Raw genomic sequence first — 144,179 nt, 5'->3', positions numbered from 1 at the left:
AGGACTAGGGTGGGGTGGGGGAGGTGCTCATTTCCCTGCTTTCAAACAGAGCTGTTGAGGCACTTTTGCTTTGATATCAAAATAAGCACTTTAATAGTGCTGACTGAAAAGAAAATACAAAGCCTTAATCATTTATAAAATTCTAAAAACTAACATCAAATATCCATCCACACTGATGACCACATTTTACAGCTTCTAAATTAAAGCAAGGGATCAAAAGCAGCCATCTTTTAACCAATATCCAACTTAATCATTTAGATGAACAAAAATGAAAAACGTGCTAATTTCTATTAAAAAAAAACAATTCACAAAACATTAATGAAGTTTAATAAATATTTTAAACTGATGTAATACATAATTATTAATTAGAAGTCCTAGAATCAGCAGGCACAATACACAGAAAACAATAAGTAATGCACCCAACCGCCATGGCCTGTATGCACGCTCGCCATGCAAGGCTCCACAGCTGAAGAAAAAGCATGTTGAAGCGCCGAACAACATTTAGACAAGGTCAAAGGTCAAAAGGCACTGCATATCACCCCAAAAACACCATACCAACAGTGAAGTTTGGAGGTGGGAACATCGTGGTGTGGAGCTGTTTTTCAGCATATGGCACTGGCACGCTTCATGTAACTGAAGGAAGGATGAATGGAAAATGTACAGAGACATTCTTGATAAAAACCTGCCGCCATGAACCAGAATGATGAAGATGAAATGAGTGTGGATGTCTCAGCAAGACAATGATTCCAAACACACAGCAAAGGAAACTCTCAATTGGTTTCAGAGAAAGAAATTAAAGTTGCTAAAACGGGGCAGCCAATCATCTGACCTAAATCCAGTTGAAAATCACTGGAAAGCACTAAAGCTCAGAGTTTATAGACGGGGCCCACAGAACCTTCAGGATTGTTTGTGGGGAAGAACGGGGCCAAAATCAGACCTGAGCAATACATTTGACTAGTTTCTCCATACTTGAAGATGTTATCACCAACAAAGGCTTTTGTATGAAGTATTAAGTATTAAAACCCACACTAGAGGGTTTAAAGAGAACAAGAGAAAGCGTGTGGTCTACATACGGCACAGAAAGGCTTCTCGATAAACCAGATTTAACCTGCTTCACTCTGTCAGTGGGAGAGCCAGACTGTGAAACAATGCTGCCAATGTGTTAGGAAACGTCACAACAGCACACTGCAGTCTACTAGCATTTCTCAAACACACACACACACACACACACACACTCGTGTCCTGTAGGACAAACGCTGTTGTCATCACTGTCTCGCCTCTGTGGTCATACAAGGAGGTCTTCTACAATACCAGTGTTTGCCAGTTTGGCCATGGGAAATGGACTGGTTCTTATATAGCGCTTTTCTACTCTGAGCACTCAAAGTGCTTTACACAACTTGTCTCACTCACCCATTCACAAATTTACACCCACTGCACAAGCACTGTTTTCTATGCTCTTGCTATCTAACATTCAAACCCATTCAGACTCAGATGGATGAATGGGGTTAATATCTTGCCCAAGGATATCTGGCATGCAACCACCAACTTTCCCCGTTAGTATGTGACCTGATATACCACCTGAGCTACAGCCACTCCTACAGCCACTGCAGCCCTGAACTGTTCTAGAAATAACTAGCTGAACTGGACATCAGCTGGTTCTTATTCTATATCCTAGTATAAAGTCAATGGATTCCTTACCAATCGCCATCAAAACTGTCTTAAGTTCATGTGTTTAACAGCTTTCATTTAATGGTCTCTCCACTGTAACCATCAAAACCCACACAAGCAAGTTCAAACAGATATTCCAACTGCAAATTTACTCTGTAATTTTCAAAAAACACACACAAAGAACAAAACAAAACAAAAAATAGAAGGTCAATAGTAGCAATCTGGTGCATTTGTTGGGTATATTTGGTGGTTTATAAGCAGATGATCTATATTTCCGAAACTGCAGTTCCTGAAATTTAAGTGTTACTAATGTTTAGGAGGTGTATTTACAGAAAGACCTGCCAAACCACCATTTAATTCAATGTAGCAAAATGGATTACATGAAAACTGAACCAAGAAACTAAAAGCTCAACACGTATTTGCTCACAGATAATAACTGCAGTCCTGGCTTAGATTCTTAGAATTAATTTATTTAGAATGGCAACCTGCTAATATTGGAAATGAGTGGGTGCCTATATTCTTGGTTATTCAGTGCTTCATATGCTACAGTTTTAGCATATTTCTATCAATCCTCTATTGAATCCTTGGATAACTGAAACTTTTACTTTGCCATTTCTCCACATGTTGCATCTTGCTGTATTCCTTTGGGTTTTTTTTTACTTCAGAGGATGGATGATATCCTCATTTTATTCATTTCTATGTACTTATTGAAATTTTTAAAGCCGGAATGAGAAAAATAATTTTTACGAAATTAAGTTAAGAGCCTACGTAAGCAAAACTTATTAAGAGTTTAACATACCATTTTTAGGGTCGCCTCTTTTCTCTGCAAAAGAAAAATTAACAGAATTATAGTTTCAGAAAAGTAATCACGAGTCAGCAATCTTTAGAATGTATGAAGCGAAACTTATTAAGAGGTTTTAGTGGGGGAAAAAAAAAAATAAAAAAATTAAGAGTCAGAAAAGTGCTTTTTAGGTTCAGTTAGTTCTGTTAAAGCCCTAAGGTGCAGAAATGCTGCTTCACAGCATTTTAATAGAGCAGTCAGGAATTCTTGGCGTGAGCAGAAGAAGAAGAGAAGCAAAAGATTTAAAAGCTCAACTGTGTTTGCCATACAGCGTCCTGCCAGCTGTGCCGTGAGCCTTTGAACCCTCAGTCATCGTCACAGTTTGAGAGGTGCACTTCAAAAGGCCAACATGCTGGTAGGAGCTGAAGGGAAGTCAGAGGAGCCTCACAGCAGAGACATTTACTCTACTGAGAAAGACCGACAGCTTTACAGCAGCAGAGAGGAAGAGATGGAGCACACAGTAGCGAAGCAAAAGAAAAAAGAAAAATAGGGGAACAAACCCCCACAGAAACAAACAAAAACCCAGTCCCAAACCAAACCTGTCAGTGGAAACCACAGCTTGATGACTGATATGAGAGGTGATATTTTTTTTTCCAAGAAATGCTTTTGCTGGTGAGGATCAGTCCTCCACTATCTACAAGGCTTCCACTGCTAGTGTCCGGAGAGTCAGTGCTATTCACAGTAGATTTTCATTTTTACTTTCACCACTAAACAATCCAGCACTTTTAACTACCTCACCTCTCTTTCCTAACAGTGTGCCAAACTCTAAGTCAGCTCCAAACCTGCCTTTAAGGCAGTGACTTTGGAACCGCATTCAGGCTGAGTGAGCAAAAGATAAGGTGTGTTCTCCAATAAAAGTTGTGAAAGGTTAAACCGATTGAGGAAGAACACAAAGACAAACTGAAACATTAAAGTTCACCTATTTTCCGCTGTCGTCGGTTGAGCAAGTCATCAATGGTGGCTCTGAATCGTTTGGCTTCTTCCTCACTAGCGAAGTTCAAACCAATCTGACATGTCTGAAAGAAAGAGAAAGGGCGAAATATGACTCTAACACCTTTCTCTGAAGAAGAGAAAAACTGTAGAACATTAAATCGTCATACACTGTAGGTGGATAAAGACAAGCCTGACAACTGATATTTGGAAATTTGAAAGAACCACACATCCTTATTTTATGCTGATAAGATTCTTGGTGAGAATAGACTCTAAAAAAGGAAGACTAATCATCTGCTGTAGACATTCAGGTCTTGAAGTAGTCAAAAGAAAATTTTAAGCACTTACATCTCCTGCAAATGTAATGAAGTAGGGTCTGGAGTTGCTGATGAAGAAGTTGTGGTAGAGTTCCTGTTCGAACATCATTTTCCCTTCCTACAGAAAAAAAATTACAGAAAAATGAAATTGAAAAAAAAAAAAAAAAAAAAAAATCTGACTTCTAATCCTCTATGATTTAAATTCATACTCCCAACAACCCAAAGAGAGATTTAAGAGCTGGCTGCTTGCTAAAGAAATGAAATTTCTTCCTCTGGAATTGATTAGATCTTCAAACAATGATGCATTTTAGGTAACCTCCAAAAGGAGCTCACCTCCACTTAGTTATATGAAAAATCACCAACAACACCACCAACAAGAAACTTTCATATATTTGCAGCATGCATTGTCTATCTACAAGTAAGGCTGGGCCATTAATTATAACTTTAATTACAAATTTGGCTTTGAACACAATCAAACCATTTAAATGAGATAAAACAATTACTTATAATTTTTAATTTTTTCGCATAAAACTCGTATTTTATCTTATGTAATAAATTAAGCACAACCCCCTTTTTTTTTTTAAAAACAGTACGTTTAGTTCAGCTTCAGCCAAGATGACAGAAGAGCACTTTTGGTCAACGAGCGCTGACTAGAGGAAGTAAAAGTTAAAAAAGGTTTTTCAAATCAATTTTATTTATATAGTGCCAAATCACAGCAACAATTGCTTTAAGGTGCGTTTTCTGCAGGTGTCTCAGGATCTCCCGGTTTCTCTTACTCAGGACTGAGGTGCTGGGTTTATTATTGGCCCTGGCATCACACTCCCTATAGTTATAATACAGGTCACCTGAGATGCACAAGTCTGCCGTCACCTGAACCCACAGACCACCCACGGTGATCAATAACTATTAGTCTGGTCCACAAACAGTATAAAAGATGAACATAGTTTACAGATCTGAAAAGTGAAGCAAAATAGCTTAAACCTGAATTCTATTTAATGGCCATGAGGAGACAATACTTCTGGCTGCAAATACACTGAAAAATACTCTCCGCTGAGTTAATGAGTAAAGATAATGAGTTTATCAGTCACTTATTTTGAGTCATACTGAATAGTACTGACCGGTTATACAGTGTTTCAGAAAGGCAGATTATCCCGGTTACATTCATGGCTAAACATGAATGTAACAGGGATCGTAACAGGGCATTCCACAGTCAGACGCTCCTCTCTCCTGTCACATCTAGTTCAATCAACAGATTGTTTGTTAGCTTAATGAAATCTTATACTTATGAAATAAAATCTGACCAAAATAACTATGACTGTCCTTCTTGTCACAATTCAGCATTCCTTGATTCTGATAAGTGAGCAGTTTTTTTCCCATCAAAGAGAAAAAATAAATATATACATATGGATATATATAGCTTAAGTCCACACTGACATTACTTTGAGAGCCTGTATCCGCCTCAGGCAGTAACCACACATCTGATAATTCATTTTGATCCATTAGAGATGTACAACTGAATGTACATCATATTTAAAGTGCTGTTCTAATTAAGTCAGTGAAGACACAGAGTAAATGTGAGAAGTCTGGCCAACCCTCCACAGAAGCAATCTGGATGTAGCGCTTTCAGTGGGAGAAAGTTTCCTTCAGTCTCAGCTGACTGCAGGTTTTCCCAACATTATAAACAGTACATTTGCACAATAACTGAAACTAGCACCACTGGCAAACAGTGTTATTGCTGTTTTTGTTGTTGTTGATCAGTGGTCATGACAATTTGCATATTAATGATCAAAAACTGACCTCACAGCCCATTGTTTGTCAGTGGTGCTAGTCAATGAAGATGTGCCTTTCAACTATTCTGCAGTCTTTAAAGCTTTTGGATTGTTTCCGTTTGGTGTCACTCACCTTGATGTCAAAGACTCTGATGAAGTAGGATCTCTGAGGGTTGTCCTTGACAAGGCAGGCCACTCCACAGCACCTCTTAACCCAGTTACAGCTCCTCTCAGCACCATACACCTGGACCACTGCTGAACACAGAGTCTGAAGCACAGATACGATGGTTAATATCATCACCTGTGTGATTTACAGAAAGAACAAAGACAGCTACAGAAAAGAAGAAGGTTAAGTTGCTGAAAATGTAACCACTTTATCTCCCTCCATTTTTTCTTTGAGATTTTAGAGACACACAATGTTCTTTAGTATAAACCTGTAAACTCCATGTGTGACAAATGGAGGAGGAAACATACACTATGCAAAACCTTCAAACAGCCACAATTACAGCTGGGAGGAGAAATACAGTTGGTTATCAGGCAAATACTGAGACCTTTGGAAATCAGATTATATATGTCAAATGCATTCTACCTTAACAGGGAGTCACAAATGTGCAGAATCAAATGAATATATCCAAGTCTGATTTGATGGCACGATATCAAAGGCCCTACATTGATTTGTGAGTTGTGACTCAGCTGTATTGATGTAGTCACAAACAAAACAAGAACTCTGATGTCAAATTGCTGACTTTACATTTACATTAGGTGAAAAGTGAAGGACTTGTAGCTCTTTTTATACACCGATTCCCAACTTCGCGAGGGTAAAACTTAAAAGTACTGACTTATTGCGTCACCACCTCATTGTCTTACACTTTTCCACAGTGTTTTAATCTTGACAACAAAAGGAGTCCAGCTGCAGTAGTCAGCACTGCACGGGTTTCAAACAGCTCCAGTTTGTGGTTTCTGCAGAGGTTGCACTGTGTTTTATGCACTGCCATGATTCCTCCCTCTGCAGTGGAAGTAACTCTGGCTGCTGAGGGAGTTAAGAAGAAATGTCACTGCGTCCTTTCCCTCTGTAATTTATAGGTGCAGGTCAGAGGAACAGGTGCAAACACTTTTTAGCAGGAAATCACCAATCAGCATCCCCCAGAAAAGGTTAAAATTTGTTCCTTAAAAGCTTAAATTAAAAGCATCTAAATTCTTACAGAGGAGAAGAATGCAGCAATAAACACAGTGGTGACACTGCTGCCTCTGCGAGCTAAGATCTTAGCATCTGTTAACGAGGAACAGAAAAGGCAATATCTCAGTCATTTTAATATCATTAGCAGCTAGACTGCTTCCTGTTAAACTCCTGATAGTGCCTACTACCATGGATTAGTGCTAAAAACATGTACATGCATTAATCACTGAAGAGGTAGCTGATATGAGCAGTTAGTATTATGTAGTAGTTTTCAATGCAATTCAAGTTTTATTTATATACTGCCAAATCACAGTCACCTCAAGGCACTTTATACTGCAAGACAAACACCCTATAATAATACAGAAAAAAACCCAACAATACTCAGATGGCCCCCAAAAGCAAGCACTTGGCAACAGTGGGAAGGTAAAACTCCCTTTTAGCAAGAAGAAATCTCTGGCAGAACCAGGTTCAGGGAGGGGCAGCCATCTGCTGCAGCCAGTAGGGGTTGAAGGAAGGAAAAAAAGTGCGCGAAAAAGAACCAGAGATTATTAATAACTCATGATTAAATGCCTGGCGTCTAAACACAGCGAGTGAAAAAAGGTGAGTGAATAAGAAATACTCCGTGCAACATGGTGAGTCCCCAGTAGCCGAAGCCTATTGCAACAAAACTAAGGAAGGATTCAGGTCCAGCCCTATGTGCTTTATCAAAAAGGAAGGTTTATCTATTGTTGTGATCCAAATTGGAAGCAGAAGAGGGGCTTGAAAGCTGAAGGCTCTGGCTCCCATTCTACTTTCAATTTCCTAGGAACCACAAGTTCAGCCTGCAGTCCAAGAGCAAAGAGCTCTATTGTGGTGTTATGGTACTGTGAGATCTTTTAAGATAAAATGGGGCCTGATTACATAAGACCTTTTATGCAATGAGAAGGATTTTAATTAGATTCTGGATTTAACAGGAAGCCAGTTAGGAGAAGCCAATTTTGGAGAAATATGCTCTCTCTTTTCTAATCTCTGTCAATATTCTTGCTGCAGCATTTCTGATCAAATGAAGGCTTTTCAGGGAGTTTTTTTGGGACATTCTGATAATAATGAATTTCAACAGCCCAGCCTAGAAGTAAAAAATGCATCAACTAGTTTTTCAGCATCACTCTGAGATAGGACAGGATGTTTAAAGATACTACACAGATGCAAGACAGCAGTTCCACATATTTTAGTTTAATTTGTGCATTGTTACTCAGTGTTACTAACAGCCAAGGTAATGCCATGCAGAGTGAGTATCTGGTTAGATACCATGTTTGTAACATTTATTTTGTTATTTAAGGACAATACCCTCAGTTTTATCTGAATTTAGAAGTGGGAAAATGATCATCCAGTTGGCAAGATAAGTGGGCCAGAGAGAGCTTGAAGTCACCCCGGCTTACCTCTAATCACATCTGAGAGAAGGAAAAAGTTCTTAACATTCAGCCTTTTATGTTTAAAATGATACAGAGTGTTAGTCTTGGTAGCAGGGGATCAGTCCGCCAGGGCCTCCACTCCTGGCCACCACCCGACACACACTGCACCAGACCCCTACAGCACCTCCTGTGGGTGGTGGGCCTACGGAAGGATGGGCCCATGTCCCTTTTCAGGTTGTGCCCAGCCAGGCCCCATGTACTAAGGCCTGGTCACCAGACCACCAGCCCTTGGGCACCCTCCACGGGCCTGGCTCCAGGGCGGGGCCCCAGTAACCCTATCCCAGTCAGGGTGAACTGTTCCTTTGATTGTTATCGCTAAATCTGGTCCCTCACCCAGGACCAATCTGCCATGGGAGACCGTACCAGGAGGCAAAATCCCCCTGAGAACATAGCCTCTGGGATCCCTGGACACAAACACAAACCCCTCCAACATGATAAGGTAGTGATTCACAGAAAATGGTGGAGTACCCACTGTGGGTCAGGGACGAGTTCCTGCCCCAGGTGGAGGAGTTTAAATACCTCAGGGTCTTGTTCACGAGTGAAGGGAGAAGGGAGCGGAAGATTAACAGATGGATTGGCGCTGTAGCTGCAATGATGCGGATGCTGCACTGGTCTGTTGTGGTGAAGAGAGAGCTGAGTGCAAAAGCAAAGCTCTCAGTTTACTGGTTGATCTACGTCCCTATCCTCACCTATGGTCACGAGCTGTGAGTAGTGACCGAAAGACCGAGATTGTGGATACAAGCGCCAGAAATGAGCTTCCTCTGAAGGGTGGTTGGTCTCTCCTTTAAAGATAGGGTCAGAAGTCCAGCTATCCGGGACTGGCTCAGAATAGAGCTGCTGCTCCTCCACACTGAAAGGAGCAAGTTGAGGTGGTTTAGGCATCTGACAAGGATGCCTCCCGGGCTAGTCCAGGGTGAGGTGTTCCAGGCATGTCCTACCCGGAAGAGGCCCCGGGGCAGACCCACAACATGCTGGAGAGATCATATCTCTCGGCTGGCCTGGGAACGTATTGGTGTTCCCCCGGACAAGCTGGAGGAGGTGGCTGGAGAGAAGGAGGTCTTGGCTTCTCTGCTTAGGCTGCTGCCCTAGATGGATAACAGAGTTAATCTTTATGTGTTTTTGCTAATGGTAAATCATCTTTATCTGTATTTTAGGCCTTTTCTCTGCTCATTTTTCCATGTTGAAGTATAAATTCAAAAGGATTTGGATTTCCATTTTTCCCTAGTGGATATGGCTTCGCTTCTATTGGGTTATACCTACACACAAGAGATAAGGGTGTTGATGGCCAAGGCGCGCTCATTCTCTTAAACTTTTTCCTCACAAAGATCAGAACAAGGTCAGCATTATCTAAGAGTGGGTTAATTAGATAGGTATAATTCAAGTGATTTGATTTTTTTTTATTAGTATTATTTGGTTCTGCTTTTGTTTTACTGATTCTAAACTACGTTAATAAAATATCCTGCATCACAAAAGTCTACATTGTGGACATTACCTTTTTAGCCCTTTGTTAAACAGTACAGGTAAAAACCTGAGTATTAATCTGCTTTAATATAAATAGCTCTTAGAGGCTACTTCAGCCTTATAAAAGTAACAGACCCTTGGCACTTAGTTTTCCCAAGTCACTAAATGATTTTCCAAGAGAACCTATCTGCAGGGGAGCTGCCATTAACAGGTGTGGCTGCTGGATGCCGGGCCTGCAAGGGTACTCGGACTCCCGTTTTTTCATATCAGAGGAGGCAGGGTAGGCACCCGGAGAGCTTTTGAGGTAGTTAGAATTGGGCAAGTCCCCTCACCCATCAGCTCCACATAAGCTCTGTACTGCCTACTGGGTAAGATCCATGGGATCAGAGATTAGGATTAATTTGACGGAGCTGTATTGGGGTGCCGGTCCTATAGATCAGCACAGGTCTTAATGTCTTTAAGACATTCCTGCAGTTTAACTAAATGAATGAAAATCTATGCTATGCCTTCAAATGGTACTGCCTAAAGGAAGCCTGTACAATGTACATAAAAGTGGTCCTAGCACAGAACCCTGTGGAACTCAATTACATGAACAAATTGGAGTCTGCCAGATAGATATGATTCAAACCAATGCAGCACAGTATCTTTAATACTCACAGCATATTCTAATCTCTGTAATAAAACATGTTCAATGGTATCGAACAAGGTCTAGAAGGACAAGCACAGAGATGAGTCCACAAGAAGACCATAAGTAACCTTCACTAATCCTGTTAGTGTAGTGAGATGAATTCTGAAACCAGACTGAAAATCTTAAATCAAACCTCTCCTCTGCAGATTATCAGTTATCTGTTTTACTTTTTCAAGGTTGGACATTGGCCTTAGCTAAGACAGTTCGGTCAAGTGATTGTTTAATTCCAGCCACCTTAAAGGCCTGTTGTACATAGCCCAACAGGCTTCTCTGCTTTTTTAATTATTGTTGAACAGCCCAGTCTTGAACACAGCACATTAACACCATGTACAGGTAACGCTGACAGATTGTCAATCTACTTATATTAAAAGAAAGAAACAAGATAGAAAAATCAATTGGAGAGAAAGAGTCTGAATAAATATCACCTATGACCTTATGATATCATAATGTTGCTGGGAAGACATCATCATATTGTAATTTTAAAAAAAAAGAAAAAAAAAAAGACTGACGTCAGTATGTTGTAATAAAAAATGTTTTAGAAAACACAAAGGCTATCCCTTGTGCTCTCCGAGTGTTTTTGTGCTTTCTTGAATGGTTAAATTTTATTTGTGAAGAATATAGTTTAAGATTACACGAATGCTTGGTTCAGTGTTCTGACTCTTATCACGACTACAGTGCTAAAAAGAAACCCTGGGTTGTCCTTGTGTTCTTCAATCACTGATGAATAGTAAGATGTCCCAGCGTTATAAAGGTTTTTTTTTTTGTTTGTTTGTTTTTTTTTATAGAGCAACAAACTCTTTTTTTCAGGCTAAATTAAGATTTTCTAAATTAGTGTGACACTGTTTACTCTCCAGGTTATATGCTTTAAAGTGCGTGTTTGAGAGTTTTACTAGTGAGTCAAGTACTTCTTAATGGTTTTGCCTAGTAGCAGAATAATAGTAATTATTAGAGCTTCAATTTATAAGAATTTAACAGCAAATTTAAGAAGCTGCTTTCATCACCTCTGAGAACTCTGCGTTGTAATTTTGTTATTGTGGCTATCATTTGCATCCAGCTGATGAGGACATAAAAGCACAAATTCGCTGTGTTCATCTTTTAAGAAAGCCAAGCTCTGCTTTTTACCTGTGCTTATTTACCAGGAGCGAGCGTAAACAATGCTGACACTAAGAAAGAAAACTGTAAAAACACAGTCTCGTTAACTAAAACAATGAGCTGAAAGTCCATTTACTTGCATTGATTCTATCGTCCCCCCCCCCCCCCTTGATATGCATGTACACCTGTATGCCTCTTAAATGTTTTTTCTTCCACGCATTGGCTTAGCATCTAAAGCAATGACTCATTAAGGTTATCAGGAATTACCCCAAAAAAGTATTAAGTATTGTATTAAACGTTCTATTAATCGCTGGCCATTTCCCCTGACCATATTCATCTTTATGTTTTATTTATGAATAGTTGAGTAACTCAATATTCATCTTATTTTTGGCTATTCTAGCTGGACCGAGAAGCACATGCATTTCCCATAAAATGTGAAGTGAATGCACCTGCACCTACTTTTAAGTTGCAGGTGGTAAACAAACGCAGGAACTTACGGCGCATTTCCTGCCTAAGTAGCAGAACAGGCACTCGTTCTCCTGCGGGGTAAGGAGCAGGGAGCCGACGTTAACCGCCCTGCGGGGCGGTGGGTGGCTGTTCATGGCACCAGAATCTTGTAGTCGACCCCGAAACAATGCAGTTATCCCTGGAACGGGCACTACAAATGGCTGTATTTACAGAAAATCCATGCGGGCTCCGGTTGCTGTGGCCTGCAACCGGATCATCTCCGCTCAGTTCGACTCCGAGCAGGAGGGCGGAGGAGGATGTGGTTGCGATCTCTTTTCCAGTCTTGGTCCTGCTTAGGAAAACCCTTGTATTCTCGGTTTGGTGTTGAATGTGAAACCAGTGACTCGTTAAGTGTACGTAGACAGATAAACGCTCAACTTTCATTCGGAAACTCCAGCGGCTGCAGCAGTAATGCGTACATCCAACATGGCAGCAAGAGGGAGCAAACCACTTTAAGGATACAGCAGAGGGGTGTTGCTTTCAACAAAATCTTCCCATATCCGCTATAATACAGATAACATGGGCAGAAAAGCCGAAAGATGTGACACATTAAACACTGTAAAACTGTTGAATCTGTATATTTTTTTCTGTGGTAAGAATAAAATGTCGCTGATAACAAAAACGGTTCATCCCATGTGGCAGCAGAAATGCAGCTCTGCAGAGGGAGAAGGGTGGGGGGCAGGGGGATGTCAGTAGATGTAGAGCATGGAAGTATGAAGAAAATTCTCTATAAGGAAACAAATAGCTTTATCATTATCATTTGCCTGAAATTAAATTGATTGTATTGTTAAATAAGACTATATTCTTGTACTAATCCAGATATAGAATTTCTTTTTATATTATACATATTCTACTTTATCTTGTACATGTTATAATATGTGCAGTATGTAGCCTACTAATAGACTTGATTTACTGCTTTCTTAACCGGGGACTTTCTAACCAGCATAAGCATTGCAGACACTGAGAAATAGATTTTGGAAGACCAAAATAATGTGGTAAAAGTCTAAATTCTCTATCATAATTCCCTATGGCAATATTCTTACAGGTCACATCTTTATAGTTGTCTAATTTAGTACTTAAACCTGATTCCATGGCCTGACCACTAACCATTTTTCTGCTTTTCTATTGACTCTTCTGGTGCTCTGCAAAATGCCCAGAATGGCCCATATCCACAATCCTTATTATTCCAGTCAGTAGAGGTGAACAACTGCCAACAGATCCTACAATGATGGGTGACATCATATACGCACAAGTTTCAAAACTTGATCTGCTAACATATTAATGCCAGACACAACAAGGTGCCTTTTAAGGTTTTGTAGAAGACCTGTCCAGAAGCATAATGTGTTGGCTGTTCATTGTATAAGACATGTTGATATCGAGAAGTACAATGTTAATGCTCTGCCATGACAATCAAATCAACCTAAATTATCTTTAATTGGTAAACAAATAAAATGTTGAAGTTTGTGAATGCTGAGGTGACAGATGGACAGACAGTCTCATGGAGGACCTGTCTTCATGCAGCAAGTACATCAGTGGCATTAACACCAACACTAATCTGGAGACCAGCTGCTCCTACATTCTGCAGTATAAAACACTGAGCAAAGGTCACAAGTTTCAAAGAAGCAGCACCGACAATCTACAATGTTCTCATGAAGCAGGATCTCAGTAATTGAAAACTTTGGTAGTCATCTTTGGGACCAAGGATTTTATCCTATAAAAAAGTCTTGTTTGCTTAAAATGTTATCTAAAAAAGCTGATTTGTTTATCTTAGTTTCAACAGATGGTGAAGAAGGTTGGGGGTGGGAAGTTGTTCTTGCTAAATGGAGACAGAAGAGATTTCTAGCACAAGGGATGATGCTAAACCAAGATGGAGTTTATATACTTTTTTTTTTCATTGTTTGTTTTGGTTTTGTCACCTTGGTTATTCAAAGAGGGTCATCCACTGTCAATCTTCTACCAGTTATTTTGCTAGAAGTCGTGCTAGATATCAACATCATTTCCCCAAATTTCTGTTAACAAGCCTAAAAGAACATGGAGCTGAAAAAAAATCTATTTATACTATTAGGATTAGTGTAATACTATCAATATCATATCATATATGAATTTATAATAGTTCACCTAAACATTTTATTGCAAAGCTATCCAATTTGTTTAAACATTCAGTACATTTTGGTAATCATATTGTTGTAGTTACAATGTTATTATTAAATTGCAGGGGGGTTTTTTGTTTTCTTTTTACTTTACTGCCGCCTATGTGGTATTGCTAAAGTACCCTAATGTCCACTAGATGGTGGTCTTCTCATGCTTTTCTCTTCCTTGGTTGATGGTGGAAAAAGAAGAGAGACAAATTGGACCTGCACTCTGATGGATCAGTAAGCTTATTGTACTAGTATGTAAGCAGCCCTTGGGCCAACGTAAGCCTGTTTACAGTACAATAAAACAAAATGTGAGGACCCAAGTGGCAGACAGAAACTCTGTCTGCTCACAGGCAGACAGAGTTTAACAAAGCGAGCCGTTATTGAGGCTGATATCCAAGATGCAAAACATGAAATGGAATACCAAAAGGAAACTAAACCTATAACTTGCTGTGAACCAATAACTTAGAATAAGAACTGGAAGTAGGAGACACAGGAAACACAGGGAAAAGTGACTAGACATCCTGACAATGAACACACACACACACACACACACACACACACACACACACACACACACACACACACACACACACACACACACACACACACACAGTAATGAGGGAAGAGGAAACAGGTGAGAGCACAGCTGACACTACTACTAAACTGAAAATAATCCACACAAAACAAAGGACTGTCAAAATAAAACAGAAAGTGATACACACTGAGACCCAGACTAAGACACATGACCGTGACGCTGAGCCTGGGTAATAAACAAACATGGAGACATGACAGACTGGAGAGACAAAAAGGATGAAACATAGAGATGAATGAGAGTACAGGAATTAGGGAGTGGATGAAGCAAAAACTCAGGTGTGGGAGGAGTTCGGAGAGGCCATGGAAAAAGACTTTTGGACTGCCTTGAAGAGATTCTGGAAAACCGTCAGGTGTCTCAAGAGTGGAAAGCGCTGCTCTATTTACACTGTGTATAGTGTGGGTGGAGTGCTGTTGACTTTGACTGAGAACCTTGTCGGGTGTTGGAAGGAATATTTCGAGGACCTCCTTAATCCCACTGGCACGTCTTCTGTGGAGGAAGCAGAGTCTCGGGATGAGGGGGAAGACTCGTCTATCTCCGGGGTGAGGTCACGCAGGCAGTTAAACAACTCCTTGGTGGCAGGGCCCCTGGGGTGGATCAGGTTCCTGAAGGCTCTGGATATTGTAGGGCTGTCTTGGTTGACATGCCTCTACAATGTTGCGTGGAGCTCACGGGCGGTACCTCTGGATTGGCAGACCTGGGTGGTGGTTCCCATTTTTAAGAAGGGGGCACCGGAGGGTGTGTTCCAACTATAGGGGGTTCACACTCCTCAGCCTCCCTGGGAAAGTCTATGCCAGGATGCTGGGAAGGAGAGTCCGTCCGTTAGTCGAACCTCAGATACAGGAGGAACAGTGCAGTTTTCATCCTGGTCAGGGAACACTGAACCAGCTCTTTAACCTCTCGAGGCAGCGATGCGGATGCTGAAGTGGTCCGTCGTGATAAAGAGAGAGCTGAGTGTAAAAGCAAAGCTCTCAATTTACTGGTTGATCATCTCCCTACTATTACCTATGGTCATGAGCTGTGGGTAGGGACTGAAAGAATGAGATCGTGGTTACAAGCGCCAGAAATGAGCTTCCTCTGAAGGGTGGCTGGCCTCTCCCTTAGAGATCGGGTGAGGAGCTCGTCCATCTGGGAGGGGCTGAGAGTAGAGCCGCTGCTCCTTCAGGTGTTTTGACATGTTTTGGGCACCTTACAAGGATGCCTCCTGGGCACCTGGGTGAGGTGTTCCAGGCATGTCCCATTGGTGGTTGGCCCCAGGGCAGACCCAGGACTCGCTGGTGTGGTTATATCTCTCGACTGGCCTGGGAACCCCTTACAAGCTGGAGGATGGAGGTCGATGGCCGGTGAGAGGAAGGTCTGGGCTTCTCTGCTTAAGCCGCTGCCCCCACCATCCGGCCCCAGATAAGCGGAAAAAGATGGATGGATGGGTTTTAAATCTCTGCATAACACAGAATCTTGTGCTTAGGGTTGTTAATGACATCCTCCTGGCTACAGATGTAGGAGATCATGTGGTCTCGTTCTCCTAGACTTAACAGCTGCCTTTGACATGGTGGATCACAATATTTTACTATCTCACTTGGAACACTGTGTAGGCATTTGTAGTACCGCACTGCAGTGGTTTAGGTCTTACCTGGCTAAGAAGACTTTTTGTGTCAGTCTTCTTCGATTTCAGATCCTCCTCAGCTCTAGTTTCATGTGGCGTACCACAGGGATCAATACTTGGACCTCTGCTTTCCCCCCTATATTGCTTGCTCCTTGGCTCTATTTTTAAGAGACACAAAATTGCCAAATTTTGTCAAACAATGATCTCAGAACAGTAATCCACGCTTTTATTACAACTCGGCTGGATTACTGTAACTTGTTATACCTTGGTATTAGCCAGTCATCCTTGTCACATCTTCCACTGGTCCAAAATGCTGCTGCACGACTTTTAACTGGTACATAGAGAAGCGTGTTACTCCTGTTTTATCCTCACTAATAAACTGATCTGCAAAGGCCAGTAATGTTATGGGGACGGAGTTGGACTCCCTTAGGGTGGTACATATGGTCATCTATGTGTGGAAATTAGAGCATCAAGTGAAGCAGGTAATTCTTTAGCTGCTAATTCTCTCTTTAGTTCATTATTTAAAAAGTACAGAAAAACACCTCAGAGGCCCTTTTCCTCCCAACCTGTCTCTTCAGCAAGAAGTTTAAGAATTCTTCATGAGACATGGATGTTTGGGTCCCCATTTTAAGGCTCTTCCTCACAGTAGTGCCATCAAGAAAGGTACCTTAGGTTCTCCTGTGGAGTAGGTCTGACTCTGCTGGCGAAAAACTAAGGCACACTGGGAAACAGGCCACGTCCTGACAATGCACAAAACCAGCCAAGTCAATAACCACACACACGCACGCACACACACACACACACACACACACACACTGGGAAAGGAAGAAGTGGAGGACAGGGAACAACAACAATGCAAAACAAAATGGCAGATCACACTTTGAGGACCAAAGGACCATGACAAAATTATGCATAAATTACGTGGTTTTGGCTCTTTCATCTCTTTGTGTACAAGAACCTCTGGTGATTTGATACACCAATAGGATTACCTTTCATGTATTACTGTTTAGGCTCAAAGTTTGATTGTTTAAAGGCATGCAGTGACTTGAAATAATGACTCCCCTCAAATATCTTAAACCAAAAGCAATAAATCTGTTTGAAAATTGTGAAGAGTTGAAAGTACAGATATTGGTGTGAAAATGTAAGGAGTAAAAGTAAAAAGTAAAAAAACTCAAGTAAAACACAGACATCTAAAAATTATACTAAAGTACATTAATCAAGGGTTTGTACTTTGTTACTTTCCACCTCTGACCATGACTGAGTAAATTAATATGGTCATGGGGATGCTCTGACCCTCTGTTGCTCTAAAGTGTTCTCTTCTAGGTTAGTGTTCACATTCAAAATTTAGGTTCCTTAAAATCTAAAATCTGGTCATTTAAGAAAACTTTCAAACAAAACCCCTCGATGAATTAATCCTAACTGTTGGTAATATGTTGCATTTGTTAAAGACTTTCTTTATGAAGATGGCCTTGTGAGTATTGAGTAATGTTGGAGGAGGGGACAACAAAACAATACTCGGGCATTTCTGCCCTGATATCACCCCAGGGACCCAAAAGAATTGGGTGCAGAGACAAAGAGATCATTCACAGCTTATCAGATGGAGATTTTCTGAGTTTTACAAAACCAAGAGAGGAGGCAGTCATCCACCAACAGCTATTAATTTGAAGCACATTTAGTAAATAAGGGGAAGGTAAGTAATTTGTTCAAGAAAATTGCTATTATGGGTTCTTTAAACTGTTTTACCTCATCAAATGATAAATAACAGATACTAGACAAGAAATCAGTATTTCCGTAGTTGCTTATAGTGTGATGTTTTGCTGGGTAGTTGGTGGGCATTAAAAAACAAAACAATGGAAAATCATGGGTTGCCCTTAACTGAGACTGTGAGAAGTTGTAACTGGTTTATCTAGTGCTGCCTGGCAGTGAGCTACTGTCCTTTGCCGTTCTCCCAGTGTGAAAAGACAAAAAGACTCATCATTCAATACCAGTTAAAAATGTTCATATCATATGTAGGTACTGGGTTGTCACAAGTTTTGGGCAACTCATTTGACAATTTGACAGACTGGCAATGTTAGACTAAGACATTACTGAACATGTCAATTTGCCTCAAGCTTCTAGCAGTGCTAACATTACATAGCATGACAACAGAGATGGAAGAAACATTTTTACAACTACTTATTTAAAATATTCACAAGAAAGAAACCGTTTATTGAAATTACAGTCCATTTGGACAAAATTTGATTAGCCTCACTCTCTTTAATATCATTGCTCTGCAGGTTAAGCATTTGCATTTTGTTGTTTACAAAGATTATAGGATTTATTTCCCAGTGAACTTTCTCAGTAAAATTTGGAAGTAACAGGTATATAATTTAACACTGAAGTATACTAAAATATGTTTCAAAGTAAGCTCATTAATGTGTATTTTATCCAGTGACATGTATCACTTTCAGATCAGGTTTCTCTATTTCAGGGCTCGACTATTTATTATTTAGTTAGTTTATTTTCAAAATGGTTGTATTGGGGGCTGATAATAAAACAGGTCCTCAGCAAGGAACAAGTGTCTTTTAATAAACAATTATCTGCATCATCAGAAAAGCACATTTGCTTGCTTGTTTGCTAACATTTCAGGTAGTGGTGGGTCAAACATTACATGCATCAATATGGTGTTTCGCTTTTTATGCTTACAGCATGCACAAATGCAGTACTGGTGTGTCTTTTCTTCAATTTTTTGTTGATAAGATTAAAGGTCAATGCCTAAATTTCCCCAAAGCCTCCTTCTTGTTCTGCTAGTGACATTTATGATATTACGCAGATTCTGGAGAATACACGGTTCTGGTCTTATTAGACCTCTCCTCAGCTTTCGACACAGTTAATCATACCATCCTGATAAATAGACTGAGAGATCTTGTTGGGTTGGGCTCTGACCGAGAGTTGTTTAATGATGATAGGAGTTTTAGTGTGTCTGCAAATCAGATTATGTCTGAATGGTGCTATGTGGAGTTCCTCAAGGGTCGGTGCTAGGAGTTATTCTGTTTTTAATATACATTCTTCCTTTAGGCCAGATAATACAGCAGTTTCTTGATGTTTCTTATCATCTTTTGGCTGATGATATTCAGCCATACTGCTCGCCTTCTGAAGTTCACCAACTCTCCGCTTTGATTGACTGCTTAACAAACATTAAGCAATGGTTGAACAACACCTACTTACAGCTAAACCCAGACAAAACTGAAACCTTGATTATTGCACCGGACAGTTCAATGCCTGACATTAAACAGCAACCGGGTGATTTAAGTCTCTTGCAGAAACGTAGCCTCAGTAATTTAGGTGTTATTTGTGATTAAGCTTTTCCTGGGAGCGAAACTTAAAACGGATAGTAAGAATCTGCTTTTCAAATTTATTTTATTTTATTTTTCTCCAAAACTCTGCAGCGAGACTACTAACTCGCTCAAACAGAGGAACTCATATAACTCCTGCTTTAAAGTTGCTACACTGGCTACCAATCAGATCTAGATTTCATTTTAAAATTTTACATGGACATCACATGGACAGGCCCCTCACTATTTTGCTGATTTGATTCATATATATACACCTCTTCTTGTACACTGAGGTCATTAATTCAAAACCTTCTAGTCGTTCCCCACACCGGCTTCAGAACTCAAAGGGACCAATCCTTCAAGCTGTTGCACCTTGATTGTGAAATGCACTTCCTCTATTTCCACAGAGTTTGGACTCTGTGGAGACCTTCAAAAAGCAGCTAAAGACATTTTTATTTCAAAAAGCTTTTAATTAGACCAGGGCTTTTATGATGCATTTATGATTGTGTTGTGTTTCGTTACCTCTCGTGTGAAGCACTTTGTCACATCTGCCTGTGAAACGTGCTATATAAATACACTTTATTTACCTTACTTCTACTACAGGGCTAACTTCAGAATGCTGATATGCTCAGCATTATGATTTAAACTTTTTAAATAATGCTTTGAAAACCAATATTGGTGGGTGTATTAAAACACAGTAAGGATAATAATGCTAATGTTTAAAAAAAAGATCTTTAGTGAGGTCATTATTAGAGTTAATTATATATGTTAATATTTAAAGCTATAAACCCAGTATGAGTTCTGAGATGCGGCCAGTGGGAACGTGATTAGTTGATAACAATGACAAATAATGAAGTGAACAACTTGTGAAGCTGGATGAAATGAGAGATCACCTAACTGATAACCAGTGACTAAATCACATTTCAAAGCAGTTTGTTTCCCTAAAAATGTGTAATGGGTGCCTTACCAAAAAATATACAAAGTAAATTTGGATCCATCTTGTGCCTAATTAAGTTTTGACCAAAATTTAATACCAAATATCCAGGAGTTATAGTTAGTTTATAGCTGTTTAGATATTTTGATCTAGATCAAAGTGGTGGATCAACCAACTGTTGATCATGACAGATGACAACAACAGTTTTACTCCCTGTTCCAGTCTGGATCAGTGGATTAGTTGAATTCGGTTGCTTCTCACTCACAGTTCTGTTGCATTTATCTGTGATGAAACATCAAATTAAATCTCATGTGGATGTTTATACTCAGATCTTGTGTTTGGGGGGTCTTTCTTGTGGTCTGAATTCACCATGTTTCCAGGGGTTCCTGCTTTCAGTGGTTTGGAGACCAGCCTGAGCGCCTTCACCACACTCTGCTTGTCTTGGATCAGCATCACTAGAAAAAAACATTCAGTCTGCAGGATATTGAAGCTGGTGCAAAACACACTACCTAAAGAAATGCATTTTAATCTGAGTGGGAGGAAACTTTCCGATAATCTTTCAACAACTTATTTGTGACTATAACTGCCTTCTTCTCTACCACATTCTTCTGCAGTTCTCAACTTAATGATCCAAAACTACTGAAATCATACAGTTCTTGTGCCATTAACTTCAATCTTAGATGAATGTAAAGCAGAAATGATCAGAGAAGCCTCAGCCCACCAGTGGTTTCCTGTTCCCCTGCTCTGGTTACAGTCCTGAAAAAAGAATGATGGGAGATTTTCCATGCGTTCTTGGAGGCAACCTCAGTACCCATGTTTCCTAAGAGACTGGCCACAATGTCTTACCCCTAACTCTGGAAAAACTGAAATATGATTACTTGCTTGTGAGGGGTTCCAAGAGCAATTAGTGGATGATGGTGTAACATAAAAAGCTGGAGAGAACAGTGATCGAAGAAAATAACAGTCTTAGTTTGAAAAAGGCTAAACAAGAGTTTGCCTGTCCTACTGCATGTGTGCATGACTATATATACAATGGGGTTTCTACTGTAGATTTAAAGCAAACATACTTTGTAGAATTTAGTAAGTAAGTGTCTCATTCTGACACTACTGAAAAGATTATGAAAAGGCAAATATCAGACAACCTATTTTCAAGCTTTGTCATATTTGTACGATATTTACTTAAAGGTATTATATAGTTTTTAAACTGTTAAGTTAAATATGAGTTCATGAAACCTAGTTTTGATTCACTTTTACTATTTTGCAGTTTAAATAAGCACCACTTAAATGTGCTTAAAAGTGTTCTTATGCTTTGACTGAATTCTATGCATTTTACCATCATTATGTTTAAATATTTAATTTGGTTGGCTAGTGGGAAAGCATCAATGTAAGCACTTTGCAGTATCAAAACTTCTAAATGTTAACTAAAATAACATGCATGTTGTGTTTTGAGTTTGTTGAGTTATATTTATTGTTAAACTGTTCTGATTGTGCTTCATTTTCCTTCATCTATAGCAAATCTATGATACGATAGGTGAGGAGAGTTGCTGGGTTGATGGCCATCATTGTGTTAGCAGAGACCACAATGTGTTGTACTACTTAATGCAAAAAGGAGGACTTGCAAAGTGTACTTCAAGGTCTTTATAATGAAATTTCTAATACAAAATGTTTTTTTAATATAAAACGTTTTAAAAGATCAGTGTTTAATACTTTAAAAGGTAGTTTTTAAATGACCATAATCCTATAGAAGAGTGGATGAATAATAAGGCATATCTACTGAACACATTTTAATTCTTCTTGTAAGTACTTTAATTTATTTCATCATTTATTTCCTCAGTGGCAATCTCTTTTATTCACATGAAGCCTGCAGCAAATTGCCTCCAATACCAGTATAAATGGTAATGTCCCAGTTGGCATGCACACAGCCGGTACAGTGACTATAAATCAAGCATGTTGCTAGTTTTACCTTTAGAATATGCGACCGTTCCCTGCACCATGACTCACAGGTATGTCTGCATTTTGTGGTTGGTGTGTTTGAGCCATGCAGTAGTAAATAACAGTTAAGTTTTTAGGTATTTAAGTTTATTTATGAAAAGATGATATCCACATTTAGAAGTTATTCACTGCCTCCAGAAACACTAACAACTTTCTACTAAATTTAACTATGTTTTAAATTCATGACAAAAAAATTACTGTGGCTTTTCTGATTTCTTTCTGCAATGTTTTTAATGGACAGGACACTTTGTTAATTTACCACAGACATTTCTCAAACTATCTCATATTGTTGGTTTTAATGTTTAAAAAGTGAGTAGTTTTACCAGTCCCGCTCTCTCTCTCGTGATTTGCACCAATATTCACTCCATTGCTCTTTGCAGAACAGGTTGGCTTTGTTTCTTGCTTTATTGTGGAATTTAGAGCATTCACTTCAGTGCTCATCACTTATGTGCTTCATGATTGTTCCTGCTCATTGAAGCTCATAATACATTTATTTTCCCTCTGAAAATGTAATATCTGCTCTCTCTCTCTGTGCAGGACCACTAATTGTTCTTTGAGGAATCAAGGACCATGGTGCTAATGGCACTCCATCTCCTGCTGCTGGTCTTATGGGTTTGCATAGTTGATGGTGACCAGACCAAACCAACACAACCACCTCTGATACCTCATAAGCCTTTCGTTGTAGTCTGGAATGCTCCCACTGAGTCATGTCGGCTTCGATTCAAGGTGGACTTGGACCTCAGCATTTTTGATATTGTAGCAAACCTCAATGAAACTCTAAGTGGACCAAATGTCACCATCTTCTACCACAGCCATCTGGGATACTACCCATACTACTCGAACTCTGGGATCCCAATAAATGGTGGCCTGCCGCAGAACCAAAGCATCTCCAAACATCTTGGAAAAGCCCGGTCTGACATTGACAAGTTGATCCCCCACAAAGATTTCCGAGGCTTAGGCGTCATTGACTGGGAGAACTGGAGGCCTCAGTGGGTCAGAAACTGGGGCTCTAAAGACATCTACCGCAAAAGGTCCAGGGAACAGATCCGAAAACTTCACCCAAATTGGCCAGAGAGCAAAGTTGAAAAGGAAGCGAAGGAAGGCTTTGAGAGAGCTGGACAAGCTTTCATGAACCTGACCTTGGCACTGGCTCAAGGTCGCAGACCAGGTGGGCTGTGGGGGTTTTATCTGTTTCCAGACTGCTACAACTATGGCTACAAACAACATCCACAACATTACACTGGGGAGTGTCCAAATGTTGAACATGTTCGCAATGACCATCTGATATGGCTCTGGAAGGAGAGCTCAGCCCTCTATCCATCCATCTACCTAGACTATGAGCTAAAGTCCTCCTCTAACACAGTCAAGTTTGTCCATTATCGAGTCAAGGAAGCCATGAGGATTGCATCCATTGCACGTACGGACTTCACATTGCCTGTGTTTGTCTACTCCAGACCATTCTATGCCTACACCTTTGTAGTTCTGTCAGAGGTAGGTCTTAAGCTCTTTAATTACATCTTCATGGTGTGTGTGCCAACTGGACACATTTAAAAAGCAAAAAAGTGTCTATTGGCCTAATAATTAAGCTGTATACAACATACCACAGTATTTTGCAATGTTTGGGGGACCCTTTTTCCTTATGATCCACTTCACAATTATCCCTGCTTTGCTTTGCTCTTTTGACGTTAACATATTCTAGTACTTACTACAAACATGGTTGTAGACAAGAGAAAATTAATAGATTGTGCAATGGTGGATATAAAGAATTCCTGGATCTCACTAAAGGCATCATAAATTGAAGTGTTAACAATGTTTACTGGCAAAATATACACCTGTCCTTTTCTTTAAGAGTGACCTGATTCATACTATTGGGGAAAGCGCTGCCTTGGGAGCATCAGGTGTTGTCCTTTGGGGATCCTCAGAGTATGCTCGATCACAGGTAACTGCTAGACATACAGACAAAAATAGAAACACAGATTTAAAAAAATTTGAGGAGCTGTGTAAAACGTAAATAAAAAAAGAAAAAGAAAAATTTATCATAAGAAAAATATTTGCTCATTTTGAATTTGATGGCTGCCATCAGGCAGTTCTGGGGGCTGGGAGGTGGCCTGTGGCAGGGATGAAGCAATTCAGGGGGCTGACTGTTTGGCCAACGGCAAGGATGAAATAGTTCATCGGCCACCGGATCAGTCAGGAGGTGAGCAGAGGAGACAAAATAGTTCGGTGGCCGGGCCAAGAGGTCAGGGGAGAAGACAAACCACTTCAGGAGGCTGACCAGGGGAGCAGTGCCAGAGATGGAGCTTCACTGGAGGCTGGAATGAGTGGAGATGATGGGACAACTCGGGAAGCTTGACCAAAGGCTGGCATTAGCAGAGGTGAGGGGACACCTTAGGAGTTCAGGAGGCTTGGCTGGACTGACGGTGCCAACAAAGGCCCTCTGTGTCCATTACTGAAGGCTGACAATGGTAATGAAGGCGACCATCAGAAGGACGACTTTATGAAAACCCTCTAGAGGCCAGCGTCAGCAGAGGGGACTGAACAGTTAAGGTGGATTGGCTGGGATTGACGATGGTAATGAGGATGCCATTCAAAAATGTAGGTTAAAGCTCTATAATGCAAAGAAGAAGCCATGTGTGAACAGAGTCCAGCAACTGGTCTCTAGAGATCCCAAAAAATCTCAGACTGTTATTTAAAGGAGAGATACCACACAGTGGTAAACATGTCTCTGTCCCAACCTTTGAGACATTTTGCTGCCACCATTTTCAAAATGAGCTAAAGTTTTTCTTGATGTACAAAAGCAGCACCAAATAAAACAATAAAAAAAGAACTTCCTTCTAAAATAAGTTAAATGCTAAAATAAAACTAAATGTGCTGCACTACAGTAAGTGGCCTAACATATAAAAGACACAAGAAGCACTGCAAGGAATATATTTAAAAAGCAAACACCACATGTCAAAGCTCAAACGCATGCCAATTTACATTGCAACCCAAAGGGGGGAAAAATACGTAAGAAAAGTCTGCAGTGCCCACCACCACTCAAAATCACTGTGGTACATGCAAAAAATGCAGAAAAAAAATCACACTAATTTCTGTGCAGTTCCTTTACTGTCTGAAAACACAGAAACAAGGACCTTACATTAGTCTCTGTGATGCCTTGATGTTAGCTATATTGAAACTACAAGAAGATGGACTACCAAACATGCCAGAGTGTGTTCTAACCCTGTTGTTTTATGGAGGTCTTATAAACAAAAACACCCTGTGAAAATATCCCTTCATAATAAAGGCTGGTATTTTAAAGAAGAAGGCCCATTTGGGCCCAGATTTACTAATGTCTGCAGCAGCCGAAAGACTTCTTTAGATGTTAACATAATGAGGCTCAGTGTCAGTTTTGTGACTGAAAGTTATAAAGAGTAATTTTGTGGCTGGTCTTATGGTATATGTATTTGCAAGAGTCTCACTTTCAGGAGGAGAATATTTTAACCAGTCACGTTATCAGAATGAGTGACTAATCAGCACTTTGCACAGATGGCTCAATGCTCCTATTGAACTGCCAAAACTTTGGCTCTGTCCTCATGCGCATTTAGAGGTGAGCCCCATAATAATATTGTTTTCATAAGACAGAGGGGAAATGATTTGAAATAAGCTTCTTTCTGTTTCATCTCCTCTCTGCTGAATCTGTAACAAATGAAAGTGTTACTATGATAGGTTAATGCCTGAATGTTGTAGTGTGCTCTTTAAAATAAAGAGTGATGCACGTTATTACTCACGTGACACAGAGCAACATAATAACTGGAACGGTTGTGATTTGACGGTAAATAATGTTTTGTGTTCTTCTGCACATCGCACAGTCAGCTGTTCCACACAGATTTCAGGTTTATGGTGGAACAGTTTGTAATGATGCAGCTCTCCTCTGGATAAGTCTTGTGCTGCACCTGAGCCCCAATCCTCAGAACCCTTTGCACAGTTTTCAGTGATTCCTATCAGAAGAGTTATTTCTTATATCATAATCAAACCTCCAGCGCTCTAAATCATGCTCCCTCCCCGAGATTTTTGAGCCACTAACTCGTATTCTCTCTGCAGAATCCTAGTTTTTTCCTGAAGTGAACTGGCTGCATGTTTGTCTATAAATTACAGGGGTAAACATAATAAAATACACAATTTTACTATGTAATGCTTCAAGGTCATAGGTCAAAAGTCAGGGTTACACAAATTAATCAAATGCTTTAGTTTTCATTTCATTTTCTAGTCCCCATCCTTTATATTTTATGACAGTTCAGCAAGAGAAAATGTCTTTAAAGTAGGGAATAAAAAAGCTAATGGTGTTGACAATGCTGTTGAAAATTAAAAACAATATATTATTCTAATAAACGTCTTATACATTTGACTTAGAATTTCTCCTTCCTCCCCTAGAGAAACTGCCTAACGGTGAAGAAGTACATCAATGGTCCTCTGGGACATTATGTCATCAATGTCACATCAGCAGCTAAGCTGTGCAGCAAAGCATTGTGCAAAAAGAACGGTAGATGCATCCGTAAGAGCCTGGACTCAGACACTTACCTACACCTGAACTCACGCTTCTTCCACATCCACCACAACTCAGCTCCCAGCGGCCCTCGCTTTCACATCAGTGGCCACCTAAACAACCACGACATCCTGGACATGAAGCAAAAGTTTACCTGCCAGTGCTACCAGGGCTGGACAGGTGTTTACTGTGAGGTACCTCAGACTATGCCACCTCTTCCTCTTCCTCCCCCACTTCAACCCACTGTGCCGGTACTTCGCCCTCAGGGGATCAATCTGCTGGGAGACATCCTGCTCCTCCTGTCACTCCATTTCTTCTGTCTATGTGTTATTATATTCCTGGGACTTTGTTTGATTATCAAGTCTCTTATATTATAGACACAAAGACTTTATTTAGGACCAGAGAGTTGCTGTAATGTCTTTGCCAGACCACAAGTGTGATCAGCCACAGTTCATGCCAATGTCCCCTAGTTGAAACAAACTGTTTGTATTGAAAAAATGAGAAATTCTCAGATTTGGCCTACAAATGCAAAGCTCAGTCTGATCGTGGTCTGATCCAGGCAACAATGTTTGCATCTGTGTTAAAGTTCAATTCAGAAAAAATGTACATTGCGGTTTTATTTATGTCACAAATTGCGAATTTAGATTCCCATAATGTTCCCACAAAACAATATTTTTGAGATTTTGCTTTTTGGTCTTTGATTTTAGTTTTACCTGACTGTTTCGCAACTTCTTTGAAGCTGACCAGTATTCATTTCAATTCAGTTTGATTTATATAGTCCCAAATCACAACAAAAGTTGCCTCAAGGTGCTCTTACTTTCCATTTGAAGGGAAAATGATAACAATCTGGGAGTAGAGAAATATAAAAATTCTGTAATCCATATAGGCTTTTCTAAATTCAGTGGATTGGGCTTAAACTTTTTCTGTATGATGAATTTAAGTTGCTGGTATTCAGGAACTTTATTGTTACTGACTCCATATTTTGATACAAGTTCTCGCAACTAAATAAAGTTTCTCTCTTGAATAATATGTTCTAGATTCTTTTTATCCCCTTTACATGCCATGATGCAAAAGTCAGTAGGTTCTAATTTTTGGATAAATATCTGGATTGTTCCAAATGAGAACTACATGGGATAAGTGAAGACTTATTATTATTTATTTTTACTTATTTATCTTATTTATCAAAAATTTCCACAGGCTGTTAAGGACGTGTTTAAGTTAAGGCTTTTAAAGCAGTTATAATGCTCATTACTGAAGCCAATGAAAAGCAGAGCATACACACATATAGGTCCACCCAAGGGTTACGCATCAGGCTTCATTTTCTCCATTTTGAAACAACAAACACTCTTTAGCTAAAAAGTAGTGAAAAAAATTGGTAGCTCTAAACCACCATTGTGTTTTGGGTTCTATGGAGTTTTGAAATGTATCTGTGATGGTTTATCTATTCATAAAAATTTTACAATGTTTGAGTCTAGTTACTTAAACCAAGCAATAGAGAGTTTCTCACTATCATTTTAATGAGTGATATATGTAAAGTTTTCCAATATGTGAGTCCTTCACTTGATATATGATTCAGATCACTAATAAATAGCTTATCTTTACTAAACATAATGCATTCAGAAGGGGGAAAATGGGAATGATGAGATGAGGAGAGCCAGCAGGCAGGATTAGATCAGCAACAGAAATCACATGTGAAAAAAAACAAACAGAAAAAGGTGCAAAAATGAGAATAAACTACCCATAACTACAAAACTATTGGCAGCAAATGAGTATGAATGTATGCAGCTATAAATATTAGGGGAACAAATGAGAGAATACAAGTTCCAAAAGACCACAAATTACTGATGGTCTCTAAAAAAGGACACCATTCTATATGTTACATACTGTACTTCTGACATCGAATTAAGGTTTTGAAATAAATTTGAAATCAGCAGTCATTGAGCCCTAATGGAACAGGTGAAAATTCACAAACACATGCAAACTGACCGCAGTTTCTTTCCAGAGATGACACTTGTCCTTTAAATTGAATGCACACAATATCAAAGTTGTGGTGATAATTTTAAGCAAGCCCAAAAACATCAGGCACTTTTGAGTTTGTGAGATTGCATCAGAAAAATATTACACAAAACATGAAATTCACTTTTTATTAAAGTAAGATGTTGATGGGATCCAGGTGATCATAAAGGCTAGAGGAGCAGAGGATGGTAGGACAAGAGGAAGTGGTCTAGTGTGAAATAACACAGTAATTAGTAAACATGCAAGCAGGCAAGTAGTAGTAGGGGATTGGAGTTAGCGTTGCAGGCGTTCTCTTAATTTGGTCATAGCTGAGACCTACTTCAACAGCAATGATGAACTATCTGCGCAAATTATCCAGTGTCCACAGTGACACTTCAGAGAACCCAGCGCTCTGGCATCATCATGATACTTCCAGTAAATGATCCATGATAGCATAAGTGTAGGGAAGCTGTTTGGAAGTGTATCTCGAAAAGAAAGATCAGTCAAATCCAAACAAGAACTGATTTGTTTTTAAAATATAATAAAATATAATTAGCTGAAGCTGACACCGCTAAATTATTCTAGCAGAAAGCTTCTGTCAGTGTTGTTAATGGATTAAGATGAGTGACAGCCAAGGGTGTAAACACCCTCACCATCTGGATTTCACAAGCCCTTTGTTTTCTAATATTTCTAACGTTGTAACCTTCCTTACTTTCTTAACACAAACCTGTTAGAACAGACAAAAATTACATCATCAGCGCAGCTGGTTTAAAAAAATAACAAAGACAGTGTTTTGCAGTTTGTTTCCTTCAACTTTTTCAATGAGACCAAGAAGTTAAAGAGTTCAACTTTTTTTTAGTGCTGTATCCTACCTCTGCTGTAGAAAATAAACTTTTAGGGTTCATCATTCAATATGTGTTAAGTACACAGATACCAAAGACCAGTAATTTTAAAAACCTCAGACTTTAGTTAGCTCCTGCACTTGAACTAATAACCATAATCAGCTGTAGTTCAGTGTCAGCTCTCATGGTGGATGTTCAGCGTGTCTGCAAGTAAACCTGGCAGAGACTAAACATTAGTTTCCTGTCCTGTGACCTTTTTTGTTGTTTAACAAATCAACTCTGATCTCCAGCTTACTGGACTGAACCTCTGAAGGGCCTTAATGCCGGCTGATATTCATCTAAAGGTTTTCTCTTTTTTTTTTTTCAATTTCAGCAAATCAATGAAAAGACCAGAATCAGAAAAATCAGTGTGCAGCTGTTTAACATGCTAGAAATATTGTAGTTTCTAAGAAGTATTGCTAATACAGGAGGAAATAAAACATTTATTGAGGAGTATTTTCAGGAATAATTCACAAAGTCACTGTAGAATCTTAAAGAGAAATGATGTAAATAGTAGAGTTAATGATTACAATCTGAGCTCAGGGTCTGCAGCTGTGATTGGCTGGTTATTATCTTTCTACTGCCACTCCACTAGTGGTATCTACAGTTGCTGATTACAGGCGGGGAGTCAATGCAGCTAAACATTTACATTCTTTGTACACAAGCAGTTAACAAGGTCCAAACAGCAGCAATTGATGATCTAGATGGTCTCACCTTACAAACTCATTGAAATGAAAAAAAAAAAAAAAGATCTAAACTGTATCCATTCTGGCTTAGAAGCAAACATAATGATAAACCCTGTGGAAAACACATAATTTTGTCCTTTCTACTGAAATACATTTAAAAAAAGTGAATGATACAACTGCTGGTACTTCTACAATTCACAGGAATAAAGGTCTGAATGTAGAATGGAGAGTTTGTGATACTGCTACACTACAGATGGGCTGCTGTTTCAGTGAAGATAAGTAAATAAGTGTCATACACATCATCACAGTATGATGAGATTGAAAAAAAAAAGCATGCAATATCAAACACATTTGTTGATCATTTCACAGTTTAAAGGTTAAGATGAGAGAAACTTGTAATCCAAAGATTATTCATCCACTCTGATGACTTCAGGCTGAGAGACAGAACAGATTAAGGCCTGTCCGAAAGGGTAAAGACTGTCATTCTGTCACTTGTTGCCACATTGTTATGCAAGAGGTGTTTTGCAGATTCCTTGACACACATGGCATGGATACTCAAAGATAGCTGTGAGAAAATTAAAATACTGTCTTGGAAACAAGGTCCCCCTGCCCCTGGAATTAAACTGCCTGCTGGACCCCATGGGGCCACAGTGGAAACCATCTTGCAGTTTCTGCAGTCCAAGCTGGATGAGGGCAACAAGGTAAGCTGGCATCGATCAAGGCAGTTTGTGTTGTACGCTAAGCACTCAGTCGGAATGAATCGTGTCTGATCTCCCAGTTTCTAAAAGGTGCCTAGAGGCTGACAGCTTGTAGGTCTGGATCCTCAGTTCCCCCATGGGACTTCGATTTAGGCTTCGCACCCTTCAGCATCCTCCCTTCGAACTCTCAAGGATGCTGATTTGCAATGGCTTTCCCTAAAATCAGCTTTTCTGATGTCCATAATACATAATACAATGTAACTGCACATTTTGATTGTGGGGATGTCTCGATTTTCTTTAGTTTTGTATTTTGTATTTCCTCTTCCTGGTTGCATCGACAAAAGATTTGAAGCTTCAAAGCCTCAAAGACAGAGCCTACCAGTGACATCCAATGGATGATTACAGTTATAGCATTCCCAAACTTCCAAATGATTCACACATCTTGTTGATTCCTAGACTGCAGTGACTGTACCTCAGTCCTTGTCTCTAGTAAAGCTGGTTGGGTGCTCTGCTGAGCAGCCCCAGGCTTCGGCATCAGCCGGAGTCTCTGCTGAGGAGTCTCAGCCTCCAGTGTATCCAGAGAGTCCTATGTGTCGTGCCTATTCCGTGTTGCCTGAGGTTTCCCCGCTACCACTGCCACCAAAAAAGTTGGCAACAGTACATTTGAATACTCATAGATAACAACAATAATTATATTTTGCCATAAAATTACAACAACATATAAAATATTTTAAATCACTAATACTGTTTATCTATGGCAGCTGTGGCAACAACCTCACATTGGGTGTTGGTGTAATTTGTTAAGCACTGTAGATAAAACGCTATTAAAGAAACTTGTACACTAAGATAACGAGTAATTAAAAACCAATATCAAACCTTCCTTGTTAAATAAAGTATCAGAAAGGCTATAGGTATATCAGTGCTTTCTTTAAAAAAATGACATATTTGATTGGTTTCAGTCTGTTTATAGAGCAAATCACAGCACGGAGGTTTCCGGAAAATGTTTGTTACTATAGCTTCACAGATAAAACACAGCTATTTTTTTCTTTAGAGCCGGTTAACAATGTTTTACTGTCTTTCTAATACTGTGTTTAACTGAATTAACAAATACATGACTGCAAACATTAAACCAAACTTATCAAGGACAAAACAGAAATTATTTGAATTGGCTCTGAAAGTTGAAACACCCCAAATATTGAAGGACTGATGGCCTTTTTCTCCAATAAGCACAAGTGTGCTTTTTCAGTCCCTGGTCTTTCAAAACTAAATTATCGTAGTAGTGGAGAATAAGTGCCTGGCAAATTTTTCTGACGAAAATCAACTTTGTTTATCCTGAAACTCAACATATCATGTGGTAAGTATTGATTCCAGGCACCATTTTTAGCCAAGTATTCCTTCTCAGTCTCAAAGCCTCATTACAACTGAGGTCATTAAAGCAGCGGTAGGATCCATGCTGTCTGCGCATAGCCATTTCCGTAATGAAGTCCATATGCTCACGAGGAGCCTATGACCACGACAGCCAGCCAATGCTGGGGTTTCCGCACATGGGTGACTGAGTGAGTGAGGGGGATGAGGAGGTGAAGAAAGGGTAGTTTGGGTTCATGGTATGTGCCTTTCATCTGCAGAGGTAGTGGAAACGAATGTGCTGTCAGGATCACACTGCCTGAGGAGTTCAAAAAAATGCCCCTCAGCACACACACATACACACACCCACACACACAAAACCACACACACACACACAGACTGAGGTAATATTTGTATGTCTTTCAATTTTCCTGACTTTGTCCAAAGGCTTGAATTGTACTTTATTAAAAGCTCTTCTTTCTCAAAGTGAAGACACTTTTTTGAAAGTGTAAAAACTTTGCAATACTATATCTTGATGAGTGAGTACATTTTTGATTTTGAATCAGACTTCTGGATTTTAAAGCCCGAACTAATAACTCTTAAATGTATGACTTGTTTTTCTTGGACTTTATCCCAGTCTACCCTTGTCCTTTGCTGGAATGTCAGTTCAGCTTCCCTCAGGTCTTTCCCATGTTCCTAGTGCTTCCCCTGTTTAGGATTTGTTAGTGAAGATTTTTAACTCACTCTGGCCTCCTTGTGTTGCCCAGATCCTGACAGTTACTACTGGGTAAAAAACAACAACAACAACAAAAAAAAACCCCACAGAACAAACACACAAAAAATATGGCAACAAAAAATTAGCATGATGTTTCAGTGTGTGGAGTACAGAAACCCTAGTATGATGTCATAGTGGCAAAGTCTATCTATTATATAGTTTATGTTCCAAACCAGTGTGTGCTGTGTTGTTTCGTCAGACTTGAGCTTAACTGACTTCATACTTTTTCCATCTCTCTGGCTCCTCTGTTCTAATGTGAAACTGTCTTCAATTATTTAGGGATACTTAGTTTGAAGCTAGCTTACCCTGAAAACTGTTTATTTTGCTTAAGTAAACAAAGTTTTGTTTGAAGGAACTGTTGTAAAGATGTTGCTATAGAGCATCAAAAAATACACAAACAGTGAAAAATCTTCACCAAACAGTGTTGCTTGAATTTCTGTTCACACCCCCCAAAGTGCTCCCTCTTACACAACAATGCGGAGCATATAATTAAGACCCAGTCTAAACTGATGGCACGTCCCCATTGTCTTTCAAAATGTCTTGCAGCCTTCAGTGTTAACCTTTGAAATGTATACTGTATGTGTTTGTATGTTGGACAGAGAAGAAAGATGTGTTCAGAAGCAAATAGAGAAAAATGTATAGGACAAGCCAAGAGACAAGCCAAGGAGGCAAGAATCAGAGATTATTGTAAGAGTAAAAAACATCTGAACCACCAATAGTTGGTGACTCACATCTGAACACTCATAAATGTACAAGTTGTGATATCAAGAAACACAAGATTTTTTATTTATAGGGGCAGTGTGGATGAGGTGGTTGTGCTCAAGCAGGGTCTCTACAGAATGCATGGTCACTTTGTAACCTTGGTTCTCTGAGTGAGAGACTATCTTTCCACTCTGTTCCATGTTCTATATGTGTATATGTATTTTTACAAATATACATATATAGACTCTGGACCAGTCAAGCCGAGCCGGAGGGCGGAAGGCATCGGTCTGTTAGACACAAGACTGGCCTCAGCGAGTCCTGCCTCCGGCCTCAGCCAAGCCTGCCCAGCCATCTGTGGTCTCCACACCACCACCTGCTACAGGGACCAAGGCAGTGGGTTCCCCTCTGCATGAGCTCAAGGGGCACCAACTACCAGAGCCTCCTGCAAGCCCTGCACAGTCATAGCCTGCTTCGTTTCAGTCAGAGTTCATCACGCCATCATGTGATCAGTGCTCCCCATTACGCATGTTCCACTCTTATGCAAACCTTCTCCGGCCACTGCCTTTTTTTAAATCTAGGTTCCACTGTGAATGTCAGCCATCTTATGTTCTGTTCATCCATTCTTCACAATTAACTCCAGCCTTCACCAACCCGTGAGTCTCGCATTTGGGTGCTTTGTTGTAAATAAATCTTGTAAATGTTTCTACTTGTGCAGTAAGTCTGCTTTTGGGTCCAATTTTCGCATACCACCAGTTCATGTCATATACTGTAAATCAGCAGCCTGCCTAATAAAAACAATATGAGCCCATACATCTTTTCAGGCCAGTGAGACCTGTTTTTCACATCACTCTATCAAAGATAACAATGGGAGTATCCTACTCACAGTTACTTGGAATTTAAGTGAAAACCAGGCTAAGTTTTTGCTAAGTTTGTATAAAAGAAAAAAGAAGCTTCATCAGAAACATGCTCTGAAGCTCATAGTGAATAAACAAAACAAATGTTTCAGTTTTCAGTAAAAGAATGGTTTCCTCCATAATGACATGTCTCTCCACGAATACAAAGTATCTGTATTTTCTCGTATAACTGCTGTTTAGTTGGATGGTTTACTCTGTAGTCTGAAAAAAACATTAAAAGAGAAAATCCATGTCCATATTAAACATAGGGGCTTGCAAGAATCGGGCTCCCTGTGACTTTTGTCTCCTTGTTGTAAATATGTGTGGTTAACCACTGGAATTTCAGCCCTGGCTAAAGTGCCAGGTCCATATATATAATATCATTTAATTAGCACAGTGACACTCTGCTGTGCAGAGGACGGAGAATACAAATTAACGAATGTGGAGACAAGGTGATACTGCTTTAAACAGCTGCATTTTACTTTGGGTAAAGAAAAAAATAATGACTTTTGAGACCTCTGAGATTTCGTGTTCTCTGTTTGACTGAGTTGATTTTTTTCAGGGCTGTCAAGTTTATGTGGTTATACTTATTAAACTAGCAGACTGGCATGTCCTGTATGAGATGACCCATTTGAATGTTCTGCACAGGAAAAAAAAACTAATGGTGCACCACAGTGTACAACAGAAACTGAAATGCTTGTACATTTATTTTGAGATGTGCTTTAAACTCTGAGCTTTTAGTTGAAGAGTTTTAAAAGGAGGTTATAGGATTGGTTTTACACCAGGATGTAAGTGTTATAGAAAGTTCCCTGGATCTTTTTAAAACACTGGTCTAGAAGTGTAATTTTACATTGGAGCAATGTTAGCAATAGTTAAGTATCACTGACATTTAGTAAGGATTTATGACTGAAGTATTAACTGCTACTAGGTAATTAGGATTAACTAAAACTAATGCACTCACATACAGTAATAAACCATAGTTCCCATTTATTATTGAGGATGTATCCTTTGAAGCTTTTAGTGCTATACCGCCTATTATTAATGTTTAGTATAGAATAAATATATAAAGAAAAATATGAAGGTGTGCTGTGGTTTCTGGCGCCAAGATGATAGTAACAGATGCTTTAAGTCCTATACATTGCAAGGTGGAGCCTCAATGGATCAATCTTGTTTGTCCAGCACATCCCACAGATACTCAGTTGCACTGAGATGAGGGGAATTTGGATGCCAAGCCAATGCCTCAAATTTGTTGTGCTTCTCAAACAATTCCGGAACCTTCCTGAACTTTTCTTTGTGGCGCATTATCCTGCAGAAAGAGGCCGCAGCCATTAGGCAATACCATTTTCATAAAAGGGTCTACATGGTCTGGAGCAATGCTTAGGTAGGTGATAAATGTCAAAGAAAAATCTACATGGATGGTAGGATCCGAAGTTTCTCAGCATTGCCATCCACATGATGTGGAAATGTGATTCAGACCAGGCCACCTCCATTGCGCCATGCTTGCATGCCCATTGTTGACACTTTTGCCAGTAGACAGGGGCCAGCAGTGGCACTCTGACTGGTCTGTGGTGGTTTAAACAGGAAGTATCATTTTCCCATGGATACAGTGAGATAGAACACTCAAGCCTCATTTTGTAGTCTTTGTTTCACATAACGCTTTGCTGTAATGCTTCCTGTTCTGCATACTAGTAACTTAATTTATACAATAAATTGTACAAATCCTGTGTTAGTGATGCTGAAAAGCTAGTGCAAACACAACTTACTTATTCATTGTTATCAGGTTGCTCCAAAAGCTCCCTGAAAAGCCTTCAGTTGTTTCAGAATGCACTAATTGCAAATAGAAAGCGAGAGATATTTCTCTCATCCTGGCTTCTCTTCACTGGCTCCCTGTTAAATTCAGAATTAAAATGAACAAAATCTTGAACAATCAGGCCCCATCACATCTTAAATATCTCATAGTACATTATTTTCCCACAAGAGTACTTTGCTGTTAACCCGCAGGCTTAGTTGTGGTTCCTAGCACTTTTATAGGTACAATGAGAGGCAGCGCCTTCAGCTATCAGGCCTCTCTCCCAGTTTAGATTTGGAGGCAGACATTCTCCAGTTTCAAGATTAGGCTTAAAACTTTATATTCTGATAAAGCTTATAGTGAGAGCTGGATCAGGTGACCCTGAATCTTCCCTTTGTTATGCTGCAATAGGCTTAGGCTTCTGGGGGACTTAACAAGTTGAAATTATTTTCTTTTTCACTCATCTCTGTCCACTTTCTTTATGTGTATACACCACTACTGTATTTAATCATTAGTAATGAATAAACTCTACCTCTCTAAACTCTGGCACTCTCACCTATAGCTTTTCTTTTATCCTGTCTCTTTTTGGCTCTCCTCTCTTTCCTCTCACTTCCAACCGGTTGTGGCAGATGGCTGCCCCTCCCTTACTCTGCTGAAGGATTCTTCCTATTAAAAGGGAGTTTTTCCCTTTGCACTGTCGCCTCATGCTTGCTTGATATTATCTGATTGTTTGGATTTCTCTCCAATATTGTTTTTATTCTGTACTACTGTTGTGGATTGGTGGTAAACAAATAAAAGTGAATTGAAATTGAACTGAACTACCACTACATAAGTTAATAATAAAGACACCTTAAAAATGAGCAGAGTCTCTGGCAAGTTCTGTTCCATAACAATTGCTCCCTCAATATACAGTGACAGAAAGACACCAGTTGTTATTAGTAAAGCCAGTGGTATAAAGCAAAAAGTACACACATGAATTACTGTTGATAGGTATTTGTTTGTTGGTGGTATTTGTTTTCTAAAATAAACCAAATCTTACTTTACAGTGTCTCAGACTTACTAAAACAGAGCTCTGAAAAAGTCCATATTTACATATTTCGTCAGAACTTGCCTGAGAAAAATGAACACATTATTTTTACGCCCTTTTGTGCACAACTGTTAGAAGTCACTTAATTTTAAAACATAGGTATTGTTTCTAAACATGTGCCTTTACAAATAACCTGTGAGACTATATATATACAGTTAAGCCCATAATTATTCATACCCCTGCCAAATATTGACTTAAAGTTACTTTTGTTCAATATGCAAGTTCTTTTTTGAGCAGAAATGACACAGGTGTCTCCCTAAAGATAATAAGACGATGTACAAGAGGCATCATTGTGGAAAAAAATATTTCTCAGGTTTTATTTATATTTTAGCAAAAGTATCATGTCCAGAATTATTCATACCCTTCTCAATAATCAATAGAAAAAAAGCCTTTATTGGCTATTACAGCAATCAAACGCTTCCTATAATTGCAGACCAGCTTTCTGCATGTCTCCACAGGCATTTTTGCCCATTCATCTTTAGCAATGAGCTCCAAATCTTTCAGGTTGAGGGTCTTCTTGCCATCACCCTGATCTTTAGCTCCTCCACAGATTCTCAATTGATTCAAGTCAGGACTCTGGCTAGGCCACTGCAAAACGTTACTGGTGTTGTCTGCTAACCATTTCTTCACCACGCTTTGCTGTATGTTTTGGGTTATTGTCGTGCTAAAATGTCCACTGGTTCCCAAGGCCAAGTTTTTCTGCAGACTGCCTGATGTTGTTGTTGAGAATCTTCATGTATTGCTCTTTTTTCATGGTGCTGTTTACTGTGATTAGGTTCCCTGGTCCATTGGCTAAAAAACACCCCCAAAGCATTAGGTTCCCACCACCATGTTTGACAGTGGGGATGGTGTTCTTTGGGTTGAAGGCTTCTCCATTTTATGTTAAATGATCACAATGATGCCAACATCATTGTGACCAAATAATTCAATTTTTGTTTCATCTGACCATAACACTAAAGACCAGAAATCTTCTTCTTTGTCCAGATGAGCATTTGCAAAGGCCAAATGAGCTTTTGCATGCCTTAGAAGTGCCTGGAGAAGTGGTGTTTTCCTTGGTCTGCATCCGTGGAACCCAACAGTGTCCGTTGGACTGTCTGGCTTGAGACATTGCCACCAGCAGAGCCCAGATTCACCAGAATGGCCTTGGTGGTGATCCTTGGATTCTTTTTTCACCTCTCTCACTATTCTCCTGGCCAGCACAGGTTTCACTTTTGGCTTCCGACAACGTCCTCTGAGATTTTCCACAGTGCGGAACATCTTGTATTTTTTAATAATACTTTGCACTGTGGCCACTGGAACTTGAAAACATTTGGATATGGCCTTGTAGCCCATTCCTCACTTGTGAGCAGCCACAATGCACAGCTGCAGGTCCTCACTGAGTTCCTTTGTCTTAGCCATGACTGTCCACAGACCACCTGCAGAGAGCTGCTGTTTTTCACCTGTTGAGTTGATCAAAACAGCTATTTCCAATTAATCAGGGTAATTAGGATGCTTTAGAACAGCTTTGACTATTTGGAATGGTATGGAACTTTGGATTTTCCCAGAGACTGTGACAGTTTGTAAAGGGTATGAATAATTCTGGACATGATACTTTTTGCTCAAATGTAAATAAAAGCTGAGAAATATTTTTTTTCCACAATGATGCGTCTTGTACATCATCTTATTATCTTTTGTGAGACGCCTGTGTCATTTCCAGTCAAAAAATAACTTGCTAGTTGAATAAAAGTAACTTTAAGTCAAAATTTGCCAGGGGTATGAATAATTTTGGGCTTAACTGTATATATATATATTTTTTTTTTTTTTAATAAAAGGAGGACAGTGTCTGTCAAACAGTATTAGGTTGTAATATTTACATGGGTCCTCCATTTATTTCCATTTTTTCTGTCCTTTTACCAGGCAGGCATAGGAACGGGGGTTTAGACACTGAAACCGTGAATGCTGTAATTCAGCAGTTAGCAGTAATACATCATTTAGTTTAGTTATTTTTCTCAAATAAACACTCATTATTATTAAAAACAAACATATTTTTACATATTCATTTTGCAGGTAGTAGTGTAGCAGCGTCAGTGCACATGTGCAGCTCATGGCAGAGTAAACAAGCTTTCTGACATGGAAATTGCTACATTTTTTTTAATTTGGTGAGAAAGTCAAGAAAAATTCAACACTCTAATACAAATTGTTCCAAGGCGATAAAAAAAATATCTCAGCTGTTAAGACATCTTCTTCAAATTTGTAATTGCTAATATACAAACATCTGTTACGCTGCACTGGTCTCTGAAACAGTGAATAATACAGCCACCCGTACTGCATTTTTCACTGATCCAGTCAAACAGGCATTCATACAGTGCTGTTATTTATAACTGATTATTTGTTTGGTACACACACGCAGCCCAAGGATACTTACACACGCACAGGAGGAGCTTGGATTGATTCAGCAACCTTCTGGTACATGACCAATATTAGTCTCAGCTCATTTATAACAAGGCATCTGTTTTTTGGTGAAGTTCATTTAGGAGAAACATGATTCTGATGTTCAAGCTCCAGCAGGGCAACAAGGAGCCTTTAGTTCAACAAAGGCCATTACCCTGAGACATGGAGTAGGCGGCACACTGTTGTACAATATGACAGAAATGCCATTAAAATAATGTAGGTTTAAGACAGTGCCAACTTGGTTTCATTTTTCACACCCAGAAGCTGTATCCATCTTTATATGATGTTAATACTACATATAGACCAGTGTGTATGACTAATATATTAGAGTAAAAAAGCAAGGGACAACTTATTTTAATCGAATGTAAAGTTCATATGCAAAACAAATGAGATTTGATGTGGTCAGACTTTCTCACAGACAGTTGATGACATTTTTGTTTACATGTGTGTTCTAGACTGACTGAAGTGGATGAGTGGACTTTTTTTTTTTCCAGGGAGGATCAGACATCTGATGAGCTCTACAAGCTAACAAATTTAAACCCTCACTCTCTCTCCTTTGTTTCTGTGCCTCTCTTCCCTCCTCCCTCCTTCCCTCTCTGCTCTCTAATCACTGTGTTGTGGTAGTCACACTTTCTCCTCCCTCTCGTCTCCTCTCTGTGCTGTATATAAGTGCCGATGGCTGGCTTGTATTTCAGACTGCAAGAGGGAATGAATGCAAGCATGCAGCACAGACAGCCACCATGACTCCTGCTTTGAACCCTGAAGAAGAGACCCAAGCATCTATAGGTGAGCTCTTACACCCTTAGCATGTTTTCACCAGATAGCTGTTAAAAACTTTTATTTTATCAGGCTGAAGGATCATGGCTTTCTGGGACCTTTTGTTTTGCTGTACAAGAGGAAGATAGTATTTTTAAACCCTGAGGGAAGCAGCCACCCTTGGTGAATGCTCTGGGTGATGCAGGAAGGGGAGGAGGAGGATAGGAGTGCCCAATCATCCAAGGAATGTTGGCTCAATGTTAAAAAATAACCCTCAAAGTGAGGAGTTTTTCCCATTGAGAAATCAGATGCACGGTAGCAAATTTCTTAAGCATCTGAGTGGAGTTTTTACCCAACAGGCACAAGCTGTGCATCAGCTGTAACACAGAAAATCCCATTTAGGAAGAATTGCGGTCATTTTAAGGATGCTTTGACTCATGAAGTGTCACAGCAAGAATACCTGACAACAAGTGAGATCACAGTTTTCAAGGATTGTTACTAAAAGCAGCTGGATACTCACCTATACTGTACACCTATAATGTAATTGCTGACCTTATTTCAAATTTAAGTATAGATCAAACCTACTATCGACTCCTGTTTTTATAGTTATTCTTTCTCACATGCAACTGAAAGAATTAAAACTAAAATTGTCTTTTAAACATTAATTTACTGAATATTTGATTATAATCAATTCAAATTCTCTCATAATATAATCATATAATTGTGATATTGATAGGTCTGGAAGCTTACACAGTGGGCATTTTTGTCGGCTTTCTTTCCTCGTCTCAAACAGGCTAAATGTTTTTTACACAGCAGTTCTTTTCCAGTCTTATTGATCAAAGCAGCTAAAGTGCTTTGATTTGATACATTCTTGCAGCTTTTAACAGAAATTGCTGTGCAGTGATTTTCCTGTCACATACATTTACACTGCTGCGCTTGCTTTGAGTTAGTATTATGCTAACCTCTTCAAATATTTCTACTCTGCAGTGCTTAACCATAAATATGACTGGTCATAGTCATAGATTTGCCACACATTTCATGTTACCACACAGGGGAAACTGGTTCCACTTAAGTTGATAATCACATTTGTGTGACCACTTGCCTGATTGCTGTTGTTATAGTAAGTGAATCCAGATAACAGAAAGAAACCCTGGGCATGCTGAGCTTGCTTAATAGTACAGGGCCCAGGTGACACCTGATGGGATGGTAGCTACCCATAGACTGTATATAAAAGATGAAAGTAGCTTCCAGGTCTGGAAAGTGAAGCAAAAGCAGAAATGGCCTAAACCAGAATTCTTTATAATGAGCCACAGACTCTGGGGGGGTGGGGGTGGGGGGGGGGTGGGCAGCCATCCATCACCACCTGTTGGGGGTGAGGGGAGGGAGAGACGGCAAACATAATTCATTACAATAAATGGAATCAACTGCACAGTTGACTTCTATATAAACTTTGAAAATCAAGTTAATTTTATATTGTGTTGTGTATGTGTGTTGTGTATGTGTGTGTGTGTAAAAACCCCAAGTAATGCCTGACTACATCTAAAATGTTTACATTTCCCTAATAACCTATCTTCAGAAAAAGGAAATGCTCCCTGAAAATGGCACTGAACTGTAATGCCTGTGAAAATGCACAGACACCATCCTGATTGTATGTCATCGTGCAGCCTAATTGATTTATATCTGCCCTAAAAATCTAGTGCATCTAATTCATGTTAGATGTGATATATGATATGTGATTAGATGTGATGCGATATATCCAGTCTAACCAAATTCCAACTGACTAATCATTTTAATTTCATCAAGTCTCATGGCTTCTGTGGCTGAGCTTTCATTACTGTTTCCATTGTAGGTTAAACCACAATAATATTTACACTGAGCTATGAGATTTGCAGGTTTAATCAGCTTATGTAGTTAAACATACCTGTACAATTTCACGAAAAACATCCGCTAACAGAATATACATGTGTTTTCTCCATCTGACAAACCAGCCCCAAACTCCAAATCACCAGTCGTTTTCGTTTGGCAGAACGATTTCTGGGCTCTGGCTCTGCCAAGTGGAAAGATTTCAACTTTGGTAGTTCCTGTTTTCCAGCTTTTGTTTTCTGGAATCAGGAAAACATTTGCTCAGCAATAACATTTGTTAAAAGGCTTCTCTCTCTCCTCTGGTTAACATGGTTTGACCAGCTTTTTTGTGCCTCGTGGAAAATTCTGAGGCAGAGTCATGTTACTGAGTGCTCGAAGAGATGATAGCAGAGACGAGCTGCAAGGCCACTTTCAGTTTGAGAAAATTCAATACAAAATCAGTTGGGTAAACTTAAAACAAAGCTCTTTGAGCACTGTTACACAACTCTCACATTTGTACGAATGTAACACTGTATAAAGATGATAAACTGCAAGACACTACTGTAGCAAATATTTCAATAGCTTTTAAGAAGACGATTCCTGTCATGAGCCTGAGACTTGCGCGTCAGGCTTGTTCTGGGTAAGAATAACATGTCTTTCCTGTCAGATTCTATCACGTACTGATCAGAATTGTTAATGCCTTTCATTTTTTTGTCATTTCATTTGTATTCTTTGAACCCTTTTTGTCCTAAAGATTTGTTTGATTACATCTAAAACCAGTTGACATCCTAGACCTTTTATCCATTAAAGAGTAAGTAACTGCAATAACTAATTAAGTGAACTAAATTCAATTCAGTTTTACTTAAATAGTGCCAAATCACAACAACAGTTGCTTCAAGGTTTTATATATTGTAAGGTAAAGACCCTACAACCCCAACAATCAGATGACCCCCTATGAAAAAGCACTTGGTGACAGTGCAAAAGAAAAGCTCCCTCCGTTTTCTGGCAGAACTGGGTTCAGGGAAAGGTGGCCATCTGCCGCCAGTGGTAAGCGGCGAGGGGAGGAAAACAAGGCAAAAAACCTGCTGTGGAAGACAGATGAATAACTAATGATTGAATGAAAAGTGGTGTATAAACACATGATGAGTGAAAAGAGGTGACTGAAGAAGAAACACTTGGTCCATCATAGGAAACCCTATTCCCAACCCTAACCCAAGTAGCCTATGGCCTATAACTAATGGAGAATTCAGAGTCAGCTAATCCAGCCCTAACCAAATGCATTGTCAAAAAAGGAAAGTTTAAAGCATAATCCTAAAAGTAGAGAGGGTGTCTGTCTCTCAAGTCCAACTGGGAACTGCTTCCACAGCAGAGGGGCCTGAAAGCTGAAGGATCTGCCTCCTATTCTAGTTTTACATACACACGTAGGTTAAATTAGTAAGGATGTTTGTTTTTTTCTTTATTCAACTATTTTATTGAGACCATTTTATTAGATTGGAAGTTGAATTTAAAATCAGGTCTGCTTCTTAACCAGACATAACCAGCGAATATGAAGCCTGCAGTGTTAAGCTTTCTGAATCTGACTGAATGAACAGTAATGTGACTTGGCGATGTTTAGTTGGTGCTGAGACATATTTATGTGACAGACGGTGTTTGTGAGAATATCTTTTATTTCGACTCTTTGCTCTGCCCTGCCCACTGGGAACTTGGCTCAGTTCCCAAGCATCAAAAGCAAGAAATGAGTCTCCCTCTCCTCACATCTCTGTTTTCAGAATAATGTCCTCTTTTAAAAACACCTCACACAGGGAGTAGCATTTACTTCTGAGGTCCACTGCAGAGAAGTACCTGGTGTGAAATTAGCTTCTTTGAGGTCACAAGGGTTGTGGAGGTTATACAGCAACACTTAGATGACTCACCAAAAATAATAATTGCCATTCCTCCAATCTTTATATGAACTTACAAAAGAGTAAGTAACTGCAAATGATACCATAGTATGTCAACATTCCTCCCATAAACCCTACATTTCAGACACTGGCAACTGTAGGTCATATTCACCCAAATTTTCTTACAATCACTGAAAATGAGATATTCTCATCCTTTCTTTTACAATATTTGTTGAATGAGTGGAGCCAGTCCACAAGAACCACAGACATCAACAAACTCTTATCTTAATCAATGCCAGACCGGGTTGTGGTTCTGAGCTACTCTGGATAAATAATTTATTTTAACACAAAGCCAGACTTTGAATATAAATTCCAGCATGTTTAATCGGTGGCTTCTTCTTCATCATTTATTGTGATAAGGAGCACTTAGTAGAGAATATGAAAGCTTAGTACAGCTTACCATCAATGATGGACTCAGACTGCTAATCAAGCTTACTTCTGTTAGTTGATAAATGTTTACTTGTCCCACTCATTGAAACAAAACAAACAAAAGAAACCCCATCACAAAAAACATGGCGGCTGCAAAAACAGTAAAATGGTCAAAATTTGGTCAAAATCTGACGGTGGCGATGCCCATCTTTCTCAAATACAGTCTATGAACAGTAACAATAGTTAGGATGTGTAAACTGTTTTCCTGGAAAACAAAAAGCAAAGCAAAGGACTCTTATCTCACTGTTTTCTAAAGAATCAACTTCAGCTTTCTCTTTTAAACATGACTAAGATGACAACTTTTACTAGGAAAAAACAGAAAGGTAATAGGAGTTGTTTTAGGAAGACATTGAGCAATTTCAGAAAAAAATCAAAAATAAAGTGAATGTGGTTTAATATTAGCATATGGTATCATGCAGATGTCATCATTTGAACAAAAGTAGAAAACAATTGTATGTAGCCATTGTTCACATCATGATCTAAACAATGGATAAAAATTAAAACATGTATGTTTGTAGAGCTGTATAAACCAATGACCTAATGTTTGATGGTATCCACAGACAGGGGTTCCAGAAAAGAAATCTGCCATGTCTTGATATGCATTAAGGTGGTCATGGCAGATGGCTGCCCCTCCCTGAGCCTGATCCCGCCAGAGGTTTCTTCCTGTTAAAAGGGAGTTTGTTCATTCCCACTGTTCTTCCCTTTCCACTGCTCATAAGGGGTCATATGATGTTGGAGTTGTCTCTGGTTTTTCTTAATATGGTAGTCTCTTTACCTTACAATATAAAGCACCTTAAGCTAATTGTTGCTGTGATTTGGTGCTACAGAAATAAAATAAAATTGAATTGAATCAGCTCAACCATTTTGCTCAAAACATAAACTAACAAAGAGAATAATCACTAACATTCCTCTGATCAAATCATCTGTGCATTTACTGTAATTCTACAGTATAGTGAACTTTATAAACTAAACTGCTAACAGTAAGTGCAGCAGTCAAATGAATACAGAGAGAAACAGTGCAAAAATAAAGTAATTTGATTCAGACATTGTGTATTGAGCAGAACTGAAAGTGAGAGAGGAAAAAAAGAGAAAAATAACCTTTCCATATAATGAGAACAACATTTAAAAAGGTGTATCATTATATCTCAAGAACACCAGTGAGAAGATAAAATAGAAGATTTACATTAACTACGAATGACTCGTTACAGCTAGCCTCAGGTTGTATTTTCAGCAAAGGAAGGAACACATGAAACTTTGGACAGGATCTGCCATCAGTACTTTACTAAATATTCAGCCAGTAAGCTGCTCATACACTGGATGACCAGCCAAAATTATTAATGACCCCTCTCACATTCTTCGACCCGCATTTCAATGGCTCCCCTCTGGGCGGCGCCTCCGCTGCACTTCCTGCAGGACAGAGGAGGAGCGCCACTTTTGTCCCCAAAGCCACTCTGCTTTTTAACTCCAGCCGATAAGACCATTTCCCACACCCATAAACATAAACTACTCTACACTCTTTTTATACTGCTGACACTTTATTCACTTTTAGTCACTTACAATTATTTATTCACTTATTCAGTCATTTTAATTTTAAAACAATGTATATACTGTATATTCTAAGTATTTTTTTAATCTTATTCTTATTGCCTGTTTATGCCCTGTCGTTATCTTTAACATTATACTGCTCTGTTGTATCTTAATTGCCCCTTGGGGATAAATAAAGTCTCTCTGATCTGATCTGATCTGATGACTAAAAGGTTAATCAATAAATAAATAGCATATAAATAAATTGCATTTTCTTTAATAAAGAAATTCAAGTGAAATTTTTTTTGAACATCCACATTTCAGACATCTGATTGTTGTCTCTGCTCTGTGACTGGATATTTGCTTGAAAAAGTTGGGATGCAGCAAACACTGAAACTTCCTGAGAAATTTGGAAGGAAGACCTGTCATTACGGCTTGAGGCTTCAGTTATGGTAAGGGGAGACTACATGTGGGCAGGAAAGCTGTGCTGTGTCTAGCACAAGTCCATGTACCTAGGTGTCAACTGACTTAGTCTATGTGACCTCTGACTCATACCATGGAAATCCTTTTAATAATTGATGTATTTTGGAAAGAGTAAAAGGCCAAGAGTAAGTAATGTAGAATGTCAAAACTGAGTAAATGCAACATGTTTTCAAGACTTGAACATGGCAAATTTCCATGTCCATGCACACTCATAAAGTCAGATGTTGAAGCTTTGACAATCCTCTATTGTGTTGAAAGATGAAATAAACAGTTAAACCAGACCATTGTTAATTCAGAAGAACTGTTGAGCTCATCAAATGTGACTTCCATAAAATTGCCAAACAATATAAAAACAGTCGGGGCAAATGAAATTTAGGAGAGCTTACCAGATGTACTGCAACATTTTATATATAAAAAAGTCTCTGTCAGTTTAGTGAAATGCTGCATTATATGTGACAACAGAGTCTCTTAACTCTGAGGTCGGGACCCAAGGTGGTGCCACGTGACATATATGAAAAATCCCCAGAGAAAATCTTAGTATCCTATTCTGTTTTGCTTTATTGTTTTGCCATCCTTACCTTTACTATTTTGCTATTGTACCTTTCATTAGACAGATGATACAACAATTTTCATGCAGGTTAAAAAGGTGAAATAATAGATAAATAATAATTTTTAAAAAATGGCTTACAGATCAATAAAATGTCTGAGTTTTGTTTTTCATTTGTTTTTCTTTTTCCCTGTCACTTGTTCCTTTGTCAGGATGACTGACAGCTGCACCTTCTGAATCCCAGAATGCCTGTAGTGCCAGTGCTTGGGGACTCCTCCTCCCACCATGCTGTACCTGTTGCGCTCACCTGCTCCTGGCTGATTCTGCTATTTCATTCAGCTTTTGGTCAGAAACCTGCCAAACTGCCTCTGATTGGCCGAAAACCTTTCATTGCTGCCTGGAATGCTCCACTGGACTTGTGCACCTTTAGGTACAACATAACCACCAACGTTAACCACCTATTCCACATCCAGGGAAGCCCACGTGCTGATTGGACAGGCCAGAACGTCACGATTTTCTATGCCAACCGGCTGGGCTACTACCCTCACTACACCCCACATGGCAAAGCAGTCTTTGGTGGCCTACCTCAAAACTGCAGCCTGGACCGACACCTGTTCAAAGCCTACCAGGACATCAACCACTTCATACCTGCAGAGGACTTTCGTGGCCTGGCTGTTATCGACTGGGAGTTCTGGCGACCTCAGTGGAGCCGTAATTGGCACAAAAAGGACATCTATAGACGCAAATCAAAGGAGCTAACCAAGAAAGCATACATCAACGTGACTGCAGCACAGGTGGAGGAACTGGCACGGCGGAGGTTTGAGAAAAGTGCCAAGATTTTCATGCTAAAAACCATTCAGCTGGGGAGACAGCTCCGGCCAAGTGCACTCTGGGGTTTCTACCTCTACCCTGATTGCCACAATTACAACCTGCATGATCAGAACTATACAGGCTTCTGCCCCCTGCTGGAGAGGCTGAGGAATGATGAGCTGGTGTGGCTATGGAACAGCAGCATGGCCCTCTATCCCTCTGTCACAATCAGGAAGCATCACAGCAACAGCATCAGCAACCTGCACTTCACCCAGCACAGGATCAGAGAGTCGCTCCGAGTCGCCTCACTGACCTCAAAGGAGTATGATCTCCCCACCTATGTGTACCTGAGGCTGGGCTACCGAGATGAGGCCCTCAACTTTCTCACTACAGTAAGAACAAACTTTACCAAAATATTATATATTTTTTTCTACTGTGTGTTCAGGATAATATTCATTACGCAACAAAGTAGTTCATTTTCCTTTTCAGGGATACTTTTAATTCAATTTTATTTTTATGGCACAAAATCACAACAACACTTCCTTTAAGGTAGCCTAATGCCCCAATAATCAGATGACCCCCCATGAGCAAGCTCTTGCAGTGGGAAGGAAAAATCCCTTCTATCAAAACGAAACCTTCAGTTGAGGTGAGGGGAAGTGAGACAAAAGACACACTGTGGAAGAGACACAGAGATTATAATAACTAATAATTAAATAAAGAAACGTGTATAAAGACAGAGAGGCTGAAATGACCACCTCATCACCCGCAGCCTATGCCTGTTGCAGCATAACTAAGGGAGGGTTCAGGGTTACCTGATCCAATTCAATTCAATTCAATTCAATTTTATTCAATTCAATTTTATTTATACAGAACCAAATCACAACAACAGTCACCTCAAGGTACGTTGTAAGATAGACCCTACAATAATCCTTGATTCCAAACTGGGATCTGGTTCCACAGAAGAAAGGCCTGAAAGCTGAAGGATCTACCCTAAGAACCACAAGTACGGCTAGAGCAACATGCTCCATTGGACAGATATAGTAGTATGTGGTGAAATATGCTCTCTCAGATACTCTTATTGCAGTTGTCTGGATCAACTGAAGGCTTTTCAGGGAGCTTTTAGGAAAACATGATAATAATCAACTGCAGTAGTCCAGCCTATAAGTAATAAATGCAAGAATTAGTTTTTCACCATCACAATGAGACATGTTTCTAATTATAGAGTAGTTTTACATTTGTGTTATATGTGCATTGAAGGAGATATCATGGTCAAAAACCACTCCATTACCTTGGAGAAGGTAATGCCATCTGTACCATGCCATACATAGACACTATATTTCTAAGATTATTAGGGCTGAGTACAATAACCTCAGTTTTATCTGAATTTTGAAGCAGACCTAAAAACAAAACAAAAACAAAAGAAACCCAACCTGTAATTTATTTTTTAAAATATTTTATTTACATTTTATTTTAGGAGTCCATCCGCGTCCCCGGCGCATGTTTAAATATTTTATTTAAATTTTTTTAAACCAATTTTTTTTATTGGTTTTTAAATTGTTATTTAAAGCACTATGACATACCATAACACAACAGCACAGCACTGTTCCTTCACAGGATGAAGGTTCTGGGTTTTACAGTAGTCCTTCTGGCTAGAGCCTTTCTGTGTGAGCTTACATGTTCTGCCCATGCTTGTGTGGGTTCTCTCTGGGTACTTCAGCTTCCTGCCACAGTCTAAAGACATGCAGTAAGTGGGGTTAGGTTAATTGCCTGATTAATTGTTGTCTGTGTCTCTACATTAGCCTTGTTGCAAACTGGCGACCTGTCCAGGATGAATCCCATCTCTCACCCTATGGCAGCTTAGGGGTGGTAGGTCGGCCTTGCTTCATGTTATCTTGAGCAAATTAAGAGAAAATAGAACCAAAAGCATTTTTGTTGTTGTTCTTTCATTCTTCTTCTGAATTTTACTGGTAATGCAGTTCCTCATTCATGATTAACTTCTATGGGAAAGTCATTCAAATCTTTCCAGATTTATTGAACTGTAAAATTATTTTAAACATTAATGACAATTCACTAATGACACTAAAGCCACTCACACTATATGTCTTAAATGTTTGACATCAAAACCACTGTATTACTTAGACAATAAAAGACAATTGTGCTGTTTCCTTATACCATTCTGATCAAAACTCCATTAAAAAGTTTGAGGATTAATTAAATACAACATGCATTTTCAAAAGATAATTTAAAAAGTAACAGCTTTTTTGGTTTTTAAAATTCCAAAACCATACAACAAGAACTTTAGGCAATGTCTGAATTTTCTGATTTTCAGTCTTATGAGTAAATGTGAATCGAAACCTCTAAGCAGAACATATTCTTTGCTATTTGAACTGCAGTTTGGGATGTATGCAAAATGTGGTTGGCACACATAAGCAAAACCTTAGTTATGTCAGAATGAGTCAGAGGATAAAGGTTGGAAAGGACAAAAAGTACAGCAGCGGTAGCCGCAAAGGAAAATATGTTTCAGCCTCCACGTTGACTTAAGACTCTTTATACTGTATATATAACAGTACTGGCACCTGTGCAGTCCTGTTCCATACTGGTCTCTAAAAAGTTTAACTAGAAAAAAAGCAGGATTTTACTAGTGGTAGAACAATATAGAGCCACTGACATGGATCAGAGAGGCTTCAGCAGTTTTTCATCTATCACAATATGGAGTGATTTCAGGATAGATACAAGGTAATCTGGATATTGAGAAGTTGGCTCCATGCACCACTTTGAACTGGATTAAACGGTGGCGGGCACATAATGATGTCATGTTGTGAGTATAGAGGCCCAAGTCTAAGTCTTCTTCCCATAATGTTTTGAGGTATGTGTCAAGTATAACATTTTATTGTAAAGCAGGGAGATCAGCCCTCTGTTGTTTGGATTAAGTTGTAGGGTACTGTCTAATAGGGTAGGCTCTGGTGGAGGGCTTGAGCCTGAAATCTAGGAACAAATAAAGTGCCTGGCTTGCAAGTATCTAAAAAAAGTGTGATGGTGGTAGACTGTACTAGCAAGTTGTTCGAATGATGCAAGTTTGTAAACTATGACAAGGTCCTTAAAGCAAGTTATTCCACTTCTGAGCCACTCAAAAAACACACCATAAAATTTGCTCCAGAACGAAATCTGTGGAAGGAGAGATACTCAAACTCAACTCGATCAAAGGCGTTTCCAGCATCAATAGAGACACCATATTCATAAGAATCGGTAGGGCTGGAATAAAATATGTCAAACTTATGTTAAAATATGAATCACCTTTAGTGATATACTTCACAGAAAACAGGATTAAATATCCTGGAGAAACTTTAATCTTCAGTTTGTATGTTGGTTGTAGTATCCATCCATAATCAAAATCCTGAAGTCAATTTTATTGCATTGCCAAGCTTCAAATATAGACCCAAATGCAAGACTCTGGAAATGAGATCAGCTTACAAAAGCAGCTGTAATAAAAAATATAAATAAAACCCTAACAGGAGAGGAACAAGGAATCAAAGTACAAGGAATCATCATGATACTAATAGACACACAAGCACAGTGTGGGACAATGTAACAAAGGGATCAGTTCTGCATTTTATAGTGGAAAATGTTGTCATTTTGTGCGTTCACATGACTGCCAAACAATCACCATTTGGCCTCAATTTAAAGATTTACTTTGACTAGAAAGAAAAATCAGCATTTGAATTACAAATCCTGAAGTTCCAAAGAAAAAGTCAAAAACCAAATATTGTTTTGTGTAATGCTTAATATGATTACATATTATTAATAGGTAAACTTGCAACCAAGCCCTTCAAATTAATTGTCATTTAATTATTATTTTTTTATATTCAGTAAACATCATTTTCAGTAACAATATGCTTAAACAGTCAGGCTATACTCTGAATCTGTTCCCTACTGCCATCTAGTGGAAGTTCAGGGAAAACCAAATGTTTGAGCATGATCTGTTGATTTGGCAGGTTAACAGCTAATGTCTTTGAAAAGAAGACACACAACACAACACAACACAACACAACTAATTACTCACTGTAACACTGACAAATGCAGTGTGGTCCAAGCAGTATTAAAAATTCAACGTTCAAATCCAGGATCTCAGAGATGCACGGTGCACATACACACACATAAGTTTATATATTGATCTTTGTGTTATTTTATTGCTCTTTTTTTATCTTTCTTTTCTTCAGCTACTTCATCAGCACTTGGCCATCAATAATTTGAGATCCCTGCCTGAAATGGTGGCGTGTTAGTGATGGTGACAGACATGTGTGATGTGATGTGAGGGTTTACCTGTATTTTTCCTGTAGGACGATTTGATCCACACCATAGGGGAGAGTGCTGCACTGGGAGCTGCAGGATTTGTTATCTGGGGAGATTTAAATTTGACCTCATCCAGGGTAGGTGGTCTTTGCCCTACATTAACAAAGTAAAATTATTTGTAGTATGTATTCATCATATATGCTGTTGCATATGGAGATATATAATTATGAACATCTAACAAAATCACAAGAGGAGACTGTGTATGCATATGCTCTTCTGCCGTTTGTGATTGATATTTTTTGTGCAGAGATGTTATACATAAAGCTGAATTCCTAACACATCTTTAGGAATTCACTTCATTTTAGTTCAGTTTTATTTATATTGTCCCAGTTGACAACAACAGTCTCTTCAAGTTGCTTTACAGTGGGGGAAATAATTATTTCAACCTCTGCTGAATTTGAAAGTTTGCTTTCATCCATGAGGAATCTGAATCTGTAAGGATGCCAATCCATTCCAACCTATACATTTTCATTTTAAGGTTATATTTAAGCACTGACACATCTTTGTTATAGTGAGTCTGGGTCATCATTTGGTTTAAAGCAGAACTTGATGTGATGCCACTAAACTCAAAATGTTACAATAATAACCTAATCCAAATAAAATGGCCATGTTACTTTGCCTGTGAACAAACTGTGAAAAACATGATGACACACTTGAAAAATTTTGGCTGTAGTATCATATAAGCTATTACGAGTCTCACCTTGTTCCCACAGCATAACTGCACCCACGTCAAGTCCTTCCTAAGCCACCGTTTGGGTCTGTACATCACCAATGTGACACGGGCAGCAGAAATCTGCAGTGAATTCCTGTGCCAGAGTAATGGTCGCTGCGTCCGCCGGGACCCCCACGCCCGGCATTACCTCCACCTGAGTGCTGACAGTTACCGCATCCATCCCTCTGGGGATGGGGACTTTGCTGTGAATGGCTGGCATTCACCGCATGAACAGCAGCTACTAATGGAGAGGTTTCGCTGCCACTGCTATGAAGGCCACAATGGTGAGAACTGTGACAGCATCAACAAAGTGAGAGAAGATAAAGGGCCATGGGAGGAGGAGGAGGAGTACAAAGATCACGACAAGAAGAGGACAGAGTGGGAGGATGAACAGGGTGAACAGCAGGAGGCAGGAGAGAGTGCGGCACCGCCAACTTGCGTCACTCATCACTTAACTTTGTTGCTCCTGTTGAATTTATTATTAGTAAAGATATATGTTTGAAGATGGCTTCAAAAGAGAAAGTTAGTTTCAATTTAGCTGCAGGTAGATGTTGCATTTCAACACTGCAGTAAATATAATGTTCTAATTCAAAATGTATTTTTTATTTTATCCAAGGATACTGACATAAACTTGACTTTATGCACCATAAAGCTAATTGCAGTAATAGGAACGTCTTGCTGATGCTGTTTGATAAATGTGCTATAAACAGTTGCAAAATACCACCTGAAATACAATACATGCAGAAAACATGTCTCGTGAAAACACTTAACCCCATCAGAAAATGATTTCCTGTCAGTCAATTATTTCTTTATTCAGACTAAACATTATTTATGGCCTAAATTAGCAGTGTACCCATTAAAACAGAAGAAAAAATGGAACTGCACAGCCAATATACATGCTTGAATTTATTCATTGTAACTCATATTGCAGAGAAATCATGTGAAATGCCTTATGATTCATGAAAAAAGGCAGAGCTGGCTTGTTGCAGGATGATCCTCCGTTTTTGTCCACAAAAGCCAAAGGGTGCTCAAAATACAGTACTGCACATCCATATGTAGGAGCACAATTACAAAGACTTGATGCATTTTTAAAGACATCCTTTATTTCCAATACCTTGAATGAACTGTTACTATACTTTGCGGTATATGCACAGATCTATATTTTTGTATTGTTACTTATTACTTGTAGTCTTTCCAGGAGATGTCGCAAACAGTTTTGGAGCCTGTTAGGATGCAGCATATAGCTGCTTTTAACTTCAGAATACATTCTGTTGGGTTTGTTACCCTAAAGAACAGAAAGACTTTTTATATTATTGATCTCTGGATTTTGTATTTGATTCTACTTCATCTCAGTGTGACTGGTAAATGGCTACTGTCTCTGAATGTACAACTGAAAGTGCAAGGAAGCACTGAACTGGATGCAGGAGATGGCACACACTGTATCTGACAGACAGCCTCTGGAAACTGAGGTCCTTTAATTTCACCTTTTTACCAGAGTTTACTGTTTTTTTGATGCCTCAGGTTCTCGTGAAACTCTTTATTCAGTCTCTCTCTCTCTGTGTCCCAATGTGCTTTTCTGTGGATAATTCCAAGTATAAAGCATACTTATAACTACAATGCCAAAGTTGACAAAACAAACTTGTCATATCTATTCGCCATTTGTTGTTTTAGAACCAGCCTCCATCAGCAAATACTGTCTGCTCAGTAATAAAACTGTAGATGGTCTAACTTTCATTAATCTATTAGGAATTTATTGATTTTACCAATCATATCACAATATAAGAAAATCTTCTAATTTGGTATCCTTGTTCCTAACAAAAACAGTTTAAAGTCATTAGATAATAAAATTCAATGTTGTTACTTTTTCTAAATAAAATCGATCCCCTAAAGTTTGCTTTACATTCAGATTGAACAAGCAGTATTGAGTATTTGTAATGACAGTAACCAGAAAGATTACCTTGGGAAAGTTGGCAGTTTGTTGCAGTTTAAATAGCTGACGAAAAGGCAGCCTGTGTTGCTTATGTAGTCAAAGAGACAGAAAAAAAAAGGGGTAGAAGGGGTAACCAATAAATTTTGATATTTAACATTAAGTAACAGTGACGCACGTCACATGGATGGCTCAAGCTTGCCTTCAGGTTAATGTTTTTAGGTTTTTACTTCAGACTTTGTGTAGCAATTGTAACAATTTTCTGTAGTCACTTTATTCTTTATTAAATCTTAAGATTGTAAACTACATATGTAACAAGGAGTATGCAACACATGAAAAATGTTACCTGAATGTAAATGCACTGCTAATAAACACTTTCCAAAGCTACAGTGTGTTTCTTCCGTTTCCTGCCATTATTACATAAAGTGATGAGCTCAGGGGAAGCAACAAAGACACAACTTCCGCTTAGTGAGTTGAGTTGAAGCCAACCGGATAATCTACTGATCCAGATCAGATTGGATATGAATCTGATGGGGCAGATTCATATTCAGTTCACATTATTTATTTTTGTCTTTATATTAGGCTTTCAAACAATGAAAAAAAAACTGTGCCTTGAAAAACGTTGACTACCTTTTCTACAGTCAGTCATTGAACCTCAGACGTTTCAGAGAGAAAAAGGAACAGAAGGCTGAACCAATGATGAGTCACTGGTGTGAGATGACTGCCCTGACAAGAATATTTTCTGCTCAGAGGCCCTTTTAGCTCAAACATCAAGTCCCAGCTAGATCCACCCTGTGGAAACCTTTTTAAGTCTTTTTTTTTTTTTTTTTTTTTTTTAAAGACAAACTCTAAAGAACAAAGAAAATGTTTATGAAAATTTAGTAATAAGTAAAAAGGTATGCAAATATGTTTTTATACAGAAAAGTTTTGATTTTATATAACCTTTTCTGTTAAAATAAGATTATTTTATGTTGTCAAAACAATGAACACCTTAAGAAAAAGTAACTAAAAATAATACTGTATGCACTACAATCTCCTGATTTACAAATGAAATTGATACACACAAAGCTAAAGTATGAAAAACATGTTGCCATCGTCGCGTCATTTTTGTGATAAATCAGTACAAACCAGAACTATTAAACATGAACCAGGCTGTTGTTGTTTATTTTTTAACTTTCGTTACCATTCTGTTTTTCATGCATTTTGAGTTTTACTTTCATCTTGCAAATATGCAACTTTTTAAAAACCTTTTTCGCTAAATTATCTTACTGTTGATTGTATTTGTCCAAAACTGTTTCCAAATGTTTTGTATCATTTATTGTAACCTGACAGCCTAAACCCACTCACCAGTTAGTATGTTAATTAGATAAGGATCTACCAGAGAGAAGAAACTGTTTCCTCTGACACATGAAACAGCAAAAAAATGACTTGAGAAACACTGAAGTATTATGACAAGCCATTGAAGACAGCAACAGGTAGGAGCTAAAACGCTACATTATATCCAAAAAATGTTGACTGATTTGAAAAGAATAGTGAGATAACCTAGTACGATAAGGATATTATTAAAAAGATTTGTTAATATGGAATCAATCTTTTCAAAATGGGGACAATTTGTTTATAGATACGGTGTGAAATCCTTAAGTCATTTTTAATTTTATATTGATTTACCAGGATGAGCAAAAAGGATATCAAAAACAGAATGTAGTCAACATATGTATTCACATTCACAAGGGCTCAATCTGAACACCAAATATGAAGGAAGTTTTTACAAATATCTTTATTTTATATCATTATTTAGCACTTTTATCATTCCAAGTCCATTGTAAAACAACTATTCTGCTGCTTACAAATAGTATCATCCACAAACAAAAAGTTAATTTTGTCAGTATAAATGGTTACTGATCAAGAGGAAAAAGAAGAACTGAAAAGGACTCAGCCTAAAAGGCCAAATCTATTTTGTTGTTGTTAGACATCAATAAGTCACACTAAAATTAAATAAACCATATTTTTTAAAATGCTTTTTAGAATGTGTATTAATGGCATTTCGAGTCATGACTTGACAACCTGTTCAGTTCTCCTACAAAATATCATTTTCTAAATGATATGCTGTTTAAAATTTGTCATAAATATAAATATTTTTAAATATATAATGAAATATACATTTATGGCATGAACATAGGAAATTGTTAGGGACTAAACTTAGTCTGTTTTCATATATTTTCCCCTACAGATGATGATTAGGGAAGTGAACTTGAACTCTGAACACTCAGGAGTCAGGAAGTGATCTTACCCTACTCTAGGTGACTAGAGCAGATTGCTCAGTCACTGGGGGAGCTTCGTGGTTTGGTTCATCTTTCCAAGCAGTTATGTGTATGTTCTAACACCTAAACTGGTCTAATTGTCCCTGTTTTGCTGATTATGATCATTTACATAAATTGGAGCCACTGCTGACATTTTGAGCTCTGAGCACAGAGCATGCATGTAGCAGAGCTATGTGGTATTTATCTTCCTCTTTCTCTTTCACACACACATAAAATAATAATGGAGGAAGTATCTTACATTCTAACTGCAGAAACACCTTTGTGTCCTGCTATATTTATATATTATAAAAGTAGTATTTAACTATTGTAGCTTCAAGTGGAGCTCTTTCAGAACTATTATGTATCCACCTATTACTGATGATCTAATACAGCATCTAATAACTGTTTTCTCCATTAATTGTTTGAGATGTAAAAATGATGAAAAGTCATCTTTCACTGAGAGTCATATTTCAAGTAACTTCAAATGTGATAAAAAGTGCCCACTTTTTATCACATTTGAAGAAGACGGAGTTTGGTTATTTTAAAGAGAAAACAGACTTTGTCGAAATAGCTATGATTTATGTTGATGTTTGCTGACTTTTATCCACTGTCTGCCCTGCTTGTCCAGAGCTATTACCATGGCCCCATCCTTCTTCTCCTCTGTTGGCTTCTGTGTAATTGGATCTATCACCTTAGCCCTTGCCCTACCTCCAACTGAGCCACCGCTCATCAATAACCATCCCTTTGTGGTTATATGGAACATGCCAGTCGAGCACTGTAAACGTCTTCGCATCCCGTTGGACACTGCAGCCTTCCAGTCAGTGACAACACCCGCAGCTGTGCCAGGTCAGTTTCTCACCACCTTCTATGAGGACCGCCTTGGCCTTTACCCTAGAGCTGATACTGTCAAGCATAAGCTCTACAGCGGTGGGGTCCCCCAAAATGGCAACCTGACAGAGCACCTGGTCAGAGCCCAAAGACAAATAGATCACTACATCTCCCAGGATTCTTCTCTTGGGCTGGCTGTCATTGACTGGGAATCCTGGCGCCCCCTGTGGGACCAGAACTGGGGTTCAAAACGCATTTATCAGAAATTGTCCATCAGTAGTACCCTACAGATGCTCCCGTTTTTATCATTAAAACATATTCGTAAACTGTCAAAGAAACAGTTCCAGCGGGCTGGGCGTCACTTCATGGAAAAAACCATTAGCCTTGGTACTGGCGAGCGTCCAAACCACCGATGGGGCTTCTACCTGTTTCCTGATTGCTTCAACTATGGATGGAACAAGCCTGGCTACACGGGACAGTGCTCCCACAAGACCCACAAGCAGAACAACCAGATGCTTTGGTTGTGGGAACGCAGCACAGCTCTCTTCCCATCAGTCTACCTTCACCAGAAGTTGAGGAACTCTCCCCGGGCTGCGCTCTTTGTTCGTAACCGTGTTCTTGAGGCTCTGAGGGTGGCAGCATTGCCTAAACGTCCATACATTATGCCAGTCTATGTCTATTGCAGGCCACTGTACCGGGATCAGACCAAAAAGTTTCAGACCCTGGTGAGTGTTTGTGTTAAAATCACATTTATGCACATTATTCACTTCGTCTTTATGATTACAATAAACAGCCCATCACATGAGGGTTTTGTCATTTGAACCTAAATACAGTTATTAAATTTCAAAAAGCATTCACAAGAACACAACAGAAAAACAACTCAACAAATGATGAATTATTTTTTAAAAACTTTTGAAAACGACATAAAAACATCAATTAATACTGCTCTGAAAGGAGAATGAAGGACTCAATTGAGAACTCTAATGTGATAAAGGTTTGGAGTTCATTCACTTTGAACAGTTTGTAGTACCTTATATCAACTCTACCAAAGTTTCTCCATCTATAAGAAATATCTAAGATATTTTCTGTAACGGATTCTAAAAGATTTGAATGAGAGAGAAGCTGTGGGGTGTTTTGGGGGCCTTGGCCGTAGGGCATTAAAAATGCGATTATTTGACTGAAATAACTTTTTCTTCTTGAAGAAATTACTTTGAGCCTTTTTATTTAGAGAACAAGGAGAAGTGTGGAGTCTGCCACTATTTCAGTTTTATTTATACAGCTCCAAATCACAACAACAGTCACCTCAAGGCTCTTTACATTGTAAGGTAGACCCTACAATAAAACATACAGAAAATAGAGATTAAGTTTGGTGTAACAGACCGAGACGGACCATTCAGTTTCAAAACAACAAGCTGACAATGACAAAAATGCCTGTAATCAGCCCTCTAAATGGGACTTGATGGTAAAAAAAAATGTTTTGTTCCTGCTCTTTCAGGGAGATCTAATCAGCACGATCGGAGAGTCTGCAGCACTTGGAGCTTCTGGGGTCATAATATGGGGAGGTTCCAGAGACTACAACAACAAGGTAATTCACAGCTTACTGATATTTACTGGAAGTTTTGATCTGGTCTCCTGTCATTAAAGGATATTCTAACTCAACACACTATTGACACGTCAGCATTAAAAATCTACCAGTTGAGCAATGTGATTCCTTCTCAACATGGCAACATTGCAAATCCAGTGTTTGTTTGTTTCTTGAGAAGAGAAACGACTTAAATTATCACATGAACCACCCTAAGTTTCTGCCTTTGTCTTTAGCCATAAAAACACTCTATATTAGTAACTCTTCACAGGTCTGAAAACAGGAACACAACTGACCCGCCTTTCATCAACAAATAATTAACATGCCTTTGTTTCCTCTCTTAAGAGGAACTAACAGTTGTGACTGCTTATCTCTGTTTACCAGACATGTGAAAGAGGTATTGCAGCTTCATTTGCTGCAGCTGCTTTTTGATTCAATTTCTCCTCATTTGATGTTCACATGATCACAATATCTTATTGTCTTACAACCAATTTAAAGTGGCACAATTGAATCCAAATGGTCTGTTTTATTCCTTATAGTGTGCTATAAGGAATAAAACAGACCATTTAGATGGTCTTACTGCCACTATCCATGTTCTCAGTCCAGTTGACGTTCCTCCGTTGGCCACAAACATTCATTAAGCAATTTGGTTTTTTTGGACTTTAATTACCCCAATAAAATATTTTTGCTGACATTCATCTTGAAGTTCTAAGATTTTTTTTGTACATACTTTTTGAACACCCGAGCCTGTCATATAAACTCCATCCTGTCTTTGCAGGCGTCCTGTGATGCTCTGTCCAAGTACCTGAGATCCACATTGAACCCTTACATTGCTAATGTGACTGCAGCCGCCAAGCTCTGCAGCGAAGTCTTGTGCCAGGGGAAAGGCCGCTGTGTCCGGAAGAGCAACAACTCTCGCCACTACCTGCACCTAAACCCCACCCAATTCCACATCATACGAGCTTATAGGAAGTATGTGGCTATTGGCCTCCCTTCTGCTGCAGACCTCAGTGCCTGGGCTGAAAACTTTACCTGTCAGTGCTACGCAGGGCGGAACTGTTCTCCCAAACTAGTACACCCAACCACCATGAAACTCATTTGGATTTAATCTGTGGGGAAAGTAGAATTATTTCATGTGATTATCTATCAGTCATCTATTTTTTCAAAAACAAAAAGGAATGTAAGTAAATGATTCCCTCAAAACATAGTGCTATTAATAATAATAACTACAACAACAACATCAACAATAATAATAATAATTGTTAAGACAAGCTATACCTTTAAACTTCAGTTTTAACTATTTAAATGTAAATGTGCCTTAATTAAACTAAATTCAGCTCAACTAAACTGAATTTTAAAAAATGTAACTTAATGTAAAGTTGAGTAGATGAAGCCTCTGTCTGTTACATTACAAAGAAACCATTTGGAAAGACATTTGGAAACATTACCTGTGTTGTAAACATCAGAGCACAACTGTCATTAATTTTTTTATGAATTTAAATAGGCCTGTCATACAGGTTTGAACTTTGAACTAAATAAATAAATTCAAAATATTTTGAAAAAATATGAATTTTCACAATTGATGCGTCAGATATCAAAAGTCTGGCATGTATGATTCAACATTCTAACAGGGATGCAGTCTTACTTAGTCATCAGCATTTCCACACAGTGTACTATGTATAAAGCATACTGTACATAGTGTAAGGAAAACACTTTGTTCTGAGTGACTTGATTGTACACGTCCTGTGTCTGCTTCTGCTCTCAGTGACCTTAGACAATAATACATTTACTTCATCAGGGCTTTTGTTGACCTGCAGGTAAAGGGCTCTGCTTTTCTCTTTTTCACTCACACAGTGCTTTTTCGATCTGTTTATTAGTAATATGCCTTTTTGAATACTACCCTGTATTTATTACACATGAAGTATACACTCATTTGACACTTTATTGGATACGCCTTGTAGATAGACACCATTTTGCTTCTGGAACTGACTTCTTTGTGGCACAGATTCATTGTGTCTCTCAGAAATGTTTAAACCATATAAACTTGATGGCATCACACAGTTGCTGCAGTTGTTGTCAGCCACATAACTACTGACAACAACTGCAGAGACGGAGGTGGAGCGGGTGGTCTATCAGTTGAAAGGTTGGTGCTTCAGTCCCTGGCAAGATACTCGACCCTTAGTTGGCCCGGATTCATCCATCAGTGTATAATTGGGTGAGGCCTGTAGTGAAAATTGCTTTGAGTGTTCAGTTAGAATAGAAAAAGTGCCTCTTCTGATGCTTTGTTTGAACTTCAGCAGGTCATCTTGACCATGGCTACACACCTAAATTCAGTTGCTGACCTAATTGGCTGATGACACATTAACAGTACGGCGTGGTTTAACAGATGCACCTAATGAAGTGGCCGCTGAGTGTATGAATCAACAAATAATAATAAATAATACAAAACAAAAATGGAAACGTTTCCTTAATAAGTGACATGAACAGAGCAACAACAATACAAATGCATGCAGATATACATTCATGTCCTCAGAACAGTGACATCATTCGTCTATAACATCTTATTCGTGTGCTTGTAAATCAGAATGATTTGATGAATGAAATAAACACGAGTGTCACAAAGAGAATGAGTTGTATTTTATTTCTTTGTGTTTGATACATCTTTTTTAAGTGTATAGCTACTTTACCAGGTTTATTAACGGGATTACTACTAAAAGTACATTTTTCAAAGCCACATTATGAGAAAAACAACTAATGGTGACAGCCTACAATCTAATACACTGTACATTAAACTGAAGCAAAAATGATTTGCAACACATGAATTTGCATCATAATCCTAATTTTCCCATGACAGACCAAATATTTTATTTTTCCATACTTTAAAAAAAAATGTTTCTAGTTCTCCAGGCTCTCTGAAGGTCTTTAAAGGTTTTCTTTGGACACCGACTCCTTATTCAGTGATTTTCAGTCTAGTCCTTGTGCCTGGCCATTTTTAAAGGAAGCAACAGCGGTGTACAAAATACAAGAAAAATAAAAAACAAAACAAAATATAAGAAATAAAGAAATATGAGAAATATAACTTAGCTAAGAACTCCTTTTAAATTTTATATGTAGCCACATTATATGTTGCAAAAACATTTTATTTTACTTTTATTTTATTTTATGTTATTCCCATTTTAATGTATGAAAAATTGTACAACAGATGGACAGGATCTAAAAGTCATGTCCTTAAGAAAAAAAGGAGGCCTAATACAGAATTTGGGAGATGTTTCTGGCTCTTCAGTTGATCCATCCATAGTTTGTTAAAGCTTCATCAGAAATGGTCTCAGTTCAAGGGTGATTATCAGGAGGTCATTCTTAACGAGGGGAAATGGGAATAAAAGGCAGAAGAATGCCAAATTAGACAACAACCAAATTTGCAATGTTTGCTAAACATTATTGTTAATATGTAAGGAGGAGGTCGAGAGAGAAGTTGAACAGTGAGTGTCTACAGCCATCTGTAAAACACACGGGAGGCTCTGTTATGGTTTAAGGCTGCATTTCAGCTAGTGATGTTGGAGATGTTTTCAAAACTGTAGAGATTAATAACCCAGAAAAGTAAAGTCAGATTTTGGAAAGACTGTGATTTTGAAACAGCTGCCATGGTCCCTGCGCCTGCCCGGTCAGCCCCGCAGCTACAAATGTTTTGTTTTGGTTTTTGCCTCCTCTCGCTCTCGCTCTCTCGCGCACGCTCCTATCGCTCTGGCTGGGCGGAGCTCATGTTGGGCTCGCGCCTTTAGTGATGGTAAATTTGATTCTTTTTACTGAATCGAGTTTTAATGAGTCACTCACCAAAGTGAATCGGGTTTTTTGAGTCATTTGAGTCACTGAGTCAGTTGACCAGAGAGTGCAAAAAATGTACATTTTCACTCAAACTTAATTTGTTTCTCTTTTAATGTAAATCCTACTGCTAAGATGAGTGATTCTTAAAGAAAACAACTATTTTATATAGCAAAAAAAGCAAAAGAATTTCTAAAGGAACATTTCTTTTGTTTATTTTTATTTTATTAGTATTTTCCTTACATGTGTCAAATATATATTTTCTCATCTAAATGTCCACTGAGCTGTGAGCCAGGGGGCGGTAGTGCGCCTTAACATTGGTTGCCAACCAAGAAGAAGAAGAAGTAGCTGCGAGCCAGGAGGGAGGGGGTGAGTGAGTGAGTGATTCGTTCGCTCTATGATTCAGCACAGGAGGGAGGGGGTGAGCGAGTCATGAGTGATTCGCTAGCTCTATGATTCAGCACAGGAGGGAGGGGGTTATCGAGTCATGAGTGATTCGCTAGCTCTGTGATTCAGCACAGGAGGGAGGGGGTTAGCGAGTCATGAGTGATTCGCTAGCTCTATGATTCAGCACAGGAGGGAGGGGGTTAGCGAGTCATGAGTGATTCGCTAGCTCTATGATTCAGCACAGGAGGGAGGGGGTTAGTGAGTCATGAGTGATTTGTTTCCCCTACGATTCAGCGCAGGAAAGGAGGGGGTGAGTAGCTCAAATGTGCTGTTAGCATGTTAGCAGAGCGATGCTACTGTGAACCGAGGAGCTATTGTCTTGATGTGAGCTTCTACTCAGGGTTTTTTCTTCCAGTTCAGAGCAGAAATGTTTTTGTTAAGATACTGGATGTTGTGTTTTTCTTCACAATTTGAATTATAAGCTAGATATATTTCTACTAATGAAATTAGTTTGCTAACAGCAACAGGGATGAGTCAGTGAGTCAGTTGCGCTTGTGAATCATGATTCACGAGTCAGTAAAGTGATTCTCGAGTATTGAACGATTCGTTCATGATTCGCGCATCACTACGCGCCTTCACCCACACACCTGCAGTTAATCACCCACCTGGGATTCATCACTTTGTTTGCTGGCCTCTTCATAAGGCAGGAGCGCTGAGCTACTCGTCGCTGGAATATTGAGTAACTCATGTTAGTGAAAGCTCGGCTCTGCAAACTTCTGTTTCTCCTAGTGCTTGCTTTGGAATTAACGTTCGTTTTTGTAATTAGATTTCCCGGACCTATCATGAATCTTGGAGCCCCTGAGCGTGAGTGTTGGCAGTTTGGCGTGGAGTTTGTGTGTGAGGAAGGAATTCCCCGTGAGGAGCGAGAGGAGCTGAGTGAGTGTGGCGATCCCGTTTCCCCTAACCCCGTGGACCCCTGGAAACCCCCACCTCCCCCCCACCTGTATATAGAGCAACCGGTGTTGCTTAATAAAGAACTGTGTAACTGTATTCCTCAGTCTGCGCCTGAGTCCGTCCCGCCTGCCCTGCACAACAGTTTCCTTCCCCATTCACGGCGATGATCCCAAACACACTGCTAATGCAGTAAAAGCATACACAGAAAAATGCATAACAGAACACTATCAGCCTCACAAGAACCTGGAACTCAACATTCTAAAAATAAACATTACATTGTTTCAAAAACTGAAGATTTTTTCCACAACTAAAGAACTGGGGCTGGGAATTGATAAGAGTTTAGCCATTCTGATTCCATTATCGATTAAATGCTCATCAATTCTCACTGTTGTAATCACGATTGCTAAACAGAATTAAAATATTACTATTTTGCAGACTGACTGCTATGTGGTCAAATGCTTCTGCATGTTGGAGGTATTTCCCGGCTTTGTTGAGATCACTGCTGGGATCATTTTTTGGTACTCAAAAGTAACGTATTACACATACTATGCAGAATATTTTTCTTACAGTAATGCAGTACGTTACATTACTGTTTCTATGTAAAATGAATTGAAATATGTTGTCTCACAATTATCATTTAACAATATAAACCTATCGGTTACAGTCCCACACGAATCCGTTTCCTAATGAGGACATGCATATTATCGTCCTCCTATTAGCTAAGTATGGGCACAAAGCCGTCAGCACAAAGCAAAGAGGAAAACAAGCACAAAGAGTCTTTGTAACACAGTGTTTCTATTTTAGAATCGTGAACAGGTAGAAACGGAGGCCCATCATTTTTTTTACCTGTTGAAGTTCAGGGTCTGGCTGCTGGGGTGAGATCAGCATTTGCTCAGCTTTAACATTACTCTGGATTCTTTGCTAGCGTGCTGTCTGTGCTGCTTTCTGTCCTGGATCCAGTTTGCACTATGGCATCATGCTCTCTGAACTACTGGGCACTGGTTCTTGATTCCCATCCGTACATAGTTCCACAAAGGTTAGACTATTTGTACTGACTTATGGGGTTTCAAATCTTAACCAAACAAGAAATTTCCTTAAAATGACTAGTGTTAATCAAAGTTAGTAATTTGTAGAAACAGTTTACAGAATTTATTTACTTGGAACAATTTAAAATATACCCTTCCTTTTGTTATGTAAAAACAACATTTAAAAATCTGTTGTCATGAGTAAAGATCTTTGGTGAAACCAGCCACCTGGTCCTTCATGTATTTTATCACTTTGATAACTAACCTAAAGGTGGATTTCCCTCTTAGTACATTTCCATACACAAATGACCAAGTTCAAACACTCACATTCTTTGCGTATCTGGACAGAGACTTCGTCTGCGAGTGGTAGCAGTAGGACACATTGTCCTCAACCCAGAGGTTCCTCAGCCATCTTCCTCCAGGCAGTAAGGAGGGAACCTGGAACACATCAAGACAGCCCAAAAAGGAGGGAACACCTCGAGGCAGCAGATCATTCAGCTCTGACAAGCTACCACAAGTGTTGTACCTATAATTCATGCACTTGCAAGAGCTTATTTAAAGAGGAGACTCACTTTGGACCAAAACAAATTGGACCCCCAGAACAAGTAAGTACATAATTAATGATATCTCATTTACCTGATTAACATGTTTATATTTTGAGTTTGATTGAGAGCTTAGTAGGGATTTATTATAGGGTCAAGTTTGCCAGCACCTCTGAAATGCTTTCTACTTTAAATATAACTTGGCAAGAGTGTAGTGTTGAATAAATAGAATTCAAATAAAACTGTCACTATGTGTGTTATGAAACATTTTCTAAGGTCAAGGTTTGTTTGTTTTTTTTTAATAACTGTTAAAACTATGTTAAACCCAGGGATGGTCCTTGCAAAACTACACCAGTTCCCAAAATGCTGAAACACAGTTTGAAATTTAAATAAACACAGAATTCAATGATTTGCAAATCTCATAAACCAAAATTTTATTCACAATAAAACAAAGAAACATATTAAATGTTTGAATTGAGAAGATACACAATGTTAAAAAAAAAAATATTAACTCATTTTAAATTTGATTTGAGGGCAAGAAAGGGCTGGGGAAAGTAAATTGTACTATAAAAAAAACAATTGGATGAACATTTGAAAATGCTGCATTTGATCCAAAGGCTTAATTTCTTCTTAAGAAGGTTGTAGATTTGAGGAATAGATGCTTAAAGAGCACTGACAGGTACTAGCAAGAGAGAGCATATTTCTCTCATACTGGCTTCTCTTTATGGCTCCCTGTTAAATCCAGAATCAAATTTTAAATCCTTCCCTTCACATACAAAGTGTTTAAATAATCAGGCCTCATCTTATCTTAAAGACCTCATAATACCATTTCACCAAAGTAGAGCACTTCGCTCTGACACTGCAGGCTTAGTAGTGGTTCCTAACCCAAGCATGCACACACACACACACACACACACACACACACACACACACACACACACACACACACACACACTAGCCGCTTATCCTAACCCTAACCATCAAAAATGAATGCCTAATCCTAAACCTCAGCCTAAACCTAACCATAACCTAATTGGAAGCATGACACTAAAACCACATTTTGAGCCTAAAAACTGCCTTCAAACTCGTGGGGATGGGCATTTTATCACCATAAGTGACTGCTGGTATAGTATAGTAGCATGCCAATTTTCTGTCCTCACGAAGATGTCTAAACATGTACACACACACACGTACACACACACACACACACACACACACACACACACACACACACACACACACACACACACACACACACACACACACACACTTATTTATGATTTGTTACTTGGGGTAACAAAGTAACCAAGTAATTCATACAACTCAGGTAAAATGTTGCATGTCCATATGACCATGTGTGTGAATGTTAAATAGAAAGCACTTAGATGTAGAAAAGGTGCTTGTGTGAATGGGTACATAAGGCATATTGTTGGCACACTTTGAAGTAGAATACAAAACCTCTATATAAATAGCAGTCCATTTAACATTTATTTAGTTGTTGCAATCAACTCATTTAAAGATTTCAGATCAACAGAAAGATTTTAATTATATTAAACAAAGGTAACCAAGGTAAATACAAAATACTTTTAAATGATGATTTCATTTCTTAAGGATAAAAAAAATATCCCCCTACAGCCTTTGTCGATTCAGAGTGGAAACATTTTGTGGACATTTCACATTGCTATTATCAATATTTCTTGTAACTTTGTAACTGTTCTGAGTGAATTGAGAACATCAGAGACATTAACTGTACCTACTGAGTAGCTACATTTCTGTTATACAACAAGGGAAGACCAAAGGGAAAGCCAAGCAATTGCTTAGTCAGCTCTTTTTCTTCAGTATATTGAGAAAATAACACATCTTCTGCTAAAATAAGAGCAAGTCATAAGGTTTCACTGCTCTTGGCAAAGCATGGAAAAAAAAAACCCTAAATCTTGGTGAAATCGCTTTGTGTGAAAAATAATCTTGAGCATTGAATCAATAAGATGCTCTAAATACTTGCACCCTGCCATTATTTAACCCAACTTCAATTACATTTACTATCAAGAACATATATCATTAGTTGATCAAGTTCAATAAAACTAACATTGAAAATTTGAAAAAAAAAAAAAAAAGGTTATTGTTTTGGAAGATTTTATAAGATGGAATTTTGTTTGGATGTAAGGTGTTATTAATAAGTGCTCTTATTAATGTAGCTTTATAACAAATTTTGCTCCTGCAAAAGGAATTTAGTGTCTTTACATGTGAAGCTAAATGCTGAAGTCATCACTTTGTGAACATGCAGGGGCAAGCCCGTCTTGTTGTCATGCATACAAAAGAAATGTTGAAATGTGGTAAGAACAAGGAAATGTTGGGAAAATTAAGAAATGATTTAATGATGAAATTCCATCTTTTATACTTTGCCCCTTTTGAAGACAGAAAAAGAAGAATAAGCCTGGCATCAGCACAAATCTGTCTAAGCAAGATGAATATCAATATCAGGGCCTTTAACCTAACTGGTGTTTGTTTCCTTTTATGACAGATCTCATTCTTGTTACAAAATGTATGGAGTGAAACTGATCCATGAAACACAGCATTTTTTATTCCTGTTTCTCAGCGCAATGGCCCTGATATCCTCCTGTAGGTCCTTACCAAGGACAGACTACCCCATCCTTCCTGGCCATCACTTCATGTTCATGTGGAATGCTCCAACTGAACTGTGTAACATCCACTTTGGTATGCCCCTTGACCTCTCCTACTTCAGCTTTGTCAGCAGCACCCTGAAAACAATGACCAACCAAAGCATCTCCATATTTTACATTGACCGCTTTGGCATCTTTCCCTATATTGACGAAGACACTGGGGAAATGCATGATGAGGGTTTGCCGCAAATGATAGATATGCAGGACCACCGTGACGATGCCGCGGATGACATCAAGCATTATATTCCCACCGATGGGCCTGACCTGGCTGTGCTTGACTTTGAAGAGTGTAGACCGCAGTGGATTCGAAACTGGGGAAGCAAAGATATCTACCGAGAGGTTTCCATTGAAAAGGTCAAAAAGAAGAATGCTTCACTTTCTGAAGACGAGGCAGAGGAAAGGGTGAAGATTTTGTTTGAAAGAGCAGCCAAGAGGTATTTTGTCTGATCCATCCAAATCGGGAAGAAACTGAGGCCAAAAAGACTTTGGGATTACTACTTGTATCCTTACTGCTATAACTATGACTACAACCAGGACATGGTGGGCTTCGCTGGAGAGTGTCCTGATATTGAGAAGCAGAGGAATGACAATCTTTTGTGGCTCTGGAAAGAGTCCACGGCACTATATATATATATATACACACACACACACACACACACACACACACACACACACACACACACACACACACACACACACACACACACACACATATATTTCCTTCCATCTACCTGGAGTTGGTCCTCAAAGACTCCCGGAAAGCTCGTTTGTTTGTTCGCCATCGCATCCAGGAAGTCATGAGGGTATCAACCCTCCCCCAAAGCACCTATTCAATCCCTATCTATGCCTACATAAGACCTGTGTACAAGGACAGCGTTAATGACTACATGTCAGAAGCAAGACATCACTGCTCAAGACACAGTATTATGTTACCTTGAGAAACAATTTGTTGTGCTCTGCATGCCTCACTAATCCTTGAATGAATGAAAGGTATCTGCCATCCAACATAGAATTTAGGGATGAACTATTTTCAGTACAAACTCTAAGTACAAGGCTCTCATTCACAGTAAACTTTGTTCAGTAACATCTTCCAGCACTATAGCTCGGGCTTCAGACTATTCAAAAAACTCTTTTTTCAGGCAGATGTTTTCCTCATCTTTATTAATTCTAATGTCAAAGTAGACAGTGAATCATGGAAAGCTACTCTAGCAGAGCACAGAGTACATGGAAACATACAATTCTGTTTTTTGTTTGTTTGCTTTTGTTTTTTGTTCTTATGTTTCAAATTTTAAAAGCCTTAAAAAGTGAAACCAATATTAATTGTCCTGAAGCTACATTCTTCATTATCCTTATCTTTATAAAAGTTTTAACTCTAATAAGTGTATTATTGACTCACTGGATTAAACTAAAGCTTTAAGGTAACAACAATAAACATGGTTTGTTTACTTACTTTCCCATCAAATCTTCCATTTTACTCAGGATTACACCCACGTGCATGCACTCAGTCTTAAACAATGATTTTATAAAAACCTGTAACAATACATGACATTTAAAAACACACACACAAACAAATGCTATCAGGGAATTAGGTCATTGCTACAAAGTATGTATTTTAGGGAATAGACTTGTATTAGTCTTATACATGAATAATGAGTTGCAACTATCAGTCAACATTACCCTGACTCTTTCTGTTCTGTTTGTGCAGTTTGATCTGGTTAACACCATTGGAGAAGCTGCTGCTCTGGGCGCTGCTGGCGTCGTATCTTGGGGAGACATGAATGTCACAGACACAGAGGTAGATTGTACTTTTGATAGGAAATTGGTTGCTTTTAGGTATCTTTCATGCAAGACTTCAATCATAACATTTTAATCAAATGTTCCAATGTCCCACAAACCTGCAGGACTCTTGCTTTGATGCACAACATCACTTGGAGCAGGTTATGAACAGGTACATTGTGAATGTTTGCACTGCAACACGCCTCTGCAGTGATGCACTTTGCCAGGGCCAAGGTCGCTGTATAAGGAACCACTGGGATGATGACGTGTTCCTTCATCTGGACTCACATTGCTACCGGATCAAAGAGCAACACCGGGGTGGACCTTTCACTGTGAGCGGTGGGCTCTCACAAGATGACATCAACTGGTTCGACAAAAACTTTGACTGCATGTGCTGTACCGAAATGCCATGCCGGTCGGTCATTACACTCAATGTCATCCACGACGCAGTCATCAACACAAGGAACCGCGCTGCTGATAGGACACACTCCATCCTCCATGTACATTTATATTTGTGTGTCTTGGTGTGGGTGTTTGTGAGTGAGTGAGTGAGTGAGTGAGTGAGCTGTGTGTTTGTGTGTTTGCCTTGGCCCCTGTGGAAAGACATATCATAAGCTTGTTTAAAAGAACTTTTTATTTCATCTCCACAACTTTCTTTCATCAAATATGTCTAAACTAAAAAAGGGTTAAAATGGACTTAACCTATGTTTTTGTGAATACCTGTCAATTATATACTGATAATTGACACCAAAGAGCAGAAAGAACTGGGTATTTCGTGTGCCATTTTCCATAATGGCTCTTATCTTGCCACAAGAGGTCACCACAGGAAGAGTTTTTACCAGCACAAAATTCACGCACATAAGCTAACTGCCTTATGCTATTATTATTATGTATTTACTCTATAAAAGCCTCCCAAAATTTTGTCTATAAACAATGCAACATTGTCATGCCAAAATTAACAACCACAGGCCCTGCAACTGGCTTTCCCATTGGCTCTTACTTGCTGTGGTACTTAAAGCAAGCTGGTGAATAAAATAACAATGATAACAATTATCAGCTGCAACTCTATCAAATTTGATGCAACATAAAAAAGATAACTTACATTTTTTTGTCACTGTAGTAGTGAGCAGTGAATATAACATGCTTAGGATTTTTGAACAATATAGTCTCAGGCGTGTTTTAATAACAGACACTGGTGGTGCTCTTTCTATGACACCAACTTAAGCAACCCCCTTTTCTATCTGAAAAAAGAACATTTTATTTCCAAATCAAAATCCTACTGTTACACTTTTTTGCACCTTTTAAAAAGATATGCATTACAAATAACTGGAATAAGCAAGACATTGAACTGAATTCTCTGGCACTGAAAAATAAAGTTGCATGCAAGAATACGCATGCTAAAAATTCTACAATTCCGTAAATGTTTCTGCCATAAAAGACAGTAAGAATTACTACTGTGGTATTTCAACCCTAAGTGTTAGAAAAGATGATCCCTTAGGGGAAATTTGAGTAAAAAGTGCTCATATTTTACAGGAAAAGTTTAACTGGGATGCAGAGAGGAAGACTATTACCACACTCACATCCACATGTTAAACACAGGGCTACAGCTGGTTAGATTAGCTCACCATAAAGACTGGAAATAAGTGGAGGCTAACCTGCCTCAATACAACGATTCAAAACGTTAAAGTGACAACAAGATACATTGTCCGCTGTAAAAATGTGCTGTATTGTGGTATGTGCAGAGTGCAGTACTGAGACATTCACTCATTGTTTAGTTGTGTGAATAACTGAATTCCAGGCCACAGTGACATTTTATGTTAGAACACATGTTTGGCTTCTGTTCACGTCCTCTCATCTATATTCAGGACTGGTCAGCATTCAGAAGAATTCAGTATCTGCCTGCCTGTTGTGGGCTGCATGAATATTTTATGTCTGGGTTCTCTTCCTGGTTTCTGCTGTGGTTTGAAAGTTTAGCAACCATTTGAAATTCTGAGGTTTTTTTCTTTCTCTCTTTTTTTTTTTTTTTTTTTTTTTTTTTTTAATGTTGCTTTGTAGATTTTTCTCTACAGTCTTTGATTCTTACACAGGTAATTAGAATGTGATCAGAAATAAACTGCTGTAGAAAAACAACAGGCACTACTTTTTTATTACTTATAGTCATGTGTAGACCTGTACACTAATTCAGATGAAATTACATAAAACAACACTGTCATCAAACAAAAAGGACAAACAAAAGTAAGACTCCATATGCAGGCTGGTATTTTTCAAAACATTGTATTATCAGATAATTATCACCGATTTGCATATCAGTTTAATGTTGCAGCTAGATTATACACTGCTGGTTAGATTTATATATAAAAATAAATCTTATAGTTTTACTAGATTTGGATTTAAAGAGTGTAAAAAAAAAAAAAGGAATAACTAAACCAGGGGTCCTGTTCTCCTCTTCACTGGTATCTCAGCACTGGTGTGCTTCTCTTGCAGGTGCGTCTTCAACATTTGAACTAGAGCTCCTTAACAGCTGACAGACATTTATGATCAAAAACATAATACTGAATCACAGTGTAACAGCTGTCCTCTCTGAAATCTAGCTAAGTGACCTTACAATTACATGCACAGACATGATCAAAGGATTGGATACATAACTACTTTGCAGCTTTGTGCAATGATTTCACAGTCAGACAAATTCTGCGACTATTTTAGTCATTTTTAAAAATAAACAAATACATCCAACACTGTTAACTAAACCTCAGCATATTGTCTCCTAACTGTCTTACAGTTATGGGGTTAGGGTTAGGTGACAGAGGGGAAAGTTGAACAAGACAGGTGAACCAAATTTCATCACTCTTTGGTGATACTATTTCCTCCCTGAGGCCTCACTGTACATGTATAAACTGTCGAACAAGAAGACACCCAAAAGCTGACTGATCCACAGTCTCTTCCTGGTAGAGCCGTCACCCTTTGTGCTTTGGCAGTCTGGTCCCAGTCTGGCCCAGCTTGGCTCAGCTCAGCTGCCTGTATAATCTGTTCTGTCAGATGGAAACTGTCGTCCGGGGGTAATAAGAGCTTTATTGTCCTGATTCTTCTGCTTTGTTGGGGATTGCAGAGCATTTCTAGGTCACTGGCTGTGACTGAATGTTCTGCTGACCATACTGATGCTTCACTGAGGAAACGCACTCGCTTCCCATGCTGATCCTACCCCACCCTTTCACCCAGCACTTTTGGGGGAACACAATTAGAAATCCAGTTCCAGCAACAACAGCCAGATTGCAATTTACCAAAGGATCCCAGCTTCTGTTTTCTGTCAGAGCAGATACATTATGGATACTGACTCACAATTAATAGGCTCTTTCATTGGGATAATTGGGCAGAAAGGCCCCATGATCATTTCCCCCACTTTTCTCCTCATAATTATCTTCTTTCACCCTGTTCTCTTTCAGATAGGTTAAGCACACATTAATGTTCCCACCTTAGATTTGGACGCTACAACCAGAGGTATCAGTTATTCCTGATTATCGTAAGCCCTTTAGCAGTATCTTGCATGTAAAAATGTGAACCTAATATATAATACTTAAACTGTAGCTAAATGAAATGTTTTTGTTAAAAACTGGAGCCAAAGTTCTGCTAAAAGATTACAAATTTTGTTACAGTGGTCACTAACTCAGATTAGGCAATTACCAAGTCACAAAATCTTGGCTGTTCCTGACTGAGACCCAAAAAGTTACCTGTCTTTCACAAGGAATGAGGTCCTAATAAAAAAGGAGGCTTTGATAAAAACTGATGCAGTTTTTATGCAGTCTGTGTGGTACAGACTGTGTGATATTATTTGATTTCACAGATCAGTCTAGCTGTCAAGATTAATGCTCTTTTGATTTGTTAAAGCAAGCAACAACCTGCAGGCTCCCAAAGCGAGTTATTCTCCAATGACCTGGATGTCAAAATGTCATCTTTACTACGTTTGTGGTCTTATGTGGTATTTTATTTCACTCTCGGTCTGTAAGTCTCAATTTTTTCTCTCTTCCTCAATCCCAGAAGCCCATTCTGCCTTGATTGGTGCACACAATCTCACTATTGTGACACCTCTAGCTAAACTCTTCCCAGGCGTCTGCTATAACTAGCTTTGTTGAAGCATGTACCAAACATGCTGCTAGGAAGGAATTATGCAAATGTGTTCCATGGGAAAAAACATACCAAAAGAAAAGCCTGCCAATAAGGCATATCAGGCAGTGAGAGGTATTTTGGGAGAAAGTCTCTTTGGCCTTTGCAACTTTGCAAATGTTTTACATATGAAGCAAAAGCTTTAATACTCCAAAGGAAAGAGAAAGCCCCGAAAAGCATAATATGGTCTCTCTTTGTGTATTGTCATTCAAAGCAGCAAGTGGTCCTGAGGAAATAATGAAACAACTAGATTTAACACAGCCTAAAGCGAGAATGCAGATTGTTGGACAAAACACCATCTGCATACATATTTCAGTGTCCAGAAAATATTCTTTTTAGCATGATTAGTGTAACCAACAGGTTCTTACGATAAAGAACAGGGTAGAACCTGGGCTATTAGTGTTAATGTACAAAACAAATACAGCTATACATTCATCCATCCATTCATTCATTCTCTTCTACTTATCCAATTTAGGGTTGCGGTGGGGCAAGAGCCATGCCATAGGACATGAGGTAGGGTACACCCTGGGCAAGTTGTCAGGCAGTTGCAGGGCCAACATAGGCCATATCCACACTAATACATTTTTGTTTGAAAACGCATCTTTTTCTCTCCGTTTTGGCCTTCCGTCCACACTGAGACGGCGTTTTCGGTCAAGGAAAACTCAGTGTTTTGAAAACGCTCTCCAAAGCGGATAAATTTGAAAACACTGTTTTCACGTTGCAATGTGGACAGCAAACCCGGAGACTTTTTGAAAACGATGACACATTTTAGTCATGTGATGCACTCTTGTGACCAGTTAAACCAAGATAGCGGAGGGCATTATACAGTAGTTGTTTTGTTTGCGCTCAATTTTGACAGCCCTGTTAAAGATTAATATCAGTCTGTAAATGCTCCAGATATCTTTTCTTCAAATTCTTTAATTCTCACTCGCTTTTGCAACTTTGTACTTTTGTGTTACTCGCAGCAACAACTCCACTTCATTGTTAGTCCATTTAAAAAACTCGGTGCTTTTCCTCAACATTTTGTCACGACGTTTGAAAGAGCCGGAAAGTAAATAAACAGCAGACAGAAATGAGGCAGGTCGAATCATCTTGCGTTTCACGGATGCGCAGTACTAGAACGTAAGTGTTTTCGGCCGTTTCAATGTGGACGCACAACTCTGTGAAAATGACTGAAAACGATAGTGTGGACGCGGAGCGTTTTCAGACAAAAACGCCGTTTTCAAATTTATCCGGGCTAGTGTGGACGTAGCCATAGAGAGAGCGAAAACCATTGACACATACATTCACACCTAAGAGGAATTTAGAATTAACATGCTGTAATCTTTAGATGCATGCTTGCATGTTAGTGGTTCCTTTTTAGCATTTAGCACTACTATGTTTTCCACTGCCTAACAGAGGTGCTTGTTATGTTCATATTTATGGTCACTGTTCATGTTTCCCAGTTATCACATTAACTTTGACTAAAGGGACTTTTAACTGGACTTTAATTTAAAAGGACCTTTTGTATTCCTTTTCCTGTTTCTCTTGACAAGTGAAAAACATCTGCAGTTCATGAACCCTCTGGGTTCCACAAACATAAGTTGAGGCGAAATCCTGAAACATGTCTTTTATAGCATCCCTGGAAATTCAAAACTTTCAAATCTTGAAGTTTCTCTTCTTTGTCTTTTTGTTTTCTGGATGTGGAAGCCAGCAGCAGACTGTGCCAATAAGTGTCACATCAGTCAGCAGACTTACAGTTTTTTGTCTTTAGGGGTTTGCTAGCTTAGCTTAGCTCGTAACCAACTTGCTAGCAGCATGGCCTCTTCACCTGCCCCTCCTGCACAGTTCTGATCATTGTGTCAGTTTGCTTGTTTAGTTACTCCTTAGCCTCCTTTAGTAATAACGATACTTGTAACAAATGTAGCCTGTTTGCAGCTCTGAAGGCCAGGATCACTGAATTGGAGACGCAGCTTCGCACCTTTGAAAATCCCATAGCTAGCCAGAGGCAGCATAGCCCCCGTTAACTCTCCAGTGGTAGATGCCACCCACCACTTTAATCACACTCTCAATCTTGTTCTAACATATGGCATAGAAACTGAACATTTAACAGTATTTCCTGAAAACCCTCTCCTGTGTGATCATTTCTTAATACATTTAATTTTACAATAATGGCAAAAGCAGTGGGAAAAAGACTTCATCACAGTTAATAATTTTACTTCTTCACTACCTACGACTCTGGATACTGTAGCTCCTGTGAAAAAGAAAGCATCGGAAGTACTTAACTCCCTGGTATAACTCTCAAATGCACACCTTAAAAAAGTCAGAGCTCTGTTGAGCCAAGGATTCCTTTAACATTAACTAGTAACGACTTCATGAATTTCTTCACAAATAAAAATTTAACCACTAGAGAAAAAATTACTCATGACCGTCTCCAGATATAACATTATGTACAGCTACTTTCAATACCATTGATATTTTTTAGGTCTGTTGAGGCAGATTCAGTTGCGTGATGTCAGGGTGATGGTTACACATAAAATCACCTGTGTAAATGAAGTAAAGAGCAGAGCCAATCATTTGAACATTGCCATCTCAGCTAGATTAGGAAATGTTAACTGCATTGTGTTTGCTCTATAACCAGGACAAAAAAATATAGAAATATGGACCTGGCAATTTGGCAGCAAGCCCTGTCTTGCATTAAGGAACTTCATGTTTTTTCAGAGTTTTTTATGATAGTTAGCTTTATCGCTGTTTTGCTTAAGACCACCAAATTTCTTCTGTTTTGCAAAATCCTGGATCAGTAGTTTGGTTACTTTGGAAGCCTGGCTCCCCTCCACCAGTCAGAGGCAGCAGTTCCAGCCCTCCCGGGATATCTTTCTTATCCCAGAAAACAGCCTTGGGAGCAATTGGGAGAAGGTCAGTGAGCAGCTTGTTCAATACTGAAGCCTGTGTACCCATCACCCCTTTGTTTCTGAATGAATGGTGTTGTCTAGTTACTGAAGCAGCAACAGGGGCTGCCAGCTTCATTTACAAAAGACTTAAACATGCACATTTTGTGCCAGAGAACAAATCAAAGGCAAACTGGTGATTAGAGAAGAATTTGGTTTACATGAAAAGAGCCTCATCGGGATCATTCCGCTATGAACACAATTAAACAAGAATGTTATGCCATTAGCAGACGACACAAATGCTATAAATACAAATTCACTGTTAATCGAAAAGATGAGATGAAAGTAAAGATTTTTAAGAAAATAAAAAAAAATTTCTGCCAACAATGAAACACTGAATCATAATGAAATAGCTCACATTTACTAAGTTTGGTGAGCCCTACATTTTCCTTTTACTTTCACCATCAGGTTAATATCTATACTTCTCAATGCTCGAGTTCATATGAGAATAGATCTAAAATTATCCCATGTTGGAATACAACTAACCAACAGACTTTATAAAAGACTGACATAAATTTTTGGTCTGAAAAATGAAGCCAACATGCAAGTGCTCTAAACCTTCTTTCTAATGGCCGTCAGATTCTGTCAAAGTAAACTAATGAGTACAAAGTCTCAAATGCTTTTTTCAAGCCTTATGAAATAAAGTTGGCATAAAAAGTAAGGACATTCGTGTGATTTTTGTTTTAACAATGTTTCTGTCATGGTCCCTCTGTTCTCCCTGTATTTCTGCCAAAGTTTGTTTTCCTCTGTCTCTGTTCTTTATGTCTGTTCTCTGGGGCAATGCTTATTCAGGCTCCCACTCTTGGCTCCACACACCTCACAGTAATCAACCAACTGCGGCCCATGAGCTCGTCAGAAGCCACTAGAGAGATAGTTAGATGGTGAAACTGTGTAACTGTGAATGAGCACAAGCGCGCTCATGCACACAGGTGTTCACTGATACACTATCTTCCTTGGCTGCTGCCTCTAAGCGTATTGTTGTTACTGCGTTGTTGGTCTTGTGTGCCACTCAGTAGCATTCACCATTTGTTATTTACTGTTATTCATGCTTATCTTGGTTGTTGCTGTGGTTTCCCTACTGTGTTGTTCATTTTGCTTGTTTTCTTTTTTTCCCAGCAGGAAAAAAAAGCTGATTTTTAATGTCTTTTCTCTCTAGTGTCACTCTGAGACAGGATGTTTCTAATTTTAGAGATATTGCACAAAGTGAATATTTGTTTAAAAATGTGCACTGAATGATATATCCTATTCACAAATGACTCCAAGGTTCCTCACAGTGTTACTATAGAGGCCAAGGTAATGTCATCCAAAGTAAGAATCTGGTTAGATACCATATTTCTAAGATTTTCAGGGCCGAGTACAAAACCTCAGTTTTATTTGAATTTATAAACAGAAAATTAGAGGTCATCCAGGTCTTTGTGTCTTTAAGACTTCATGGATAGATAAAGTTGGGTTTCATCTGCATAGTAGTGAAAATGTATACTGTGTCATCTGATGATACTGCCTAAGGGAAGCATGTATAATGTAAACACAACTGGTCCTAGCACTGAACCCTGTGGAACTCCATAATTAACCTACAGCATGCTCTAACTGTTGTAATAAAATGTTATTGAGAACAGTATCAAACACTGTACTGAGGTCTAGCAGGACAAGCACAGAGATGAGTCCACTGTCAGAAGCCATAAGAAGATCATTTGTAACCTTCACTGAAGCTGTTTCTGTGCTGTGATGAGCTCTGAAACCTGACTGAAACTCTTCAAATAAGCTATTCCTCTGCAGATGATCTGTTAATTGTTTTTCCGATTACTCTTTCAAGAATTTTTGAGATAAAAGCTAAGTTGGAGATTAGCCTATAATTAACTAAGACAGCTCGGTCAAGCCATGGCTTTAAAAGTAACGGTTTAATAACTGTCAGCTTGAAGGCGTGTGGTACATAGCTGATTAATAGAGATAGGTTGTTCATATTTAAGATTGAAATATTAATTAATGGTAGGACTTCTTTGTGAGTCCAGCATTACTCACGAGTATTAATGATTGTAGTGAGCCCTACTGTAACTTACAGGTAACCCGCATTACACAGTAATAACACTTGAAACAGCACTTATGCTAAAATATTTGCGTAACATTAAAACTTTTGATTTTATAGCCTAAAACAGCCTAAATGAAATGAGTAACAGGAGTGCCTCTGCCTCCATGTTAATACATTTAACCCACTACTTGGGTAGTGGGTTAAATGTGTGGTATTTTTCCTGAAATGAAGAAGTCATTTATGTTAACAATAAGGAGCATTTTGATGAATATATCAGATATTTGAGTATCGTGTTAGTGTTCAGTGTAAATACGGCCTAAATGTGAAAACTTCATTGTTGCAATCAGCGGAGTAAGTGTTGGACGATATTTTCTTTTTTGAAGTTTCACTGATGTGTTTTTGTTTTTATAGGCACAAACAAGAAAAGTGACTTTGAAATCAATGCTTTCAATGCATTACGCAGTTTTGCATCAGTACTTACACTGCCTGGTAAGGGGTACTGCTTTAAGGACAAAAGCAAAGTAAAAAAAAAAAAGTCTTGGGGTGCACTTTAATTTAATTAAGATATTAATTAGAAACATGTATTAATGAAATTAAATTAAGAGTAACAACTTCACTAGAAGAAGAAACTGCCTACAGTGTTTTTACTGACTGCACTGTTTCAGGCCAAAAAGACCATCAGTAACAACTTATTGTCTCAGCATAAATGAGGCTAGATGTGCAGTTTGTGGCACTGTAACACTATTCAGTGTGCCGGCCCAGCTGAGAGACAAACTCCCTAAGTTGTCATGACAACACAAAGCATGGACAATGGCGTGCTCTGTCCACATTAGCTGCATGGTGACGATGATGACTAAATTATGGTGAGAGAAAAAACAGCTGAGGTTTGTGCTGAATGTGATGCAGCAAATAAACTATCAGAGCAGTTTTTTGACGGAAAAAAACTTTCATAATAAATTATATTTCTGATTTGACTTTTCAGTTCTGTCTGCTTTCTGTTCGTGCTTTAAGGAGGTTCAACTGTTAATTGGACTGATTGCAATTCTGAGTAAACGAGTTCAATTTGAACTGCAGCAACAATAGTAGCTGTGTGCTCTGGATGTATGGCAATGACGTCTCTCACTCTACTTCTTGCCTTCATTTAGAAATGTTTTCTTGTCTTCTAAGTGTTAAAGCTCTATGAACAGCTAAACCTTGACAGAAAGTCTAATCTTTTCAGTCTTTTGCAGCATCGCACTATCAGCGAATCCCTGAGCTCCTGCAGTGATATATAATTAAAATGCCTGTAAAGAGCAACCTGCTCATATAGTCATATCTTAAGTCAGTTAGGTGCACATTAAGCCAGACTACACTTTGGTTGCATTTAGGCACCTCTTGATTTCTGTTGCGCAGCCCGGTTGACCAAGCCAAATCACTACCTAGCATCACTACATTTAAATGTGCCAATAACTTGACAGAACTCAGGCCCATAGCAGCTAAGTACCATTCTAGGTGCTTGTTTCTGGAAATCTGCAAGATGAGACCAATTTCTCAGTAGTGAATTTTGGTATATATATATATGTATATATATTTTTTAACTCATCAAAAGAAACATCAAATCCAAAGGAGTATGCTACAGCCAACCTCAACTCAGTGAAACAAATAATCATCTTTGAAAAATGTTAGCATGTGGAGAAAGCATTCATTCAGTAACGTTATTTCTGAAGACTGCAGAAATTTAAATGGAGCAGTTCAGTAATAAGTGAGGGCTTATGTAGAAACATTACCTGCTTTTTAAAAGGGATTCGTGTTTGATCACAGCTTGGGACCACACTGAAGTGGCCATGTGGAAATTTGATGCACAAAAAAGACAATATCATATTAAAACCATACTCCAAAAATATGTTTGTTTCTTTTATTGACGTAATATTTCATCTTGTAAAAAAAAAAACAAATGAAAAAAAAAATAAAACGATAAAAACTAAAAATTGAATGTTGCATGAATTTCAGGGAAAATGTTTTTAATGAAATCTTTATTTATACTAAATTATACTTTGATTACAGTTTCTTAAAAGGACCGTTTGGAGAAAGGGAACTGACTACTATATAAATTTACTTCAAATTCAATTGAGTTTTATTTATGTGGCATCAAATTACAACAGCAGTTGCCTCAAGGCACTATATATTGTAAGGTAGAAACCTACAATAATATAAATACAATCTTAAAATCTTTCTTTGAAAGGTTAGGAGTCAATCAGGGGTCACAGAGGGGCTGCAGCCTATCCCAGCTGCTAGAGGACAAGAAGTAGGGTATACTGTGGACAGGTCGCCAGTGTGTCAAAGGGCCAACAGACATAGAGTCTGTCTAAATGTAAATGTTTAAAAAAAAAAAAATTATACACTTTTCTATAATTAACTACAATTTTCAACAGAAAGAGAAAAAAACAGCTGTGACTGACTGTGTTTAAAACATTTAGGTACTGCACTCGGTACTAATGTAACACAAGTCTGTACCACAGGAGGAAATGCTGGTGGAGCTAAAACAACTGCATATTTACGTAAAAAGATTTCTGCACAGCGACAGGTAAAATACACTCCTCTGGCTTTGAAAGTTAAACTGTGCGAAGGAGAATTACAAAAGTATCTTTAAACAAATTGAATTATGGTACAAATTCTCGTGACATCAGAAATGTACCAACCATGTCTTGTTTCAGATTTTGACCTCAGATTCAGTAAAAATACCAGTGAGTTCATTAAAAATACTGAAGTTTTTGCCAGTGGCTAATACTGTTCATTCATAGAAAATATTTAACAGTTAATAGACAGAGAGCAGGTTCATTCGGTGAGTCAGTAAACATAAGCGTGTTCAAGAGTTTGGGGTGTTTTAAAAACAAACAAGCAAAAAAAAAACTATCTGCTGATCCCCTCAGATGAAGCTCAGTCTCAGAGTTTGTATCCACAGTATCCACACATTCCTTTCACCGCAGCCATTCCAGCCCTGCCGTACATTGGGTTGTTTTAGGCAATTCCTCTCATAACGGAACACAACTGTAACTAACTACTTCATATATAAAATGTTCATTTTATATATAGTTGTATGTCCTTTGAATTATCTCAGATATTTTAGAAACAAGTTTTTGCTAAACTTTTTAATTGAATGTTTGTTTGTGTTTAAAATTGGGGAGACAAGGTCTTTATCCACTCAGGTGTAGCTCCACTCTTGGACACTGTGGGAGAGAGCGCTTGTCAATAATCTATCATAACATTGCATCGTACCTCCCCTCTCAAGCGTCGAGTGCTGGAAAGCAGGGTGAACCCTTGTGTGCAAAATCATAGCTATGGGTTGGTACAATGGCAATGTTGATTAGTGACCTCAGTAGTTGGTCCCCACAGCAGAGTAGGTGGCAGAAGTGGATGCTTCCCTGCGGGTGGTATTAAATGGCGACAGCTCAAGCTCGGTGGTGATGCACTCATTGTCAGTGTTGCTAGTGGCAGTGGTGGGGGAGTGGGGCGGGCCACATTCGTCGCAGCAGCAGCAACAGCAGTCCAAGAAGGCTCGGGCGAATGGCTGGCATAGACAAAACAGCAAAACGGGCGTCACAGCCGATTTGCAAAAGAGCATCATCTGGCTGACAAGGTGCAGAATGTCCAGGGCTCTCCTGGGAATGGTGGCCGCCATATACACATTTATGATGTTGCAGATGTTCTCTGGAATGATGCAGAACCCATAGAGGATGGCCAAAGCTACCACAGCACAGTTCATCTGGCTTTCCAGCTGGAGCTGCTTCTTGCCCCCACGGACACAGGCCCACTCGGCGTTGCGGATCTTGCGGGCAGTGGCTAATGAGCTGCAGATGGTGAACAGCGTTGGCAGGCAGAAAAAGCAGCCAAAGTACCACCAGAGGCGTGCACTGTTGTAGGTGAGCCCCAAGACATAGAGTGTGTCCGGGAGGTCTGTCGAGATGCGGACTACACAACGTTCACATGGTGTCACATCAGGTGGCTCGTCGTCCTCAGTGACGAGCTGTCTGATCAGCAGCTCAGGCAATGCCAGCAGCAAAGCACCCACCCAGATGACCGCCAGCTTTGCAGTGGTAGATGCCCAGTTCTCGATCATCTCATAGTAGATCTGCACGTTGGTGGCTGCCCGGAAACGATCAATGCACAGAGCACACAGTGTGAAGGTTGTGATCCCAAGAGAAACCACCTGGGAGAAAGGCTAGAATCAGGTTAAACGTTAAAAGTACAATTTCATAACTGTAACAATTATGTGAAGTAAAGTAAAAATAAAAAGTACAACCGAGTTAGACAATTAGACAATTAGGTGACAATGTGGCGAGGTAATGACGTCAATAAACTCATGTAGGTCACTGCCTCAGACAAAAAGCTTCCACTGCTAAGAAGCTTAAACACAATAAATAAGACCTTTTGTCTCCAGATGTCACATTAAAACCCTTTCAGTTGTCACAAGCTGCAGACATGATAACCTGCTGTGGCAATTTAGGTAAGCAACAATTGAACAACAAGTATGAGTGTCTCAAAGGCAAGGATATGATGTTTTTTGTAATAGAGTCAGTGGAAGGGATGATATTCAGATAAAAAAAATCAATTAAAATTAAAGTAATACATTTGTGAGAATAAATGCTTTTAAAAGTGAGTCAGTCCCTGAAGAGTCATGGTATAAAGGTCCAACTTTAAAGCAGAAATATCTTTTTACAGAAACCAGTTTGACTCAAAGGATTTTTCTTTACTCTGTATCATTGGTACATTTCATTTATTACCCATCTGGATACTGGTTTCCAGAGGGTATCCAGAAACAGGCAGCTGTAGCTGATGAGTGTCAGCTAAGCCTCATCTCTTTTATGTACAGCCCATTGTCCCTAAACTTTCTTATGAATTCATTAATATGTAGGGAAACAGAAGAAATTGTGGAAATGTTCTGATTCCCCTAGGGTTTTGGACCTGGGGTTTTCTGTTATAGTCTTTGAATTCTTGTCATTATTTAATGTTCTGTTGGCCCTCACTTTGATCCATGTTGTTTGTTTTTGTTTGCCACATTGTGAAGCATCGTAGACCACGGGTCATGGCTCGATCCCTAGTTCTTTCAGTCCTCATGCTAAACTATCCTTGTAGAATATGTAGCAAAAAGTGCTCCTCTCAATGGATGGATAAAGCATATTGTAGCGCTTTGAGTGCTCAAGTAGAGTAGCAAAGTGCAGCCTATTTACCGTTTAGTTCTTTGTGTCCGTTTCTGGTTATTTCCATGTGTACCCTGCCTATTTGTTGTTTTGTATAGTTTATATCTTTTTAAGCCTGGATTATACTCTGTGGCGGACACAGGGACCTCGAACCCCAACAACCGAGTAGATATTACTGTTAAGCAGGTTTTAAGCCTGGATTATACTCATTTGCTGGAGACCTGATGTTCACATAGTTAATGCATTGGACAACTCACGAGGTCACAAAAAGAGGCAGGCATGCAGACCCTCATGCTAACTGTCTGATGACAAAATTTACACCACAGGGTCACAGAAAGTATAGAATCCTCCATCATGACTCACTATGTCAAGTCTCTGTGTTTGAGTCTGTCATCTCTTTAGTCACTTTCCATTTTTACTTTAGTAGTCTTTTGTCACCTGTGCTTTGTCTTCTCGTTCTAGCAGTGGTTCTCCACTTGTCCTCTACTTGCCTCAATCATTGTCTCTTACATTTATTGTCTCAGTCTCTCTTTGTCCTTTGTCCCACATTGTTGTGTTTTCCACAGCATTTCCCAATTTAGTAATTATTCCTTCTGACTCCTGAGTCTTGGCTTTTGCTTTGAACCGTCTATCGCACATTCATTAAAAAGACTCACTTTGGTAACCTTCATCTCTTGCTTACTGCATTTGGGTCTGCAAAACTACAACCAGTTTCCAGGCAGCAAATGATAGTCTTGTGTACTTGGTATTGAGTTTTACTTCTCCTGTCTCGTTGATACTAATTTGTTCCGTTCTGTGTTCCTTGCTGTCCCAGTCTCGTCTGCATTTATTCTTGTGACTGCTCATCTTCCTCTGTCTAGTTCTCCTGTTCTCCTCCATGTAAGTTAAGCCTTGTTGCCCATGTAGTTGTGTTTTCCTATTTTATTGTGGTAACCATTGCTCTCTGTGGCTCATGTTGTTTACTTCCTCTGCCTTGTTATGTCTATAGCTTCCACCTGTGTGTCCAACCTGTTGCCTCCTATTGATATCCAGTGTGTACTTATTATCTGTCTTCTGCTGTCCTTTGTCATTGTCCTACCATAGTTGTGTGCTCCTTGCTACATGTTCCCAAGATTATGTACCCAGTTTTCCCTAGAATGTGTATTCCTGGCTCCACTTGATTTGGTAGTTTGTCTTTGGATGAAACTCCAGCACTAAAGCTGTTCTTGAGTTCATGTGTGGCCTCTATAACATGCAGAGACCAGATGTGGCACGTATATATTTTTTAATGTGATGTTATATTCGATTGAGCATGTTGAGTTTGACCAGAAATGTCCTTTGATTTCTCCTGAAATTATGCAGTTAAGATGAAACTCTACACACACAGTGTGAGTTTCCAAGAAGAGGAACATTTCATGTCAACTGTCATATATACGATGTTTAATACATTTTTAATATGTCATTATTACATTCCTTTAAGTTTTTCAATTTGAGCAGAGTTGACCTTTAATTTAGAAATAAAACTCAGCACAGATGTAGAGCAGGTGAGCCTGAGGAGAAATGTGTTGAAAGTTTCATGTCAACTATGAAGAGGGACTTTTGATCATTTTTTTGAACATGTGTTGAAGTTGAGAATAATGTTCTTTTAACATGTCAGCACCTGGCTGAGAGGGAACTCTGTACAGATATATTGTGGATGTTATTCACATTTAAGATTTCAAGAAATCATGAATGAAGAAGCTCATTACCAGCAAAATTGAAAAGAAGAAAAAATGAAACTTGGGGATTGGGGAAAAAAGGTCCTGGAAAAAAAAACTGATATATGGACTGACTCACTTTCGAAGCCAGTCTCAGGTAGTTATTAGAGGATTTATTGTGTGTGAAGGAGGAGAACGAAGGAGAGCGCTTTGTGTAGATGCGCAAAACAATTTAAGCGGCGGTTCACTTGACCACGATGGTCTCACCTGTAAGATGAACTCGGCTACAATTAGATCTGCTGCACCATGAGGGACTAGCAAACCACCACACCACCACTACCCCACCACCATGCCTCTCACCTCCAGATAGGGGATAATCCTGCATGAGAACTCTCCCAGCAGCCATTTCTTGGTGAGCTCATGAAACACCACAAGCGGCAAGCAGAAGAAGATGATGACGAAATCCCAGAGCGCGAGGCTGGCCAGCAACGAGTTGGAGATGCTCCTCATGTAGTAGTTATGACACACAATACACATGATCGACACGTTCCCGATGATGCCCACTGTAAAGATGAGGGCGGCGGTTATCAGTACAGCGTAGGCTCCGTACGACTCCGCGGTTACCGGATAGAATGGGTTCTTTACCTGCTTGCGTCTGGTTCGCGTGTTCACCGGAACGAGCTGCGTGGTGTCGGGGAAGTCCGGGAGAGAGTACTCGTCCTCATAGTCACTTGTATTGAGTCTGAAGGGGGGGTCGGCGTCTAGCTCCTGCGCCATGGCCACAGGTAGCGGCTCGCTGTGCGTCGCCCTGCCGGATACGGCAACCCGCCTTTGCCTTCGTGTGCGTCCACTCATCCTGCGCGTGCAGTTGGGTCCATGCTGGGTTTGTTTAGATACCTCATTGCTCGGCTCACCTGTATTATTTTCTTTCGTGCCTAAAACTAGAACTTCTGGTAAAAATGACCGAGTTCCACTTTGGGCGCCACCTTCACGCAGAGAGCGCCTGGTGATCTTTTTCTCTAGCAGCTCAGACGACGAGGAGTTTAGAGGAACCAGCCATGAGGCTTCTGCACTCGCACTGCGTGTCCCCCCACGGTCCTCCTCGCTGACTGTGCGCCATCTCCGGCTGTGCACATTCTTTTCAGCGGTGGCGGATTTATTATAAGGACTAAAAGTCGTCTTTGTTTTGTCCCAGTGAAGTTGACAAACGACGGCCTCGCTGCACAGCCACAAACACAAGAGACTCAGGGCTGCAGACATCCTCATGGCTCTGGCTAAACCGCAAAATGAAACAGTGTGATCGATTGATCCATCTCTGGGTTTTAATAGTTTTTAAACTCAAATCTGCCGCCAAGCCGTCAACTTTCTTTCATTTTTGTGTACACAGAGCTTCCTCGAAGTCTTTGGCCGTTTAAGAGTGCTGCACCTTTCAAGTTCGGGTGCGTCCCAGTGCGTCTCCAGTCCGGAGGCATCACCGGTGAGAAAAAAAAATCTGATCGGAAAAGTTTTCAAACTGGGCTGAAAACTGTGAACTAAATAAGTGAATCCTCAGCGTAAGGAATTGGGTGTTGGGATGGAGAATCCCCGAGTAGGTCCACAGTACGTTTCTGCACGCGCGGCAGGGCCGGAGCGCCCGGAGACCGGAGTGGAGCACCGACGAATGCGAGTAGAGACACGACCAAGCTCGATGTAACAGAGCGTCTAAGAAGAGGAGGAGGGAGGGGGACTAGGGCCGGGGGTGGTGGTTGTTATCGTCTGTTAAACCTGCTATTAAATCCCATCGGATACTACATTAAACCGTTATGTCCAATATTCTAAACATGCTTTACGGTACCGATGTGTATCGCCAGAAAAATGACGTTTATGGTTGCTCCAGAATTTGGAAACATGTTTATTTGATTTATATTTTTGTACTTAAGAGTTCACGTTAAAGGTTTTCAGGCACAAAAGGGGAGCATATGAAAAACAACAACAAAACATATAAGTTGAAATTTCCTTTAAAAGAAATGTGTTGTTGTTGTTGTTTTACTCTTGTGTGCCATCAGATGGAAAATTTGGGTATTAAATAGTGCACTAGTACTGACCTGTACTATTCAAAGTTAAACAGGATATAAAATGTTCACACTCAGTATATTATATCCCAGCTACAGGTGCACCTGATGCAGACATGAATTGAGCCTAGTGTAAAGGAGAGTGGGTTAAAATTCCTACGGTGCTCCTCCTTGGGCTCTCGTGCTCTGAGGGGCCTGTCTGGGGCCCGGATCTCCTCCATGCCTGCTTCATGTCCTGGGGGCAGGGCTATGGCTCCACACACCTACTATTAGACACTTAGGTGGAGAAACCTTATAAATACCAGCGCTCACACACACACACACACACACACACACACACACGTGTACAAACAGGTACTCACAGACACATCTTGGTTGGCTGCTGCCTGTAAACATATTGTGCGTTGCAGGTTTCATGTGCTGCTCAGTAAGATTTAGTATTTATTATTTACTGTTACTCATGCTTATGTTGGTTGTTACTGTGGTTTCCCTACTGTGTTTTCGTTTTGCTTGTTTATTTTTTTTTAGCAGGTGGTGAAGCAGATTTTCAGTGTCTTTTCTCTCTCTATCCCTCTTCTTCTCCATTTTTCTTTCCCTCTCTTTGTTAACTCTCTTCCCAACTTCTCTTTTCTTCTTATTTCTCTGTTCCCTGTTCTGATTGTTTTTTATTTTAAGTTATTACAAAGATAAAAAAAAACTATGACAATCAAGTGGACCAGTATAGCAAAAGGTCCACTTGGGAAAGTAAATCTGTTTGGCATTTTTCTTGCCCTTCAAACAATAATTCTGATTTACCTCATTTTAAGACCTGCTAAGGACCAAATTATTTTTGATTATGTCTTGTTAGATTAAACCTTGCAAATGAAAGAGAGTGTAAAGGGCATTCATACTTAATGCTTAATTGGGGGACTAGAATACATCACGAATATACTCAGTAGACCAGCAGACGGTGCTGCAAACCCACAGATAAGTACTGAAAGGTGTTTGGAGGATCTGCTTTCATAAAATGGAGAGTGAGACTGCATCCATAAAGAGCAAATATTGCTGCTCAGTGTTTTAGGACACTAGAATGTGATGCCATACATCATTCCAAAGATAAATAAAAAGCTTAACCTGCAAATACATTTCATGTTAGCAATTGTTAAAATGTCAACAATAAATATAGACTTAACAGTCAGTTGCTGCTTGGAAACCTTTTCATGGCGTGCATGTACTTCAGATTTATGTCCTGAGGTTCTGTCTCTCTGAATGTATGTATGTATGTATGTATGTATGTATGTATGTATGTATGTATGTATGTATGTATGTATGTATGTATGTGTATGCATGTATACATACATGCATACATACATACATACATACATACATGCATGCATGTATGCATGCATGTATGTAGAGAGAGAAAGCATTTTGACTGACAAATTACAATTTTTTGGGGGCGAATAACAGGTAGATTTAAGAAATATACAGTAAACCATCCCAATACATGGATACCAGGTATGTCATTTGTTTCCTGTTTGTATGATATAAATACCATGAGCAAAGTGTTGTCTTTGTCCTGCGTGCTGTGCAGAGCAATTAGCAAGAAAAAAAAAAATCTCCTGACCAAAGATTTTGCAAGAAACGAATGTGACAATCCAGCTAACAAGATTCTCAGATTTGGAAGGGTGCATTCAGAGCAGTTGTGGAGTTAAAGTTGCCACAAGATATAATAAGTATACAGTGAGGAATATTAATGTGGTAACCATCATCTCATAACATTAGACATCCTAGCTTCAAGCATTTGGCAAAAGTGGGAAATGGACTCTGAGTTCAGGTCATGGAGTGATGTCATGGAATTCAGGATAAGAATCTTCAGGAAAGACTGAGGCCAAATTCGAACAGTCTTTAGCCCTGCATGAAAAATCTTCATCTAGATAAAATATGTAAGAGTACTCTGGACCTCAGTGTGGGGCAAAGGTTCATCTTCAAATAGGGCAACTCAAAGCACATACCCAAGATAACAAAGGAATGGCTTCAGGGTTGCTCAGATTTGGACAGACTCAGAACCCGAATAAAAATCTCTGAAGAGATCTGAAAATCTATCCAACCTCACGGGAGAAACTGGCCAGAAATAGATGTGCCAAGCTTGAAGCTTCATAGTTAAAAAGACCTGAGACTTGTAATTGCCGCCAAAGGTACTTAAACTATTGAGCAAAGGCTGTGAATACTCACGTAATAAATGTGCAAGAATTTCAAGCAAACCCTTTTCACGCTGTCATCATTGTGTATAAAATGTTGAGCTGAAAAATGAATTTACTCCATTTTTGAAATAAGGGTGTAAAAATCACAAAATGTGGAACAAGTGAAATGCTGTGAATACTTACTGGATACACTGTAACAAAAAATAAAGTTTTCACCTTTTATTTTGAAAAGTAATCAAAAGTTTAAACAGGCGGGACAGGAAATGCCAAGAAAATGTAGTTGGTATTTTATTCAGTTCTGAACTTTATTTGTATGTACACAATAAATAGAAATGTAAAGAAATAAAACAACAACAGACAGAATCAGAATCCTCTCATCAGAATTTTATCTGAATCGTTCCCACAGGCGGTGCAGGTGGTGTCAGATCATTCGGATGAGGGTTTCACGACAGTGGTGTGACAGACCTGATAGCAGGTCTTAGTCTGTCCATCATCGTCCTCTGCCTGATATGCCATCAAACATAAGTCGAGCCATGGGTGCTGACCTGAGGACGAACAGGCAGACATGACAAAGCATCCAGCAACACAAACCTGCGGCTGACATCAAACCTGCTGCTGCTTCTGGTTTTGCAAAGCTTCAGGCAGTGTTTTTTTGTCCAGATATATATTGTTCAATGTTGTGCAATGTTTTGTTTCCCCAGATCTCTACCACAGAGCTGTAAACTTAGAAATATTAAAAAGCCAAATAAATGCCTTTGACGCTTTCAGTATGTCACGTCTGATTCTATGTTTTGGTCCAGTTCGTTACACAATTTAGATCTAAAGTTATTATATTTCTGTTACTAAAACTGAAGAATCATTCTAATGATTTGACCATACACACTGTATGAAAGATGGACATGAGTCAAGTCACATTTTTATGAGTGTTTTGCAATTTCCATCTTTCTGTTTTGAAACTGGACTTCAAAAAACCATGAAAGATGCAACTGATATGAAAAACTCATCAGAAAAGTTTTTTTTCTGAAGTAACAGATCCAGGTAGCTGAGACGCACTGGACATGTCTATACAAGCGGACTTGTCTTTTTATATGGCCAGAGGAACTGGGACCTATTGGCCTTTAAAAAAAAAAATATATGCAGGTTTAAAGTGCATATATGGGTTATGGTACATATATATGGGTTTGACAGACATACCCACGTTGCCACCCGGTGGACAGAGAGAGTCCATGATTTGGCAGATGCTGTTCTGAGCTTCCTGATTGGCTGAAGCATCCTCTGCAGACACACCGAAGAACGACTCCTGATGAAAGAAGAAAGAGTAAAACTCACAACTAGCACTTATTCATCACATCTACAAAGCCCACAGACATTATGAACAAAACTTACTTTCAGTTATCCTCTTATTTATATCTTGCTGTAAGAAGCAAACCAATGTTTCTACTTTACCCACATTCTTGGTTCGGGAATGTTTTGCCTTCTGACAAGAGCTTTTAAAAATTCAGAATTTGATTTGTTGACACCCAAAACACCAAAATATATCAATTTTGGACCTGACTTTATTAGGGCAAAAAACTCAAACAGGGCAAAATTTTACAAGACAACAGTGAAATGTATAATAAATCCAGATGTTCTCCATTTGTCTAATCCCATCTGACACCAAACAAAGTGTGAAACTCACAGCATGTCTCCACAGGAAGACATCCAGCCTGTCGGTGGCATCCTGCAGCTCCAGTTTCATCAGCAGGATGAACTGCAGTGGCTGAATGCCGAGAGCTGCAGACCAGAGAAGCAGAAACACCACGTGATTTATTTCAGAAGTTAAAAATGACCTGGACAGAGATCAGCCAGGAATTTTTACAAAGAAGTGGAAAAAGACACAAACGCAGGAAAACACAGGGTTGCATGACAATTTTTAAAAATTATTATTAAGACCAAAAGTGCTTAAGAAATTTTCCTAAGATGCCATTTTTAAATGTCCTGTTTTGTCTAACCAACACTCTAAACACAAAGATACTCAAATGCCATGACAGTAAAAAGGAAAAAATGTGCAAATATTCACAGAGGAAAAAGTGCAGCCTGAGAAGTCTTAGCTGACATCTGATAAATGAGGAGTTTGTTTTGCCACAATAATCACATTAATCCTCCACATTATTCACTTGGGCTTTGTTCTCTGTTGCGCTGTTGGGAACTTGGAAGTTGAAATATGATTTTGGCTTCAGTTATGAAAAAGTTGTAAAAAAACAAGATAGTCGGGAGAAAAAATGATTACTTTCTCCATATTCATTTTTACTACAAAGCCTCCTTTTGTCTTACATTTAAAAACAAAACAAAACAAAATAAAGCCCTCCTCCCAAAACCCAAACCCACAGGTCCCTACGAACATGCAGCATTGGCAATTTTGTGTTATCTGTTAGTTTGAATTGCTTTCAGCTCTTCTCCACCTCCAATATTTACTCCGACAGTCTGATGATTCAAACCAATCTCTGTCTCACCTTCAGCGATAATTTTCTCATCTATCATCTCAACTCCTTCAGCACTCAGCTCCCTCACTGCAGCCTCGGAGCACTGCTTACAACTAGAATACACACACACACACACACACACACACACACACTATAATGAGGGTGTCATGGAATCGACATGTTCAAGAACTAACACGACTGTTTGACTCAGAATTTGAAGGTCAAAAAACATTTTTATATAAAAGCTTCTGAACTGCCAATGTGTTTAAGGACAGTAACCTGTTCTTATGAATATGAAAAATGACAAGGCAACAACAGCAGACACACACAAAACCAAGCATATTGTCTCACTGTGGAAATTGATCTGGTGGTGACATAAGTGACCCAACAGTCTGTCCCTCTGTGGATTAATAAATGCATCATCTGTTCTGTATTTTTGTTATCACCGAGTTATTCCTGAGAATTCTCTTAAAATATTTAATTATATAAAAATAAAGAAATAAAAATGACAGGAAATAACAGCCTATGACAGTCTCTCAATATCCATCATTTAAGTGGGCAAGGTCATGAAAATTCAAACACACCCTTTAAAATGACTACGCTCGCTTGTATTTGAGTCATTATAAAGGGTGTGTTAGAATTTATTTATTTGTTATTTGTCTGCGTTACAACCTTTAAATTTCATATGTGTATAACCATTTAATATATAATTTAGAAAACCATTTAAAGTATAAATAATAATCAGTGGTTGTCAATATTGATGGAAAAGTAATGCCCGATCAAGCTCCTGCTTAGCTCCACCTGCCCTCTATCAGTGTGTGAGATTTATCTCTGACCCGTAGTATCTCTTCCTGCCTCTGAACAGAAAAGGTGCAGATAGGTCGAGCAGAGACAGGTGACCTCCTGATGACCTTACGGGGATGATGTTCTGGTAGCTGGCCATGAGCTGGCACATTTCTTCCAGTGTTGAACCTGTAAGATACCCAAGATATCGGAGTTTTTGTGGATTTGATGATGGAAGGATTCTTAGACAACAGTCTTGATATTTCTTTTGATATGTTTTTAGCTTTTATGCTTTCTAATAATTGCTGATTGTTACCCATGAGCAAGATGACATCCTTGATTTTGCCCTCAGACATAAGCTGAGTGAGCAGGTAAACAGTCAGAGCTCGGTTTGAGGGACCTGGGGGGTGTCTTGGGAGGCTGACTTGTCCAGAGAGCGTCCATGGTGGGGGACTGCAGGGTCCACAGTCCTTTGATGCCTCAGAGAAGATACTTTCCAACAGCTCATCATCTGGGACATCCTGCCTGAGATCATCATCATTTTAAACATATATATCAACACCATCTGAGACCAAATCAAAATCTACTAGTGCTGTCAGCGTTAATCTCGTTAAAATGACGTTAACGCCACAACTGCTTAAATGCGGAAAATCTCAGTTAACGAGTTACCGCGGATTGCCTCGCACGTGGGGCTGGACGGCGTCAACACGTTAGCGCGGTTAGCTTGTTAACGCGTTGACGCTGTGCAGCCCCACGCTGCACTTTAACGAGATTAACGCTGACAGCACTAAAATCTACACATTACCACATACAGCTACAGGGATACAGCGTATGTGCCTACATTGATTTACACTTGCTGCAGTAAAGCTTGAGCGCCTCATGGAGTCTGTGGGGTTCATAGGCCTTCAGCTGGGCCCTGACATGGTGAACTCGACCCGGGCCACTCCGCTTAACTTCAGATAGTGTCACCGTCTGCATGTCATGGCCACAGCTTCTCTCTGAACACAAAAACCAAACCACAGAGGAAAAATGTTAATGATTAAACACTTGGTAGTAAATAGTAAATAAAATGGATAACAATTATTAAAATGGTAAATAAATACAAAACCACATTAGAAATTTTATACAGATGTCATTTTTAAAATAAATTAAGCAGAGGATTTATTTTAAAAATTATTATATGCACTGAGTCATTCTTTGAGGGTTTTTATTTTGACAGGATAGGTCCTCCATAATTTACTGCTTTATATTCATTATAATACATTACCTGCACTTCAAAAACCAACCAATTAGCAATTACCAATGCAGTGCTGAATTTCATACCTGTACTGCAATCCACTGTTTCACCATCTACAACAGAGAACAAATCGAAGCATCAAAGATGGAACGAAACACAAGAAGGCAAATAAATAAGCATTAAGTTGGACAGGCTTAAATTAAGCACCCAAGAGCAGCTCACTATCCTAAAGTCCACATCTCCTTGATACTGAACAACAGTTTTTAAAGCAACATCTGAAGAAGTACATGGAAGTACAATAAACACTACATTTGTATTTATAAATTTCTTTAGTTATTCAGTACAGATAAAAGGTAAACACTATGAAAGCTTCTGTTTGTGTAATGCTTGTAAAGGACAAAAGTAAATTAATTTGGGTGTTAATTATGTCATGAATTCAATTATTATTCCTATTTTCCTGTAATGTTTAGGTCTGTTAAGGTAAAATATGAAGCTCAAATACAGCATAATATTTGTTTTTCACAATCATAATTTTAAAAGAAACTATGATATCTTCCATCTTTTTTAACAAAGGTATAAATTAAATTGTGAATTTGGAATTTACAGTTTTTGGAGTGTTATACACATATTACTGCATGAGCAATGATATAAGTGTCTTGCAAAATCAGGCTTGTTTGAAACAGCGGCAGGAGCAGCAGTGACCATAGTTAGTATGGAAATGCGAAATCTAGAGCTCATTCGTACCAAGAGACTCTGGTGGAGTTTTCCAGACCTCCAAGAGATCTGAGTCGTTGATTTCAGAGAGTGCTTTTTCGTCATTTTCATGAAAAGCTTCAATAACTCTAAAAACAGAAATAAAAAGAAAAAAAATTGCATTTAGTGATGCTATTTATTAAAAACAAAGATGAATACAAAAAATACTATACACTTAGCAAATAAAACCGGGGACATTAATCAAATACTACAATAAAATTATAGTTTGCAGACAAAAACAAGAGCATCCATACTACAGGGTTGATTCTTAACCAAGATTAAGTCTTTGTGGCAATAATGCTCTGTTATGGACAGCTAACCATGGAGTAGGTTTCCCTAAAACTGTTTTTTCAAGACAGTGTGGAGTTCCTGGCCTCATTTTTTTGTCTTTTATAGCATATAACCAAAAACTGAAGAAAACCATGAATCGATATATGGACATTACCTATGGAAAGATCAACGCTGGTGTGGGTTTTTTAGACATAGCTAAGCATTTTGCAATTTGGCACCATCTATGAAAGCTGAAATTTCATAGGTACTGAATCGCAGAAATTAGGTTCATTTTTGCAAAGTAAAAACTTAAAAAAGCGACCAGCCACACTGTAAACAATGGTATACCTGTGCGCAATGCGTCTGTGCGAAAACAAGTGAATAAGACAGAAAATACTTTATTTACAACAGGAAACTGCTCTTTAAGCCCACTAAATGTTTTTGGGACTGGATTCTTACAATTTTTCACAAAGTTAAAAAGGGCCAAATAACTTTGTGTCTTGACTACCTGTTTTGTAACCTGATCACCTTTATGAAGTTATTTTTGTCCTTTTGAGGACCTTAAAACTTAAATTCAACAAAATACCATTTATCTCAAAAAAAGTGTCTAAAGTAGTTCTTACTTACTCAACTGGTACAGTTACTAAAACAGTGTTGGTGCGCAGTAGTGTGCTACTAATAAACACATCTTTCTTTATATTCTCCAGTGGTGCTGTGACAAAAGGACCCCACTCACACAGACTTGTAATGCACATGACTGTTTGTTTACAAAAGGTTTTCAATTTCAGTTCATACAGCTTGCACAATGCTCCGAAACCAGGTCCCGGCAAACTACCCAAATAGGCACAATAAGATGATGGAGGTCAGCTGTTTTGGTCAGTCATCACCTGACACCACACCCTGAACCCACTGCTCCACCCCTCTGCTGCAGTCGAGGAACATAATCACATTTTTCTCTCATCTCCCACCGTACCTCTTCAGCTCCTGCACATCGGGGTTGTTATCAGGGAGAATCCGGATCCCTCTGCTATACGACGTCCCTCCGTGCAGATGAAAAGCCAGGTGATCTACCTGTAATTGGCTGCTGGTAAGGCCACGCACTTGACTGGATCCTGGAATTGCTCGCAGGTTGAAGATCCTCAGGAAGACTCCGGGCTGATGGGATACACACACCCCCCCCAAACCCCCACACACAAAAAAAAAAAAAAAAAAAAAAAAAAAAAAAATTCAGCAAAGAAAAAACTTTTTATTATTGAAATGCCATAAAAACAACAAAAAACAAAATATGCTTTCAACTAGTAACCTACAAGAGAGATAAAGACCTCAGCACAAAAATGCAAGTCAATTGTGAAGTTTGTTGTACATGTATTCTGGCTTGAGTTTCACAAAAAGATTTAGCAAGACAAAAGACAAACAACAGATGATGTCACTATTTTCAGTCTGAGCAACAACAAACATTCTCCCACTCTCTCACTGGTGCCATGCAAGTCACCATCTGGAACAACTCAGGGTTCGGTGTGAGTTCAGTGACACCGACATGTGGAACATTAATCACAGGAAGAAAATAGTTATAGAGAGCCTCGTCTAACTCTGAGAGCTGCAGTGTAACAACACCTGGATGCTTTGTGTTGTTTTTTTGAAAAACTTCAACATCCTTCAAAACTTTAATACAGTGTACACAAGCAATGTTAGTAATATGAATACAAAGTGTACAGATGTCAGCGTTTATATAGTCGAATCTTGCATACATCCCAAATATAATAACCCAAATGTTTTGCCCTTATGTGACAATTTCTTCTAACGATTGTTTAATTGGTGATTCTAAATTTAACCTAACCTCACTAACTGCATGCCTTTGGACTGTGGGAGAAAGCCAGAGTTTCCGGACAAACATGGGGAGACCATGAAAACCCCACACAGAGAGCCTCGGGTCAGACGGTAGATTCAAACTGAGGACCTTATTGCCTTGAGGCATCAGTGCTAACCACAGCACGACTATAATGCCCTATCCTGAAACTCTTCCACATTTTTTTTCCCAGATTGGTGAATCTGTGGCCATTTTTACTTCTGAGAAGCACTTCTCTCCCTCTCTAAGACGGTGTTTTTTATATCCAATCATGTTATTGACCTGTTGTCAATTAAGCTGCAAAATGTTTCTCCAGCTATATTTTTTTTAATACCAGTTACTTATCAGCAGATGGCAATGTTGCACCAAACCTACCTAGTCAGTGGTGGTGACAGTGATTCAGAGGCTGCTCATTGGATTTGGGGGGGGTTTGTCATTTTGTTTTTTGGGTTTTTTCCCCCTCTCAGCTGTGATGAGCCTGTAGCCAAAAGCAATCTGTCCCCACCTTTATTATCAAAAAACACTTCAGTAATCAAGTCTCTGAACAACTCAATGATGCTTTGAGAGCTAGACACATACATATGGCCAAAGGCTAATCAAAGCAATGTCCTGAATCCTTGACACAAACACTAAAGATCTGGTTATGGCTTGGGCCCGGTTGTTCTTAGACTGGAGAGTGTGACTACTAATCACTACAAAGTTGTTCTAAGTGATCCACATTAAGCTCTGATTAAGAATTTAAGAATCGTAATGGGAATGGCTTCTTCTGGGATGACAATGTAAAGCATCGCAATGTGCAGGATAAAGCATCAACTACCGCAGGCACTGTAGCCACAAAACTATGAAGATAATGTAAATGTGGGAGTAGGAAACTTGTACTTAAGGTTAGAGTTCCTGCAGCAGGAGCCTTGGTTTGATTTTCAATCTTTATTCATTTTCTGCCTTTCATTCTCCACCACTCCCCCCCACCTTCCTGTCACCCTTCTCCATTGTCCAAGCAAATGAAAGCTAAAATTTAATAAATAATCAACAAAAAAATAAATGAATAGCAATAATGTAACAATATGATTTCCTGCATAGTTCAGTCAGCTCATTTTGCACCTCACAGTTTATAAGCATAATAAACACTGGCTGCCAGTGCAACCTCTCAACCTCCCCGTAGATGCACCTGTTGGTATCAATTTGAAAATCCTAGGTGACATCTTACTCAAATTATTGTGTTCACACGATTTTCAGAAAACCTACTCTGACTTGAGGAAAAGGTCACTGAGATTTTTAGTAGAGGCACCTATGATACTTATTTGAAAATCCTAGGTGACTTCCTTCTTGAGTTTTCATTTCTGAAAACATTGTGAATGTGATAACTAGGAAGCCACTCCCCTAGTTTTGGGGTCAGTTCCCTGAGTGCTCCAATTCCCACGGGAACCACTGTTGCCGTGGTCCCTGTGGTAAAGCTTAATGCATGGTGAGATGATTTCTTGTTTTGATGTCAGTGGCTTTTATCTTTGACTAGGTTATTATTGCAGGAGAATCTCATGACAGTGGGGCCGAGGTGTTGAATCCCCAGATCTTGTTCTTCCCATTAAGCTGACTCCTCAGGAGTTGCCTTATTCTCTGCAGGTATTTGGTGGTTGCAGCTTTCTTAGTGGCTTCTTCATGGTTCCCATTTGCCTGAGGGATTCCAAGATACTTGTAGCTATCCTCAGTATCTGCAATGTTGCCTTTGCGCAATTCCCTCACTTCTGACTACCTTCCCTGTCTTTATTACTACCCAGCTACCCTTCTCCAGTCCAAATGACATTCTGATGTCGTTGCTATAGATCCTAGTGATCACTCCTGGCATATAGCTGGATGGCTAACATTTGCTCCATTTTGTAGTAAATATACATAGCCAGTCTTGTTAATGAGCAATTCAGGGCTATGCAGAACAAAGTAAGCACAGAGCTCCTTGGTAAATCCCGGACTTTATGGTGACTTGTGCAGTTGGCTTGAAGTTGGCCTCTAGTGTTGTTCTCCACATCCCCATTAAATTTCTTGTACAGCCCTAAGCATTCCAGGATCCACGTTTGAGGCATTGAGTCACAAGCCTTTTTGTAATCAATCCAGGCAGTGCGCAGATTGGTCAGTATTAGGGGTGGGCGATATAAACGATATACGATAGAAACGATATAGATTTGGCCAACGATAGAGATTTTGACTATATCGCGATATCGCATGTTGATGATGTCATCAAGCTGCGCCTGTTTTGGTAGAAAGTATCACAGCGGCTACAACCATTATCATCAGTAAATTATGTTCTCCTGACTGAAGTTTGGCCCGTGTATAGCATCCTGCTATGCAATTGCATTTGTCCCTGACCACCAGAATCCCTCACATTAACTTTTATCGAGTGGAAAAAAAGTTGATGTTCATCCTCCAGCTTCACTGTGCTAATGTTATGCTAACATAGCTGTGTCGCTAGCAATCACGTAGCACAACATTATATACCAGGTAGTCCAACTTCGGTAACCCTGCAAACGCCACTGCTGTTTAGTTTTCTGTCTTCACTTATGTTGGAAGTGGTAGCAGAGCTGTACGTTTTAATTAGTTTCAAAAATCTCTGTCAGAACATGGTATGAAATGTTTAGGTATAAACTAGCGAGCTAACTTCCTGTTAACTTCTAACTCCGTTAAATTTAATAAATTCTGTTTTCATGGATGCATGGATGTTAAACTTAATTGTTACACCCGATAAAGCAGCAACGCTGATGATTTAATTAAAGATGAAAGAATTTAGACTGTTTTTAACTCTCAGTGTTCGTTTGACTTTGGGACCTGAAGGGGACAGAGTTTTGGACCCAGATTACTCCTCACTACGGCAGCCGTAATGCTCTGACAATCCATCAAGCAGTCCATCAGCAGGCTTACCAAAGTTGTACTAAAACATTTTTTAACAGATTTCTGCACGCCAAAATCGGTTCAAGGTCAGTGAGCACAACCAGAATTCATACATAAGGCACACTCTCGATTTTTGAGAAAATTAAAGGATTTTAAGTGTGCCTTATAGTTTGGAAAATACGTTATACAGAAGAAAAGAATATATCGTGATATATATCGTTATCGCACATGCTTCAAATTATATCGCGATATGAATTTTAGGCCATATCGCCCAGCCCTAGTCAGTATGGTCTTACAGTCTTGATTGACAGCTCTCTCTACCAGTATCTGGTGTGTCTAACAATTCCTTTCTGGGCCTCATGTATTGAATCATGTGCCTGTTCATTTTAGCCACTATGATGCCGGGACTGGCTGGATGGGTTGGTTTCTTCTGGGGGTCAGAAGTGTCTGGCTTTCAGTTAGCCATTCCGGGTGCATCTCGTCCATTAGCTGGTTCATTTGTGCTGCCAGGCGTTCATCAAGTGCAGTTAGCTTATTTAACCAATAATGTATTTACCAACTGTCGCTGCTGTCTTCCTCTGTGTCATGTGGGAATCCCTAAGCTTCTGCATTCATGCACAACAAACAAAAATGATACCACAGCAAACAATGTGCCAGCAACCTTGAGCAAAGAAGTCAGATAGATGTAAAGAAACCTTTTTTCAATAACTCTCCCTCTACCGTATATCAATCTCTTATCATCACATGGCCATGTACAATGCCTATGTGCCATTTTAATTTCACCTACTGATTAAAAGATGTCAAAAAAATATCAGTTAAAATATCTTAACCTTTGCAGTAACCATTAATACCTAAATTTACTTCAACCACTCTACAAGGTCAGGAGCACTTCCTAAGAGCATAGGAAAACACTATGTTTAAATAAAAACTAAAATTAAGATCATAAAACTCCCACTGGGGGAGGAAGCAACCAGTGAGACCAAATACAGAGTATTTTTGCTTGCAGAGTCTCAGTTTTGTTTGGTCTCCAAAGACCTGAATATTTAGCAGAGTGAGATGGAAGAAAACAACCCTAAGTACTCGGAAGATGGCAGTGTTTTCTTAGTGCTACATGACGGTTTAAAAGAATTTACCACAGTTAGTGTTTGGAAAAAGGTGTAGCGAGAAATGAGAGGGTGACTAAAGCTGGAAGAGTGGGGGAAATCACGAGAGGACAGATGGAAGGACAAATAACGGCAGTGTCATGCGGTGTCGACTCAGATGTGGCCCACTCAAGCTTGTTGTTTGTATGCACACATTAAATCCTGTGCAGCAGCCCAGAGACCCCAGGTATGATTATAATGAGCAGCAGAGAAAAATAGCACTATGTTTAGACAAGAACCTAACTCAGCTGGTCAGAAGACTAAGGTCGCACTGCGTACAAAAGGTGCTGAAGCTATTCTCTCACGTCAACAAATGCATGCTGTCATTTACATTGATCATTTTTCAGTAAACCATTTTGTGCATTCTTTGAAGGATAACTAATCTGAGAAGGATAATTTGACATGTAGACATGATATAAGAAAAGCTTTTTTCAGCTATTCTGTTATACACAAGGGGTCACCGCAGGGGAAAGGAAGCTCCTCACCTACTGGATGTGAGCATTTGCTTTTATTTCATACGACTGAACCTTTGATCTGCCACCTGACCAGACCATTAACTTTACCACTCATCCTTTGTGTTTTTGTTGTAGCCTGGTCCTTCGTGGTCACTGAACGTCCTGAGTTTTACATCAAATCATGTGGCTTTGGCATGACTATGCATTTATTTACCTCTTAAGGTGAGATAATATCAGAGCATTTCAAATTTCACAACTACATGCTTCTTTATCTTATTTTTACACAACTCCCCAGACTACTAAGCTAATGCCGCATTCCATTTCAAATGGTAAATCAGAAATCCTGTACTCCGTATCCAACTTCTCAGATGACATGGCTCCACAAGTCAGATATCCAAATCAGTTGTACTTTTGGCTGGCTTGAGCACACAGAGCACTGATTGGGTTTTGTCTCTAGACATGATGCAGCTCTGCTTTGGACAAAAACAAAACAAAACAAAAAAGAAATAGGAATAGCCTAGGTAGTGCTGGTGATACACGGACACCTTTGCCTTGCTGGAGAGTGATGTCACTTCCAGGTCCAACATCCAACTTCTCAGGTAGCACAAGAGACAAAACATTTAAATAGACCCTCAGTTATACACCAAGCATGGAGTTCGTATATTGCTAGTAACAAAGTTAAAATACTACAGTGTTCCTATTGTGCCTACAATAAACTGTGAAAAGTATTTGCTGGTCTGTCTTTCCACACATGTGAACTTGAGCGACATCACATTCTTAATCCATAAGATTTAATATGATGTCAATCCACCCTTTGCAGCTATAAGAAGGCTTTCCACAAGGTTTACGAATGCGTTTATGGAAATTTCTGACCATTCGTCAGACACAAATGTTGAATGAAAAGGCCTGGCTTGCAGTCTCTGCTCTAATTCATCCCAAAGGTGTTCTTTCGGGTTGAGGTCAGCACTCTGTGCAGGCCAGTCAAGTTCTTCCACACCAAACTCTATGTCTTTATGGACGCTGCTTTGTGCACTGGTGCGCAGTTATGTTGAAACAGGAAGGGGCCATTCCCAAACTGTTCCTGAAAAGTTGGGAGCATGAAATCATCCAAAATGTCTTGGTATGCTGAAGCATTAAGAGTTCCCCTCATTGGAATTAAGGGGCCGACCCCACACCAGAATTCCCCCTCCACCAAACTTTACACTTGGCACAATGCAGTCTGACTGTTCTCCTGTCAACCATCAAACCCACACACAGCCATTGGATTGCCAGATGGAGAAGCATCATTCATTACTCCAGAGAACAAGTCTCCACTGCTCTACAGTCTGCATCTGAGGCTTTGCGCTTGGTGATACAAGGCTTGGATGCAGCTGCTTGGGCATGGAAACCCATTCCACAAAGCTCTCTATACATTTTTCTTAAGCTAATCTGAAGGCCACATTAAGTTTGGAGGTCTGTAGTGCTTGACTCTGGCAGAGAGTGTGCAACCTCTGTATACCATATGCCTAAGCATCTGCTGACGCCGCTCTGTGATTTTACATCATCTACCACTTTCTTGACTGAGTGAATTCCAGTGTGGTGCCATGATAGGATGCCGCCTGAGCAACTTGTCCAGTTGTGAAATTTTCTCAGCTCATGAGAGTGGCTCATTCTTTCACAAATGTTTGTAGAAGTAGTCTTCATGCCTAGGTGTTTGCTTTCATACACAGTCATGGAAGTGTCATGGAAGTGATTGGAACACCTGAATTAAATGATATGGAGTGGTGAGTGATTACTTGTGTAATTACAGTATATTTCAGTATGGGCTATCTTCCCTAATGGTTTTGTTTACATCCAAACTGGGAGTGCATATATTACTGAAACACATTGGTAACTTGCCACTGACCTTAAAATTTTAATCTTACTGATAAATCACAGTCTACTAGCAAACTAATTTGTAGATCAAAGAGTATTTACCAAAGAGCCAGGAAAGCTATAATATTGAATTGTATGAACAAAGAACTATCAGTGAAGCATGACTCCTCAGTGTCCCTTTAGACCAGGTTGATAAGTGATACTACACTGATAACAGTTGGTAATTTAAGTATTAAGCAAATTGTCAACAATTTTCTATGTAAACTTATTTCTAAATAAGTTTACAGTGCTATTGACATGAAATTCTCCCCAGATGTCAGTAACAACCCATCCAATCTACACATGAAAATAAATTAAACTCTAGATGTCCATAAATCATATGTAATAATCAGAAATGACACAGGGAAAAAAAATATTGAACACGTACAGATGGGAGGTGTGAAAAGGCATGGAAAGTCATCACACAAGCTGAAATCTATCAGTAATTAATAAGCAATCCCGACACTTAATTGAAAGACAAAATGGTTGTCCTGAAGAATAAACTGGCTAAACTCTGTGCAGAAACTGGCATAAAATAGACAACAATATTGCCTTTAGCTCCAATGTCAATGAAGTCAACTCCAATCAGAAAACATAAATTCACATTTTGTGAGTTTATCACTGATAGACCAATGACTACATCAAATAATTCTATTCTCCATAAGGATCAGATGAACCTGCATGCCACAGATGAATCAGCAGTTTAATTTTATTGTGCTCTAAATTCCACTGTTCAAGTGGTCCATAATATCCAACCTTCATCGGAGAGGTCCTTCAGAAGAACATCTTCAAACCCCAATGGTCCAAACTACACCACGTCTTACCAACAAAACAGAAGTTAAGTGTGAAGGTCGCCTCACGCCTCCCACCCAGAAGAAGATGTAGGAACGCTACAATGGAGGAACAACGCAAGTAATGGAATTCCAGAGAAGACTATGCAAGCCCCACACGTGCTTAAACAAAGTTATACATTCAATATGTATCTCCAATTAGCAACATTAATGTAAGACCTACCATGATATAATGGTCTTCCAGTAAAGTGGTTTTCTTACATGACAAGTGTTGTTGAAATTTTGACATCTTTAGACCAGTTTTCCTGTACCTAAAATTTCCTTGTTTACCTCCAAAAGATGACATTGGAGTGTTAGATGAACACTGACATCAATATAGAAGTTGTTTTCCTGGAAGCAAAACATCAGTGATCTATCTAGATGACTCATCCCTTGAATACCAACTGTGACTCAATCTCAATCACTCAATCTCAGGCTTGAAAGCTACTCTAGCAAACTCCTAAAATGTATTACTGTGAAAAGGTATTTTCCCCCTTCCTGATGTTTTAGTTTTTTGCATATTTGTCACAGTGAAATGTTTCAGATCATCAAACAAATTTCGGAATTAGACAAATATGCCCTGAAACCACATTTTTGTTAAGCTGAGTTCAATTTATTAAGCCACACTCAGGCCTTATTACTGCAGGGATATGCTGAATTAAGAAATCACTTAAACTGATAAACTGAAGTGTGATAAAAAATTTAAAAAAAATCTCAAAAAGCAGTAAATAATGTCACATCTAAAGAAAAAAACTGAGAAACAATGTATCAGTCTGTAAACGATTTCCCATCCATGCCATTTTTGTTGGGTTTCAAGGCAAAAAATCATTGCTGACTAAACAGAACACAAAGGCTCATTTCACAATTGCCAAAAAAATAACTTGATCATCCTCAAGACTTGAAAAAACATACTGTTGACTGATGAGACAAATTTTTTGCAAGGCATACTAACACAGAATTTCAGAAAAGAAAATCATGCAAAAAGTAAAACATGATGGTGGTGGTAGTGTGATTGTCTGTGGCTGCTTTGCTGATTCAAGACCTGGAGAACTTGCTGTAATTGATGGAAACATAACTTCTGCTTTTTACCCTAAAAAAATGCAGAAAAGAAAATCTCCAGCCACCATTTGTGCATCAAATCTTAAATGCACTTGGGATATTCAGAAAAACAGGAAACTGAAATTTTAAAAAAAGAAGCTAAAGAAAATGAACGCTCTGGAGTGGCCTAGTCAAAATCAAGGCTTAAATCTGATTAAGATACTTTGGCATGACCTTAAACAGGCCATTCATACTCAAAACCTCTCCAATGTGATTGAATTAAAACAATTCTGCAAAGAAGGGGTAACATCTATCTATATGGGGCCAAAGGGGGCTTTCATGGGATATGGAACTCACTGCACTGGTCCAGAGCTCAGAGACTGATTGGCCTCTGACAGAAAAATAGTACCCTGCTGCTTCCCCTGCAAACAAATCATTTTGCTTTAAAAGGGGCCAAAGAAACAGAGTGGAGAAGCCCCTGGCATCCTCTTTGAGTCTGTACGAAAACTAAACACTCCACTGTCTGCTCACCACCCGACAGCCAAGACGCCACTGCCGCCGTCTTATGGTATTAATGCTGCTTGGTTGCTCCATAAAAAGACTATGTAAAGTTCAAAAGATTGCTTTGGGCTTTATTGAGCATCAGAAGCCCATGAAAGCAGCCAAAAAAACATTTGCCTTTACTGAGAAGAAGAAACTGTTCATTTCACAATGGCTTATTTATGGAGCTGCAGGAAATGGATTTTAAAAGCCAGAGAGATACAGCATGACTCGACAGTGGAGCTCTTTGTGCTGGAACATCAACTCAATGGGAGAAGGGGGCTGTGACCAACAGAAGTACACCACAATTCAAATTAAATACATCAAATGTACTCTGAGACCTAAGGTAAAACGAGACCTCAAGAAATTGAAGCATTTTTTTCTCCTGAATCATCTAGTAATTTTTTTTTTTTTTAAATTGAAGAGCTCCTTCAAAATCAGCTAGTTTATATAGTAGTAAGTTATGTTGTCACTTGTCCACTAAACTACCACGGTGGAAAAAATCCTATTATTATTTAATTGTCTTTATTGCATCTGGCTTCTTTAAAATGCCAATCTTACCCATAGTCAATTTACAAGATGAAACAGGCTCCATAACATCACCCATTGGTTTGTGAAATCCCATTAAGATTATTGTTGCCATCACCGCTTTGTGCACAATAAGCAAGGTGCATCTCACTGTGATTAACAGTTTCTGATTAACATGTCGTTAGCCAATGAGCACTTCCTGGGTAGTAGAACCTAATCCTATATTAGCCATTTGCCAGTCGTCTTTTCTTAAACTAATGGAGACAATAATGTACAAAGCAAATTTCAATTGAATTGAATTTTTTTATATAGTGGTAAATCACAATGACAGTAGCCCCTGGGAGATTAATATTGTGAGGTAAAGACCCTACAATAATACAGCAAAACCCCAACAATACCAGATAATTGGGTCAAGAGATGGCTTTTTAAATAATGGTTTAATCATTGCCAATTTAAAGGCCTGTGGTACGTAGCCCAGTAGTGAGGATAGAAAAAGTTTTGGTAAAAATCACTGTCACCTTTAAGGGCTGTGGTACGTAGCCCATTAATAGGGATAGATTGATCATATTTAAATTGAAGAATTAATTGAAGGTAGGACTTCAATGAGCAGTGTTGTAGGAATCAGGTCTAACAGACATGCTGATTTGGAGGAAGTAATTATTTAAGTTACCTTAGAAAAATCAGAGATAAAGAAGTGAAAATAATAGTAATTAGCTACTTTCAAGAGTACTGAAAGCAACTGTATGACATGTCTAGAAGACGGTTATGAGTCACTTTTTCTTTAATGGTTAAAATTTTATTTGTGAAGAAATTCATGAAGTCATTACTGATTAAAGTTAAAGCAACGCTTGGCTCAACTGAGCTCTGACTTTTTGTTGGCCTAGCTAGAGTGCTGAAAAGAACTAATCGCTCCGCAAGCCGACATAAATGCGTAATTTTCGCAATGCTGTCATCTCTAAACAGGAAACAGTGCAGGAGTGAAGGGTGTCTGCATCAGTACACAGCCCCCTCCCCCTACCTCGCAATTCCCCAAAAGATTTAATGACATGGAAATGTGCAGTTCGTCAAGCATGAGCGCTACAAATGATATAACGAGTGGAAGCTGTAGGAGTTGAACACACACTGATTGTTTTGTTCACATTGTCATAGTTATTTCTTCAAGCAAGCAAAGTTTTTTGTTTTTTTCCCCTCACAGCATTTCAAGAATTGACCATTAAAGAAATTAAATGGCTGCATCCCAGTTTCCCTCCAGTTCTACATAGTTTAAGCTACTATGAGTTCAATCATTATATCAAGCTGGCAGTTATATAAAACCACAGAGTAAAGTAACAGTTCATATTATTTTATCTGCTCTATTTATTATTACTTTGTCAAATGAACCTTTTTGAGGGTTAAACATGCTTAAAAACTCACAAAATTTTACAGTATCTGTACAGTACAGTATCTTTTTAGAAGTATCTGAATGTAGTTGTAATCAGTAGCTGGACTGAAGAGGTCTGTTGATCACTCTGCATTCCTTCACATATAAATGTTATGATCTAGTCCCATTTCAGAAGGTGGCATACTGTTCCAGATCATTTTCCAGTAACTTCTTTTGATTGTGTCAGCCGCAGATAATATATGGACAGGCATACAAAGGTGTAACCAAAGCTACAGAAAAATTAACTGGTAGAAGCAGTATAAAAACTACGGCTAAAATGAGTTTGACGTTGATGCCCTCATTCGTGAGTTACTTCGGGTTTATGAAGTCATTTATATTCCAGTTTTTCAGTGTCTCATCTTTGTATTCACTTTGTAGGACAACGATAGGCTGATCCTTTCACTGATCGTTTTTACAAGAGTGATTTATTTATTTGCCCATGAGTAAGTTTGATAATAATGCTGGTTGAAGCTAAGAGAAGCAGTTAACGGAAAAAATAATAGCGCTGTTTTAACGACACCCTCTTCCAGCTGCAAACAAATGTATGCTCCTCAGAGTTCCCCAAATGCACCGATTCATTTACTCAAACTCATAACAGAAAGAAAGGCAGTAGCCTATGTTCGGAAAAAAATCAATGTTATTAAATTTAAAAAACCCTCAATGGTGGGGAGGGAAACAAAGAGAAACTGGCTTCTTTTTATGACTATAACCATGTTTACGGGCCGTTACAGTGTTTATCTGTCTTACACACTCGACCAAACAACAAATACAAAATTAAACAAGAAGTAAGTTAAAAATCAAAATGTCTCTTCCAGCGAACATTAAAAAAAATCTCAAGAAGTCTTTGGCGCATCTCAAATAAATAAATAAATGAATAATCCAAAAAGTAGCTATATTAGTATTGAAACAAACACGAAAAGAACGTAAAGCGCAAATCAGTTTGTGCATGATTACATTGCTCTGCCCATCAAAAAGTCACCTGCCAAATATATCGCCTATCATCGGTTACTGGACTTACGATTGTCGGTTTGAAAATTTTTACCCCCGCCCCCCAAAAAAACCCCAATCTGTTGTTTTTCATTTGGATCTTTGCATCTTATGGACTTTTGCTTTAACTCAAATAAAGGTCAGTTTTTATGTTTCTGTGTTTTGCTTCGTGAAGAGTTTAGAATGAACTGACATAAAGTCTCTTAAGATGAGAATTTAAATATTGGTGATTATAGTGAAACCTTGAAGGGCCTGACTAGAAAGACGACCTGTCCGGTATGCAAAGGATTGCTATTCATAGATCATTGTGTGTTGCTAGTGAGCTTATGACCTCCCACATTTTCGACCAGCTTAGTGTTACAGCAGTAAACATCACTGACTCACAGAAAGAAGGGTGTAGGGATAAATATTTCAGTAAAAATATCTTTTCTGCTTAATTTGTATTGAAATGGGTATCTTTTTCTAGATGTCATTTTAATGACCTAAAAGAAAAAAAAAGCTTTTCACTTTTTAATTAACCAAATGTCAATGCTGTCAATGACAGGAGTTTGCAGTGTTAGTGTTTCCACAGTTGTCACATCATATAAACAGAAAAAAATATAATAAATGCATACTATTAATTTTAAATTAATTTCTCCACTGCACAACGTTTATAACAAGCAATGGATATTGCAATCAACAAGACTGGTGTGGAGATGATCTCATTCAACATAATTTCAATATTTCTCAATTGCTTTGATTAGGTGTTATAAAACATTTACATGCACTAGGATGTGTAATAGTAGAATAGGCTTGACTAACTCAGCCTGACAGACTTAAAATTTTACTGATTATAACAACTGACAGACAATCGTTTCTTAGAGAGAAAATTACTGAAAGGAAATTGGCTTCACCGGGGCAAACAGTTGGTAAATTAGGTAAATTAAATATTAAAGAACATCAGAGCAATTTCAATCATTTCCAGTCACATTAAAAGTGGCAATTCACTGAGTTCTCCACAGAAAGAAACAGCTCCCACTGTCTGCCCATAAACATTATACTGAGTTACAAAATATAAAAGAATAAAAAATGTAAATTACTGCAGTATTTTTTTCAGATGGACTAATGAAGAAATGAAGATTTAGAATTCTATTATTACTCATGTCTGTAACCTTTTTTTCCACATAGAAATATATTCCTCATAATGAATATGAGCAACCTGCTTCTAAAAGAACATGCATGAAAAATGTAAAAAATACTGACATTCCAAACAGGTGAATGCAGGTATACACAGAAATAGGGCTGGGCGATATGGCCTAAAATCCATATCACGGCATAATTTGAAGCATGTGGGGTAACCATATATATCGCGATATATTATTTTCTTCTGTATAACGTATTTTACACACTATAAGGCACACTTAAAATCCTTTATTTTTCTCAAAAATCGACAGTGCGCCTTATGTATGAATTCTGGTTGTGCTTACTGACCTCGAACCAATTTTATGTTGTACACGGCACGCAGAAATCTGTCAAAAAATGTATTAGTACAACTTTGGTAAGGTATGAAGGCGCACCGCTTGATGGATTGCCAGAGCATTACGTAGTCAGGAGCCTTGTGGAGTAATCTGGGTCCAAAACTCTGTCTGCTTCAGGTCCCAAAGTCAAACGAACACTGCGGCATCACTGAGAGTTAAAAAATGTCTAAATTCTTTCATATTCAATAAAATGATCAGTGTTGCTACTTTAGCGGGTGTAACAATGAAGTTTAACATCCAGGCATCCATGAAAACAGAATTTATCAAATTCAACGGAGTCAGAAGTTAGCAGGAAGTTAGCTCGCTAGTTTCCACCTAAACATGATATAGCATGTTCTGACTGAGAGATTTCTGAAAAAATTAAAACGTACAGCTCTGCTGTCACTTCCAACATAAATGAAGACAGAAAACTAAACAGCAGTGACTTTTGTAGGGTAACTGAAGTTGGACTAGCTGATATATAATGATGTCCTACGTGATCACTAGCAAAACAGCTACGTTAGCATAACATTAGCATAGTGAAGCTGAAGGATGAACGCTAAATTTTTTCCACTCGATAAAAGTTAACGTGAGGGTTTCTGGTGGTTAGGGACAAATGCAATCGCATGGCAGGATGCTGTAAACTGACCAAACTTCAGTTAGGAGAACAACTGTGATAATCTATCCACAATACGAGGTTAGTCATTAATATATTGCAACAACATGGGAATAGAGCAGCTGCGAGAGAATTCAGCATTAAGAAACCACCATGAAGGATCTAGATGAAATGTCAAAATGAAAACATGGGGTGGCTTTCAGGAGATGGAACAGGTCATTTCCTAGTCAGAAGGTTGGCGGTTTGATCATTGGTTGGTTCGAGATACTAGTTTGTACCTCTAAAAAGGACCAGCCAACGAAAGAAGCGTCTCTATAACTATATTATTCCCTAATTTTCCCATAATGGCTGTATGGTGGATGAGTGTGTTTTTTCATAACTTATCCATTCAGTAAAGCTTTCAGTTAGCAGTGCAGTCTCTATGACATGTACTAACATTGGTTAGCTGTAGCTAGTAGTTGTCTGCTAGGCCCCACCTCCAGTTATAGGAGTAATTGAAGTGTATCTCCCCATCATGTTTATGCTGTTGATGTTTCTTTGTCTTTGTTATCCATTTTTACCAAACTTGGTTAATGACTTCTCAACTGAGCTTCAACCACGTATGGTCACTTGGGGCTCAGAAAAAGAACATGGGCCAAAACACTAACAATGTGGCTTGAAAATGCAGTCCAGGAGAACTGTCACTTGAGGCAGGCCCCAAAATGACCTCCCTTGAAAAAAAATAGGATTTTTCAGTTCCATATGCAATAATGATAAAAAGAACCTGTTTCTTGTTACTTACCATTAATGCTCCATAGGAATAGCAACATCCTGTAGTTCAATTTCTTGGAACTGTTAGTTTGCCTGCCTATTGATCCTGCTTATCGGTTCCACTTGCACTTGTGCTAGAATCAGCTGGTTTCATTTCATGTGCGGGAGGAGAAAAATAGTGGCCCAGTCTGCATAGTGGATATGGACATTACTTTTATTTTTACTGCACAAAAGGACAAGAGCACAATGGTGAAATGCAAACTGCATTATCCTGCTAACACATCGGCTCATTGCAAGCCTCTGCACAGACAGCATGCTAATGCCAAGCTAGTCAAGAACCCAGAGTGATGTTAAAATTGAGTGAATACTGACCCCAGCCCAGCAGCCAGACCATTAACTTTAACAGGTAACAGAAGTAGTGATGAGCAATCAGGCTGTAGCCTCCATTTCTACCTCTTCATGTTTCTAAAGTAGAATCACTGTGACTGTTGCTTTAAAATCTGTTGCCACACACTTTGAGAACCACTGCACTAAACCAACAATACATAATACAAGTAAAATAGAAATTGTATTGTTATGTGGCTGGTAAAAATACACGACTCTCAAAACGCTATATTTCTCAAAATGCTACATTTCTCCTAATGAATATGAGTGGCATCCATCTGCTACTCTTCAACTCACCACACAAAGACCCTTATGTAATGCAACACAACAAAACCTCTGCTGACAAGAAAATAGACTACACATCCATTATGCTCTCTGCAGCAACTATCAAGTTAACTTTTATACCAATAAATGAAATTAGTGGCTGCAGGAAAGGAAAGGGAAATTTAAAAAATAAAATGAAATTAAGGAATGCCTGACCTGCAACAACCTAAAATATCCAAATTGAAAAAATGTAGTTATAGTTCATTGGTATCGCAGATATGATCATCTGGTCAGATCTTTCAGGTTAACAAGCAAAAAAAGAAAGATGACTTGTGTTTAAAAGCTTGGTTGTTAATTAAGTACATCTGTTTGATGCAACACTCAAACCAAAAGCATGAGAAGTGCTTCATAAACTGGTGTCAGTTTGAACTGAATAAACAGCAAACACATTCAATGTATTCAGAGTTTTATAATGAACCAGTCTGTGAAAAGCAGGATGAACCTGACAACCTCCAACTACAAAATTGTGTGTGCGTCTTGTTCCATACTTGACTGACACAATGTAATTTATATCTTGGTGCTCTGAATAAAGATGGATATGCTCGCCCACTACTGTCACAGTCTTTCACAGACTTATACATTACCATGAAAAAGTATTTGCACCCTTCCTGATTTCTTACTTTTTGCAATGTTGTTGCACTTAAATGTTTCAAATCATCAACCTAATTCTAATATTAGACAAAGATGATCTGAGTAAATAGAAAATGCAGTTTTCAAATTAATTACTCTAATCGCCTCCTAAACCTAATAAATGGCTATGTCGAAATGGCAATCAAGTGTTTGCGATAACTGCCATTAAGTCTTTCATATCACTGTAGAGGAATTTCAACTCACTCTTCTTATCAGAATTGTTTTAATTCAGTCACATTAGAGGGTTTTCAGACATGGACGGTCTGTTTAACCCTTGTATGGTCTTCATTTCTGGGACCCTCTGGTATCCTATGGGTTAAACTGACTCAGGGCATTATTTGGCGTTTTAGTCTGAAATAAAATTTTACTTCGTAAACCATTAACATATATTTTCTTTATCTCATTTTCCCACAGTAGAGAAAACATATGTTTAATGATTGCAAATTGCCTCTACCAGAACACATTTAACAATGGAAGTGTGATTCTTTCTTTGTCATAAGGCTATAAGTGATAAAAAAACAAAACACTATACTGAAGCTTATCTGGCTTATCATAGTAAAAATGAATTGAGACTATGTCTTTATTAACATTAATACATGTCTAAGATTATCTATAATCTCTGACCTTCAGTTGTCTAGCCACTTCCACATGGTTGTCATAGACGAGGACATCGGCAATGAGGTTCTCCCTCTCCTTGGAGAAGGACAACTGTCCCTCTGTGACATGTGGATCAACAATTACCTTCAGCAGAGTGTGAGGACACCTGGTCCCATCCCACACCTGGGGAAAAAACAAAAACAAAACAAACAAACAAACAAAAAAAAACACGATATAGGTAATGAACATGACACCTGAATTTTGCAGCATTTTGCAGCCTGTACAGTCTCATAAATCTCTATGCCTGAATACAAACATGGTGCCTAAAAAGCAGAAGCAATATCACGCTGTACTGGAATAGAATCATGAAAGAATCACAAAACCCGAACAGCTATTTGAAACAGACATTACTAAATGGAGCAGACAAAGATGATGCATGGTAAGTTGTCGCTGGTTTCTTACAACATTAAGGTTCTGGGTTTGAATGTTCTGGTCAGATGGCACCAACACATGATCCCAAGACTACAAGGATGCAAGTATTCTACCACCAATTAAGGGGGTGATTCTCTGAGAGTTTTAGTAATTCCATTCATGTGTTTTATACAAATTGGCTTTATTGCTTCACTGCTTCATCATTAATGTGTTTCTGGCTATTTTTATGCGTACATGCTTTTGTGTGTCTTGTTTTCTATTGACGCTTATAAATGCCATCAACAGTCTAGGGATTCCTAATAGCAGATAGTTAAATCTGGTATATTTACATGATGGACTCAAGCGCATCCATCCAGTTCAGGGATGCAGGGGGCTGAAGGCTATCCCAACTACCATAGAGCGAGTGGCAGGGTTCACCCTGGACGGGTCGCCAATCTGTTGCGGGGCTAACACAGAGACAGACAATCATTCACACTCACATTCTCGCCTGTGGACAATTTACAATTACCAATTAGCCTATCCCCAAAAGTACGTGTCTTTGGACTGTGGGTGGAAGCCGGAGTACCCAGAGAAAACCCACGCAAACACAGGGAGAACATGCAAACGCCACACAGACAGGCCTTGTCCAGATGGTGGATTCAACCCAAGTGGTCATGTTAATTAATGTGCATTGCCACTTTTGGCGTCTGAGTGAATCGCCACTTTCCACTGAGAGTTTTGAACTTGTGTTTGATGAGGTTTTCTTTTCTTTATCAAATAGCCTGCTATAATTTGAAAAACATCTTTTCCTGATTGTATGTGTTGTTGCGTAACAACAGACTCTAGAAGTTGGTGAGAGCTGACTGGCAAGAGACTGGCGTTTACTGCCAAATCCTATTCAAATTTATCTCCCCCATCACTGGCAGGAAACCAGCCACCACTTACAGCCTAGCTTCTGTTCTCAAACCTGAGGTGTAAAGTAAAACACATAAGTAGCAAAACAAAACACATGAGATCTCTTTCCAGTTGAAGCCACAAGATTATGGATGTTAATCCACGTGGAAAACAAAGGTTAACAAATGCTTTCAAAAACATTCACATGGCATTGAAAAGTGCTTTTATTCAGGTTTCTTACCCTCAATAGGGTGCAGGTGCTATCAACAGGGGCCTTGGCCAGCAGCTGGCAGGTCAGGTCAAAGTAGGCTTTGGGCTGAACAGCAGATAGCGGGACTGTGCTGGTGACTGAGGCGAGGAGAGCCTGACTGGCAGCCCAGGATCGCAGCTCCTCCACCGTCCGCTGGTCGTCTTGGTCAAAGTGGAAGGAAAGGCTGGATGTCCGCGGTTCGACCGGTGCACCCTCCACCCCATCAAATGTCACCACAGAAAAACCAAAGGTGTTGACCAGCGTGATGGACTTGTTGAAAACTTGAGCCTGTGTAGACAGATGGAGAATTATTTAACACATTTTTCATGAATAAAGATTCATTTATCAATACATTAATATTACTATTTATCAATAGAGGTGATTTTGCAATATTTAGTTCACCTGAAAATTTAAAAATCAGTAGGACAAATTATAGATACTAAAGACACTCTGCAGTCTTGCACCTTAACTCTGTGCATGCGAACAATGTCTCCATTCTGAAAGATTTTGGGATGGTCCTCCAGTTTCTCACAGAAGATGGTGCAGCCAATCTTTTCATTAGACTGATCAGTAATCTTCAGGGTGGAGCAGAAGTCTGTGAAAAGAGAACTTTATGATATCAGAAAAAAAGTGTCTAGTCTACCATAAAAACAATTCAGCTGTTTCAGAGACTAGGACAATAAGCACCAACACACCAGGCTTCTTCACCTGTCCCTCCTGAACCTTCCTCCTCAGCGTGTCAAATGTTAAGCTATTCCTTGGGCTCTTTTGGTAATGATACTTGTAATGCAACCTGGCTTTAGCTTTGGAGGCCAAGCTCGGTGAATTGAAGATACACCTCCACACCTTTGAAAATTCTGTAGCTAGCCAGGTACCTGTAGTAAATGCGAGCGAAGGTAGTTTAGCCACTGTTACCTGTTCCCCAATAGACTGTCCCAAATCACTGGGAAATCAGGCTGGCTGAATGACTGTGTGTAGGAAGGGAAACTATTAAACAGAAGCCCCAAAAGGTTGATTCTGATCTGGACGTAATGGTTTCAGTAGGAGAAATGTTTTGTCACTCATCCAAGTGACTTCTTCAGTCTCAGCTGACTGCAGGTTTCCCCAACCTTATAAACATTACATTTGCACAATGACTGAAACCAGCCCATTGAATGAACAATGGACTGTGAGGTCAGTTCCCTGATCATTAATATGCAAATTCTCATGACCATTGATCAACAACCACTGATCAAAGCCCATTGATCAATGGCCATGAGTACCATTCACGGAGAGTAAAGTAAAGGGAAAGACCATCTCTGAATCGAGGAGGGGGCCTAAGGGTACATCTTTCGCCATCTTACAATGCTGTGATTGCAGCCATTCCCCAACTCTCTGTTGGGGAGGAGGCTTCAGCCCCTGCTTTCCATCCAACTGGTTAAAAATAAAAGGTTCATTTTTCTAAACCTCTGTTGCACGTGAAAACCTTTATTGTAATTTTTAACTATATGTGATGGCCTCTTGGCTGTCTTGCAAGAGTGTCAGCATGGAAATAATCCCTGCCAAGAACAGAAATAAAAAAAACGTAATTTGATTTTGTGTGGTTCATTCATTCACTCAATCTTTTTGTGAATTCGTTTCGGCTTTGTGTTCATAAATCGTGCAAATACTAAAACCATGAGTATTGATTTCACTCACTTGTAAAGAAGCAGGCCTCTATACATGCTAAATGACTTCCTTTAGAAAAGGGAGCAATAAAGAATTATGAAAACACCTTAGTACACATAAAAATGTATTATTGGAAAAGTTTGCATATAGTATCAAAAGTAAAAATAAGATAGATTCATTTTATTGCTGCATGTGTTTAAGACTCATTTTACATACTTTATTAAATACTTTATTATTTATGTTCAGCATGATATTTTATAAATCATGTTTATGGTGACTGTTTTATCAGAAATCTTGATTTTTCAAAAAGTATATTAAAATATTGTTTTAAAAAAATCTGCTCAATTAAAAGGGTTGAGCTGTGTGTGACACGGTTGACTGTTAATATCCACAGGGGGATTAAAATATGAATGTGGATCGTTGGCAAAACAACTAATTAAACCTAATTGATTCAGACATTCTAATAGATGCTAACCTTAGTGCTGCTGAACCTGACCCTGCTTAACTTGCTGTTTTAAATTCAGTAGGGAATCAGATAATTATTTCCATAATCTATATGTGAGTAACAATATTTTGAAATTAATCTTAAACGTCACAGGAACCTAGTACAATGATTTAATAATGCAGGAATTCTGATCACACTTCCTTTTGCAGTCTAGCAGCGTGTTTAACCAGTGATATTAGCGTCTTGCACAGTCTAATATTTAGTCTATAACTGACTGCAGTAGTATAGTTTGGATATAATGAAGGCATGAATGGGGATGAATAGATAGAAAAAAAGTGGTTTAACTTTAGTTAATAGTCTTACAGAAAGTTGAGTTTAACATGGTTTGATCTGGCTTAGGGTTACGTTGAATTAAGAAAGAAAAACAATAACGGCAAGATTTTTTACCTGAAGTTTACAATGGGATGCCAGGAGCTCAAGATCTGAGGGGGTTCTTTTTTTTTTCTTTTTTATGTTTAAATAATTCTTTGAGAGACATGGAAAATTCAGACTCAAGGATAGCTAGGATAGCAACAGGGCAATCGCCCTAATCAATGCTAACAGCTGACCCGATTGGTTTCCTCCCTGGATTAGAGATTTAAACAGCTGACCTGCTCAAATCTCTAATACTCTTGATAGAAAGAGAAAGATCGAGACCATTCTAAAATTTGATGGATCTGTAGGTTCAAAATTTGTTTTCTCAATGAGAGGATATACAATTGCATGTTTATCTTAGGTTGTCACTGACCCTGAGACTAAACAAGCATTTATAAATATTAAAAATAGATGGGCCAATTGGGTGAAAAACTTCTTTAAACAGGCAAAAATTACAAGTGGTAAGATTTAATCTGTCAACAATATTAGGGCAGAAAGCAAAACCAGTTCGAATTGGTTAAAATAAAGCAGTGAAGGTAGAAGAACTGGAAGGATGTTTATTTTAGAACACAGCATTAGCTCTGAGAAGTTAGACCAGGAGGCATACCCCTTTGTTAAGGAACCACCAACTATCAAGGTAGAGGTTTAAAAAAGTGGATGAGTTGAGGGCTGTGGACAATTACGACAGCTGGTGTTTACATCTACTCGAAGTGTATGAGTAAAAGAAAGATGAGACAGCTAAATGGCAGAAGCGTATTCCAGAGCTTGTTCCCGATAAGCGTTTGGAGCATTCCAAAAGACAGACAGTAGGATTAATTTCTTTAGCAGACAGTAAGTTCTAGGGTGACGTTCCTAGTGGATGCTCAGAGGGCTTCACAGACAGGTGAAAGTGAACAAGTTCATCCAGGACAGTAAACCTGTTTCTGAGGTGCAGATCATGTGGTCGGGGAGATAACGAGCTTCTGTTTTTAATGCCAGACATTGCCACAAACATTGATAGAAGATGAATGCATTTTTTGACAGGCTACCAATTTAGTATTTTGACAAAGGCTACCAAGGAAACAAAGAGCATGCTGAGTGAAGCTGCTTAAGTAGCAACTAGCACAGCTTTATCCACTTTACCTTCTGGTTAAAAGTCAAACTAAACTCTGATATGGGTTCCTTACTGACCTGTACCACGGCTCTTAAAAGGCTGTTTGAAGAACACCACCACACCATACACATTGACAACAGATCCAGCTTTCAAGTTGTCCAGTTTGGCATATGTGTATTTTGGAGCCTTGGCTAAAGAAAGCTGAGGAGAAGCAAAACTGTGTTAAAACACCAATATGAGCATGTTAACAGACACTCCAACAGATCATGTCAATTCTGCACTGACTTCCTTCTTCAGCTCTGGGATGTTCCCCTTGCATGCAAGTACATACATACAGTACATTTACCTGGCAGATGTTTGTGAGCAAATGTTCAGTGTTAGCTGAAGACAGCCCGTCCACCAGCAATAATAAAACTTCAGAAAAAAGAGAACTATCTCACATCATCTGTTAACATCTGTCACATCACTGCAAAGAGTTGGCATTAAGTAGGGGTTTCATCAACTGCTTCATTTTTGCTATAGCTACTACATTTAAAAAATTCCTGCATTTGAAGTGTTAAATTCTACTACCTACAATTATACAAAAACAAGTATCTGTTCATTTCTGACATCTTCCTTGTGCTCCCATAATCATTTGTATTATGACTGAAGACAACTGAGCAAGTCCCAGAAGCAGTCACTGTGAACAGCCATCGTTGAACAGAGGGGATAGCTTAAGATGCCAAGAATCACCCGCCAAAAATCCAGTCTTTATGTGCAAAATCAGCTTGTTTTAAGGCTTCTGAATATTGTCATTTAGACTTCAACCATGTAATTTGAGTTTTTTTCAAAGCATTTTAGCTTTAGTTAAAAATATACAAATTATTATCCGCTGATTTGTACATGTTTTAAGCCATTGGTGAAAACAGCAATAGCAAGCTGTAGGGATGGGAACTGATACAAATTTAGCGATTCCAGTTCCATTACAGATATCACTGATCGATTCGATTCCTTACTGATTCACTTATCGATTGTCATTGTGTTCTCATTAGCTGACCAACAATTTAAAGGAATTGGAATACTGAGAACTGGTTTTCTGCAAGAGCCGGTTCAATTCCCATTCCTAGCAAGCAGTTATTCAAAGCTGGATTTTTAAAGGCTTAAAGAAGCTGTTAAACAATGATAAATAGGCAGACACAAAAGTCTGGGGACATCCCAATTCACGCAAGGTGACTTTAGGACAGCCCTTAAATGATATAAAGCATTCTGACAGCTACAAGACCTCCAAGACACACTCCAGCAATCTCTATAACTAAACAGGATTCTCACTCTGACCTCAGCAGAGAGTGGGGATCTCCTTTTCTTGGCTGGTGGGGATCTGGGGTTAGGAAGCACTGGACGCAACACCTAAAAAGAGACAAGGAGACAGAGGTGAGGTGAGGTGAGGTGCTTTAGTGATTTTTTCCCCTTACGTTATAAGGCCTTTTGTCAATTTTTGACTAATAAATGATTAAGTTGACTTTGAAGACCTTGGTGGATGTCTTCAAAATGGATTTTAATGGCCTGTTAATATGACTTTATATGGCCTCTATAAAGTTTCCTGTACACCTCCTTGGCAGACATAATGCAATGTGATTTGCAATGCAACAGCATTTATATCATTGTTCATACAAGAATGTAGTAAGAAGGCAACAGAATACATTTCATTTCATTTCATTTCATTTCTTTATTTATTTCACACATGGTTCAACAGTGTTTCGTTTCCTACATACAAAACCTCCTTCCCATAGCTGACTAGCAACTCTTATGTGACTTCTCTAGTAGTTTGATGCATTCAATTTGAATTAGAGCAACTTTAATGCAACCCAGTGTCATTTTGATTTTAATAAAGGCATTAGACATTGGACAGTGCAGTGCAGATTGTCTACCAATCGGTAGGTTGGCGGATCATTCCAGTCTGCATGGCAAAGTAGTCCTTTCCAGTCTCAGGCAAAATACTGGACCCCGAGTTGCCCCCCGGATGCATCCATCACAGTATGAGTGTGTGCCCGAACGTTTGGTGGCCATGAAGTGAGATCAGACAGCCGTCCAGCAAGAGCAGCTGGAGAAGCTACAGGACCAGGCGAATTGGCAGAAGCAAGTCCTGGAGCGGCTGGCTGGGGCTGCGACGTCCCCGACGTCCCGCAACTCAGAAGCGAGATGGCTGCAGCCCGGGCCGTCGGAGGGGGAGGCTCGCATGCTGGGAAAAATCATGATGGAGCAGTTTGTGGAGGGGCTGCTGGCGAAAGAGCTAGCCAGCTGTCGAGCAGACAGCCCCTGGTGACAGCACAGAGGCAAAGGATTCGTGCGCCTGCTCCAGTAGAGCAGGCCCCATGCTGCACCCCACTAACCCGTTTTTCTCCGCTTTGCCTCCTCAGGGCCCACAAGCGATCAGCACTGCACCCGAGCCATGGAGAGCAGCTCAGACACCGAAGCAGGAGTGCTGGAATTGTGGGTGGCCGGGACTCCTAAGGCGGGAGTGTCTGCTGATGGAGGTCGGGCAGGTGTTCTGCGTCGCCGGGGCTCTGGCCCCTTGTGCACCAAAGCCTGGTTCGCCCCGGGGCATTGCTAGAAGCATAGTGGGTGGTGATGAAGTGTGTTTATCGGGGCATTGCTAGAAACATAGTGGGTGGAGATGAAGTGTGTTCATGTTGATATTTACAAATATTCCATAGTGCAGCTGATATTAAAATATCATGGGACAACATAGAATCAAGGCTACGGTTAGCTCACGCCTGTCACATTCCCTAATACTGGGTACGAACTGGCTGGGGTAGCATGTAGTGTCTGCGGGACGGTCAGCGGTGACGCGGGGTCATCCAACACTGACTCCGAAGGGGAAACACACACCCAATTGTCGGTGCCTAAAAGCTGCCGGGAAATTATTTTCCAGGCAGCTCATTACAACCCCATGGTAGGGCATATGGAATATGATAAAACTCTGGAGCGAATAATAATAGCCCGATTTTATTGGCCAGGCATCCAAGCAGATGTGCGCCAATGGTGCAATTCCTGCCCGATATGCCAGCTGGTGAACCAGCTGGTCATCCCAAAAGCGCCTTTGCGCCCTTTACCATTAGTGTAGGTCCCATTTAAGAGCATTGGCATGTACCTCATTGGGCCATTTCACTGGAGTTCACGCAGCTATCACTTTGTATTAGTTCTAGTGGATTATGCAATACGATATCCAGAAGCAGTGCCGCTGCGCACCATTTCTGCAAAGAGTGTGGCACAGGCGCCGTTTCAGATACCTCAGGCAATTTTCACTGGGAGATAAAGTGCTTGTATTACTCCCTCCTTCTAGCTCAAAGTTACTCGCCAAGTGGCAAGGGTCCTTTGTGGTCACAAGGCAAGTGGGGGATGTCAACTATGAGGTGGCACAGTCGGACAGGGGAGGGTCTACGCAAATTTATCACCTTAACCTCCCGAAAGCATGGAGAGGCTGAAACTATTAAAATATAAGGGCAAAAATGTGAGCTGAGGCTTCTTTGGTGAGCCTGGTGAAGGAAAGAGATGAGTTGGGGCCAGAGGTGCCAAATTTCACCATTCCCTCCTCCCTCCATCTCACACAGACTCTCATCAAGCACCATTTTGAAACACAGCCAGGCGTGACGGTGCGTTCACGACCCTACAGGCTACCTGAACATAAAAGGCAAATTATTCAGAGGGAATTGGCTGAAATACTGAAAATGGGAGTAAGAAGAGAAGGAGGAGCTGTGTATGGCCAGCTGGAAAGTTGGTGGACAGGGTGCCGAACCATGAAAACTACATGTGTGCAGCATGAATAGACACTGCTGAAATTGATCACAATAACAGTATGTCAGGTTCCAGTCTTTACAGTGTTTATAAAACTCTTTTTATTCAATAATTAGTCATTATTATATCTGGCTCTCTTCCACAGCATGTCTTTGTCCTGTCTTCCTTCCCTCAGCCCAACTGGTCATGGCACATGGCCACCCCTCCCTGAGCCTGATTCTGCTGGAGGTTTCTTCCTGTTAGATTTTCCTTTCCACTGTTGCTTAAAGTGCTTGCTCATAAGGGGTTATATTGTTGTTGGGGTTTTCTGTTTTTTGTATTATTGTAGGGTCTCTACCTTACAATATAAAACGCTGGCAACTGTTGTTGTGATTCGGTGCTATATAAATAAAACTGAATTGAATTTAACTGAAATTGGGTGAATTAGACTTGTATATCACTTTTCTACTTTAACTGAGAACTCAAAATGCTTTTTACTCCAACCAGCTGCAAGGATTTAATGAAAGAGCTTTTTTACTACCGTATAATGCAGCTGTGGACACTAGGTAATGTTAGAATCGCTGTCACTAATTTATGTCAGTGTGACTGATTCAAAGATAATACACGGCAAATATCCTATGCCAATTTAAACCCAGATAAGAGGCATTTACATTTAAAACTAAATGTAAAATATATTTATGGCATATGGTGGCAACAGACTGATGTTGCAGTAGGAAAAAATGTGAGCTGAGGCCCTTCCCCCCCAATCAAAATGGAAATCAATGACAATGAGTAAGTATTTAGTGGTTCGTGGATATGCTTCCTAATGTAACAGGTGCCCTAACTGCTGCCTGAGGCGCTTCCTGAGCCCGCTTGCACTAAAATCCACAGAGGGAGCACAGCCACAAGAGTTATTAAAAGGTCTGCTAAAACATCAAAACAGAAACAACACAGCATAGCATTGATGCATAGTTCTCTCTTTTCTTCATCCTCTGCCCCTACCTCTACTGTTATGGCCTGCAGTTTAAATTTACAGAAATACACACACACAGATAATAAAGTGTAATGCGCAAATTCAGACAGAGAAGAAAACATTAAATATCTACCTGAGGTCACAACCCCAATGGGGGATTGCAAATCAGACACCAAACAGATTTTACATCTGATAGATTAAAGCATTTAAAACAAAGGGGTTGTTCCAGTCTATCACAAAGTAAAGAGAAAACCATTCCCGCTCAAATTAAGATATACGGCTAATTTAGAATCACCAGGTAACCTAACATGCATATCTTTGGACTGTAGGAGGGCAGGCAGTAGTAGTAGTAGTCACATTAGTTAGGCGTGTGTGATTAAATGTTACTCATTGATAACAGCAAATGTAATGTTTTAGTTAATATTATAATCTTGATTATTTATGGTGAAACATCATGGAGTTATTGAAATTAAAAATAATTCCCAAGAAAAATGTTTTAATGTTTTTTTCAAAGAAGAGAGCGGTAAGGGACACAGAATCACAGGGTGTCCCTGACTGGCGTTTTTGTTTGTTTGTTTTTTAAACAATCAAGCTCAACTTGCAAGGGCAACCAACAGTCTTTAGGAGTCTTCAAGAGGCCTTCAGGTGGAGAGGGGGGCAAAAAGAGCCCCAGGACGCAGTGAACTCAAGTGCCTTGAAAAGAACAGCAGCAATTGGGTGACTAACATAAAGACCAAAGACTATTACCAAGACCCAGGCAGCCATCTACAGTATTTCAACTAATGATGAGATACAAGAACAGTTGAGGATCATAAAGAATAATGTGTTATTTTTTTTTTTACATTTTTTGTTACATTAGTCCCTTTTACTTTTCTCACTCAATGTCAGCTGAGATAAGCTTCAGAACTCAAGAGCCATATATTGGACAAGCAGTTAAGAAAATTGATGTAGGGATGATTAGTGTTGCTTTTTAAATACAAAAATATATGAGTCAACATATATAAAAAGTTCTGAAGAATAAATTAAAGACAAAGCTTCAAAGAACTGTCAAATTGCAAATATGAAACAGAATTTTTGCATTAATGCCTAATGCTAATGTATACACAAGATTAGTTACTGGTCCTTACATAAATGCAGGCTCCATCTTCTGTGAGCAGCAGGTTACAGGGGTGCAGATTGTCCTTATGAACTGTGGGAGATTTGCCCACAGTGAAGCCAGAGGCCGCCACTACATCCTGTAAGAAAACACAAGATTAAAAAAAAAAAAACAACCGGAGAAATCAGGGATTTAAACCAAGGGAGCTGAGAGACAAATATACAACTTTTCTTCCAGAGGGAGAACTGGAGCAGCAAATATTGCGCCCTGAGAGACTTTTGTGTTGGGAGCAAGACGTCAACACATCTCACAGATGATAAGCTGGTGTGAAAAGTGTAGATTGTCTTTTGTTTGGCGTGTCAGCTACCGCAATATGGCTTCAAAGCCTCCCCTCAGGGCTGACAAGGGGACAGCAGATACTCTGAATAATCATGTTACAGAGACACAGCCTGACAAAATCTCTGGGATATATGGCTGAGTGCAACAGCTCAAGCTGAGATGACTTCCTGCCTTCAACAAGCTTTATGGGAGAGCTTTGAGTTCCATGAAAATGCTACTGTGAGGAAACCAGAAACATAGTAATATGCTGCTGGGGAGGATTATCCTTGATGTACTCAATGTCTCTGCCCTGGACACAAACAAATTCAACTCTGCAAAAACATCACAGATGTTATACAGTGCAGTATCATAGCAGACTGTCACAGTGAGCTGGAGCAACACTGACAGGAGCTAATCGAGCTATTTTAGTGTTACACTTGAAAAATGAGGAACTAATCAGCTGCTCACCATTAAAGTCTACTCTTTAAAGCTATTTAAAGTGTTAGAATCCAGTCTTCAATATTACCAAATTCGTCCTGGAGACATGACAAGTCTTTGCTCTTGGCAAATATTTGTTATTACAATAAAATAAAATTCATAAGATAGCATTGATAACGTATACTTTGTTCTGTATTTTTTAGAGCATAAGATATTCCATTATGTCACACCATCAGAGGCACAAACACAACTCACCATTGATTTCTTCAAATACTCTATGTGCAAATTGATTTAGCTAATCAAAACAAAAAAGAAATAATGTTATATTCATCCACAAATCACATGAATCCCCCTCAGCTCATTACACATTTAAGTAACAGGTTTGAAAGAAAAAATATAATTTCCATTTGGAAATAACATAATACAACTCGTTACAAAACTTGCTCTTCATTCAACACTCTGTAAGTGACAGTTCTTAGTTTCAAATGAGCAGCGTATTAACCACCTTCTCTTTGGTGGGAAGGAAAAACCCAGTTTTAACAGGAAAAAACCTCTGGCAGAACCAGGCTCAGAGAGGGGCGGCCATCTGCCACGACCGGTTTGTGGTGAGAGGAGGAAGACAGTACAAAAGACATTGTGTAGGAGAGCCAGTGATTAATCATAATAATTAGACCAAGATAAAAGATGGGTGAGGGTCGGCAGTTTCTAAACCAATCATCTACCAGTATTCCATGAATGTATTTACTGTCGGGGTTAGTTTTTACTGAATAAAAGTATTAAAATATATATTTTCTTAGAAAGTAACATCATAGATAATTTGAATAACTTCATAAACAACAAAAAAAATATTATTATGCATAGTTTCATTTGGTCTCTAACAGTTCAGTGCGGCAATCATTGGTAAATCCCAACCCCTGCATTTAAGTGTTCACTAAAGACTAATAACAACAGCTAGAACAGCTCGAGTCTCTTTAAATAAAAACCAAAGCCAAATCTTTTTGGTCAAAAATGCGATATGGCTTGTGTTCCTTAGACTTTGTGAAGACATTTGATGTGAACATTATTTTAACATTTTTTTAAATGGTGTAATGAGCCTGTTAATCTATTTTGTTAGGTTATATGACTCATGGGCAGACCCAAGAATTTCTAGCCAACTGGTTGTCATCAGGAGCTAATTATAAAGGCCATTATAAAGCCCTGACATGTTTTTCTCTTGCTACTCTTCACATGGTAAACAGCCTCCCAGTCTGATTGACTCTCAAGCACACACCTCACCACGGTTTACTGATTTATGACCCGTTTCTACCTCTTGCAAATAAAATAGTTAATGCATACCTTAGTTGTGTGAACTCCCCATTTTGTTGCAAGGTAGAGCCACTTGTAACAATGGCAAAACAGAACTGACTGGAAACAGCAAATATACAGTTAGGTCGATAAATATTTGGACAAAGATACCTTTTTTTTTCTAATTTTGGTTCTGTACATTAACACAATAAATTTTAACTTAAACAACTCAGATGCAGTTGCAATTCGGCTTTAATTCAGTGGGTTGAACAAAAAGATTGCATCAAAAATGTGAGGAACTAAAGCATTCTTTCATCAGATGCTGGGTTTCCTCCTTTCTAACGCTCTGCCAGCCTTTACTGCAGCGGCTTTCAGTTGCTGTTTGTTTCTGGGCCTTTCTATCCAAGGTTTAGCCTTCAACAAGTGAAATGCTCAGTTGGGATCAGGTGACTGACTTGGCCATTCAAGAATATTCCACTTCTTCACTTTAATAAACTCCTGGGTTGCTTTGGCTGTATATTTTGGGTCATTGTCCATCTGTATAATTAAACTCCACCCAATCAATTTGACTGCATTTAGCTCAATTTGAGCAGACAGTATGTCTCTGAGCACCTCAGCTGCTTCTGTCCTGTGTCACATCATCAACCCTGTCATGCATGATTTATGACAACCTCAATCAGGGTTTTTTTTAAGTATTTTTATTCATCTTTAGTATACCATCAACACTGACACAAATACAATAAAAACAGCCTTTGAATAGCTGTCCACTGTAGTGACCACTATGCATAAAAGGGTTAATAAACACTAGTGTCGCTGGCAGCCATAGATGCCCAAACCATCACACTGCCTTCGCTGTGTTATGATGCGGTATGCTTTGGATTGTGAGCTGTTCCAGGCCTTCTCCAAACTTTTTTCTTGCCATCATTCTGGTAGAGGTTGATCTTGGTTTCATCTGTACTGTGCTGGCTTTTTTAGATGTTTCTAGCACAGTCCAATCTAGCCTTTCTATTCTTGAGGCTTATGAGTGGCTTTCACCTTGCAGTGAATCCTCTGTATTTACTTTCATGCAGTTTTCTCTTTATAACAGACTTGGATATAACACTTGGTTGGCTGTTGTAAAGGATTTTCTCTTTACCATGGAAACGATTCTGTGTTTGTCCACCACTGGACGTCCAGGGGTTTTGTTGTGTTGCTGAGTTTACCAGTGCTTGCTTTCTTTCACAGGATGTACCAAACTGTAGATTTTTTTTCCCTCTCCTAATATTGTAGCAATACCTTAGATGGGTTTCTTTTGTTTCCACAGCTTAAGGATGGCTCGCTTCGCCCGCATGTTGTCTGTTCATTGCAAAAATCTTCCAATTGCAAGCACTACACCTCAGATCAACTCCAGGCCAGACTCTGCTTAATGTCTACACATTATGTTCATGTTCCTTATATAACTATAACTGGAATATTTTTCAATAAACAGGTAAAAGAAACAAAACTTGTATCAGTGTCCAAATAAATACGATCCTAACTGTATGGTAAAATTATCGTTGCTATTAGTGGTGCTACAGTCAATCAGCCATTTGACGGGGGTGGGAGTAAAGCAGTAGCAGGCAAGAGATTAATGCAATATTTTACAGGAAGCCAGTGAAGCTGTTGAAGAACAGCAGTAATATGTTCTATGGAAGGGTTCTAATAATGACACGAGCAGCTGCATTTTAGAGGAGTAGAAGATTACTATTATGTACGTGAAAATATGAAGACTGAGTGGTATTATTGATATGTATATCAAAATTTAAGGAGCTATCAAAAACAACACTAAGCCCTTAACCTGGGAGGAAGGAGGGATTTAGAAATTGCTTAGAATTCCTTAGTTTTTCAATGTAAATAATACAAACTTTAAAATGCAACACTTATTTCACCATCTCTTTCAGCCGTGATGCTTTGTGAAGACAAAAGTCTAAAATGACTTATTTTTGAAGATTCAGAGACCTACCCCTTGGTTGGCAGATTGACTGAAGTTCTTGGCCAGTGATCCAAACAAGACAACATTGACAGATGAGTTCTGAGATGAGCTGTTCGGCATGGAATCTTCTTCTGGAAAACATAATACGAATGTGTTAAAACTGGAAAGAATAAGGGAAAAGGTAAATTCAAGGTGCTGAGTTGCAGGGGCAGCAGTCCAAGTACAAAGCCAATAGCAAAGGTGACAGTAGTAGCACTGATCAACCTGTAAATACACAGCTTTGCTTTCTCGCTCTTCACCAAATTCATGTAGTTGCATCAATTCATTTTTCAATCTTCTGTTCCACTCTTCCTCTACACATGAACAGGAAGCTGAGATACTGTATGTGGACTCCTCCACCTGAGGCAGAAACTTCGAAACCCTAAGTGAGCAAATCCACTCTTTTCCAAATGAGAACACTGAATTCAGGCCCAATGAAAGATGAAGATGAATCAGCAATTAGAGGTATTTATAACCATGCATTTGTGGACATGGGTCTCATGGTAGAATTCCTTTGATTGTTTATGTTATGTACAGCAACTATAGCTATAGCTACACTATTAGGCTACTTGAATTACTAGTTATAGTTACATTGGGAAACTATTGTAATAGATGCCTAAAGAGGATATGCTCGTTCTCTTTGGTGTGTGCGATAATAAACTGAATTTCTTCATATTCTGAATCGACTGCTGCACAAAACAAGAAATCTGTTTAGTCATCTGTACTTAAACAGTGTCCTAATAATTATAAAATGAAAAAAATAAAATAAAACTCAAACACTTATATATAATGTGAAGTGCAAAAGTCTCTCTAAACTCAACCACTACATTATCATAAACACATGGAGGCTAATGGGAATCGTAAGGCATGACAAAATATGTACGTATTGGAATTTATTGATGGACAGCTAATACTTGTTTAAACATTACCTTGGATGACCATCTTCAGGATAAAACTGTCATCGTTCAATGACACTAGCGGCCCCTTGTGAACCACTTTCCCCTGTAAATTGAAAAAAAAAAATACTGATGTGAAAATGAACTCAAAAGCATTTTGCTGTGACTGAAGTTCTGCAAAATTTCCTGTCAATATATCAAAGCCACATCAGAAAACCAAGCAGTGTTAATAAGACCTTAAGAAATGGGCCGGAGGACAAAAGGTGATTATGCTTATAACCCTGCTATGCTCTAAATCATGAAAAGATGGAGACTGGAAGCTAGAAAGTGAGAAAAATGCACTCAGTGAACAACTTTGCATGACTCAAAACAGACTTGCTGCGCAGTAGGCTGCACAAAATATCTTTTAGTTCATCTGTGCTTAATTCTTTATTTTAAATATATAGTTAAATATACATGTTACCGTGATTTAGGTCTTAAATCAGTTTTTATACACAAGGGCATAAAGAAAGGTTTTTGTTTGGGGGGGTTCTTACAATTAATTCAAAACTGTGAACTTTTCACCTTATCTATATTCATTTCAGGTCTTATTTGCTTTAATTCTAATGATTCCAAATTATTGCTCATTATAGCTGGGTGCTGGCAGAGTGCTATATCAAAGCGTTTTAATTGCAAAATGCCTGGAAGAGAAATGTGTGCTAGGAAAATGTGAAAAGGCAACAGAGATGATTTCAGTCTTGACAGGATTGTCAAGAAAGGTCAATTCAAGAAACTAGGAAGCTTCATAAGGAGTGGACCGAGGCTGGTGTCAGTGCATCATGAACCACCACGTACAGAACGGGGCTTCTTCAGGAAAGGAGCTACAACTGCTGCATTCCTAATATCAAGTATCTTTGTAGATTTGTTTCTAAATCAAGGTCCTAGAGTCTGGGTGAAGATTGAAGATGTACAATTTACTTTTATCTGAAAAGACTTTGAACCTCTGAGCAACAGTCTATTTTTTCATCTTAGAGTCCAAGGTGTTTGAATTTCAGTGTCACAATTCCAGTCTGTGATGATTTGAGCTTTATAGAAATGCCAACTTCATTTTCCAGCAAGACTTGGTGCCTGCCCACAGTGCCAAAACTTCTACCAAATTTACCATGTTGTTACAGTGACTGGTCTGCCAGCTTGCATGACCTGAACCCCACAGGGCCTCTATGGAGTACTGTCAAGAGGAAGATGAGTAAATGCCAACTTCAAAATAAAGAAGAGCTAAAGGCCGTTATCGAAGCAACCTGGCCTTTAGTAACATCTCAGCTGTGCCACAAGGTCATGGCACACCACACTGAGGTAGTCATTTGTGGCAAAGGAGTCCCAACCAAGTAGCAAGTTTATAAATGAACATCTACACAAGGCATTTTGTAGAGGCTATAGTGCCCCTGGCAGTCTTGAAGCAACAACAGTAATCTATGCATTTCAACTTTTTTTAATATAGCATTTTTTCTTGAAATAGCATTACAACTTTACAACTCAACTTTAACAACTAAACTGAATTTATTCTCAAAATGATCAATAATATTTTTTTCTTAAAGTGCCCCTACTACTCCTTTGTAGAAATTTGACATTTCTATATTGTAATCCTTTTCTGATTTATATTAGGAAATATTCTAATAATCTGAGATACTTGATTTTTGATTTTCATGAGCCACAATGATAAAAATTTAAATAGATATACAACACAGATATATGAATAAACTCAGATGCAACTTCCAGGTCAAGTCTATTAGTTACATTAATACACTTTCCAGAGCTAGGACTATACATGCTTTGCGAACAATCGACCCCAACTCCTTTATGTAATCTTTAAGATTGTAGGTTTTTATGCTGAGTGAGTCTGGGTGGTTGTAGGTATGGAGGCAGAGCAGGTCATCTGCTACTTGGAAGGTTGGTGGTTAAATCCCTGCTCCAGTCTGCATGCCTTAAGCAAGATACTAACTGGATGCATCCATCGGAGTATGAATGTTAAACAGAATGCAATGTGATGTAGAAAAAAGGTGCATGTGAGAATGAGAGATGCTCAGGTAGAGTAGAAAAGTGGTATATAAGAACCAGTCCATTTACCATCATTACACAATGTTCATTCTGCTAAAGCAGTACAAAGCCATTATTGCTTGGGACACACAGATCTTATTTGTGTACACACAAACACACACATGTTCATGGGCACTTTATACATTTTGTTTTTGGGCTTGCTGTAACAGACCTTGACTATTTTGTCTGTGACATCTGTGCTGGTGGTGATGAGAGAGATGGGAATCCTGGTCAGATGTGCTGGTATCTGAGGCCCCGTACCCTCCAACAGCACATGGACAGGCATGACATCAAGGTGAGACCTGAGAGGCTGAGATAGAAAAAAAAATAAAATAAAAAAGGACAAGTTCAGTATAATTCCAGTCTGCTACCAATCCAGTTGACAAAAGTGAATGTCAGCAGCTTCAGACCTGAATGTGTCATCTGCCCAAGAGCAAAGAACCCACAGCAGCTGACAGACACTGATCCACTGTGTGAGCGGTTTGTTTAAAGTCTGGTTACCCTCCTCTACCACAGACAACTCATTACCTGAACATACCTGTGACAGGTACCACCAGATCCATGTCAACAGTACAGCAGAAGGATTCAAATCTGTTAGGCATTTCAGAGAAAAACTCGGGAAAAGTATTGGCCCTGTTCATAGCAGGTAACATGTTGCTTCATGTCAGAGCTGGTTAGTTTTATCTCAGGCACATTTGACTGGCGAGTCCCTTGGTGGTACCCTCACCAAGAGAGGACAGCAAAGCAGGAACAGCCTGCGAGGCAGACGAGCTGTTCAGCAGAGCGTGTGCTCAACTGCTCAGTCAGGTGGAAACTCAGCAAGGGCAAAAAAAAAACCCAACATCAAATAAAACTCTCTGATTTAAACCCAAGGGGTGGAGCTTGAGGCCTGAATTAGTGCAGCATGAGTGATTTATTCATGAGTTCAGAGCCGCTCTGTGTTCACAGGCTCACCTACACCTGTAGGTTCATCAGCCTGGACTGTGCCACGGCTACTCATCTGGCAGCTCAGTTCAAACACCAAAAAATAGTCCATATTTTTTATTTAACTGGTTAATGCTGCACACCACTACAAATCATGTAAAAATATCAAAGACTAAACTGTGCACTCTTCTTTATGGTGTACGCGAGGTTTACACGCAAACTCTGGTATACAAATAGGGAATTTTAGAAGTCAAAATGGGTTGAGTCCATAAATGCATTTACTTGTTCCGTTTCATATACATTTACCAGCAGCGTCAGGCATCATTTACTCCAAGAAGGAGAAGGTAAGTACAGTAAGCAGGGATTTCTATTTAGCAACTACGAAATCTCCAAAACATAAACCTAACCTTGTTCTTCGCACAACCTTTACACCAAAGACCAGAACCATTAAAGAAATAATTTTAAAACATTGGCATATCCCTCAAAATGACCCAAACTTATTAGGTACCTTTAAAGAACCACCAATGATAACCTACAGGAGAGGAAGGAATATTAAAGATAGGCTTGTTAGAGCTTGCCAGGACCCGAATACTCCAGATAAAACCCTGATAAGCCATAACCTACAAGGTAATTTCAAGTGTGGGGCATGCATTAATTGTCAATACACCAAAAATGTTAAATCATTCAAAGACCCTATAGGTGACAAAACCATTGCCATAAAGGGCTTTATCACATGCAGAACTAAAAATGTAATCTACATGATACAGTGCCCATGCAATAAAATACATGTAGGAGAAACATCCCGCCCCCTGAAAGATCGAATTAATGAACACAGAAGTTCGATCAAGAGGAATGATCTAACCAGCCCTGTTACAAGACACTTCAATGATAAACATCCAAATTCACCATTATTTTTTCTAGGCATTGAAGCCAATAAACTAAACCAGAGAGGTGGTAATATTAATTTTATCCGGAAAAAAAGAAAAGCATTTTGGATATTCTGCTTTAAGAGTCTGCACCCCAGAGGTATCAATGAGGATTTTTCTATCAATGAGTTTTTGTGAACTGAACCTTTTTTATTTTTTTATGTTTTTATTCTAATTTTATCACATCTCATCTTAAGTCCACGCTTTAAGTCTACATTTTAGAGATTTTACATTTTAGAGACATAAATTAGGACCTTTTAACAAATGTGTTCACATGTGATGATGTCCTCTTGTTTTTTAATTCAACTGCGTATGTATTTCAACTTAATTCAACTTCTTATGTATTTTGCAGATGTGTTATTTTGAGACAGGTGGGGATTATGTCTCCTCCCCCCGTCCTCATCATTAATGATCTAGTCCAGTATTTACTTGGGCGTGACTTAACCAATTAACCAATACCTACGCATTATATGTCAGCTGACCTATCTATGAAGTTTTGATTGGTTAATTTGAATTTTTTTCTGTTTTCTGTCTTGTACTTAAGCAATTTTTTACAATGTTTTACTATGACCCTGATGAAGGCCACAAGCCAAAACGCGTTGGTCAATTATTAAAGTTGTTCATCTTCCCTTAAGTGTTGCTGGAGTTCCTGCATTGTGAAGGCATCATTTACTCCCATTGGTAGTTGTTTTATCCTTTGCCACAAAGCTGAGCAAACTTTCAGCCAGGACCCGTCCAGTCTCATGAGCTATATATTAATGAGACAAGGAGTGGCAGCTGTGCTGGCAGATTTTCAGCTACTTTTAAATGGTAAAATTTATGAGGGGGTTGTTATTGTTATTTGGGTTACTTATTTAGCACTTTCACCTAGAAAAAAAAAATCTGATTGTCCTAAATCTTAGCCTGACAAATAACCTTCATACAACAGACTTAAAAACAAATAACCTCCACAGTAGTAATTAAAAACTAAAACTAACACTGAAACAAATAAAAGCCAAACATTTTTCAAACCATAAAACTAAACAAATGAGTAAAGTTACTCTGGAAACTAAGTGAACCCAAACTGGATTGAAAATAACATTTTAAGACAAAATAAAGCCTATTAACAAATGTAGCATCACCTCTAAAAAGAACAATAAAAGTCAAGAGGAGAATTTACTAATAGTGATTACTGCCTTTACTTTTCTACATAAACAAAATGTTATGCATTTAAATAGTTGGTTGTTTTTATTTCCTACAAATGAAAGAACAGGCCTGCAGTTTTGTGATGAGTTCATTATGACAGCTGTATACAGCTAGTCTTGTTAGTCATCCTCAGTCTGCTCTGACAGGAGGAGTATTCACCGACAAAGAAGCAACACAGAGCCCACCAGCCGGCTGCCAACAGTCAGCTGCACCGGGACAACAGCTGATCCCTGCCAAATGTAGGAATGGCCATCCCATCTAGACGACAGCCTTCCTATTGCTCAGAGCATCACTGAAAACTCCTAAACATGAACCACCTAATACCAGCTCACCGCTGAACAATAAACAGAGTGTGGCAGAAGTACATTGAAGACATGACTGCTGGGGTGGGAGGATGCTCAGTATTCACACAGTAAAATATAGGTACTGACTGACCCCCCTCATAAGCCATTGTGATTTACTGAAGTATGACTGAGCCAAACACTGTATCCTATAGGGGCTTTTATCAAGTTAGAGGAGCCGTTTTTGAGTGCTGAGCACATGAAGTGTGTTGAGAACAATAGTGCTGAAAGAACACAGTTTATAAAAATCACTTAAAACTACACTCCAGTAGTGAGTCACGGGCTCTCTGTGGACATGCAGGGAAAGACTGGACGCATCCACGCCTGCCATCTCAGATAAAGATTCTTTTCCACAAGCAAAAACTAAATTAATTAAATAAAAAAATAACAAAGACAATAATTTTTCACTACACATTGTAGGGCTGCACGATTTTGCATAAAATGAGAATCACGATTTTTTTGCTTAGAATTGAGATCACGATTCTCTCCCGATTTTCTTTTCCAATATAAATATTTATTGCACTTATTAACTGCACATCAACTTCATAACAGTTGAAACTGAACATAAAAACAATAAATAAACATAAAAACAATAAATGCCTCACATTTTGTTGTTGCCGCAAAATGTTGTACTGCTTGAAATTCCGTCTCCACCGTTGCTCGACACTGCGTGTATAGAGCAGGTAGTGCAACAATAGAAAAATAGTTGCGGGACGGCACTGCGTAGCGTTTGTCTAGGGTGTTGATGATTTTCCTAAATCCCTTGTTTTGCACAGTGTTGATGGGAGCCATATCTTTGGTCAGGTGATAAGTAATAGCCTCCGTAATTTCTTTGTGCCTGCGGGAGTTCGACGTGTATAGGGAAGCGCTGTATAAGGTTCCCGTTACTGATGTTTGGGTGGTTGACCGGGACAAATTTTCTCCTGTCACTTTCTCGTCATCCCTGACGTGTTCTCCGTTGTTTTTTCCCTGCCAATTTGAGCATCACGGCACAGCTTCTGTATCACGTGGTATAAGGCTCCGCCCTTGTCATTTGTTGAGCAGGAAGAGTGAGCGCTTGTTTTCATGCAGATTACGTCCCGGATCAAAATGCGGTACAATCGTCGTCGTCTTTTTTTTTTTTTTTTTTTAAATCGTTGTCATTTGGAAATGGGATCGCACATAAGTATGAATCGAGATCGCGATTTTCTAACGATTAATCATGCAGCCCTAACACATTGTATAACCTGATACCAGACACTGAATTCCTGACTTGCTCGAGTTATTATTTTTAAATTGACAATGAATCAAATGGCCACTCATCTAAAAAAAAAGTAAAAGAATTTGATTCTTTAGTTCCCTGAGCTTTATGAAGCTTTTTAAGTCCCTTTTAGCTCAATTTTTCGTATATAGCGATATCTGTCTCACAAAAGCTACGATGGAACTAAAATGATCTATTCAAGAACAAACAGCAATCTGATGTGAATCATCTAGCAGCTCTATTCAGTATTTTAAAACTAGACTTAAAACGTATTTTTATTCATTGGCATTTGAGTCTGTCTGATTTGCCTTTATCAGTTTAGCACCTACTACAATGTATTTGACTTCTTTCTTATCAATTCCCTTATTTATTTTTATTTATTCTGTCTTTTTTATAGCACTTTGGTCAATGAGATGCGCTTAAATGTGCTTTATAAAAAACAAATTTGAGCATCTGTGTATAGAAATGAATACTATATTAAAAATACCAAGCCTCAGCTTTAATTTATGTAGGTTTAAATCACTATTTAAAGAGCAGTGTGGCTCATCCAAACCATTTTGAAACAGACTCACTCACTGCATGCACAGGTTATTGAGCTGGTAAAGCATGAGACAGGTCAATGATATCAAGGTCAATAGACAGAAGTATTTCTGGATGGAGGCTAGCAGGTTCGAAAGCAGCAGACCAACCTAAGCTTAGGTGGCTATACAAGGGTATCTAAAAATCTCAACAATATGATTTACAATATAGAGAAGCCCTTTAAATTCATTTCCTATTAAACATATACAGTGATACTGTATATATAGCAAAATAATGTTGGAAAGCTATGTGCTGGGAGCATATAGACACTGCAGCAGTAGAAGCAGTTTTCCTTTCCTCTTTTTTAAAGAAAAACACAGTCACACAGTCACACTATGTTGTCTTTTTAGAAAGATCATCAGCTGTTAAGAAGTTTAAACTGTACTTAAACTAACAATAATTCTGTTAATGTTATCTTCATTTCACTTTTCTCATATCTTCTTGGGCCTGCTCCATATGTCTGTGGGGGAGACAAGCTTATTATATAGAGGAAGCCAAAGCCAAAATGCCCTGAACTATACATACACTAATTAACTTGACAAAGTCCCTAAAATTTTATATACACGTAGTTTTTAGTTTTGTTGGTTTTAATACTTAAAATTGTTAATTTCTTCACTTTCATCAAGCTGCAGCCACATGAAAGCAAAATGTCCTCACTGTCTCATAAGCATGCCCAGCAGGAGGTCACCAGACACACACCAGGCAAACTATGGCACAGCGAGTGGTCACCACTTAAAAAGCCTGGGGAACTTGACTTTTCCTCCCTTCAGGTGGGTGAAAAAGGATGAGTGAGCTCTTTTGCTCTTTCACAAAGATTTAGTGATAACATCAGGTTAAATGTGAACAGCTATTTATTGTTTGCTACAAATTTAGATTCATTGTGGTAAAGAGGGTCACATATATGTGCAAGTTCATATGGGCGCACTCGTGCTTTTGTAAATGAATTATCAAATTATCAAAGTTTCTTCTTTGAGAATGTTTTATTAGTAGGGACTACCACTGACTACTAAACTGCCTAGTCACTATTCAGTTTACTCTCTGGTGGTTGCAATGAAGAAAAGCGAGCATGTTATTATTCTGAAGCTTGCCCTGTGCTTTATGAAAAATATTATTCTGCTGAAAACAAGACATTTTGATGGTGTAGATGTTAATGAAAATTCAATATCTAACCTGAAGGCCTACATCAGTGACTCAGAGTTTAAGGCACTTACAATGTAAGCATTGTCTGTTAATGGCCACCACCTGCTTCTGTAAAAGTAATCAACTTCAAATTTTCTGCAATGTGAAACTTCTGTCAAAGGGAGTCAAATCCGATAGATGGCTGAAGTTAGGAAGATGCTGCCTGCCACACACCTGGTGGAATTTTTGTAAGCGACAGTGCATTAGTTAATAAAATGCTAATAACAGAAACAGCCCGTATCCTGGAGAAGAGAAATGTCTTCCAACTGAACAGTCATTTGTCATAAGTCAATACAACAGTAACACACCACTCAAAACACAGTAAAACAAGTGCATCTTAAAGTGTCCATAAAACACTACATGTATTAAGGCTAATTTACACTGAACCCCTACTCTAAAAATACTCTCATCAATTTAACACTGTCGATGAAGCTAGGATTAAAAAAAGGGTTAAATGTAACATTTTTAGAGCATCTGTAGCACCATTTTGTGCCAGTACTGAATGTGACATCACTCGGTTGGTTGTTTACTGCTAATATACTTAGTTTATCTTAACTAACTTGTGACAGAACAATCAACTCAGTGAAAAAGACAGAAAACAACCCCAAAAAATTAACCCCCCAAAAAGGGGGACAGTATTGAACTTCATCTTGTGGGTCCTGTGAACCACTAGCGTGCAACTGACTCAAACAGCTCTCGCCCACAGTCCTTACTTATAAAGTCTATAAACAAATATGTACAATACAAACAAACCCAAGTATTGTGGCTAACAGGTGGATTCTCCCCTTTCAATGCAGCTAGCCAACAATGAAGAACCACTTACTGCTAAAGAGACAGAATAAGCAGACAGTTTATTCTTGGTTTTTAATTTAACAGTCATCGTTGCTGCCACGAACAGCAGAAAAGGTAACCTCTTAAGAGAGCTTCTTAGTTAGAGCTTCCTTGTTTTCCACCGAGTCATCAGTTCTGGCACAAGTTAGTAGTGTTACTTTTGACAACTAATTTTAATTTAGTTTTAATGACAGTCTTTTGACTAAAGTGTCATTTAGTTTTAGTCATAATTTAACCATCTAAATCCTTTTAGTATTTGTTGACTAAATATCATAAAGCTACAGTAGTTGATCTTGTTAGCTAAAATATAGAGTCTATTGTGTCTTTACCAGTGAGAGTTGCTCCAAAAGGTTTAAAAAGTGTCATATTTTCTTTTTGTTTTGTTTTTTAAACACCAAATATGAATTGTGTACATATGTTGACTCTTCTCTTCCTCCCAAGCATTCAAATTTTGTCACGTTTTCATGACAAACAAGGAGCATAGGAGCAAAGGAGCAAAGGAGCATAGGGACACCCCCCTCCCCCTCCCCCCTCCTCCTTTTTTTGAGGAAAACTATGACAGAAATTATTGGTCAGCGGAAATAACACTGCTAATTGGCTGCAACACTGCTACATTAGCTAATGTAAATTCTGTTAGCAGCAACCAACCAACCTAGTGACACTAGATTCTGTACTGTCAAAAGATGGTGTGCTACTTGTGCTAAAAACCTTAAACACTTATTTCCTAAATACAACTTTATGAAGAGTGGTAAATCTATGACAGTGTAAGATGTTAAATAATTCATTTAGTGTTTCATGTCCACTTTAAAGTATCATTAGCACTTATTACTACCCAGTATCATCCCTGCAAATTCACTTGTCATATTCCATGCCACAGTTCCTAGCTAATTAGGAGCAACAACGAATGTGAACAGTGAAAACATAGTCAGCTTTCCTCTCTACAAGAAACAAATGCAATTTTTGCACCTTTACTTCAAGAATGCCAGTACACACAGGCTATTTTTAAATATGCATGATGATACCCATTGAGAGGAGCACATCATTTTCAAAAATATATAATTCACTTAAATTATGGCTAATGGTCAATCTTTGGTTTATGTCAGTGTTTCATTTTTCGCTGAGCGAAATCAGTTTGCCTGAGCTTAAAGTTAAGATTCATAACTGAGTAGTTTTATTTAATTTTTATGTCTCAGTGGAGTATATCAGTATATTGTGGAGTATTCAGTATATTTGCAAATTAATCCTTTGGAAAAGACCAAATTATATCTTTTTAATATTTACTCAACTTTATTGTTAATACCTACTGTTTAATGTAAGTTTTGAGAGTCTAGGAATAATAGTATAAGATATAAAGTAATTACAACATTTCATCTGTTTTTCAATACACAGTGTGAGCTATGTATACAGGTCAAATGTTTTATTGAGAGAGATGAAGTTTATCCTTCAGTCCTGTAGGGACTCTTAATGCTTACCTGTATGAAGTTTGTTAGACACTATGAAGCAGATCATTGATGATATAAAAGAGCATATAATTCTATGGATGTTAGAAGGCAAATAATAATGGTCATGAATAAGACTAAGAATAAAGGTGGAGAGGTGTCCGTTAGCTCTAAAGGCATGAATAATAGAATGCTGGGCAGCACCGCTACATTTATAAGTTTATAATTACATGTATGTTACACAAATATATATGTTACTTGAAATAAATATTGATTATTCAATATTTATTTCAGTATAGTGGCATAAAGTTCAATACAATCTTCTAAGATCACACCAATGTAAATAATGAGTCTTTACTGAACTCTTTCCCAATAATTTCACATGGATGGCCATTTTATAGCCAAGCATTTTGCCAAAGTGATTACAAACACTTTCCTAAACAATCTGTTTTTTAAAGAAATCTAGTGATTAGGCGTATGACGAGCACTTTCAATTGTAAGTATTGATCACAATGAAATTAAGGGGGTGGCAGTAAAAACACACTGTGAGCTGAGCAGAGCTGTGACGTCATCAAACACTCCGCTCTTCCAATTGTAATGTTTGTGTAGAGTCCTCGGAAGTCTGGACTTCCAAGTAAACTTACCAAGTACAAACTTGCGTACTTGGGTATTCCAAACGGACTGTTGTACTGTAATATTATCTTCCGTTCAACTAATGTCACAGGGAATTAAGTTGTTAACGAGGTCGTTAGCTAGCAAACTTAAGCAAACACCACCACAAAGACTAGCAGCTTTGCTAGCATCCAGTTTAACGTGAACCCATAACCAGTTTAGCACAAACTCATAACCCATTTAGCACTTCTTTAAGGAAAATTACATACTTCTCATTGACCCTGCAACCTGGTGGATTAAGGTAGAAAACAAGGAAAAGCGAGAAATACGTTCTGTTTTTAAAAAATAATCCCTAACCAAACTCCACTCAGAAATGCTTCAATTTAAATTCTGTTGATCTGGACAACAACGCAATGAAACAGAAGATACTATACATATTTTTTTTTATAAATATATAGCTCGTACTGGGAATTTCGGGTAATATTCGACACATAATGGTGCACGTTTATGGCTTAAACGTTGGGAAGTTGTGGACACATGGAAGACAACGAGGATCTATATAGACTTGCTTTTCTTTACGTAAATAATACAACTGCCAATTTAGATGTCGATCGAACTCCAGAATGCAGTGTGCTTGTTATTGAAACATCTGGGAATGTGTTGTGTATGATGTACGTATTTACAATTGAGTAAGAAACTAAAACGCTATGAAAACTCTACACACGCCTTTTCCTAAGTACAACGACGTCAAACGCCCACTGAATAAACTATCTGCAAACTAATTAAAGTTAGTAAAAGAAAATCCGAAAGCGAATCTTAAGTAGTCATTATAATAAAAGAGCATACTACACGCTGTCAATAAACGTGAAAAACTTACCACAGCAGTTTTCCCTCGCTTCCTTTCGAATTGACAGGCTGATTCTGTTATGCGCATGCGTAGAAAATAACCCAGGTCACTGCATAAAAACGATCAAAGACGTAATAATTGAACCGTAACAGAAAATGTTGCTTGAAAAACTAAGAAAAAATCGAAGTCAGCTTTGAAATGCAAATAGAAAAACCTTTTTTTTTTAAAGCTATTGTTTAATCATTTTAAACTGCGTTTCAATTCCTGACAGTTAAAATACAAGCTGCTTTCAACACTCAAATTTAAAATTAACAATTCAAATTACACTTCATTATAATTTAAACATATCACAATCAAATATTTTCATTTTAAGTGAAAATTAAGGGATATCAATAAGAAAAGGCAGGGATAAGTGAAGTGGAAGTTATAAAAGTAAGTTAAGCATTTGATTTTCCACCATCACACTCAAGTCACCTTCTCCACACTCCACATTCTGCAGTTTCCATTCTACAACTTTTTTGTGTTTTGGCTTGGTCCTGTAGTACTATGTAAGTT

The 144,179-nt window shown here is 38.9% G+C and overlaps 6 protein-coding genes and 1 pseudogene across 10 annotated transcripts in view; 4 read left to right on the top strand and 3 right to left on the bottom strand.

Annotated features, from left to right (window-relative positions):
• Positions 1 to 12,470, bottom strand: part of LOC116319277 (neural Wiskott-Aldrich syndrome protein-like) — a 23,304-nt gene extending 10,834 nt beyond the window's left edge. The window contains exons 1-5 of one of the 2 annotated variants that reach the window (XM_031738557.2): positions 11,892 to 12,468; positions 5,659 to 5,793; positions 3,788 to 3,874; positions 3,429 to 3,525; positions 2,468 to 2,491 (exon numbers count right to left, since the gene is read on the bottom strand). In XM_031738557.2, the coding sequence (XP_031594417.1) occupies positions 2,468 to 2,491; positions 3,429 to 3,525; positions 3,788 to 3,874; positions 5,659 to 5,793; positions 11,892 to 11,996 (448 nt within the window). In that variant the 5' untranslated portion in view covers positions 11,997 to 12,468. Of the gene's footprint in view, positions 1 to 2,467; positions 2,492 to 3,428; positions 3,526 to 3,787; positions 3,875 to 5,658; positions 5,794 to 11,891 lie in introns of both variants that reach the window. The other variant, XM_031738558.2, reaches the window with a different exon arrangement.
• Positions 12,471 to 15,149: 2,679 nt separating this feature from the next.
• On the top strand, positions 15,150 to 27,373 carry hyal6 (hyaluronoglucosaminidase 6). Its single transcript, XM_031738541.2, has 4 exons — positions 15,150 to 15,173; positions 23,012 to 23,965; positions 24,324 to 24,413; positions 26,885 to 27,373. Exons 2-4 carry the CDS (start codon positions 23,045 to 23,047, stop codon positions 27,371 to 27,373), a joined length of 1,500 nt encoding a protein of 499 aa, XP_031594401.2. The 5' UTR covers positions 15,150 to 15,173; positions 23,012 to 23,044.
• A 13,612-nt stretch (positions 27,374 to 40,985) lies between these two features.
• LOC120440909 (hyaluronidase-4) lies at positions 40,986 to 55,983 on the top strand. 2 transcript variants are annotated; one of them, XM_039614422.1, is made up of 5 exons: positions 40,992 to 41,062; positions 47,092 to 47,219; positions 48,010 to 48,999; positions 52,945 to 53,034; positions 53,671 to 55,983. In XM_039614422.1, the coding sequence occupies exons 3-5, from the start codon at positions 48,043 to 48,045 to the stop codon at positions 54,169 to 54,171; spliced, it is 1,548 nt and encodes a 515-aa protein (XP_039470356.1). In that variant the 5' UTR covers positions 40,992 to 41,062; positions 47,092 to 47,219; positions 48,010 to 48,042; the 3' UTR covers positions 54,172 to 55,983. The 2 variants fall into 2 exon arrangements, with proteins under 2 accessions (XP_039470355.1, XP_039470356.1); XM_039614421.1 differs by lacking the exon at positions 47,092 to 47,219 and having other exon boundaries at positions 40,986 to 41,062.
• Positions 55,984 to 56,982: 999 nt separating this feature from the next.
• On the top strand, positions 56,983 to 62,930 carry LOC116319280 (hyaluronidase PH-20-like). Of its 2 annotated transcripts, none has more exons than XM_039614173.1 (4): positions 56,983 to 57,071; positions 58,525 to 59,449; positions 60,220 to 60,309; positions 61,085 to 62,930. In XM_039614173.1, the coding sequence occupies exons 2-4, from the start codon at positions 58,535 to 58,537 to the stop codon at positions 61,412 to 61,414; spliced, it is 1,335 nt and encodes a 444-aa protein (XP_039470107.1). In that variant the 5' UTR covers positions 56,983 to 57,071; positions 58,525 to 58,534; the 3' UTR covers positions 61,415 to 62,930. The 2 variants fall into 2 exon arrangements, with proteins under 2 accessions (XP_039470107.1, XP_039470108.1); XM_039614174.1 differs by lacking the exon at positions 56,983 to 57,071 and adding an exon at positions 57,798 to 57,966.
• Positions 62,931 to 69,264: 6,334 nt separating this feature from the next.
• Positions 69,265 to 73,545, top strand: LOC116319268 (annotated as a pseudogene).
• A 9,023-nt stretch (positions 73,546 to 82,568) lies between these two features.
• On the bottom strand, positions 82,569 to 89,142 carry gpr37a (G protein-coupled receptor 37a). Its single transcript, XM_031738545.2, has 2 exons — positions 87,815 to 89,142; positions 82,569 to 84,787 (listed from the first exon to the last, which is right to left on the bottom strand). Exons 1-2 carry the CDS (start codon positions 88,718 to 88,720, stop codon positions 83,954 to 83,956), a joined length of 1,740 nt encoding a protein of 579 aa, XP_031594405.1. The 5' UTR covers positions 88,721 to 89,142; the 3' UTR covers positions 82,569 to 83,953.
• A 2,816-nt stretch (positions 89,143 to 91,958) lies between these two features.
• pot1 (protection of telomeres 1 homolog) lies at positions 91,959 to 143,722 on the bottom strand. Of its 2 annotated transcripts, XM_031738559.2 has the most exons (20): positions 143,655 to 143,722; positions 133,694 to 133,831; positions 131,482 to 131,554; positions 130,544 to 130,644; positions 126,554 to 126,661; positions 122,015 to 122,086; positions 120,778 to 120,901; positions 117,566 to 117,696; positions 117,093 to 117,389; positions 115,574 to 115,729; positions 98,167 to 98,348; positions 96,915 to 97,012; positions 96,257 to 96,283; positions 95,775 to 95,931; positions 95,250 to 95,458; positions 94,987 to 95,122; positions 94,181 to 94,263; positions 93,367 to 93,461; positions 92,883 to 92,988; positions 91,959 to 92,233 (listed from the first exon to the last, which is right to left on the bottom strand). In XM_031738559.2, the coding sequence occupies exons 1-20, from the start codon at positions 143,709 to 143,711 to the stop codon at positions 92,115 to 92,117; spliced, it is 2,469 nt and encodes an 822-aa protein (XP_031594419.2). In that variant the 5' UTR covers positions 143,712 to 143,722; the 3' UTR covers positions 91,959 to 92,114. The 2 variants fall into 2 exon arrangements, with proteins under 2 accessions (XP_031594419.2, XP_031594420.2); XM_031738560.2 differs by lacking the exons at positions 91,959 to 92,233; positions 92,883 to 92,988; positions 93,367 to 93,461 and having other exon boundaries at positions 95,067 to 95,122.
• Positions 143,723 to 144,179: the final 457 nt, after the last annotated feature.

This window comes from Oreochromis aureus, linkage group 7 (assembly GCF_013358895.1).
Source record: "Oreochromis aureus strain Israel breed Guangdong linkage group 7, ZZ_aureus, whole genome shotgun sequence".
Lineage (NCBI taxonomy): Eukaryota > Metazoa > Chordata > Actinopteri > Cichliformes > Cichlidae > Oreochromis > Oreochromis aureus.
Note: the sequence above shows the minus strand (reverse complement) of the source record. Positions and strands in the feature narration are given on the sequence as shown.

Bases quoted from the DNA above. Each gene is read 5' to 3' on its own strand.
- hyal6 (XM_031738541.2), top strand. From the start codon at position 23,045: ATGGTGCTAATGGCACTCCATCTCCTGCTGCTGGTCTTATGGGTTTGC. The intron at 23,966-24,323 runs GTAGGTCTTAAG...CTTTTCTTTAAG, and splicing joins CCTTTGTAGTTCTGTCAGAG to AGTGACCTGATTCATACTAT. The intron at 24,414-26,884 runs GTAACTGCTAGA...TTCCTCCCCTAG, and splicing joins CAGAGTATGCTCGATCACAG to AGAAACTGCCTAACGGTGAA.
- LOC120440909 (XM_039614421.1), top strand. From the start codon at position 48,043: ATGCCTGTAGTGCCAGTGCTTGGGGACTCCTCCTCCCACCATGCTGTA. The intron at 49,000-52,944 runs GTAAGAACAAAC...TTTTTCCTGTAG, and splicing joins CCCTCAACTTTCTCACTACA to GACGATTTGATCCACACCAT. The intron at 53,035-53,670 runs GTAGGTGGTCTT...TTGTTCCCACAG, and splicing joins TAAATTTGACCTCATCCAGG to CATAACTGCACCCACGTCAA.
- LOC116319280 (XM_039614173.1), top strand. From the start codon at position 58,535: ATGGCCCCATCCTTCTTCTCCTCTGTTGGCTTCTGTGTAATTGGATCT. The intron at 59,450-60,219 runs GTGAGTGTTTGT...CTGCTCTTTCAG, and splicing joins CCAAAAAGTTTCAGACCCTG to GGAGATCTAATCAGCACGAT. The intron at 60,310-61,084 runs GTAATTCACAGC...CTGTCTTTGCAG, and splicing joins CCAGAGACTACAACAACAAG to GCGTCCTGTGATGCTCTGTC.
- gpr37a (XM_031738545.2), bottom strand. From the start codon at position 88,720: ATGAGGATGTCTGCAGCCCTGAGTCTCTTGTGTTTGTGGCTGTGCAGC. The intron at 84,788-87,814 runs GTGAGAGGCATG...CCTTTCTCCCAG, and splicing joins GGATTATCCCCTATCTGGAG to GTGGTTTCTCTTGGGATCAC.
- pot1 (XM_031738559.2), bottom strand. From the start codon at position 143,711: ATGCGCATAACAGAATCAGCCTGTCAATTCGAAAGGAAGCGAGGGAAA. The intron at 130,645-131,481 runs GTAATGTTTAAA...TATGTTTTCCAG, and splicing joins CCTGAAGATGGTCATCCAAG to AAGAAGATTCCATGCCGAAC. The intron at 94,264-94,986 runs GTCAGAGATAAA...TGTGTATTCTAG, and splicing joins GGCAGGAAGAGATACTACGG to TTGTAAGCAGTGCTCCGAGG.